This window comes from Odocoileus virginianus, chromosome 3 (assembly GCF_023699985.2).
Source record: "Odocoileus virginianus isolate 20LAN1187 ecotype Illinois chromosome 3, Ovbor_1.2, whole genome shotgun sequence".
NCBI lineage: Eukaryota > Metazoa > Chordata > Mammalia > Artiodactyla > Cervidae > Odocoileus > Odocoileus virginianus.
This window is the reverse complement of record NC_069676.1, coordinates 15,723,275-15,845,170: the sequence shown is the minus strand read 5'-3', so window position 1 is coordinate 15,845,170 and position 121,896 is coordinate 15,723,275. Positions and strand designations below refer to the sequence as shown.

Genomic DNA, 121,896 nt, shown 5'->3' with positions numbered 1-121,896 from the left:
TTGTTCCTCTTCAACTTGTTTCCTCTAGAAACACAACTGCGGCCGGCACGCAGTTTTAGACAAAAAGCACTTTATTTAACCAAAAAATGGGGGGGGGGGGGGGGGGTGAGAGTTAGGAAAGCACAATGCGCCTGCAGAAAACTATCGTCTCTTAGAATTATTTTTTTAAAATAAAAAAAAATAAAGGAAAAAACCCAATACAACACAAAGCTTATAATTTCCAATCACCATTATCAGGCTTTTACAACATCTATAAAGAACAAACATCTGCTTCAAAACTCTATGGGGGGAGAGGGGGGGGAGAGAGAGACAGAGAGAGAGAGAGAGAGAGAGAGACGGCACCCAGCAGACTTGGGGAGGTTTTGTTACCATTTATTTGTGAAGTTAAAAACGAGCGATAAAAAGTAAAAACTGCCATACAATTTTTTGTTTTGTTCTCAATTGTTTTCCGTTTCCATGTCCTCTTGAACAGATGAAACACAACAGACCAGTCCTGGGGCGGGGTCGGGGGGCGGGGGGCGGCGGCGCGGGGGCGGGGAGCGGAGCTGGGCGGAGAGGAGCGAGAGCAGGAGCAGACAGGCTGAGGGAGGGGCTGCCTGGCACGGGGTGGAGGATGGGCTTTCCTAGGCGTCAAAACCTGGTCCAAGGAATGTTCCAACTCTAACTAAAAAGAAATAGCAAGAGTGACTTTGTTTCCTTTTTTAAAAGTTTATTTTAAAAACATGAAGAGGGCCAAGGGTGGTCGCAGGGAGTGAATGAATTGCTTTCTCCTGAAAGAGGCAGTTTCAGGAAGGCTGGGGCGGGGTGGGGGACGATAGAGATTTTTTATATATATATATATAATTTTATAAGTTTTGTTTTGCTTTTTTAGTTTTTAACTTTAATTTTTTTTTTTTTTGCAGAGATTTAGTTCTCGCTATCTTCTCTGGCTGGCTCAAGATGAAGGATCCCAATTTTGAAAGAAAAAAAGCATATGAGACACACAGAATGAGCGAGAGAGCGAGAGCCTGGCACTGCCCGTGCCACGACCCCCAAGCCACTCACAGGGAGGGCTCCCCCGGCACCCCCCTTGGCAGCCATCGCTCTCTCGACAAACAAACGGAAAAAAAACAAACGAAAAAAAGCCCCCAAACAGAACAAAATGGAAAAAAAAACAATAAAAGATTTTCACAGATGAAGAAGTTCACATTCATTCGATTCATTGAGCCTGCGGAGAGGGAAGAGATAGGAATTGGTCACTACGGGGTGGGGAGGGGGTCGGGGCGGGAGACTGGGGTTAAGTGGCAAGGAGGGGGCCAGGAAGCCCCTCTCCTGAGCCTGTGGCAAGCGCAGGCTGGAAGGATGTGTTTGTAGCTGTCTAGTCAGTGCTCTGGGACTGGCTGCAGTCAGACTGGCTCTGAGATGGAGGAGAGTGACACAGGAAGGAGAAGCAGGGGCCGCACAGAGAGAGCGAGAGAGCGAGAGAGAAGCGCTCAGGGCTGGGGGCGGCGGGGAGAGGGGTGCCCTGTGTCTTCAGGAAGGCGGGCGGGCGGGCAGCTCCCGGCGCATCACGACATGACAACCAGAGATCACGGTGTCCCCACAACACCCCTGTGAGGTAGGTTGGAAGGTGGCAGCGATCGTCATGCCCACTTCACAGACAAGACCGGGACACGAGGCGGGCGCAGGCGCGAGAGCAGAGGCCGAGCCTGGGCGTGGCGGGCGGGCCCTGCGGCCGGGCCCCTTGGCACCGCCCCCGGCCCCCAGAGCTGTGGCCGGGCCCCACGGGGCAGCTGGCAGCACACACAGTCACTTGGACACGCGGGGAGAGATCGTGGGTTTAAAAATAAGAGTCAAAAGAACAAAAACCATGAGAGTAATGCAGAGAGGGGCAAAAATATCCGTTTTCTTCCCAAGTGGCCAGATTGTGAGTGAGCGAGTCAGTAGCCGGGATGGCGACCTCCGGCTGAGCGGATGGCCTGCCCCCCACCCCCAGGACTACCCACCAGTTCAACAGTTCCTCCTTTTATCTGCTGCGCGCTCTCCCCCAGCATCACGACAGCGTTACACAGGAACAAGCGGGCCGGCGGAGAGGCCTCTTCTTTAACCTCTGGACCCAGCGCACACTTCCCCCAGCTCGTGGGGGCTCCCGGAGACCTCTGGCCACACGGCCCCCGCTGCAGGCATCAAGGACACACCCCGCAGGGGAAGGGGTTTCCGGCGCTACCCACTAAGGCAGGATGGACGGTGGCCGGGGGTTGGAAGGAGAAAGGAGGAGGAGGAGGGTGGCAATTCCCACTTGCCTGCTGCTGTCCCTGCTGTGTGGGCGGAGGCTGGGGGCCGCCGGGACCTGGAGTCTGTCCGTAGTAAGCGGCTTGCTGTCTGTAATATTCAGCCCAGGCGGCACTGTAGTCTGGCTGGGAACCCGGGGGTGCTCCTGGACCCCCTCCGGTAGCCACTTGAGCTGTGGGGGAGCAGAGGGTGGGTGAGCAGGCCAGGATGCCGGCACGCCTGGTCCCACCCCTGTGGCCTGCCAGCTCACCCTGCTTCTTGTAGTACTCTTCCCAGGCCTTCGTGTAGTCCTGCTGCGGGGGTGCTCCAGGCTGCTGGGGCTGCTGGCCTGTGGGGGCAGGCCCCGAGGTCAGAGGACAGGCGGGGATGTGGCCACCCTCTCGCCCAACCCTCCCTGGCTGACTGGAGCTCCCACGGCGGCCCACACACTCACCGATCTTTTTGTAATACTCTTCCCAGGCCTTGGTGTAGTCCGACTGGCCAGCAGGTGGAGGCTGCGGGGGCTCGCCCTGGGTGGGCGGGGCCGCGGGGGCCGGGGCCGGGCCGGGCACGGGGCCTGGGGGCTGCTGGTAGTAGTGTGAGTAGTAGGCGGCCCAGGCGGCGTTGGGGTCGGCAGCGGCAGCGGCGGCTTTATCTGCAGGCAGAGGGCGTGTGGGCTAAGCAGTGGCCAGGTAACTGGCCCCTCCCCACTGCCCTGCTCAGATCCTTATACTCACTCGGGTCATGAGGAGCAGGCGGCTGCCACTGAGGGTAGGTGTTGCCCCAGCCCTGGGGTGGGTACTGGTGAGGAGGGGGGCCTCCAGCACTGAGGGTGAAAACAAGGGACACATGAGCCAGGTTACCCCAGGGTCCTTGCAGAGGACGGCCATAACCTGGAAGGGGGCCCAGAGCACCCCTTATGTGGAACTGCAGATTCCTGGCCCAGGGAAAGGTGTTAGCTGACTGATGCAAGCGACACAGGCCATGTGGACTCAAGGATGTGACAATCCCCCACTACACCACACAGGATTACAGGATCTACATGTGGAGTGGAGACTAGGGCTAACACCCACAGCATCTTTTAAAAATGGCATCTCTAAACTAACAGGTTGGCCAGGGCTGTGTTTGGCACCTCTGCAAGGTGGAATGGCCTTCTCGGTGGTGAGGAACACGGACATAGGGCCTGCCGGCCTCCTTGCCAACACTATGACCCCCCACATCCCAGGAGTCCGCGGGAATACTCACTGAGGGGGAGCCCCAGGTGGGCCCTGATTGAAGGGCCCAGGGTTGAAGGGCCCCATGGGGCCGGCAGGGCCTGGTCCCCCAGGGCCTGGTCCGACTGGGCAGAGGGGACCCTGGAGAAAGGAGAAGTGGACGAGATCAGTGGAACAGGAGGAGGAGGAGCTGGGCCCAGGTGCCCAGAACCCCTCTTGAGCTGAACCCACCTCGATCTTCTCCTCAATGAGCTGCTTGGCATGGTCGATCTGCTGGGGTGAGCCCCGGATGATGAACAGCTTGAAGTTGGGGTCTCCGTTGGGTGGCAGCTGCCGAGATATCTCTACAAAGGCGCCTGTCTGCTGGTTTATGGCTTTCACATTCTCGCCGCCTGCAGGAGCCATGGGCAGTGAGCGGAGACCAGGAGGAAAGCAAGGGGAGGGGTGAGGCCTGTGGAGGAGCCACTCACCTCGGCCGATGACCAGCCCGCACTTGTGCGTGGGGATGGAGAAGGTCATCTCCCCACCTGGAGGGCCCCAGTTGCCTTGGCCCCTACCTCGACCTCGGCCTCCTGGGGGCATACCAGGACCCCCTGGAGGGCCTGGGGGACCACTCTGCAGGGCAGAGAAGAGATAGGATGGTTAATGCAGGCAGCCAGCCTGCCCTCCCACTCAGCACACCTGACATCACTCACCCTGAGGCTTTGGAGGAGGTCATTGATAATCCGCGCCGCGTGCTCACACCGGTCTGGGGGTCCCATGATGTGTGCTATCTTCTCAGGACCTGTCCCATCGTCTGAGGCAGCACAGGAGAGCCAAAAAACAGTTACAAGAGATGCACAACTCCGAACCCCCAACGCCAAGCCCCGTCTGGAACATGTCTAAGTGCCGCTGGCTGCCTTTCACGTGTTCAGGAGCAGGTGAGGATCCCTCCCGCACTTGGTGCCCCCAGAACTAGCAGACACGCCTGGCAGAACCTAGAACTGACAACAAATCTCTCAAAAAGCACGGGCAGTCCGTCCTCCCCTAAGACCACTGGACTGGGCAGACGCCCACGTCTGGGGCCTCAAAGCTCATCTCACCCAGGGGCCCAGGTGGCCTGTCAAGACAGCCCTTGAGAGGAGAGGGAGAGGACAGCTTGGCAGGAGAGGAAAACACACTCTTCACCTCGGGAAGCCTGCCTGTCATTCACTTTCTTACGGGGCTGCCCCAGAGGGGGACAAGGCACGTCCTGGTGGTCTAGGAGTAACAAGGCACTGCAGACGCTAACCCCAGTGTCAAGCTGCCCGTCTTGGACCCCCAAGAGTGAGTCTCAGCAGATCCCAGCTGGCCCCTGACCTTGTTTAAACTGTATCCGAACACCAGCATCATTCTGGATCTTCTTGATCATCTCCCCACTCCGGCCGATGACCACACCAACAGAATGCCTAGGCACTGGCACCTGAGGGCGGCCAGGACAAAGGAGGATCAGCTGGGCTTTGTCACTGTCTGCAATCCTCCTGCTGCTCGCAAGCCAGCCACCACCCCTGCCGCTCCATCCACCCAAGAGGCCCGCACTCACATCGATGCCCCCACCGATCCGGGACCCATACTCATTCCGGTCTCCAAAGCCGCCCTGGTCACGCTCCCGCAGGATGTCCATCACCATCTCACAGGCTTGCTGTGAACATACAAAGTGTGGTGCTCGCACGAACACTGCTGCCCCACTGCATGCCCCAGGGTCACAGGCCAGAGCTAAGGACCAATGCAAGCTGCCTGGATCTTTACCCACTGCCCTAAGAGGTGGACATGGTGAGCACCCCGGCTTTCTGGACTGAGGCCAGTGGAAGCCACCTGCTCATGCACAGACGGCTGGGAGGGAGCTCAACAGAGAATGAGTCCAGGGCTGACTTCAGAGCCAGTGCTCTAGAAAATCTCTCCACTTGCATCCAAATCTCCAGCCTATCCACTGCCCTCTCTCTGCTCCCCAGAACCACCCCCTTGGCCCTGGGGCGCCCACCTGCACTTTGTAAGGGTCTCCGATGATCCGCAGCGGTTTGTCCACATTCGTGTTCTGGGAGCCATCCTGGATTAAAATCATCTTCACTCCAGCCCGTTCCTGTGTAACCAAGGTGACGTCAGTGCTGAGCCCTCCAAGGACTTCCCAGGGCGGGGGTCATGCCTGGTCCAAAAGGACGAAGGGCTCTGGCTTGGGGGCGGGCGGGGGCTGTGGCCTGCACAGGCACAGCTGCGGGAAGGAGGGTGTCCTGGGACGGGACGGCAGGAGACTTCACCCTCACCTGCAGCTGCTTGATGGTCTCCCCGCCTTTGCCAATGACCAGGCCGGCCTTGCCCGCGGGGATCATGATTTCCTGCACTGTGCCGTTCTGGCCCCCATTGGCATTGTCATGGAACTGGCCTGGGGGGCCCCCGCGGCCCCGGGAGACAATGTCGTCCAGCATCATCTTCGCTTTCCTGGAAAGGGGAAGAACAGGTGCTCTCTGAATGCTTGCCTGGAGCCTCAGCCCCGCTTCCAGAAAAGGGGGTTCCAAACCGCAGGCCTGACAGAGGGCCCATCCCTAGGGCTGGGGCTATTCTGGGCCAGGTTCCCCAGATCTCAAGAGACTCACTGCATTAAGCAGCCCCCCAGAGCAGGGAGGGCATGAGGAACATGGTGTGGGAGTCACCCTCAACTTCAAAGGTGGGCTTTGCCCACCCACTTTGTCATGATGACAGGCCCAGCCAGAGACTTACTGCACAGACTCCGGGGCTCCTGTCAAGGACACACTGCGTTCAGGTAGGCCACCGCTGTCTGGAGAGGAGAGGAGAGGAGAGGAGAGAGGGTCAGTGCTTTCTTGAGTCAATGCCTTGGGCAGACAACCAGGAGGACCTTCCATGGAGATGAGACTTCCAGGAACAATCGACAACTACTTCTGCCACTGTACGGCACCCTGACAAATCAATTTACCTCCCCAAACACTTGGGAGGGTGCTCTCTGCACGGCCAAGATCAAGAAGCTTTAAGACCAGCAGAGGAGGCAAAACTTCTAGTGAAAAAATAATATGGAAGGAGAAGCAGATTCCAGAAGGTCCCAAACTGGGCCCCTTCCATCACCACCCATATGAGCACCTTCCAGTCAATGAACTACATGTTAGGCAGGGAAAGCACTCAGAACCCCCTGCAAATCAGGTAACTGCCAAGGCGCAGGCAGGACTGGATTTAAACCAGGCCTGACCTCAAGGCTGTCCTTCCTAAGGAGCGCCCCTGCCTCACACTTTCCCACAGGTGCTGGAGCTCAGGTGGCAACACAGTCAGAGCGGGATCTGGGGTGTGGCTCCCTGAACTGGATTCTAGCCCTCCCCGCTCAGGGAAAGCAGATGGAGACAAGAGTTGCAGCTACACATTGTGGCGCTGTGCTGAGGCGGCACACAGCATGCTCAGTAACACCAGCCCACTTCACCTCCGTCCCATTGCGGCTGTCAGGGGATCATGAGAGAAAGCACCAAGAGCCCCAGCACAGTCACTCATCCCCATCCAGCTCCAGTGCCCCTACCTGGAGAGATTTGGACTTTGCAGCCTGAGTCCTGCTGGATTTTATTAATCTGTTCACCTCCTCTGCCAATGACTGGGTGGAGAAAAAGAAGAGCAGAGATGGATGGGGGGAGGCTGGCGCTGAGAGCCCCCCTGCCCAGAGGATGGATGAGAGAGTAAACACAAAACAGCTCCTTCAAAATAAAAGAAAAAAACAACAAAAACGAAAAACAAACAAAAATCACACAACACAACAGGGTCCTTCAGTGCTCCTGCGGCCTCTTATGCTTCTGCACAGCCCCTTCTGGTGCCCCTCACCAGATCTCTGAGCTGGGTTGGGGGGTTGTCCAGGGAATCACTCCCCATTCCACTCATCCTTTCCTGCACCTGCCCCAGAGCCTGGGCCTGGGTCAGAGGGGTAGGGGGAGGAGGCATCAGTAGGAAAAAAAAATATCAACAGACTCATCTTTGGGATTTCCAACCACAAAAGAAACTACATGCAAATAGCTATCTCCACTGTAAGTAATGAGGGGAAAAAAAAACAACTGGCTCTTTCAGACCACAGGTCTCAGGGTTGGCAGGTGCTCTCCTGAGAGACTGCCCTTGGGGGGACACAGGGCAGGGGTTAATGGGCACCCACTGGGTCACAGTGGCCCACACTCACTTAGTCCCACCATGCCGTCTGGGACCCGGTACTCTTCTGTCATTGAAGTCCTACAAAGAGAAACAATGAGAGTCAGCCTCAAGTCAGGAAGCAGCAGAGGGGATGGAAGAGCCAGAAGGCCTCCTGGAAAAAAGACCCTCAAAACCAGAAGTCCTGCTTCTTGCGACATGGGGACCAAGTCCCCACACGCCTAAGCAGACTCTGACAAGGGCATGGGGGCTCCCTCACACCACAGCAGACCACCCAACCTCTGGGGGCCTCCGTTTCCCACTCTGGGCCACAAGAGGCTTAGCCTGGTGTGGCGTGACCCCCTGGACCAGTGCTGCCCACCAACTCAGGGCAAGAGAACCTGGGACACTTTCACAGCAATCTGACAGCGTCATCCAATACCTATAGATCCTAACTTAAAAAAAGTCGGTTTTGTATCATTTTCATTTCATTCTTCTAGTGAGTTGTTTTTACTGCATTTCACAAAATTTTAGCCAATAGTAAAGAAAAGAAAAGAACATGGTCCTTCAGAGAGAATGCTCTAAGGTATAAAGGTAGGAAAGGAACACACCCCCACCCCAGCTCTCAGGGAAGAAGAGTCCGCAGAAGCAGGTGAGAGGTCAAGGCCAGTCCCCAGTCTTTTCCAGGAGAAAGGACGGCAGGGCTTCTGAGTATCTCCATCCAACAAAGGAAGCAAAGGGGCGCAGAGAACCCCCTTCCCCATTACAGCTAACAGCCACAGCCCTATGCTCCCTATGGCCCCACAGACAGTGAGTAGGAAGGACAATCGAAGCTCCTTCTGCCTTTCAGTCTTCTCCTTGGTTGACCAGAGAGTAAGACAAAGCCCTGTACAGCCCAGCACCCAGACAGAGCCCTCCCTCCAGTCAGCAAGAAAGGCCAGAGACAACAAGGAAACGACTTGCTCTCCAAACCATCACTTACCTGGGGGGAGGATGAATGGGCCCGAGTTGAGAACTCATGGCTGTAAAGAGAAAACCCAAAGGACAAATTGGCCCGGCTCCTCTCTGGGACCCCAAACACCATGTGCTGGGCACTCCTGCCATGCAAGGGACCACAAGCTACATCACAATGCCTCTGAGCCTCCCTGAGCGAGCGCAATGGGGCCACCTCACAACAGCCATGCTCGGAGGTGGCTGCCTCACGATCCAGGCTCTGGGGTCTCATGGGCCCTGGAGGGACATCAAGAGCCTCCATAAAGGAGAGGTGCTGTCTGCTCAGTACTTCCAGCTCCCCTCTGGAGAGTACTTCCTGCTAAAACCTCTTAAGATCCTGAAGTGGCCTCTGCCGGTGTCACCAAGTGGACTTACAGTCTCCCTGGGAAGCCAGCTTCTTGCTCTCTGGTTGGTCTGTGAAAAGAAAGAGGATGTCAGATGCAGTGCCCACCCACCCACAGCTGCCTCAAATCTGATGCTGGTGCCACATGTCCTAGCAAACAAGCCTCCTGCCCCCCACCCTCAACATCAAACACAAAACAGGAGAATAAGAGACCTACTCTCACCACCAGCACTCAGGGATAAAGAGCCCTTTATAACAGGGGGAAAATGATGGTGACCCCAGTACTTCCAGCTCATGCCCAAATCTGCCTTGGGGAAGGCAGGCTGATCAGTGAGTTGATAGTTTAGGCTGCACGCCTCCGGGTCAGCCACAACGCACTGACATGGGACCTGAGGGGAACCCTAGCTTAGCAGAAGAGGAGGAACAACCTTGAAAACTTACGCCCTGGACCTAGTCACAATCAATCTGCCCTCCTCTCAGCCACCTGATACCTCAGGACGGCAGCCCGGACAAAAAGAACGAACAAAGCTGGGATTGCTGAGGTTTTAAAACACCAAATGGCAGCGGGCTCCCCTCACTTTGAAACACATTCCAACAAAGGCACTTCACTCTCTGCCCCCAGCCCTTCCAGCAAGGCAGGTAGTTACCTCCATCTTCTAACTGCCTCTTTTGGCCCCCAAAACCAAAATCAGGAGTGCTGTTATTCACTGTGGTAGCTGCGTCGCCTCCAATCTTGGCTGCGATCTAGAAGTGAAGTTGTGAGCAGAGAAGAATTACACTCAAAGCCAGCCTCCGTGGTGCTCAGGTCAACCTTTCACCTCTTTGGTTCATGAATGCCCAACAGGTCTTGCTGTCTGGCCTGGGAGTGGCATTCCCTGGATTTAGGGACGAGCCTGTTGGCTAAGACTTCCCTGATGGCTCAGCTGGTAAAGAATCCGCCTGCAATGTGGGAGACCTGGGTTCGATCCCAGGATTGGGAAGATCCCCCGGGGAAGGGAACAGCTACCCACTTCAGTATTCTGGCCTGGAGAATTCCATGGACTGTACAGTCCATGGGGTCGCAAAGAGTCGGACATGATTGGGCGACTTTCACTGTTGGTTAAGACATTTCTAGGAGTTTCCACCCAAGGCTTCAGAGTTCCAGAGTTATTCAGGAATTTCAAAGAAGCTCCCTTTCTCTATCAAATTTGGGCCTAAACTGTTCATGGCCAGAGGGTAACCCACACTGATTTGTTCTAGGGATGAAAGGAGCAAAAGTTCAGGTGCCCTCCACCAGGGAGAGCCTCTAGACACTTCCTTGCCCAAGCACCCAGGCCTCTGGGATCCTCAAGAGCACACCCTCAAAATCTTTCCATTTGTTGAACAAATCTTAGGGAAGTTTGCTTCAAGGCATCTGAAACCCTCATCTAGACCAAAACAAAAGGCCCTTTTCGGAACACGTGTTACATTTTGGACACACAAACAACACTGAATAAACCCCAACCCAATAAATTTAAAACCAGAGTATGGCATTAGGATTACTACAAGTTTTCCAAAGACACACAAACCATGAGCTGAGGATCTATATTTTAACCTCTCTAAAACTTCAACCAAAAACTTGGAGCCTAAACTCTTGGGATGCCCATATGGGGTTTTATCCCAATCAAACACAGAGCACCACCTCTCCTTGTTTTAGCTGCTTCTCAATTAAGCCAGGGAGGGTGGGGGAGTGAGGGGTCAATCATATCAACTGCACCTAAGAACTCTATCTCATGTCTAGGGTGAAAGCCACAGACCATACTGGGAGGGGAACAGGGCGTTCCCCTAATGGGACCTCCCTGTGGTGGAGGCTTTGGGGACAATTCTGACTGAGAAAGCGCTCAATGGCCTGAGCCAGGTCAGTTTCCTTTTGAAAGGGCGGCAAAGTCCTCTCTTTCTATGGACCTCTTCCCCTCAGGCCGTGGGGCACCCGGGGAGGTCACACATCAGCATGTGAAACTCCCATGTAGTCATCATGCCCTAGAACACAGCGGAGGGACCCTTCCCTTCTCTCCCCAGAAGAGAAATAGGGTGCTTGCAAGTGACCTGAAGCATCAGAAAGAGTCAGTCCCTAGGCCTACCCTCCCCATTTCAACGAAACGCTTAGCCACTGCCTGGCAGCCACAGGGTCCCCTCTTTACTTTCCAGGTTCAAGAGGAAGGACTTTTCTAACCCCCTGAAGTCCCTGCTTCCTGGAGACCAGGAAGAAAAGGGACCAAGTTGGGAGCAAAGAGGGCCCTTTGCCCTGATGGGGAGGTGGGAGCACAGAAAGACCTTCCCGGGAAGGCGGAACCCCTGCTTCTAGGAGTAGAGAGTGTCCTAAAGAGTGGGAACCCCAAAGTGAGTCCCCACGCTGCACTTGCCGCTTTTGGGTGACCCCTCCCAGACGACCCTTCCCCCCAGCAGGGGGTCACCCCCAGGGGGAGTGCCCCATACCAGGCTTCTGGGGACGCCCCGGCCCCCACCTACCGCCCCACGTGACCCCGTGGCGGCCCCGGCCCCCCCCTTGCGACCCCGCGCGCGCGCACGTGACCCCGCCCCCTCCCCCGCCCGCCCGCGCGCCCCTCGGGCCCGCGGCCTCCTCACCTGGCGGGCCCGCTGCACGGCGTCTGCGAAGGCGTCCTTGCGGATTCCCGGGCCGCCCCCGCCGGGTGGCTGCGAGGGGCCACCGGCCGACCCTCCGCCGGGGCCGCCGCCGCCGGGGCCGCCGCCGCCCCGGTCCCCCGCGCCCGGCGGGCCCGGTGGCGGGCCTCCCCCGGCGCCCCCGGCTCCTCCGGACCCCCCGCCCCCGCCGGCGGGTGGCGGCGGCCCGGGCGGGGGTCCTCCCGTGCTGTAGTCCGACATGGCGCGGCGAGGCCGGGCCTGACGCGGAGGCTGAAGCTGAGGAGGAGGCGGCGGCAGCGGCGGCTCAACGCGGGAACAAGGCCTCGCTCCACACGGCCGCGGAGCACTCTGGGAAGCCAGCGGCTGGGAAGACGATGCGGGGGGGGGGGGGGGCGGAGAGGGACGCCCCCCCCCCGGCTTGACGGACGGCGCCGCCGGGCCAATGGGAGGTGGTCGCCATTCCCGGGACACCAATCACAGGCTCTGGAGGCGAGCGGCCAATCGGAGTGCCGCGAGAGGCAGTGGGCGGGAGGTACCGCGAGATCGACAGCTCTGGGAGGCAATGGGCTGCAGGCTGACGGCTTTGGGCGGGCAAACTGAGGCGACCGAAGGAGGCCGAAGGCCCAATGAAGCGGGAGTTCCAGAATCGCGGGGCGGCTTCTGAACCGGATTGACGGCTCCTAAGAGTCAAGCGGACAGGAAGGAGGAGTCTGGCGAAAGACTTCTTTGAACGGGCTGGGTGGGCGTTCAGTGAGATTGTCGTGTAGGCAAGCCAATGGGTACACACGGAAGGCGGCCTTTACAGAGATTGGCAATTATTTTAAGCCAATTTCTGGCGAGGTCGGTGTGATGCGCTTGCGTTTGGACTGAGTTACTTTAGCGTTAACCAGAATCCTTTTCTAGTCCCGTCGTCTAAGCCAATGGCTGAGTGGCGGGGGCGGGTGTAAGGTGACTGACCTCACCCTAGGCAAATAATAATGAAGGAAATGGAGGTGTCCCGTTTTGGTGGGAGCTAGAGGAAGCGCCGCTGCATTGGGGCGGAGCCAGCCACCAGACGCCGGGAGGGGATTAGCCGGAACCGGATTGAATGGCAGCCGACGTGGGCATTGGCCACCGGCTGCAGGAATTCAGGCCTGACGTCTGGGTTAGAGTCCCCGGAGGCCGGCCGGGTAAGCCAGGCACGTGGCCTGCTTGAGGCCTTGGAGACGGGTGCTTCCGGGGGTGGGGTGGCCGCAAAGCAAAAGGAAACTCAGGGATCCTCTCATACCCTCTCCTCTTTCCATCCAGGGATCTAGAGTCTTTACTTCTCTTCCAGAACGCATGGAACCGGCTCTCCTACCAACTCAAGGGTCTAGATTTCCTCCCAGGACCGAGGGATCCTAGACTCTTTAATTCGACACCCTACATCAGCTTCACATAAGGTCCTTGGATCCGAGCTCCAATTGCTTCTCGGCCTTTTGGCTAAGATCAAGTGGATCCGAGCTCCAAGCTCTTATCTAGGCCCTCAGTTTATTTTCTGGACCCAGGCATCTTCAAGGCTTCCAATTCCCATTCAAGACTAAGAGGCCCAAGCTACTCCCGCCCCCCCACAGGACCCAGGTATCCAGATGCCCAGCTGCCCTCCTGAACCCAGATATTCCAGACACCGCCAGCAGAAACCATCTGTTTATTCCTCATTGTCTCCACATTCACCCTTTTGCCATGGAATCAGGACAAGTCGCAGCAAGCCAAACTGGAGTCCAGACTAGTCCCAGGCTGCACCCAGGAGAGGAGGCACCAGGAATTTTCTGACCCAGGCAACCAGCCTGCTTCTCCTGACAAATCTGCCCTTGGTCCCGAGCCTGGAAGGCCCTTTGGGGCCAGGGGACACTGGATCTTCCCCTCCATTTTTGCCCAGGGTATGTTGCCTAGTTCACTGCTTATACTCCCAGGGTCTTCTTCATGGCTTCATACACCACGTAGCTGATGCCGCCTGCAGGCAACACCTTCAGTAATGTGGGGGTCATGCCTCGGTATAGCCCTGGCCAGCCCTGCTGGGCCAGGATCCTCCGGAAGACTCCACACATGGTGGGGTTCGAACCCTCCACAGTGTCTGTGGGAACAGAGGCAAGCTCAGGGCCTGGGCCAGAGATGACTTGGCATCAAGGGGTGGGAGTGGGGAGTGGGGAGCTGGAATGTTGGGAGGTGGGGACTGAAGCCAGGAGCAGAGGGTCTAGGGTGTTAGCAGAAAAGAACCTTGGAAGCCTTTCAGAGGAAATTGGTCAGTTTACAGAGAGTGAGGAATTTTCAGGATTTGTTTTAGGAAACATCTTAGAAAACATTGCAACTTCAATATTCATTGGAAGGACTGATGCTAAACTGAGGCTCCAGTACTTTGACCAACTCATTGGAAAAGACCCTGATGCTGGGAAAGATTGAGGGCGGGAGGAGAAGGAGGCAACAGAGGCTGAGATGGTTGGATTGGCATCACTGACTCAATAGACATGAGTTTGAGCAAACTCCAGGAGATGGTGAAGGACAGGGAAGCCTGGCAGGCTGCAGTCCATGGGGTCACAAAGAGTCACAACTCTTTGTGGGGTCACAACTTAGCGACTGAACAGCAACAAAGATCTCTTAGAGCTTTGCAGTGTGCTAAGGGGTAGTTTGGGGACATTTTCAAGATCAAGGTGGTAAGCTAAGAACCTGTTTGGGTATTTGAGGATTTGTTTAGGAGTTTGAGAGCCCATTTGTGGGAGGCACATTTGGGAGTTCCCAGGATACTGGGGGAGGTGGTTATGAGTTTGGGAATGTCTATGTCAGTTTTCGAAAATTTAGGAACCATTTGCCTTTTGGAGCCAGATGAGGCCTGAGTCTGATTTGGACAAATTGGGGGGTCATTTGGGGACTATATGTCTTGAGGTCAATATGGGGGCCTGAGTCACATTCAAGGAGGTTTGTGGGAGTCCTTTGGGAGCTGGGTGTTCATTTTAGTGATATGTAGGGTTACTTGAAGGGACTGTGATCAGGTTTGGGGGTGAGTGTACGTTTGGGCGGGTTCAGGGGTTAGCAAAGATGGCCAGGATCAGATATGGAGAGTCCAGGAGTCAGTTTGTGTGTGTGTTGGAGGGGTGATGAGAAAGTTCAGAGAGCAGAGGCAAGGGGTGGTGGTACGCAAGGTTGCCAAAAGAGCCAGGCTGACCTTGGGCTTGCATCCTGGTGCGCACCAAAGTCAGCGGGTAACTGGCCATTTGTCCACAAGTGGTGGACAGTGTCACAGACGACAGACTGACCAGGCCACTAGGGTCCTTCATGTCCTTGCCTGACTTCAGCCAAAGACACCTGAGCATCTAGGAGAGAAGAAGGCCAGGAGGAAGCTCTCCATGGGCCTGGGTTCACACCACCCCTGCCACCCCCTCTGCGGGACCCACACCTCATAGACGGCCAGGTCGGTGCAGGCATACGGGATGATGCCAAGCATGTTGGGGAGGTACCCGCGGTAAAGGGCGCGGGTGCCCTCCTGCTCCAGGATCTGCCTGGCACAGTCCAGCAGCCCCTTGTACTGGCCAGTCCGGCGCAGGGTCAGCCGCGTCTTCAGCACCTAGGGAGGATGAGGAGTAAGGCGGCTTATTTGAGCTAATCGTCTCAATGACCCCCCGGCACAGGAGGCAACTGCTCAAGAATGCACACAGCTGGGTTTCAAACCCAGCTGCCTCGGCCTGTAAGTGCTCTCAAAGGGTGAGGGAGGGATTTCGTCGGCAGTTCAGTGGTTAAGACTCCATGCTTCCACTGCAGGGGGTACAGGTTTGATTCCTGGTTGGGGAACTTAAGGGGTCTTCCCAGGTGGCACTAGTGGTAAAGAACCCGGCTGCCAACACAGGAGACATAAGAGATGCAGGTTCAATCCCTGGGTCAGGAAGAGCCCCTGGAGAAGGAAATGGCAACGTGCTTCAGTATTCTTGCCTGGAGAATCCCATGGACAGAGGAGCCTGGTGGACCACAATCCATGGGGTCCCATAGAGTCAGACACAACTGAAAAGACTTAATATGCACTCAGGGGGAACTAAGATCCTGCGTGATATGAGATACAGCCAAGAAAATTAATAAAACTAAAAAAAAAAGGATGAGAGAAGTGATGTGAGCTGAGTGGGGTCTGCAGCGGCCCTAACCCAGCCAAACTTGCCCTACCTGGACCCCAGGTAGGCAGATCTGCCAGTTTTCCCAAAGAAGCCAGAAACTGGAGTTTTTATGAAATGCCCTGACATCAAAATGTTGGCAACTCAACAGTTGTGGAAAAGACAGCACAGGCAAAATTGTCAGGTGGTCCCCATGGTTCCGGTCCCCCTCATTACACACGCTTTGTTTAATGGCCTCCCTTTGCCCTTGAAAACGGTCTACACCTGTGAGCGTGATGGACTGTGACTCTCTTGGATCAGGGTACGCAAAGCACAAAGGAAGAGGGATTTTGCAGATATACTAAAGCCCCTAACCAGTTAACTTTATTTTTTAGATTTTTTTAATTGGCATATAATTGCTTTACAATGTTGCCTTAGTTCCTGCTGGACAGTGAAGTGAATCAGCTTTACATGTACATATATTTCCTCCCTCTTGGATCTCCCTCCCACCTGTCCCCATCCCACCCATCTCCATCACAGAGGTGAGCTTCCTGTGTCACCGGTTGACTTAAGTTAATCAAGAGAAATCATCCTGGGTGGGCCTCACTCAATCAGGTGAGCCCTTTAAAAGAGTCAGAAGAAGAGATTGAAGGTTCAGAAACAGTTTTGGATTGGTGTTTTATATCTTGGCCATGCTTCTCGGCTCGCAGGATGTTAGTTCCCCAACCAGAGACTGAACTCAGGTCTGTGGCAGTGAAAAAAGTGTGGAATCCTAATCATTGGACCGTCAGGCAGCTCCCTAGGGTTGGTCTCAAACAAACTGTTTTGGAGAGGACCACATGGCAGGGAACAGTGGGTGGCCTCTGGGAGTTGAGGACTGTCAGTCCTGCAACCATAAGAAACAATCCTGGTAATAACCAGGGAGCTTGGCCGAGGACACCCGAGCTTCAGATGGGTTCATTGGTAGCGCAACCAACTGACACCTTGATTTCCACCTGATCAAATCCTGAACTGAGGACCCGACTAGCCAGTGCCCAGACATGACCCACAGAAACAATGAGATAATAAATCTGTATCATTTTAAAAGCTCTTGAGTGTGGTAATTTGTTATGTAACAATCAAAATAAAAACACAGATGCAAACTATTATATATAGAATGATAAAGAAGGTTCTACTGTATAGCACAGGGAACTTTATTCCATATCCTTTAATTAACCCTAATGGAAAAGATATATTTTTCTTTAATGTATTTATTAAAAATTGCATATGTATGACTGAATCACCTTGCCATGCAGGAGAAATTAACACAACATTATAAATCAACTAATTTCAAAAACAAAAACACGAAGAAACTCAACCAGACAAGGGCAAGAATTATGTGAAGAAAGCTTTAAAAGACTGTTTAGGGGACAAAAAAGGAGACTTGACCAAATGGATGTATTCTTGGATATGTAGACCCAATATTGTATAGAAAGTGAAAATGAAAATTTTAGTTGCTCAGTCATGTCTGACTCTGCAGCCCCATGGACTGTAGTCTGTCAGGCCCCTCTTCCATGAAATTCTCCAGGCAAGAATACTGGTGTGGGTTGCCATTCCTTCCTCCAGGGGATCTTCCCGACCCAGGGATCAAACTTGGATCTCCTGCATTGCAGGCAGGAGCCACTATCTGAGCCACCAGATGGCAATAATCTCTAATCTCATTTGAGTTTAGAGTAAATGAGTAAAAAACAAATACCAATGTGTGATTTTGTTTTCTGAACAAGGCAGATTACTTCTAACGTTTTGAAAGGAAAAAAAAAAATCAATGGAGAATAGCCTGGAAGACTAATAAGAGAAGGGATAGAGAAAAATAAGACATATTCAAGCCTCAAAAATGAAAGACTGGGCTGGGACTTCCCTGGGTGTCCAATGGTTAAGACCCAATGTAGGGGGCGAGCATTCAATACCTTGTTGAACATATGCCACAGGGTGCTGCCAAAAGAAAAAAAGGGGGCAAAACTACATAGACAGTAACATGATCAGTGGTTGTTAGGGGCTGGAGGAAGGAGGGAAAGGTGGGTAAGTGTAGTACAATGACTTTTTAGGGCAGTGGAATTTTTCTGCATGATGCTATTATGGTGGCTGCGTGTCACACGTTTGTCAAAACCCATAGCAAGTCACAACGCCAAGGGTGAACCCTGATGTCAACCATTGGCTTTAGTTAATAATAATGTATCAATATTAGCTCATCAATTGTAACCAATGTACCACCCAAATTCAAGTTGTTATTGATAGCAGAGACTTGGTGTGTAAGCCAAGATATATATGGGAACGCTCTTGTCCTTTTTACCTAATTTTTCTATAAACCTAAAACTGTGCTACAAAATAAAGCCTACTCATTAAAAAAAATTAGAAGATTATTTTTAAAAAAAATTAGAAGTGCATGAAGAGAACCTGAGTGTCAAGAAAAGAAACAGTGAAATGTTAGTCAGTCATGTCCAACTCTGCAACCCCATGGGCTGTAGCCCACCAGGCTTCTCTGTCCATGGGGATTCTCCAGGTAAGAATACTGGAGTGGGTTACTATTCCCTTCTCCAGGGGATCTTCGCGACCCAGGGATTGAACCCAAGAAGAAGAAGTTCAGAAATAAACCCAGGGACTTCCCTGGTGGTCCAGTGGTCCGGCTTCTACTGCAGGGGGCACAGGTTCCATCTCTGGTGGGGGAACTAAAGATCCCACGTGTCAGGGGATATGGCAACAAAACAGAACAAACGAACCCCACCAAAACAAATATACCAAGGTATATAGGAATTTGGGGTTTCCCCAGTGGCTCAGCAGCAAAGAATCCACCTGCATTGTAGGATCTGCAGGTTCAATCCCTGGGTCGGGAAGATTCCTTGGAGGGGGATCTACCCCCGCCAAGTATTCCTGCCTGGAGAATCCCCACAGACAGAGGAGCCTGGCAGGCTACAGTACTTGGGGTTGCAAGGAGTTGGACACGACTGAAGCAACTGAGCATGTGTGCATATAGGAATTTAGTAAATTACAGTGGTGGCATCTTGGGTCATTGGTGATGGAGAGGAGAGGACCCATTCAGTAAATAGTGTTGAGATGACTGGGTAAGCCATCTGGAATACAACTTTGATACGTGTCTTACATAAAGAGGAGGAGGAGGGGGCAGGGAAGGAGGAAGCCATAGCAGCTGCCACCCAATCATCTTGTTTCATCTTCTATGGGGCAGATACTCTTACCTCCATGGGGTTGATGAGCGTCTGGGAAGTGGCCACAGCCAGAGAGCCAGCAAGGAGACGTTCCTGAAAGGGTGGGGACTCGTGCACTCCGCAGAAGTAGTTTTTACACTGGGATGGGAGAAAGGAATGTGAGAACTAGCCTCCTTTCCTTCCTGAAACTCACCCAGGGGAAGAGGTGTGGGACCTGGAGGATGAAAATATGTCTTGGGAGCTTCTCTGGTGGCTCAGTGGTAGAGAATCTGCCTGCCAATGCAGGAGATGGGGGTTTGATCCCTGATGTGGGAAGATTCCACATGCCTCGGGGCAACTAAGCCCAGGCGCCACAACTACTGAGCCTGTGCTTGAGAGCGCAGGAGCCACAACTACGGAAGCCCGTGCCCTAGATGGGGCTCACTCTGCAACAAGAGCCCTAGAGTCCTTACTCTGCAATAAGAGAAGCCACTGAAATGAGCAGTCTGCACACCACAACTAAAGAAAGCAGAGGAGCCTCCACTCGCCACTACTAGAGAAAGCCCATGCACAGCAACGAAGACCCAGCACAGCCAAAAAGAAATACATTAAAATCCTTTTTTTTAAAGTATGTTTTGGATAAACATCTGGGCTTTAGGGGGTCGTGGGTACTCGGAGAGGTGACAGCTTGAGGGTGGGACTGGGGAAAGCAGACCATCCCCTCCCCACCCACCTGTTCGAAGACAGAGAACTTGATGGCGTACTCTGGAGCAATCTTGAGCACGTTGATACCATTGCCCCTCCACAGTGAACGGATGCCCCCTTCCTGGATCAAGCTTCGGAGACCTCCCAGCAGATTCATGAAATTCTTCTTGGAGGAGTAGACCTGGAAATATGGAGCCCCTGTCAGCCCTCTGAGGAGCCCTTCACCTCATCTCCATTCAGACCCCATCTTTTTTGGGGGGGCATGTGGGACCTTCGTTCCCTGCTAAGTCACTTCAGTCGTGTCCAACTCTTTGCAACCCTATGGATTATAGCCCGCCAGCTGTCCATGGGATTCTCCAGGCAAGAATACTGAAGCAGGTTGCCATTTCCTTCTCCAGGGGATCTTCTCAACCCAGGGATTGAACCCGCCTCTCTTATGTCTCCTGCATTGGCAGGTGGGTTCTTTACCACTAGTGCCACCTGGGAGGCCCTGACCAGGGATCAAACCTGTGCCTCCTGCAGTGGGAGCACGGAGTCCTAACCACTGTCGGACTGCCAGGGAAGTCCTGCCCCTTCTAACTCCAACTCCACTCTCAACCCCACCCTTGTCTCTCTTTCCGATTTACATACTCACCCCCTCCCTGAACTCCATCAGCTCCACTCTCATCCATCCACACCCCAATGGCCCCAGTGCCGTGGTCCCCACACACCTGCATATACACCTTGGCACGGTCCAGGGGGGCCGTGCCCGTGCGAGACACTGCCCCAGCCATGGCTCCTGAGAGGAGGAACTTCCACAAGGCTCCCTCATTATCCACTTCCAGGACATCCATGGGGACCATCAGCTGCTCCCCTGTATCCAGCACCTGCAGGACAGACCCAGCTCCCACCCACACTCATCCAGGCTGGAGGTCCTTTTCCTGACACATCTTTAGAACCTTCCCTCCCCCTCAGCTCCAGTCCAAGGCTTGCCCTGGTCCCCACAGCTTCCAGGTGGCATTCTACCCAGGCCGGCTTGGAGGGGAGTGGGCCATACAGAGAGGGCGGGCAGGGCGACCTTCTCCCTCTGCAGTCCCAGCTGCAGGGTCTTCAGGGCCTGTGGTTCCCAAGCTCACCTGCTGTGATGGGGGATGCTCCGGTTCTCTTTCCCCCAGGTGCCCAAACACGTACCCGTATACATGGGTACAGCCCAGGTTCCGGGAGGGGGCTGGGGGTGGGGCTGGGGGACCGGTTTTGGTGAAGAAGGCCTTGACCCTCTTAAACAGGTTCTGGACCCGCAAGCTGGGCTTCTGAGCTTGCTCCCGTTGGGCTCCCATCATAGCTGGAGGGTCAGGACACTCAGGCTCAAAGCTCTGGCCAGAAGTTGGCCCATCCAGCAACTGTGTGGGAGGGGTGCTTTGTAAATTTGGGTCCCAGGGGATGATAAGGTCACAGTGGTCCTTGTGACCTCACTGCATATGGCAGACAGAGTGAGTGTCTCCTCCCCATCCCCACCAGAGGTCCAGATCACAAACGCTCTAAACCCACGAATGTGTTACGTTATATGGCAATATAAGGGAGAGGGAGTGGATTAAATTTGCAGATAGAATTCAGGTTATTAATCAGCTGATGGGGAGATGGAAAGATGACTCTGGATTCACCCCAGGGGCTCAATGTAATCTTGCAAGTTCTTCAACAGGGAAAAGGGAGACAGAAGAGTCAGTGTTAGAGGGATTGGAGGTGAGAAAGATTCCACAGGCTGTTGCTGACTTTGAGGATGGAGGAAGAAGGCCACCCCAGTTAGCAGATTCTCCCCTGGAGCTTCCAGAAGGGGCCAGCCTTGCTGACAGCCTAATTTTAGCCCAGTGAGCTCCATGTCAGGCTTCTGACCTCCACAACAATGTGTTGTTTTAATCCAGTAAGTTCACGGTCCTTTGTAACAGCAGCCACAGGAAACGGACACATTGCCTTTCATTGTCATGTCAACAGGAGATGGAAGTGGAGGAGAAGGGGAAGTCTTCAGAGTTCTGAGAGAGAGACACACCGTCAGTCTCTGAAGTGACATGGGCATAGGTTTGGAGTCAGAGGGCCCCGAGTTTGGATTCCATCTCAGACTCTTCTTGCTGTGTGACCTTGGGGTCCCTGCTTTACTTCTCTGAGCTTCAGTTTCCCCATCTGGAGATTGGAAGTCATGATTGGCTCTACCACACAGCATTGTCAATAGGATCCAGTGAGAGCCTTTGTTGGGAGCATCTCCACTGTCCAAATTGTCTGATCCAAACCCCCGATGTCATCCTTGATTCCTCCTTTTCTCTCTTGCGCAGTCTGTCACTACATCCTGTGGGATTAATCTTCAACGTATATCGAGAATCTGGCTGCTTCTTATCATGTACATGGCTACCACCTTGGTCCAGCCCATTGTCACTTACCTGGACCAGTGCAGTAGCCTGCACCCCTGTTCCCCAGCTCCAGACCTAACGGTTTAAAGTCTGTCTTCCCCGCAGCGACCACCAGAGGGCGCGCATGAGTACCTGAGTCAGGGCCCACCCCTCCTCCCCGCACAGCCCTCCAGGGCTTCCACCTACCCGCCCAAGTCCTCCTCGCAGCCCACAAAGTCCTGCTCTACTTGCCCCATCCGCTCCCAGCCCTCCGTTCCTCCCTCTCTCCCACTTGCTCTCTCCGCTGCAAACAGGCCTCCTCGCTGTTCCTCCAACACACCAGGCATGATGCTGCCTGGGGACCTTTGCCCCTGCTGTGCCCTCTGCCTGGGATGCTGTTTCCCTAGGTACCCGCATGGCTCCCGCCCTCACCATTTAAAACTCTTTATTCAAACATTACCTTCTCCTCGACCACCCTTGCTGTTATCATTGTTTAGTCGCTAAGTCGTGTCCCACACTTTTGCGACCCCATGGACTGTAGCCTGCCAGGCTCCGCTGTCCGTGGGATTTCCCAGGCAAGAACACTGGAGTGGGTTGCCATTTCCTTCTCCAGGGGATCTTCCCGACTCAGGGATCGAACCTGCATCTCCTGCATTGGCAGGTGGATTCTTTACCACTGAGCCACCTGGGACGCCCTAAAATAGAATATTACTCAGCCTTAAGAAGGAAGGAGATTCTAACACCTGCTGCAACATGGATGACCCTTGAGGACATGATGCCCAGTGAAATAAACCAGACAGAAAAGGGCACATAGTTGCATGATTCCAGTTCTGGAGGTCCCAGAGGAGTCAAATACGGAGACAGGAAGTAGATGGTGGGCCCAGGGGCTGGGGGAGGGGATGGGGAGTGAGTGTTTAATAGGGACAGAGTTTCAGTTTGGAAAAATAAGAAAGTCCTGGAGATGGATGGTGGGGATGGTTGCATGACAGTATAATGTACTTAATATCATAGAACTGTGCGCTTAAAATTGGCTGAAAGAGTACATTTTATGTAACGTGTATTTTACCACAATAGAAAAATATTTAATTTTCTTGTTGTTTTAAGCCTCTTGTTTTTGATACCTTTTTACAGTAGCCCAAGGAAAAGAACACACTTGTGTAATTAGAAAAACATACAGGACAAATTAGAAGGGCTCTTGAATGTGGACTTGCCCCTGCACCCACTTTACAGATGTGGAAACTGAGGCTCATGGAGTCATTTCCTGGTCTCTGTGAATGATGGATGACAACCCATATGTCTTCCCTGTGAGTAGTTAGAGGTGCTCCCACATCCACCCACCCCCTTCCAGTAAAAACCACAATGAAAGAGCTTAGAAAATGTATTCCTTTGTTCTTTTCCTTCGAAATAACACGCACAGGCAGGGCACAGGCAGGGAGGTGGGGCGTAGTGTGGGTGGAGGAGGTGGAAGCATTGGGGGAGGGGGTCCTCCCACCCCCCAAACATCCCAGTTCCTCTTTCACAGTCCTTGAATGGGGTTCCCCAAGGACTTGGAAGGAATGGAGAGGGGGTTCCCCAATAATACTAAGTTCAGCGTCCAAATATAAAGTGCAGAAGGTACAGGGTGGGGGGCTGGGGCAAGTGGGGGGATGGGTTGTCAACTCCTCTCTGGTAGAAAAATAGACCTGGAGTGAATTTGGGGGCTTAGGGGGTTGGGTTTACTGCTCCTGGTTTCCAACTCTGAAGTCAGGGGAGGGGCTGGCAGTGCTGGGGCGTGTGTGCGTGTGGGGTCCCCTTAATGTGATCCCAGCTTCAGATTGCCTGCTTGCCGGCCCGAAGAGAGAGGGAGCCAGGCTCCGGGGATTGTGGTCAGCCTAGAGGTGGGAAGAGGGTGTGAGACCAGCAGAGTGCTGGAGGAGCACTTGAGCTTGCCATTCCCCGCACCCCAACCCTGCCCCAGGCCTAGGGGCATGTCCGTGCTGGGGAGCTGGGGGTCCAGCGTCCGTGTAGGGCCTGGGCGGGATGTCTCCTCCCCTTGCCAGCATCAGGTGGGTCAGGACAGTGGGCACATCCTGTGGGTTTTCAGGCTGGGAGGCTGGGACCTGGGCTTCCTGCAGGCTCCAGAGACTTTGGGGTTTGTGCCATGGGGGCAGGTCTCTGGTGTGTGTCTGGAACGGGAGTGTGGGATCCAGGGTGCTGACTGGCCTAGTGGGAGCTAGCTGGGGGCTCTGAGCTTTCAAGGTCCAGTGCCTGGGAGGGTTCAGGTCGGAGATCAGGGGTTAAGGGTTGGCATCCAGTGCCTAGAGGTGGCAGGGTCTGCCTCTTATGGGTGAAGTCTTAACATCCAAGGCCTGTGGTGCAGGGACCTGGGGTCCTACAGCTGTAGTCGCCTGGAACCGCTCCTCTGCCATCGGGCTCACGAGATTGTGGTTTGAGGAGTGAGGATCTGGCAGGTCAGGGCTTGGGAATCTGGGGTCCGTGGTTGGGGGTGTTGAGGGAATGATGCTTGAAATGTGGGGATCGGGGAGTTGAAGCAGCAGGATCTGGGACCCTGTGTTGAGGTAAAGGGATTCAGGAATCCAGCAGTTGGAGGGAGGGGATTCGGGATCCAGTGGATGGGGTCCCAGGATCTAGGCCTCGCATTGTCAGGATACCGTGGCTGAGGTTTCTTGAGATCCAGAGTCCAGTGGTTGAGCTTGGAGATTCAGGACTTGAAGCAGAAGATCTAGGATCCGCCAGTTTAGGGCTGGGGATCTAGGATCCAGCACTGCCTGAGGACACTGGATCCGGTGCCTGAGGCAGCTGGTGGGGGGGCGGTTAGATACTGGGTAGGTGCTGCTGTGGTTGGGGTGTCAGGATCCATTAGCTGGCTTGTGGGGGATCCAGTGGTTAAGACATGGAGGTCCAGCACTCAGTACGGGGGTGAGGGGACAGGAAAACGTGGGATCCAGTGGCTGAAGTGTGGGGATGCAGGACCCAGTGGATGAAGTATGGGGATCCTGTGGTTTGAATGGTAGGGTTGGGGGAGGACCTGGGATCCACTGGCTGTCTCTTCGGTCTCCAGTGGCCCAGGTGTGGGGGGACATCATGATTGAGGTGAGGGATCTGGGGGAGGGGAGGTGGGTTCTGGGTCCCTCACCTGGACGTGACCCCCAGGGCCTGCTTCATGTTCTCGTAGACCACATAGGAGATGCTCACAGCAGGGATAACCTTCATGAAGTTGGGGGCAATGCCCCGGTAGAGGCCCCGCACGCCCTCCTGGGATAGGATGTGACGGAGGAGACCCAGCATGGAGAGCTGGGGGGCTCCCTCCATGGAGGCTGGGGAGGGGTGGGGAGGTCAGGTAAGGCCAGAGGGCCCCCTCTCACGTCCCCCTCTTGCCCCACCACCCCCACCAGGGCTGGGCCAGGCGGTCAATGCAGCAAGAGGGACTAACAGTGGGACCTATCACTCCAAGTTGGGGCTTCTACTGGTCTTGGACTTGGCTGCTCAACTTTTCACCCCAATCTGGAGGGCCCACATTTGGGGATGATGAGAAGCAGAGCAGGTATGTGTGGAAGGGGAGGTGGGAGAGGACAGAGAAATGTCCTCTTCCTGGAGCTCCATCCCTTCCCTCTTCTCTCAGCTAAACTCTGACTCATCCTTCCATCCTCCATCCCAAACCAGCTCTTCAGGGGAGCCCTTCTTGGTGCCCCAAGTCTGAGTCTGGCTTTTTCCCCTCCCCTTCATTCAACCCTAAATCCATACTTAATTTTGGGATGATTTATTCAGCACCTTCCTCTCCAGCCTGGAAGCCCTTTGAGGGTTGGGAGACTACATATGTGTTATGTGTGGATAACCCCTGGCAAAAATCCCAACACAAATGCTAAAATCCCTATAGAAATTCTCAAAAAAAAAAAAAAAAAAAAAGAAGAAGAAGATTGAGGGATAGTAGAGGGGAGGAAAAAAACCTCAAGAAACAATCCAGAGAAACACAATAGAACAACTGTAGCCTGTAGCCTGGCCCTGATGCTCCCTGGCCTGGCTATAACCCAGCCTTGCAAATTAGAACTCAAAGAACCCGCCCAGAAAGCTTGCCTCCCAACTGAGATCGCTGGGATGCTCATCCAGTACTGATTGTGTCTGTTCTCCTGCTTAGGATAAGGGGCTCCCATTCCAGTGTCACAAAAGGGTAAACTGTGACCCAGAGAAAAGTCAGGACTTGAGTCAAGGCCAATCCAAATTCCAGGAGGATCCCAGCCTGGGACTCTGCTTTCTCAGGAGGAGGAGCTGGGGGATGGGGAGATGGGCCCGAGTCGTGAGACCTTCCCTGTCTCCTTGTCCCACCCAGGCCTCACCTTGGGCCTGCATGCGGGTCCGGACCAGGGCCAGTGGGTAGCTGGCTATCTGGCCGCACGTGCTGGAGATGGTGCCACAGGCCAGAAGGACGAGGATGCCCGGGTCAGCTGAGTCATGGCTATACTGCTGGAGCCACTGGTTCTTCAGGGTCTGGGAGGGGTGGAGAAGGAAGGAGGGTGGGAGGGAGCTAGGTGACACCAGGACCCTGCTGGCTGGCTTCTGTATCCTGTAACAGTCGGTCTTAGCCATGCAGGCTCTTGCTTAGACCTCACCTAAAGGGGACTTTCCTGGTGGTCCAGTGATTAAGACTGAGCACTTAAAAAAAAAAAAAAAAAAGACTGAGCACTTCTAATGTATGGGGCCTGGATTCCATCCAGTTCCCAGTGGGGGAACTAAGATCCCACATGCCTGCTGCACCATGGGGCCAAAACCCCCCAAAAACCTCACCTAGACTCTTTCTGGGCTTCCCTGATGACTCAGATGGTAAAGGATCTGCCTTCGATATGGGAGACCTGAGTTTGATCCCTGGGCGGGGAAGATTCCCTGGAGAAGGAAATGGCTACCCATTCCAGTACTCTTGCCTGGAAAATCCCATGGACAGAGAAGCCTGGTGGGCTACAGTCTATGGGGTTGCAAAGAGTCAGATGCAACTGTGCACACACACAGACCCTCTCTGGTATGTGGAATGATGGCCCCCTATTGTTCCTGCCCTAATCCCTGGAATCTGTGAATAGGATACCTTCCTTGGCAAAAGGGACTTTGCAAACAGGATTAGGTTAAAGATCTGGAGGTGGGAGATTATCCTAGAGCTTTCAAGTGGGCTGGATGTCATCACAAGTCTTCTGAAAGTCAGAGAAGGAGATGTGATGACAAAAACAGACACGAGAGACATGAGGTGGGAGAAGAGGCCATGTTGCTGACCTTAAAGATGGAGAAGGGGCCATGAGCCAATAAACGTGGGCCACCAGAAACTGGAAAATGTAAGAAAGTGGATTCTCTCCTAGAGCCTCCTAAAGGAAAGAAGCCTTGCTGACACCTTGATTTTAGCCCAATTAGACCTATTTTATGGGTTTCTCTGGTGGCTCAGTAAAGAATCCCCCTGCCAATCAGGAAACATGGGTTCGATCCCTGGGTCGGGAAGATCCCCTGGAAAAGGAAATGGCGATCCACTCCAGTATTCTTGCCTGGAAAATTCCATGGACAGAAGAACCTGGCAGGCTACAGTTCGTAGAGTTGCAAAGAGTCAGATATGACTGATAGGACTAAATAACAATTACTATCCCCATTTCACTGATGAGAAACTGAGGCTCAAGGGAAGTTACTTGCCCAAAGCCACAAGATAAAGGTGACAATCAACATTCAGAGTCACCCCCAAGTCCAGAGCTATGCTCTTGGCCAATCCCTTCTGAGGCCTTCTGTGAGGCCTCTGTAAGTCCAGGATCTTTTTTCTGACCTTGGGACTGGAAAGGCTCATAGGCTGCATTTCCTGAGTCAATCTTAATCCATTGCTAATGGCTTCCAAGAACTGTGTTGAGAGAGACTCAAGTGTGGTAATGGATTGGTGATGTCTGGTCTGGGTATGGAAGGGGCAAATGACAAGTATTTACTATACTGACTTTGGGGCTAGAGCTGCATTAGCCAATTAGGTGTTTCATGAGTTTTTAAGAGCAGTTCTGTTAAAAAGAGGTTTTAACACCTGGATAAGTATGGCCAACACTGTGCTTAAAAAAGAGTAAATCATGTTTCTGCAGGCCTTCTCAGAGTCTTTAAGAGACTAATTAAGATCTTGAAATGTCAAGAAGGCACAGGGCTTCTCAAACTACTTAGACCTCTGAAATCCCTTTTAGGGTGAAGAATGAATGATATAAGGCTGTGTCTTATATCTGCCCAGGAGTCTTAATGGCTTCCTATCACCTTTGGAAGAAGCCCAAACTCGTGATCTTTGAGTCCTTGCTGACGTCAACTCTGTCCAGCCACTCAGGACTTCCACTCTTCAACAGCAAAACAACCAACCAATCTAATAAAAAAATGGACAGCAGACCTGAAAAGACATTTCTCCAAAGAAGACATTTATATGGCCCATGGGAACGTGAAAAGATGCTCAATGTTGCTAATTATTGGAGAAATGTAAATCAAAACTACAGTGAGGTATCACCTCACACTGGTCAGAATGGCCATCATTGAAGAGTCTACAAATAATAAATGCTGGAGAGCGTGTGGAGAAAAGGGAACCCTCCTACACTTTTTGGAGGGAATATAAATTGGTACAGCTACTGTGGAAAACAGTATGGAGGTTCCTTAAAAAACTAAAAATAGAGCTGCCATTTGATCCAGCAATCCCACTCCTGGGCATATATCTGGACAAAACTATAATTTGAAAAGATACATGCACCACTAATCACAATAGTTGAGACAGGAAAATAAATGTCCATTGACCATATAAATACTTACTTAAATAAGTATCATATAAGATGTGGTACTTATATACAATGGACTACTAGTCAGCCATAAAAAAGGATGAAATAATGCCATTTCCAGCAACATGGATGGACCTAGAGATGATCATACTAAGTGAAGTAAGTCAGACAGGGAAAGACAAATACCATATGATATCACTTGTATGTGGAATCTAAAATACTACACAAATGAACTTATCTATGAAACAGAAACAGACTCCAGACCCAGAAAAAAAACTTATGGTTACCAAAAGGGAAAAGTGAGAGGGGAGGGATAAATTTGGAGTTTGGGATTAACAGATACAAACTGTTTGTGTGTGTCAGTAGCTCAGTTGTGTCTGACTTTTTGCAACCCCATGGACTGTAGCCCACCAGGCTCCTCTGTCTGTGGATTTCTCCAGGCAAGAATACTGAAGCGGGTTGCCATTTCCTTCTCCAAGGGATCTTCCTGATCCAGGGATCGAATGCAGGTCTCCTGCATTGCAGGCGGATTCTTTACCATCTGAGCTACAGGGAAGTCCCATAGATACAAACTACAGTATATAAAATAAACAACAAGGTTCTACTGTATAGTACAAGGAACTATATTCTATATCTTGTAATAAGCTGTAATAGAAAAAAAAGAGACTTTCACTCCTCCAAGAGACCAAATTCATTCCTGTGTCTGGTCCTTGGCATTGGCTATGCCCTCTGCTTTGTTCACACTCTCTTTTGATATATATTCAACACATCACTCCAGCATCACCTCTCAGAGGCATTCCCAGCCATGCCTCCTCCTGCCCACAGCTACTTTCGATTATACATTCTCTTTGTTGTCTTCTGAGAACTTTTCAGGATCTGAAACTATTTATTTGCTGGTTTACTGCCTTCTTTGTTCACTGGAGGGGTATCCCAGGAGGACAAGAATTATGTTGTACTCTTTGAATGCATGCGTTGGAAGGACTGACGCTGAAGCTCCAATACTTCGGCCATCTGATGCAAACAGCTGATTCACTGGAAAAGACTCTGATGCTGGGAAAGATGGAGGGCAAGAGGAGAAGGGGGCGACAGAGGATGAGATGGTTGGATGGTATCACTGACTCAATGGATGTGAGTTTGAGCAAACTCAGGGAGATAGTGAAGGACAGGAAAGCCTGGTGTGCTGTAGTCCATGGGGTCACAGAGAGTCAGACACGATTTGGCAACTGAACAACAACCTTGAATGCAGCAGCCAGCACAATGCCAGGCACTTATGGATGCTTAGGAAACAGTTGCTAAACCAACAAATGAATGAATGAAGCTTTATCTCATTTGGCTATGTAGATGCTGGGTGCTGGTAGGGCAGGTAGGGTTGGCATGTATGGGGCATTTCAGATCAGGACCAGCTGTGTCATTTGTGGGACCCAGTGTGAAATAAAAATAAGTGAGGTCCCCTGTTCAAATATTACTGAAAATTTTAAGACGGGACTTTCCTGGTGGTCCAGAGGTTAAGAACCCATCTGTCAGTGCAAAGGATATGAGTTTGATCCCTGGTCTGGGAAGATCCCACATGTCATAGGGCAACGAACCCCGTGAGCCACAACTACTGAGCCTGAGATCCAGAGCCCAAGGGCCATAACCCCTGAAGCCCACGCACCCTAGAGCCTGTGCTCTGCAACAAGAGAAGCCACTGCAATGAGAAACCTGTGCACCGCAACTAGAGAGCAGCCCTCGCATGCCACAACTAGAGAAGGGGACCCAGGGCAGCCAAAAATAAATAAACAAATGAAAAGAAAACAAATTCAAGATGGCAACAGCAAAGCATTCAACCAAGCCCAGGGCCCTTTTGAGTTGGCAACTGGACAGGTTGCCTACCCAGGAAGCTGGGCTGGATACAAACATTGGGGCAGGGATGCCTGGGGACTTCTGTGTTAATTGGGAGACCCTGGTGATCCTGCTGGGAGATGGGAAAAGCAATGGATGAGGCCCCTGGAAGAGAAACAGCAAAAACACCCAGCTCCTTCCTCTCCTGCTAAAGGTCCCAAGATGCTAACCATGGGGTGTGGATTTTATAGTGACGATGGACACTGAAATGGGCAGACCTTAAAGAAAACATTGGCTTGGTGGTAGAGGCGTGTTTGACCCATGTTTTGGGAGGAGATGGGCATCTTTGAAGCTCAGCTTTGCCTGCTCCCTTGATTCTCTGAACTGGAGTGGTCCCCAACTTTCACACGTCCTGAGACCTGGGAAGACCAAACTACAGATGGAAAGTTCTTGTGGTAGGAAGTGGAAGAATGGCAGGGGATGGGGCTCCAATGCCTGAAAATGTTCCCCAGGATCCCATGGCCCATGGTGCTTTGCTTCTCCACCTATAGCTATGGAGGTCAACTGATTCAGACCCCCAGGGAGAGCAGACCCCACCCAGAGAAGGGAGTGCCACAGACCTCATAGACGGCCAGGTCAATGCCCGCGTAGGGGATGATGCCCAGAACGTTGGGCAGGTAGCCACGGTAGAAGGCTCGGGGACCTTCTCTCTCCAGGATCTGCCACGCACAGTCCAGCAGCCCCTTGTACTGGCCCGTCCGGCGAAGGGTCAGCCGTGTCTTCAGCACCTGGGGAGAACCCGGTTATCCCTGGAAAAGCTGCCTTTGGAATTACAACATCCAGGAATGAAGACAGCTGTGTGGAGACACCCTGAGAATAACTGAGTTAAAAGAACCATTTGCTCTAGAATCTATCTTCTGCCTCTAATCTCTATACCAACAAACTGTTACATCTATCAGGGTTGCTTGTGGCACCCACTGCTAACTATCTCCCAATGTCCCTTAGCAATAGAATCTGTTATTTTCAGCAAGCACACAGCCTCTAGAAATATAGACTACATTTCTCAGCCTCCCTAGGTGTGTGGCCATGTGACTGAGTCCTAGCCGATGAAGGTGAAGAAGTATGCAAGGCTTTCAGAAAGCATCCTTAAAGTCAGGGAGGTGTTCCTTCCTTTGTTTTTCCTTCTTGGCTGGAATGTGGATGCTGTAACTGGAGCACAAGTAGCCATTTTGGTCCATAAGGAGGGTGCTGCATGCTGAGGTGGTAGAACAAGATAGACTCTTGTTCTCCAACACTCTGAAGCCACTTATACCATCCCTGAACTGCTCACCTCTGGACTTCATTTACATGATTTAAGTTTTCTATCACTCCAATCCTAACTGATGCCTGGTACAACCTGAAACTTGAAATGATTTCTCCAAAAACGGTTTCACTTGGAAATGATTCCCTTGGGGACAAGCACCCTGGAAACCAGGATCCTTAGAAGAGGCATATCCATCAATGGCTGGCCCCCACAACTGTTCTCTAAACAGTTAAACCAACACTGATCAAACCAGCCAATGCTGAAGGAAATCAACCCTGATTATTCACTGGAAGGACTGATGCTGAAGTTCCAGTACTTTGGCCACCTGATGTGAAGAATCAGCTCACTGGAAAAGACCCTGATACTGGGAATGACTGAGGGCAGGAGGAGAAGGGGGCCCTTCTCATCCAGAGGATGAGGTGGTTGGATGGCATCATTGACTCAATGGACATGAGTTTGAGGAAACTGCAGATAGGGAAGGACAGGGAAGCCTGGTGTGCTTCAGTCCATGGGGTCGCAGAGTCATATACAACTGAGCTGAGAGTCAGATATGACAAACCAGTACTGTCCCCAGAAATCACATGTCAAACTGTGATACCCAGACCAGCTACACAAGAAACAGCATTGCTGTAATGAGTCTGAATCAGGAAGAGACAAAGTGATCACCCAATGCTTAGTGGATCAATGTGAAGTGGATCATCCCACTTCACACCTTGGAGTGAAACAGTGATTGCAGACCTCCCACAGTACAACGAGGTCTCTGCCAGGGCTCCTCCTTACCTCCATGGGGTAGATGATGGTTTGGGCCGTGGCACCAGCCAGGGAGCCAGCCACAAAGCGCTCCTGCACATGCAGTGTCTCCTGTTGCCCCCGGATGGCCCGCTTGATCTGAGAGGGAGACACAGAGGTGGCGGGACCTCAGGGCTTGGCCTTCTGTGGGCTTGAACTTCCCCTCTGCTGTCCTTCTGCTGGGGGTGTCCCATAGGGGAGCTGCAGACATTCCCGCACCCCCAGGCCAATCCTGCAGACCCCATGTCTACAGTCCATGCCTCCCCACACCTGCCCCCACCTGCTCATAGGCCATGAACTTGATTGCTGACTCAGGTGCAATCTTGAGCACATTAATCCCGTTGCCACGCCACAGGGAGCGCACACCCCCCTCTTGGATCATGCTCCGGAGGCCCCCCAGGATGTTGAGCCGGTTGGTCTTGGAGGCGTGGACCTGGGTGGGGGGAGACAAGGTGGCTTCGGGGTCCCTTCCAGGGGTCCAGGCCTGGGGAAAGGAGGGGGTGGGTCTCTCCAGGGCCTCTCACCTGCATGAAGACCTTGAGGCGGTCCAGAGGGGCTGTGCCTGTCCGGGACACGGCACCCGCCACCGCGCCCGCCACCAGCTGCTTCCACCACATGCCAGTCAGCTTCTCCTGCTCCGAGAACTCATCCGGGACAGTCAGGCACTCGCCAATATCCAGAACCTGGGGATGCAGAGGCTGGGGGTGTCATGACCCACTGGGGCTGGGAAGATGTGACTCTGCTCTAAACTGGGGCATCTCCCCCATGAATTCCAGGATACCCAGAGAGTCCACCAATCCAAGAGATCTCTCTCAGATCCCTACCAGATCTAGTCCCGCAGTCTCCATGAGAGGTAACATCCTTCCTGGGGACCTCCCAAATCCCATCAAAGCCTCCTATTCAAGCCTCTGCTCCATAAAAATCCCTCCAGGGCCAATGAAATCCCTCTGCAGGATTCCATCCATAGGGTCTCTCACATAAGGATTCCAGAAGATTCCTCCAGGGCCACACAAGATCCTACCAGGGGCTTCCCATATCAGGAGCCCAGTGGCTCTCTCCTGGGGTCTCCCCCTGATCCCAGGGGTCTCCCCCACAGAGATCATCCGCCCTCTAGCATCTCCACTTCTGGAATTCTTAACCAAGCCCCTCATAGGTCTCCCAGGGTGGGAATCTCTGGATCTCTTAAGAGATCCCAGCAGATCCCAAGGATGGATTCCCTCCAGATGCCATCAGATCCTATCAGAAGCATCAGTTAGGGATTCCCATCCCAGAAATGACAATCCAGTGCACTTCTTCCCTCAATATCTAATGGATCTCATCAGACCCTCCAAAAACAGTGGCTTCCTAACTTGTCTTTTCAGCAGCAGAATTCTTTATTCGGCAGAACTAGAAACCAGCAGAAGGAGAGCTCCATGGGTAGAAGGTGGGAGATCAGATGCCCCATCTGGTGAGCCCTCTCTTGCCTACCTCCCCAAGGCCCCACAGTAAGTCTGAAGGGCTCCCATCAGCTCCCATCAGTTCCCAGAGCCCCAGATGGAGGAAGAGGAGAGCAGAACCTCACCCTCTGGCTGCTCCCAGTGGCTCCTCCCACTAGAGTGCTGATCCAGCCCCTGCCCGTATGCCCTGGGGAAGAGAGGTCCTGACCACCAGGCTGGGATCGTCACCCCCACCTCACCGTGGAATGCTTCCAGAAATACAGCACATCTTCCACATTCTCCAGCGAATGCAACAGGAAGTGGTCACGCCACTCCTGCCAGTCAATGGTCATGGTGCCATCACGGTCCATGCTGGTGAGGAGAGGGGCACAGGTGGGACAGAATCAGTGCCTGGGGCTAGGAGGTGAGTTGAGGGTGGTGGGAGATTCTGGTTTGTTTGGGGAGGAGACTGAGCTCCTTGGCACTGCGAAGCCCCCCATTTTACAGAGGGGCACACTGAGGCTCAGAGAGGGAAAGCAACTGGCCCAAGATCTCAGCTCCACTCCCTCCCTGGGATTGGGTCCGGGGCTCAGAGGCTCGAGGTGGCTGAGGGGGTCTTGGGGATGAGTTACCTGGGATTGTGGACCCAGCCACTCACCTGTGCAGGATTTTCTCTGCCTGTTCCAGCGAGATGGAAATGCCCAGGGCTCGGAAACTCTGCTGGATCTCAGAGACATCAATCTGACCTGGGGAGGGGGCCCGAGGGGGGGACCCTGAGTCAGAGGACCAGAATAGCTTGGACTGGGGATGTCTAACAAGACCAGGGCACACAGGAACCCAAGGTGAGGTGTGTGGCAGGGTTGTGGCGAGGGGCCCTTGACCCACTGGGATCAGAGAGGTGGAATTGGTTCATATTGGCAGGGACTTGCATTTGCTGAATGAATGAAGGATTAAGTCCAGGGGTAATTATTGGGGTTCCCATGCCACAGGGAGTTGAGGCCATGTTGGACATCCAGAAAATATGATGGGGGTGGCTCTGTCTCACAGGGAATCCAGGAGCAATGTGGGGAGGGGAATCTTTGCACCACAAATAATATGACTAATAAATAATAGGGTCCCATCCCATTAGGAAGAGGAGGTGGGATAGGCCAGCTGGGCCCTGAACCACCTAGCTGAGGGTGAGGAGAGCTCCCGAAATAGCCTGTGAGTCATCAGGGAGAAGCGGCCCTCTCCGCTTCCTCCTGGCATTGCCAGTTCTAACCCCACTGGGGTCTCCAGGGCCCCCACAGCCCCATCCCCCAGTCTTACCATCCTGATTCCGGTCCAGACTGTGGAACAGAAGTAAAAGGCGCTGTTCCCGCTCCTGCAGGTAGAGGATAAACTCCTCCAGGTCAAGGCCGCCATCTGGGTCAGTGTCACCCTCAGGGGGGATGCCCTGGCAGGGGAGAAAGGTCAGAGGTAGCTCCTAAAAGCTGCTCTCACAATGTGGGGCATGACAAGCTTATGTCCCAGGAACCTGGGCCCATCACCCTGCCATCAGCTATCCCCTCAACAAGATGCCCAAGGCCATGGTAGGTCTGTGAGGTGGACAGCAGTTGTCCAACTTTCCTGGTGAGCAAAATGAGGCTCGTCAAGGTCAAGTAACTTGTCCAAGGTTACAGAGCTGGGAGGTAGGTAGGTGGATTTGGGCTCTTGTCTCTGCAACCTGTCCTTCCAGCTGTCTCTTATAAGAACTTGTCTGAGTGGCAGTTTCAAGAGCTCTCACTGGAGATGGCACTGAGCAATGTGGTAGCAAGGACACAACCACACTGAGCATCCACTGGGCCTCTGTTTACCCATCTGTAAAGTGGGAGGGTGACTGGAGGTCTCAGGGTTCTATGGGGACAGTCCAGTGGCATGTGGGTCTTCAGGTGTAGAGGGATTGGGGTCAAGTTCCTGCTTGGAGAGGATCATCCCCAGCTGAGGGCAGCCTCAGATATGATTGGGTCCTTGGCTGGGACAACTTGGGGCATTGAGCCAAGTCCTAGAAAGGACAGGGAAGGGAATGTAAACATAGAGTCTGGGGCAGCTGCCTGGGAGAGTAGTGGGTGCCCAGAGCCGGGTAGGAGGGAGGGGAGGGCATGTTTCCTGTAGGTGGGTGCAGGCCATGTCTCTGGGTTGTGCAAAGAGTTCAGAGGAGGGTGTGTCCAGGGCAGTGGGCAGAAAAGCACGTGGCCCCATTCCCTGGCAGACATCCTCCACCCAGAGGGAGGAGGGGGACAGGTTTGGCAGCCTGAACTGCAGGCCTGGGGCCTTGGGGGTCCTATCTTGAGCGATCCCGTTAGGCCCGGACACGGGCGGGCACGGGCAAAGAGACAGGGACGCTCAAGCTAGGCACAGGTCCTGGAGTCCAGCACAGGCTGTCACGGGCGACTCCCGGCGCTCCATTCAGGGGCTCAGATTATCTGGCGCCAGCTGGGCCCAGCGCCGCGCACCGGGAGGGGTATCCCAGCGAGTGTACCTGTTGGGCGCCGCGGTCCGGATCGCCTCCGCCCAGCCGGGCCAGTCCCTGGCGCAACTCGCGAATGTCCACGCGACCATCCTTGTTACTGTCCAGCTCTTCGAAGAGGCGACCCCAGCGCTGACGCCGCTCGGCATCGCCCGGGCCCCCCCGCATGGCGCCAGCCCGGGGGGGAGGGGAGGCCCGGCAGCGGCGGCCTCAGCGGGGGCTTGACGGCTCCCCCTCCCCCCCCGGGGCTCCGCAGGGCCAGCTCCGCGGCCACTGCCACCGCAGCCTCCGCGCTGCCTGCCGGGCTCCGGCACTTGTAGGAGGCGGTGACTGCTAGCCGTCGCCGCCCGCACCAGAACTTGCTTCTCCTTCCCCGACCCGCTTTGGGGGGAGGGGGCTGAGGGCGGAGCTGGGGGGTGGTGGTGGTGGGGTGGGTCAGGGATGCCCCGGTATTAGCACAACCTAGGGAGCACCACATTCATTCTGGAAATGGAGTGAGTGGCTGGAGAGAGCAATATCTCAGGTCTGGTTTCGTAGCTCCCTTTCTACGTGCCTCAGTTTACCCTCTGCCCAAGGAGGCGAGATAAGGAGCTCTCAAGGATTGGGTTACGTAATCCCTTTCCACTTGACCTCCCGCCTCTACTAATTTTCATCAGGAACTAAAGTTCTCTTTTTGCCTGGACATTCTCAAGGACCAACTCTGCGCCATCTAGGCCTGCAACAGCCCTCCCGCTCCAATCACATTCCCTACGCGGCCACTGAAGCACAATATCTAGCCGTGCTGTCATCCCGCCCGTGCGCCTCCTTTCTCGGTTTCACTCAGCCTGGGAAACGGAAGATCAACGCGCCGGGCTGCTGCAAAGTCGGTTTCCTATTGGCCAGAGCCGCAAGAGCTGTGCCCGCCCGTACCGCCTCTCCCACCCACCTAGGCGGGGCCTCCCCACTGACCCCGGGCAGCCTTCTGCCCCGCGGCCCCTGGCTCTCCAGGAAGTCTTAAAGAGGCCCCGACCTGATCCGGACACCGAGAAAATTGCTTTCTCCGGACCTGCCTGGGGAGGAGTCCCAGGCGCGGCTGGGGATAAAGACCGCGTAACTGGAGGTGGGGCCCAAGTCTGTCGCGCTCCGTGCACCTGCCGAAGGTCCCTCCCACTAGTTTCGGGCGCAGTTTCTCGATTCACCTTTAGGGGGAGGGGCGCCCGGGCCTTTTGACAGCGAATAATAATAATAGCTAACGTTGATTCATTGCGTTGCACAAGCCTGGTCTTTTACTCACCTCTCGCGTCGTCGTCTCTAAAACCCTAAAACGTACGTGGGACTGGCTTTCGCACTTCACGGATGAGGAAATAGGAGGTTAAGCCTCTCACCCCAGTCCATATGCCCAGGAAGGGGCAAAGCAGAGATTTAACTAGACCTGGGATTCTTACCCATCGTTGATCTATGATCTGGAAGGCATTAATTTCCCCTTAACCATAACTCTTCACTCTCGAGTCTGCAGGATGGGGTCGTCTTATTACCATCTTCCTTTATCCAAAGATACAGCCGTGAGGGCAATATGCCCAGATAGGTGTGCTCTAACACGTGTGTTCCAGACAAAGCCTCTTACAGAGGGTCTCCTCATAGACGTTTTCATTCACAGGTGGCCCTCGCAGGTGCCCTACAACACAGGGGGATACAGGTATTTTCACACGGAGATGCCCCAAACAAATGGTTTCTCACAGTTGCATGCTTGACAGGTGGACCTCAGTACACACGAGCCCCCCTCAGATGTGCTTCTATGTCCGTGTGCCCCACGCAGGCGTGCTCAGGTCTCCCTCTCACGTGAGCTCAGTTCTATGCAGCTGTCCCTCCTGCAGGGTTGTTTCCTGCAGGATGTGTCTCAGCAGGTATTCCTCCACCCAGGAATGCGTTATACAGCCTCCCCCACCACAGGTGTATTCCATCTACATATTCATCCATATGGGACTTTTTCATATAACTGGGTCCCCTACAGGCGTACTTCAATGCAGGTGTGTCTTGTACAGGTGCTTCTAATGTCTTTCCACACGGCAATTCCTCCTGCAAGTCTTGTTCATTTCATAGGTGAGCCAGGGAGATACATTCCCAAAACAGATATGCCCCGCGCCACAGTGCCTCAGCCGGGTGTTTGTTAACAGGCAGGTTGCGTTCTCTACAGCTGCATTCCCCACAGGTAGGCTTCCCTTCAGCTACACTCCACATAGACGTGTTTCAAAGCAGATGTGTCCCATCGGCGTTCTTACGCATCCGTGCAGATGTCTTCTTTACACGTTAGCTCTCATGCAGGTGTGTCCCACATAGCTGTTTTTTTCTTAGAGGCTCCCCATCCCCGTCTGCCCAAGAGAAGAGTGCTTCACACACCGATGTTTCCATGCCCTGTGTGTTTCCACACCTGGACAATTCTACAGGTGTGCCGGCAGTGCAGGTGAGAGGCCGCTTTTACACCTGCGCGCTTACACTTCTTTTTACGCCTTCCGATTGTAGGATTGGGTTCCCGTTACAGGTGCGTCCGTGGCGCGGCCCCGCCCCCACTAGGCCCCGCCCTCTCATCTAGGCTCAGGTGCAGAAGCCGGAAGTGCGTTCCCCTCCCAGGTGAGTGACTAAACTTTCCGGGTCACGTGAGCGGGCGGAGCTGGAACAGTGCGACCCAGCCACTGACCGACGTACCGAGGGTTCGAGCGAAGGACCGGCATCCAGACCCGGAACGAGGTAGAAGGCGCCCGGACCAGGTAGGGTGGCAGGTCGTGCGGCTGGGCCTGCCGCCCCCTCCCCCACCCTCCCCTTCCCCTTTCCCTAGCCCAGGAACGCGCCGCCCCGAGTTAATCTTTAATCTCTGACCTCTGGCGGCGGGGAGGGGCGGGACTCGCGGGTGGCCGGCACGGGTCGCCCCTCCCAGGGGCCTGTGCCTGGATCCGGCCCCCTCCCCCACGCCCTGGCCTTTCTCCTTCAGCTCCCAGGTGCGGGGTCGAAGGTACCCCCGTCCGGAGATGCGGTAGGAGCGGCGCCGGCGACAAGCCCCTTCCCTGTGCCACCAGCCTGTCACCCGGCCCATGGCGAGCCCGAGCCTGGAGCCGCTCCTGGCGCTCGGCCTGCCACTTCTGCTGGCCCGCTGGGGCCGGGTCGGGGGGCAAGGTAGGTACCGGTCCGGGGCGCTGGGGGTCTGGGCTCTGAAGAGCTGTGTCCATGGAACACTGAGAGGTCAAGAACCCAGAGCGGGTATGTGATGCCTTGGGAGCAGGAGTCGATCGAGTCAGAGCTGGAGGGTTAGAATTTCTGTGTCCTTCCTTGGACGGTTGGAGTTGGTCTAGGAGAATTCCTGAGTTGGGTGGAATTGTGAGCTGCCGGGAGAGGAGGCCTGCGGGCCGGAGTCTCAGTAAGGTTGAGGACTCTGGGGAAATGTGAATCAGGAGGAAGCCTGCCTGGGGCTTTAGGCCCAGGTTGAGCAGACTGGCCTAAGGTGTGGACCCTGCCTTTCTGCCCTCTATTCTAGTTTCGGGTGCCTGGGGGGAGGTGTGTGAGTCAGACACTCCGGGGAAATACAGGATCCGCCCAGCTCCTTAAGAGCTGAGGGAGGGCCGGGGAGGTGGGTTGTGGGGGGGAAGGGTTGGGTTTCCGGACACTATCCATTATAATAGCCCCCAACTCAGTGCAAACTGCAATCTGCTGTTGGTTGATTACAGTAAGGCCATCCCCTTCATGGAGGGTACCCACAGAATGAAAGACTCAGAAGGGCAGAGTTCTAGTGAGGGGAAATGCCCACGGATGATGAAGATGTTCCCAGTTGGGAAGGAATAGATGGGTATTCATTCATCTTCTCTGGGGCTTCCCAGATGGCTCAGCAGGTAAAGAATCCACCTGCCATGAAGGAGCTGTGGGTTCGATCCCTGGGTCGGGAAGGTCCCATGGAAGAGGAAATGGCAACCCACTCTAGTATTCTTGCTTGAAAAATCCGGTGGACAGAGGAACCTGGCAGGCTATACAGTCCATGGGTCACAAAGAGTCAAACACGACTGAGCAACTTAGCATTGTCTTCTCTACCACTCCCCAGCAGTTTCTACATCGAGCACTTCTACAAGTGTGAACACCACCGCTTCGCCCTCTGGCCCCAGCCCTGGCTCCAATGGAGCCCTGGTGAGTTGAGTGGGGAGGGTGGTATATAGGGGAGGAGGAGCAGAAGGGATTTTATTGAGGAGTCCCTCAGGTAGCGGATGGGAGGGCCTAGACTTTCAGGGGTGACTGGTTGGATTTGGTGGGGGGAGGCATTGGAGAACCCCTGTGGGAGAGACTAGGAGGCCAACTTGGCAAATGAGGAGACCAAGAATGCCTGGAAGGGAGTGAGCAAGAATACCCTGCCTGGCAAGGTCAGGAGCCCCCTGTGCCTCTCAGGGAGGGAGAAGGGGGAGCTAGAAGCTTAGGTGTGGCAGGCACTTGGAAGGAGGACCCCAGACACAGCAGGTGGAAGAGGCTGGAAGCCCAGGTATGATAGATGGGGATCAGGAACCCTGGGGGAAGGAACCCAGTCGCCCAAAGCAACAGGTGTTGGGGGAGGGGATTACCATCCCCAGAGGCTTCTTGCGGTCAAGGGGTGGACAGGATGTCCAGGTTCAGGGGTAACTCACACTGGTCCCCCCTCCCCCACAGTCGCAGGAGGCCACCACTGCCATCATCGTGGTTTTCTCCCTCCTGGCTGCCCTGCTCCTGGCTGTGGGTCTGGTCCTGCTGGTGCGGAAGCTACGGGAGAAGAGGCAAACAGAGGGCACCTACCGGCCCAGCAGTGAGGAGCAGGTGGGTGCCCGAGCTCCTCCGCCCCCCAACCTCAAGCTGCCGCCTGAGGAGCGGCTCATCTGAAGGCTGGGGCTGGCCGCAGCCACCACCACTGCTCAGGACTGCCCGGCGCTCGCTCTCTCACAGCCACCGAGACACCAGCCTCTGATGGTTCTGGAGGACTTGGGGGGCCATGGGGCACCTGCCGGGCGGGCCCTGCGAAGCATGCCGCCTCTGCTTGACTCTGCCTGCAGTTGGGGTGCCAGGGCTGGGGACCCACCTCCTCGCTTGCTGCACCATCGGTTATCTGTCCCGCTGCCGCACAGGCCCGACACTACCCCCCTCTCCTTTCCTTTCAGTTCTCCCACGCAGCTGAGGCCCGGGCTCCCCAGGACTCCAAGGAGACGGTGCGGGGCTGCCTGCCCATCTAGGTCCCCTTCCTCTACCCATCACCCTTCCTGGTTGTGTGACCTTGGGGGAAGGCAGAGCCCTCCCTGGGCAATCAGACCCACCCAGTGCTTAACAATAGAAGGGAAGAAGGTGCTTCTAAGACTGTGCCCTTGATGGCAGGGGACACTGAGGCTGCTCACTTTACACAAATATCTATATAGTGGGTGGTGAGATATTATAAGACCTTCCTGTGGGCTGGCAGGAGTAGGAATTAGCCTAGATGAAGGAGACTCCTACAGGGCACATAGGCTGTTGGGAGAGGAATTCTAAGTTCTCAAGGGTCCTAGGGGCTGGGAGGGCTTCCTGGAAGGGAGGGGCTTTTAGCTGCACCTAAGAGCCAGCCTGAGGTTGCCTCAGGAGGGGAGGTGGTGAGTGGTTTGGGTTTCTGAGCAAAAGAGGGCTCCCAGATAAATTCATCAGGAAAATCCAGTTTTGGGCTCTTGAGGCTTTATTAACAAGGGGCCAGAGTCTCTCCCAGACCCTTGGTCCTTAACCTTCAAAACACTTTTTAAGCTCAGCGACTCTGGGTCCGCTCCTGGCCTGGGGCTCCTGCCAGTTGCTTGCAGGTACAGCTGGTGACCTGGGGGCTTCTGGCTCCTCGAGGGGCTGGAGGTGAACTGCGAGCAGGCCCTCTGAAGGTGGGGCTCCAGGGTTCTCTGGAGAACCCAGATCCGAGAAAGAATCAAGGGCTTGGGATGTCCAGGTAACACCCAAGTTGGGCTCAGGTTGGGGGCTTTCCGGAGGGCTGGGCTGGCTGGGTGCTGCCAAGAGCTGGGAGTAGGGGTCCTCCTGGGTTGTGGATTCTTCAGTTGCTTCATGGGGAGGGGAGAAGCGGAGAGGCTGGGGCTCTGTGGGAGAGGATCCAGGGTCCCCTTTGCTGCTGGGGTCTGCAGAAACTGTCAAAGACTGGGATGGAGACTCGATTTCTGGGCTGGCCTCTGAGGGCAGTTGGCAAGTGGGGTGCTTCCCGGAGCTTGTGGCATCTGAAGGCTGGGGGTTGTGCAGAGGCAGCAGGGACAGGGACTGGGGCTCTGGCGGTTTGTCATCATCCACTTGCCAACTCGATCTTCCCGGTATGTCAGGCTGGGTAGGGATGGGAGATGGGCAGTTTGCTGGCTTTTGGATGAAGCAGGCGCTGGCAGGTTGGATGGACAAATGGGGAAGGACTGGGGGGCCAGGGAATGGGGGTCTCACCAGGCTAAGGCAGCTGTCCAAATCTTCTCTGTGGCAGCAGTCTAAACTCTGGCTGGGCCGCAGGCTACTAGTCCGCGTGGCGCTAGTGCTCAGGCTGTCCAATATCTCACTTAGCAGATCCAGTTCTTCTCCAGACCCCAGGAAGCTGCCGTCCAGTGCTTCCTCTGCCCACAGGTCCTGAGCATCCTCTGGGCTCAGGGAGGGTGTCCTGGGTGAGGATGGGCAGCCTGAGGTTTCTGCCCCAGACCAGCTGCCCTAAAGTGTCTGGAGTCCAGGGACCCACTTTCCCATCAGTCTGGCCCCCACTTCCAACACTACCCACCCCCCAACCCCCTGCCTTGGAGTCTTACCTCTCTTCCAGGGACTCAGAAGGTTTCTCTTCCAGCCTGAGTCTCCTGCTAGGACGACTCCTAGGGCGAAGGGGCCGGTTCTGCAAAGGACACATTTGGGGGCTGGGGGTGGGGCCTCAGGAGCTACAGAATCAGGGGGGCTTTGTAAATGGGGGATGGTGTGGGCACCTCATTTGGGGGTAGTTGAGATGTCTGATTGGAGGCAGGGAAGGGGAGAAGGACTTGGTGATAATTCCAGGTGTGTGCATTGGCACTAGGTGGGAGGGGCTTACCTGTCCAAAGTGCTGGGTGATAGGCAGGCGCTGCTGCAGGCGGTCTGAGCGGCTGGTGAGAGAAGGGGCCCTCAAGGAGCCCCCTCTCTGCAGGCCAGAGTCCCCTTCCTAGGAAGAGAGTGGGTAAGCCAGGAATGCTTCCCCCCACTGCCCCCTGGCATTGGCCACTGACTTTACCTTGTACATGAGAAGACTCTGCACACCCTTCAAGCCACTCTTCGCCTATGGAGGAGCCAAAAGAGTGATTTGACACGGGCATTTGAGAACCAGGCCCTCCACCCCCGAGGACAGATTCGTCTTGCCATCTGCTCATGGGTGTCTCAAAATACATTCAGAATCCCCCTGTGCCAGCTAAGGAGTCAATACAAACATGCCTCTTTGACTAATACAAAAGGAATATTCCCCGAGGAGATAACCCCCAAATGAAACAGGGAGTGGCAAAGCCGGAACGCCATAAAAAAAATCAGTGTTTAAAAGCCGAGCAAAGGATAAAAATTCAACAGATGGTTCCGAGCTGCAGGAGCTGGTCCCAGAAAACTTTTGGATTTGGGAGAAAAACAAAACACTAAGCATGGAAGCAGGAATGTTAAGTGTCTCAGAAGGGATACCCCAAGATGTTTGCCAAAGAATCCTGGTGATCATTTTTAAATAGGAAAGACGTGATCTGACAAATGTGAAAGAACACAGTCGATGGAAAATAAAAGGAAACATTGCAAGTGGTTTAACTGCTGGTTCAGTTCTGATAAATTGTCCTCTAAACGGGAGGTTAAAACATCCTCTGGCTTGGTCACCCTGGTAACTGGTCTGTCCACCCCAGCCTCACCGAGCGGTACATGTTCCTGACAGCTGGTTGGGTCTTGGCCTTGACGGAGTGCAGAAGGGCACCACCCCCTTTCTGTAGAGAGAAAGCCAAGGAAGAGAGGCATAGGCATGTGGGGTTATCCTAGACCCCCCTTGCCCACCCGGGCTGTGTGTTGCTGGAAAAACCCTTTTCCCTCTCTGAATCTTCTTTTTTATTAAATAAATTAAAAAACTGAGTTATAATTTACACACCATACAAGTCACTTGCCTTAGTTGCACAACTCAATGATTTTTGGTAGGTTTACAGTGGTTGCATAACTATCACCATAGGCATAGAGGTTTTTTGTTTGTTGTGTGTTTCTTTGTGTGTGTGTGGTATGTGGGATTTTAGTTCTCTGACCAGGGATCAAACTCCCCTGCCCTCTGCATTGGAAGCGCAGAGTCCTAACTGCTGGACTGCCAGGAAAGTCCCTCTCCCTGAGTCTTGATTTTTTTCGCCTCTTTTTATAAATGGGTATAGTGAGGATGGCTATGGGTTTAATTTAATCTTGCAATAAACACTAAAAGTGGTGGTACTACCTTCAGGTTGTCTGCCCAAAGCTGGTAGGAGCGGAGTGTCCCTGCAGAGAAGAGAGCAGAGAGCACAGCATTTTCAGGGTGGGTGGGCTTAAGCGGGGGTGCTGGTGGGGTGGGGGCTCTGAGGCCAGGTGCAGAGCTTACCTGAGGAGGCCCCACTACAAGTGATCTCCTGCTCAAAGAGGTCTGAGAAGCCTTCACCTGTGTTCAGCTTCTCCAGTCGGCCTTCGATGAACTGGGGGTGTGGGAGAAACAGGAAATCGGGGTGCCCAAAACATTAGAATGCGAATTCTAGGGATCTACTTCCATCAAGACATAGAAGACATCCTTGGCCCCACCCTTCCCCAACATGAGGCCCCAGGAGTCTGGAGCCCACCTCAACAAGCCAGAGGTCCGCCCCTCCCCACCCCAAGTCAGGATCTGTCTTCAGGGACCACACTCTGTTGCTCACAGGGTCGGAGAAGTAAGACTGCCACTCCACACATGCCTGCCACCTCTCAGTGACCCTGGGAAGAGGTCGATTCCACCTCCAGGGACCCTAGAAGCCAGTTCGCCCCGAAGAATACTGAAGTTCATCCAACTTTCCCCCAAGAACCCAAAAGTCATGTTCCACCTCCCCCTCCCCCCATCCCTGGGGTCCAAGAGACCAGCCTGCCTCCCTTCCCTGCAAAGGGAGTCTAATATGAACCTCCATCCTCGATCCAGGAGGCCCCCACGTTAGGACTCAATAATTTGGTTCCAGCCCAATCTCCTCAGGGACCTAGAAGTAAAGCTTATCCCTAGGAACTCAGATCAGGGGCTTCCATTTTTAGAGATCCAAGAATTCATGCCTCTCCCACCCCAGAGACCCTGGAGAGGGGGATCCGGCGGGGCCAAGTCTTGCCCCGCCCAGTGAACCCAGGCGTCCATCCCTCCAGCCCGGGCTCCGCCCTCTGGGATGCGCGCATCAGCGCCCATAGCCCCGCCCCTCCGGCCTCAGCCCCGCCCCCAAGGCTCGGGCCTACCTGTTTGAACAGCTGCAGGTGGACAGCCCGCCGGTGGAAGGCCTGCAGCGGCGCCCCGGGTTTCTGGGCCAAGAAGGCTTCTTCACTGAAGGTGACAGGCTGGCCCTGGAAGAAGGACTCGAATTCTAAGCTCCTCGCGGCTCTCCTGGATCCCTTATTCTGCCTTCCTTATTCTACCGTCCCTCTGCGCGGCGAACATTGATGGAGTGCCTCTGTGTGCTTGAACTCCTGCAGGACTTCGTGGGCAGCAGGGAGGACCTGGGCTTTTACCCGGAGGAAGGTGGCAGATGGGACCTGACTCATGCTCCCAAGTGACTTCTGGAGGTTGCGAGGAGGTCAGACTATGGATCCCGAGGGTGAGAACCCGGAGAGGGGACTTATAGTGACTCGAAGAGAGCGCTGATCCAGGCAACAAACAAACAAGGGGGCCAGACTGGAGTGGAGACAGAGGAGGAGGAGAAATGCACCGTTTCCGGCTGAGTTCAAGGGCAGAGCTGACTGGAACATCAGATTCTCAAATGATCGAACTCCCCGACAACCTCTTTATAGAACAGTTGTGAGAAACTGGGGGTAGGGGTGGGAAGGGTGTCAGGGTTGAAAGTCAGCAGATCAAAGCCCTGGCTTTAACACCCACCTGCTGTGGGTTTTCGCCAAGCCTTGGTTTTTTCATATGTAAACTGGGACCATAATAGTATCCCTCTCATTGTATTGTTATGAGCATTGAGAAAATAAGAGCAACTGTAAAACCTAGTGTTTATCTATTGAGACGTGCCAAGCACTGTCCGAGTATTTCAGACACTTAGGACCTTTTTGGGTGGGTACTATTGGGGTCCCATTTTACAGATGAGCAAACAGAAGCGCTAGAGAAGGAAATGGCAACCCACTCCAGTATTCTTGCCTGGAGAATCCCATGGACAGAGGAGCCTGGAGGGCTATAGTCCATGGGGTTGCCGAGTCGAACACGACTGAAGCAACTTAGCACGCAAACGGAAGCTCAAAGTAAGCACTCCGTAAAAACTGGGTATTATTATTCTGAATTCTGCAGGCACCCACGGGGCTGCTTCCTTCTCGTTCCTGCTACTCACCGGGCTGCAGACGAGGGCATCGCGGTACCCTCCGAAGAGCAGGGCCTGGGCTTTGAGGAAGAGACGGGACACCCCTTCCCCAGGGGCCAGCGCGACCTTCCTTAGCCGCAGCCTCAGTAGAGACACCTGGGGGACAATGGGGCAGCGCTGAGCAGGCAGGTGCAGAGCCTCGCCAACCGGATGTGGCAGGAGGCTGGGGACAGGGTGACACTGACCACGTCTGGGGGCAGGGCCTGCACGTCGTCGAAAGGTGTCTCCAAAGTGTTGGAGTCCAAGTTCATCATCACGACGTCCTCCAGGGCTTTCTCCCGCACTCTCTGCATTGGGGAGTCGGAGGGGGTGGCCGCTCAGGGCCCGAGGATCTCGGGAGGGGAAGGGTACACACTCCGCCCCCCCGTGCCATCCAGGCCCACTCCCTCTTACCTCAGCGAGACTGGCATGCACTCCGATGAGGTAGGGCATAGGCGCGCTGCGGAAGACCGAGGGAGCCCGGTTACGCAGGCGCCGCCCCCGGGTCCCCTGGACCCCAGGCATCTTCCCCAAGCCCTGCCCCCTCCCCAGGCCCCGCCCCTCACCAGCAGTAGTCCAGTAAATGCGGCGGCAGCGTGGGAATCAGCACGTGCTCCCAGTGCATGGGATACAGGAGAGCGCAGGACGCGTGGACACAGGAGGTCAGCTAGGGACGGGTGGAGGGGACCCCTTAGAGTCAGAGCCTGGACTCCCAACTTCAAGGATTCCTCGCTGGGACGGTGGCTCCCCCGACTTCATTCCTCACGTCCTCAGTCTCCTGTCTCCCTCCACCCCCCTTCCTCAGCGAATACTGGGTAAGAAGTGAAAACTCAAACGCTTTCACGTGAAGGCCAATAATTCTGCAAATTACAGTGCTGGGGGCAGGTGGTGCCAGGACTCGGCACGTGTGAGTCTCTTTCTCTCTAGGGGGCGAAGCTAATATTCAACTCTCCGGATCACTCTCCTTTAGGGGTAGGACAGCCACCCAGCCCACCAACCCCATCCTGAAAGAAGCAGAATTGAGCCGGACCTGGTCCCGCCTCTGGGGGTGGAGCAACGGTTAGCCTCACTGACCCCACCCCTAAAGAGGTGGAGCTAGAATTCAGTCCCTCCCTGGTCCCGCCCCTAGGGTGGGGCCAGCTTGCTGCCTCCAATTCCCCCGTCCTTCCTTGCTAGGGGCGGAGCTAGAATTTAGGCCCCCCTGCGCTCACCCTTTGGGGGGCGGAGCCAGTCTTGTTCCGGCCCGTAGTGGGTGGAGCCTGGACTCAGCGCACGAAAGCCAGACTATACAGCATCCCCCTCGGATTTCCCCCAACAAGGTGGAACCAGGGTTCAACGCAACCATGACCTTCAAAGGCGCAGAGCCAGGACTTTGTCCTCGGGTCTCGCCTAATGGGGCTAGAGCTAGGAATCTGCCCCGGTTGTCCCGCCCCTAGAGGCCAAGCGAGGCCTCTGTCCCTCCCCGGCCCGGCGACCCCCGCCTCACTGTGCTCAGTTTGCTAGACGTGAGCAGGACCCTTCGCTCTGCCAAGAGGGCGGCGAACAGTCCCACGATGTTCTCGTCGGTCACCGCCACCACCAGCTCCGTTAGGTTCCTCTGAAGAAAAGAGACAGATGCTGGACACGAGGGACCACAGGATCTCACAGCCCCCTCCTGGTTTCTGGACCTCTACTCTCCCCGAGAACTCCCTCCCGGGGTCTCTACTCACGTTCTCAGGAATGGATGGCAGGCGGCCGGAGTCGGGGGCCACGAAGCAGGACAGCTAGCGAGGGATTGGGGAAACAGGGGGAGGGGGAGGACCGATCAGTCAGTGGATTGTCCTCACGTGGATCCCAACCTTCCAGGGTTCCCCATCTCTGCTCACCGACATGTTCTTCCCAGGGACAGGGGGCTGCAGGCCCTGTGCACTGGCAATCCTCACTCCACTGCCCTGGGGGAGAGATGTAGACTGTACTCCTCAGGGCCTGGGTACAGCCTATCCCGCCACCGGAGGTCCGCAGCTGCTCAGGGGTGAGGAGTACTCACCAGCTCTAGACCTATTGAGGCCTGGGTCCCAGGAAGGGGCTGCTGCAGCACATTCAGAAGAAGTTCATCCACCTCTGAGACCTGGGTGGGGGTGGGAGGTCTGAGCCAGGACGTGGGTTGGGGACTCTGAGGGTCTTGACTCAGGCTGGGTGGTCTGGGAGGAGTCAAGGGGCCCAGGTCAGGCCTGGGAGGCTGAGGGCTTGGGTGGTGGTGGGGGGTGGAGTGGGGCTGGGACTCCTGCAGAAATGACAGGGAGGGTTGGTCTCACTTGGTCTTGGGCCAGGAGGTCCCCCACTGTGTTCAGCAGCTTGTAGAACACCTCAAACCAAGGCAAGTGGCTGTGGAGAGTGGACACAGTTTCTGTGTAGTGCCCCTGGGCAGAGGCCCCAACCCCCACCCCCAGACCCCCATCTCCCACACCTGAGGATACAGAGACAGCTGAGAGCACCAGCCCGCAGGCGGCAGAAACCAAACCTGCGTGTGCCGGTCAGATCCGTGAGCGCGAAGGTGAAATGCTGTACAGCGGTGCTGGGGGGCTCCCTGGGAGCAGGAAAGGATCTCAGAGACCTGGGCATCCCACTCCTGTGAACCCCCCTCCCCTCCATGCCCCTGACAGTGCTCCTTATACTGTGTCCATCAGTCTGGGGCCCTGGGCGTATAGGTCCCTAGTTGACAGGGTCCCTGGTTCTCTGAGTCCCTGGGTCCCTCTGTCCCTGGTTCTCTGAGTCCCTGGATCCCTCAAGTTCCTGGTTCTCTGAGTCCCTGGATCCCTCAAGTTCCTGGTTCTCTGAGTCCCTGGATCCCTGAGCCCCTGGGTCCCTCAGTCCCTGAATCTCCTCAGTACCTGGATTCCTGAGGCCCTGGGTCCCTGAGCTCCTGGGTCCCTGAATCCCTGAGTCCATGGTTCCCTGAGCCCCTGGGTCCCTGAGTCCCTGGATCTCTGAGCCCCTGAGGCCCTGGGTCCCTGGACCCCTGAATCCCTGGGCCTTTGGAACCCTGAGTCCCTGGGTAAATGAGTCCCTTGGTGTATAGGTCACTATTTGTCAGAGTCCCTGGGTGTCTGAGTCCCTAGGCCCCTGAATTTCAGATCCCTGGGCATATGAGCTCTGCTGTCTGAGTCTCTGGGTGTTTGAGTACTGAGGGGTCCATGAGAGGTCTGGATCTCTGGGTCCTCGGAGGTCTGCTTCCTTCCATACCTTTCCACATCAAAAGGGAAGCAGAATTTAGGCACCATCTGCATAGATTCCTGGGGATGAAGAGAAGCACACACTGCTTGGCCACTCGGGTTGGGCCCCACTGCAGAGCTCCCAGTGGTGGTCCGGGTCCGAGACGCTGGGTCCCCTCCCCCTGGGGAACAGGCCCTGGCCCCGGGGGAGGAAAGGAGCCAGCCTGCATACCTGGTCCTGGAAGTCTGGGGGGAACTGCCGCAGGATGGGGGGATCTGCACGGAAAATGAGCTACTAAGTGCAGGGTCCCAGGCCCACCCTCCATCTCCCCTCCTCCAGCGATGGCCCCTGACTCACCTTCCTGCAGGGAGGCAGGGTAGGCTGCTTCGAAGAACCAATCAAACAGGGCAGGGGGACCCCCTCTGTGGGACAGAAAAGGGTTTAGTGGGTCCAGGGACTTGCTTCTGTGTGTGCCCGCACATGTGTGTGATTGTGTGTGTGTGTGTGCAATTCTATACTGTATCTGCCTGAAAAGATCGGACTCTCCAGGTAAGACTGTGTGCATGTATGGCTGAGCCAGTGTGAAGATGAATAACATCCCCCTTTTCTTGCACAGCTGGTCGGGTCACTGGGTATACGTGCGAGGCCCTGCCCCAAGACTTCATGGGGCCTTGTGGACTGACCCCAGGTTTCCTATCAAAGGAAAGAGGGCAGTGTGCCCTGCCCTGATCCTCGTGGGAGGCCTGCCATCTCTGTCTTCCTCCCCTGGCCCTCTCCCTCCACCCACCATGCAGAGGCTTCAGGGACTGGGCTCAGAGAGAGAGAGAGACAGAGAAAGAGGATGGGGAGGGAGTGCAGACACATGGTCCCAGACATGGGGACCTCCTCACACTGAGCTTCATCCTCACACTGACATAAATCCCACACAATCAATCACACACATACAGACACGCAGAGTCCCCCTTCCCTCACTGCTGACCCCGGAAGCCAGACTCCCCATCACTGAGATGTATCAAAAGGCACACGCTCAGAGGAACAAACTTAATCATACAGAGGGAGAGGGAGGGAGAGACGGGGGGAGGTCCCAGAGTGGCCTGAATGTGCCTGAGAACAGAGTCCATACTGTAGGCCAGCTGAGTCCTGCTCTGATTCCATCCACCTGCCCCTGTGGCTCACAGTCCCTCCCGGGCCTACCCCAGCCTTGCTCCCCTCAGCCCCAGCCCAGGCCTGGTCTGGGAATCTTGGTCCAGAGGATGGGAGAGGGGGCAGCTCTTACTCGGCTGTGGATCCCATGGTCCCTGGAGGGCTGGCCCAGCAGGACCCTTTCCCCAGGGGTCCTGGGGGCCTGTGCTTTCTCGGGGCTGGGCCCTGAGCCGTCTCAGCTTCCTGTGTGGCTGAGAGAGGAAGTTTAACGGGTGACGTCCTCAGAGGAAGGCTCCTGCCCCCACCCACTGTGAGAGACCCAGGCGTCCTACCTTCTAACCTTCCGCAGGATGGGTGGGCAAGAGGTCTGTGGGCTCAGAGGCCAGATCCCCCCCAAGGTCTGCCAGGCTGGGCCATGTGTGGTCCCCACCATCACACCCAAACCTTCCCTTCTCTGTAGCAGCCCAGGACTCACAGTTTGCCTAAAATGCTTCCTCTTCCTTCAACTCTTTTCCCTTTGGTCCATCTGCACTGGCCATTCCTTATGGTACCGCCAGAGGGAGCCAGGATGGAGAGTGGACATGGGGGGCACCAGGAAGGTGGATGGACAGCAGACAGAATACAGGCACCAACAGGCAACACACACATGGCCACGAAGTGACCAACACAAACAGGCCAGAACAGTCACAGACCGCAGACAGACACAGAGAGATATCCAGTTATAAAGGCAGCACATAGTCACAGACACAAGGTGACGACTACACATAAAGAAGTCCTTGTCCATCCAGATGACAGGTGCAGGGGAATAACACACAGCTTGCACCCAGCAAACAGCTCCAGACAGAGACAACAGACACACACAGAGAGACCACAGTTGTCAATACAAATGGAATATCAGAGAAACAGACCCAGGCAAGAGACAGAAATGCACAGGGCACAGATGTAGAGCAGTACCAAAGGGACAGACATGGTCAGGGCCCAACCTCAAGTCAGATTCATAGCCAGGCATAGTCATACACACACACACACAGAGACACACAGCCAGACACACCCAAACAGTGTTGCAGACTCAGAAACAGACAGACACCTAGGTGGACAGATGTCATGTTGAAAAACAAAGATCCGTAGACACACCAAGGCAGGAGACATGTATGGTCATGCACATACATGCAGAATCCCACAGACAGGGACTTCCCTGGTGGTCCAGTGGCTAAGAATCCACCCTCCCAAATGCGGAAGGCTTGGGTTCAATCCCTGGTCAAGGAACTAGATCCCACATACCACAACTAAGAGTTTGCATGCCACAATAAAGACCCAGTGCAGCCAAATGAAATGAATAAATATTTTTTAAAAAATTCCACAGAGTCAAAATGCAGCAGAGTCTTCAAGACTCCTAGGCTCCCTGCAAGATATTGAGAATATCTGTGTGGATAGAGGCATGCATTTCCACGAGTCCACATGCGGCCTGGCGTGGCCTGGGGTATTTGGGGTTGAACATGGTGTCCGTGTGCCTGTAGAATTTGTGTCTACTCCATCAGGCTGAGTGAGAATGTGGATGACTCGGGATTTTCCTTCTGTGCTTGTCCACATGACTGTGGGTGCAAGGGTATTTCCACTCTGGGTGGTGGGGGGTTAAGTTAGTGCATAAGCGTATGAACACACACACAGATATATACACACATATTCAGCCCTCCAAAGCCTCCAGCCAAGATGTAGATGGATGAGGCTGATCACAGCTTGGTCCGCTCTTTCTAAAGGGAGCTGGATCCCAGTCAGGCCTGGGGATCAGGGGTACAAAATACCCAGGCCATCCCTCTCTGCTTCACCGTTTGGGGCCTTGCTATAGAGTGCATATTTGTGGGGCCCCCTGAATTTACATGCTGAATCTCTCTCTTTTTTTTGGTGTGGGCAGCTAGGCTTGATGGATCCTAGTTCCCTGACCAGGCATTGAACCCAGGGCCATGGCAGTGAAATCTCGGAGTCCTAACCACTGGATAACCAGGGAACTCTCAATGCTAAATCTTTACCCCTAAGGTGATGGTATTAGGAGGTGGGGAGTGGGTCTTTGGAAAAATGATTACATCATGAGGGTGAATCCCATGAATTGGATTAGTCTCCCCTTAACCCTGAATATTCATTAGAAAGACTGAAGCTGGAGCTCCAATACTTTGGCCACCAGATATGAAGAGCCGACTTGCTGGAAAAGACCCTGATGCAGGGAAAGGTTGAGGAGAAGGGGGCAACAGAGGATGAGCTGACTCATCCTCATGAGTGATAGCATCACTGACTCAATGGACATGAGTTTGCACAAACTCTGGAAAATAGTGAAGGACAGAGAAGCCTGGTGCACCGCAGTTCACGGGATCGCAAAGAATCAGAAATGACTTAGCGGCTGAACACCACCACCACCAACAAACTCATAAAGGCAATGCCAGAGAGATCCATCACGCCCGCCACCATGTGAGGACACGGCAAGAAGACTGCCATCAGTGAACCAGGAAGCAGGCTTTCACCATAACTTCTGGCACCTTGATCTTGGACTTCCAGTTTCCAGAACTGTGAGAAAGAAACGTTTGTTATTGATAAGCCACCCAGTCCTTAGTGTTCTGTTAACGGCTGGAATGAACTAAGGCATAATCTTTGCAGACATATTTCAAATCCTTCTTCATTTCTGAAATTCACTCCAAGGCAATCCAATGGCAAACCCATGGGGTGGAAAAGAGAGAAGAGCTCATGCTCCTTTGTGAAAGTGGGACCCTATCTGTCCTTGTTTCTGCATCTTTTTTTTTTGGCTGCGCTGTGCAGCATGCAGGATCTTAGTTCCCTGACCAGGGATTGAACCTGTGCCCTGTGCAGTGGAAGCATGGAGTTTTAACCTCTGAACCCCCAGAGAATTCCCGTTTCTGCATTTGTATCATAAGTAAACATGGTGCTTGTTTCAGAGATCCCACGAAGGTTTAATGAGAGATTTCACGTGATATATTTAGTACAAAGTCATGCCTGAATCAAGCTTTTTGTGTGTTCTGTCCATGATTAGGGGAGACAGGTCAGGGAATTGGTTAAGAGAGTAATTTTGGAGTCAGAGATGCTTGGATTCAAAACCTGACTTAGTTCTTTAACATCCCTGTGACCTTAGGCACGTCATTTGACCTCTCTGTATTAGTTTTGTCTGGCTATGTAATCTATCACCCTATAGTTTGTGGCTTAAAAGAACACACATTTAGGGACTTCCCTGTTGGTCCAGTGGCTAAGGCTCTGCACTCACAATGCAGGGGGCCTAGGTTCAATCCCTGGTCAGGGAACTAGATCCTACATACCGCAACTAAGCATTCATATGTCACTGATGAAGATCCCACGTGTCGCAAGGAATGTGCTACAAAGATCCTGACCTGACACAGCCAAATAAATAATAAATAATAAATATAAAAAAGCACACATTTATTATCTGACAGTTTCTATGGGGGCCAGGACTCTGGACACCGCTGATTCAGGTCCTGTACTGCGGGGTCTCTTTGCTGTAATAAGGTGTCAGCGAGGCTGTGGTCCCTTCTGATGCCTCAACCAAAAAAGGATCTGCCTCCAAGCTCACAGTGGCTGTCGGCAGGTGTCAGTTTATTGTGGACAGAGCACCCCAGTTCCTTGCTGACTGTAGACCAGAGGCTACCCTCAGGTTTTTGTTGTTTTTTTTTTTTGCCATGGGGACCTTCCCAACCTACTTCTTGCTTCCCCACAACAAGCAAGCTGAAAAGGCAATAGAGAACTCATCAAGGCAGAAGTCACAGGCTTTCGTAAGCCAGTCTCAGAAGGAGCATCCCATTGCCTTTGTCGTATCCTGTTGAGCAGAAGAAATCTCCAGGTCCAGCCTGTGCTCAATGGGAGGGGAGAACACAAGGGCATGAACAGGGAGACAGGCATCATTGAGGGTCATCTTAGAAGCCACCTTCCACCTTCCCTGTGTCTTTGTTTCCTTGCTTTATCTTTAAAATAATAAAAAAAAAATAATTTAGGGACTTCCCTGGTGGTCCAGTGGTTAAGAATCCATCTTGCAATGCAGGGGATGAAGTTTCGATCCTTGGTCAGGGAGCTAAGATCCCACCTGCCTCAGAGCAACTAAGTTCCCACATCACAACTACTGAGCCTGAGAGCCACATCTAGAGAGCCTATGCACTGCAATGAAAATCCCACGTGCCACAACTAAGATTCAACACAACCAAATAAATATTTTAAAAATGAAAAAAGAATTTTGGTCACCACGTGATTAGTGGGATTTTAGTCCCCCGATCAGGGCCTGAATTTCTGCCCAGGCGATGAAGTTCAGGTTCAGGGACTGAATCTCACCCCTGCAGTAAAATCAGAGTCCCAGTGACTGGACCACCAGGGACATCCCTGTTTCCTTCCTTTAAAAGTGAGAAAACATGGGAATTCTCTGGCATTCCAGTGGTTAGAACTCTGTGCTTTCACTGTGGAGGGCAAGGGTTCAAACCCTGGTCAGGGACTAAGATCCTGCAAGCCACGTGGTGCAGCCAATAAATAAATGAATACACTTCATACATCTTTATTTATTTTAAAAATAATTTTATTTATTTTTCGCTATGCTGGGTCTTCATTGGTGTTTCTCTAGTTGCAGCGAGCAGGAGCTATTGTCTAGTTGCTGTAGTTGTGGCTCCTGGGCCCGTGGCTTATGGGCTTAGGTGCTCTGTGGCATGTGGGATCGTCTCAGACCGGGGATCAAACCCATGTCTCCTGCACTGGCAAGCAGATTCTTTACCACTAAGCCACCAGAGAAGCCCCATACATCTTTATTTAATTTTTTTTAAAGGAGGAAAAGAATACACCTCACAGTGTGTTGTGGAGTCTCATTGATTCACTTGCTCCTTCACTCAGCAAATAATTACTGAATGTCTATGTGGCATAAGCTGGTCTACACGTGTGGTGAGCAAGGTAGACAAGATTCCTTGAAGCTTACCTTTCAGTGGGGAGGGAAGGGGACAGACAAAAGAAACTAGAAATAGACAAGATAATTTGCGTTAGTGAGAGGTGCTATCAGGGAAACACCTGATAGGAGAAAACAGAGGGAAAGGGACTAGGTATAATTTAGAGTTGCCAGGGCAAGGCTGCTCTGAGGAGGTGTCCTTTGACCTGAACCTGTGGAGGAGGAGAAGCCAGCCATGTGCACACCTGGGGGAAGAAGGAGCAGGAACTGCATGTGAAAAGGCGCTGCAGCTGCATTGAGCTGAGCACATAAAGGCCACTGTAATTTCAGCTTCAGGAGGGAGGGGGAAGGTGATAAGGTTGCCATCATCAGAGTAGAGACCAAGGTGAGAAGTCTGGGTTTCAGTCTGAGTAAGATGGGAGTTGTGGGTGGGAGGGTTATTATTTGCATACAAAGGCTCCTCTGACTGCTGTGGGAGGAGGACAGTGCATGCTGGGGGAGGGGGGTGGAGGTGGGAGTGGGGGTGGGGTGGCAGGCAGCGGGGAGCCCAGGGAAGTGAGGAAGGGGATTGACTGGGTGAGCAACAATGGCAGCTTAGACCAGAGTGTAGATGGGAGGAGTGAACTCGCTCAGCCGTGTCTGACTCTTCGTGACCCCCGTGGAGCCTGCCAGGCTCCTCCATCCATGGGATTCTCCAGGCAAGAATACCGGAGTGGGTTGGGAAGGAGAGAAGGGGTCAAAGTCAGGACACATTTTGGAGACAGAGACAACTGGATTCAGCAAAAGATCCGAAGAATGTTTTGGGTGTAGAAAACAATGAATCAAGGCTGACTTCTTTTTTTAATCTTTTACTTTTTAAAAATTTATTTTTACTTGGAAGATAATTGCTTTACAAGAACTTCCCCAGTGGCTCAGTGGTAACGAATCTGCCTGCAATGCAGGAGACTTGGGAGATGTGGGTTTGATCCACGGGTCAGGAAGATCCCCTGGAGGAGGGCACGGCAACCCACTCCAGCATTCTTGCCTGGGAAATGCCATGGACAGAGGAGCCTGGTGGGCTACAGTCCACGAGGCTGCAAAGAGTCGGACATGACTTGGTGCCTAGACAACAACAATAGGGAGTTTTTCTGTGGCCAGGTTATATTTAGGATAAGAAAGACAGCCAAGCTTGCTGCCTAGTTCATCATCTTTCTGCTCCACCGTCCAGTGATGTGATGAGCCTGCTGAGATGGGGGTGGCTGCAGGCTGGATTCCGCAGGCTGTCTTCCTCTTGGCTGTAGTAGGACCCAGGGAGGGGGCTGGGGCCCCATCTGGAGCTGGTGGTCCAGTGGAAGAGCTGGGTGGGAAAAGTGGGTTGGCTCTCAGCATCCCTCGCTTTCGTTCTGTCTCTCTCCCTCCTAGTTTGCCTTCCTGTGTACCAGAAGCTGGGGGAAAAACTACATCACCCAGAGTTCTTTGCAGCTTTGGTTCTGGATGCTAATTAGGTTCTACCCATGAGCAATGCTCCTGAGAGATCTGGAATGTAGAAGTGAGACAGAACAGTGTCTGTGTGTTTAATTATTTAAAAATAGTTTTAAGTTCATTTTAATTAATTTTGTTCAGTGTCCTAGTGGATCTATCTCTGTCGCTTCGTGGGTGTTGGGGTGGCGTGTTTTTTTTTTTTTTTGAGGGGGGGTGGCGTTTTTTAACTCAGTTATTTCCGGTGGCAGCCCTCTGATTCTCCAGTCTGCAGAGGAAGCAGCTCCCAGGGTGGTGTTCCAACCTACTCTAGGGCTACACCAAAGAGGGCCTCATAGGCAGCAATATCAGCATCACTTGGGAGCTTGTTAAAAATGCAGTTTCTCCCCTTCCTCTTGCCCCTTACTGAATCAGAGATTATAAGGTGGAACTCAGGAAGCTGCATTCATACAAAGCTTTCCTGGTGACTCTGCTGTGCTGTGCTGAGTCACTCAGTCATGTCCGACTCTATGCGATCTCATGGACTGTAGCCCACCAGGCTCCTCTGTCCATGGAATTCTCCAGGCAAGAATACTGGAGGGAAAAAAAAAAAAAAGAATACTGGAGACAGTTGCCATTGCCTTCCTCCAGAGGATCTTCTGGACCCAGGCATCGAACCCACTTCTTTTATGTCTCCTGCATTGGCAGGCAGGTTCTTTACCACTAGCGCCACCTGGGGAGTCCCCTGGTAACTCTACTGCACATCAAATTTCAAGAGCACTGGCTTACAACCCTCTCTCTCAGCCCCTCCAGAGATGCTGTAAGCCCCTAAATCCTCCTCTAAACGACTTATACAGCCACCAAGTGGATGCCTGGGAGTTCAGCAGGGTCCTCCTGCTGAGTATCCACTCCCTTTCTACTTAATATGCCTAGAGTTTCCCACAGTGAACACTGGCTGATAAAGTGCAATCAGAGTTCTTGACCTAAACTATCAGTTTGAATCCCAGGTTACTGCTTCATAACCAAGGGATCATGGGCAAGAAACTGTGCTGCAAATTGTAATTTCTAGAGATTTGGTCGTAGTTGTAGCTTCTGTTCCACATGCTCTTCTAGAATCTTGCTACTCAACCCTCAAGAGTTGGAGTCTACAGCCTATCCTCTGGAACCTGGACAGGCCTTTGTGAACACTTCAGTTAGGAGTCCTCAGAACAGCAAGTGACCTCTAAAGGTGTTAGAAAAATGCAATGGGATGTTTGCTGTTGGAGGAACCCAGCCTGGGCAGATCATGGAGAGGTCCTGACACCCTCCTTCTACCTGCCCCTGCTGAGCTCCCAGGAATCCACTTGGCAGCTATGTGAGAGTCAGTCATCTTGAAAGGAGACCCCTCAGCCTCCAAGAATATTCTGTATCTGATGCCACAGGGAGCACCAATAGGTTACCTTTCCAAGCCCTGCCCAAATTGCAGATTTGGGAGCAAAATAAAAAAATTGCTGTTGCTTTAAGCCCCTAAATTTGGGGGGGGGGGTTAGTTTGTATGCAGCAAAGGCTAACTGATACACTGTCTAAAAGCTCAAATCTTTTTTTTTTTTTCTTGGCCATGCCATGCAGCTTGTGGGATCTTAGTTCCCCAACAAGGGATTGAACCTGTGCCCTGTGCAGTGAAAGCAAGGAGTCCTAACCTCTGGATCACCCAGAGGTGATTATGTTCATTGTGCTATCTGTGCTTAGTTGCTCAGTCATGTCCGACTCTTTGTGACCCCAAGGACTGTGGCCCACCATCCTCTTTTGTCCATGGGGGAGTTTCCAGGCAAGAATACTGGAGTGGGTTGCCATGCCCTCCTCCACAGGATCGTCCTGAGCCAGGAATTGAACCGGGGTCTCCTGCATAGCAGGCAGATTTTTTACCAGCTGAGCTACCAGGGATTTAGGTTCATTGGTAGAAACTGCATCCAGACCAGGGAAACTTCTAAAAGCTCAGAGGGTTGGTGTGAGGGTTATAAGACATGTACCAGGCCATCAGAGTGCTTCGGTCAGGTGTTAGTGACCGTCACCCTGGCAGGACTGCCCCCGAGGCGCTGCCCCCGGCTACCACCTCCCCAGCATCCTTTTCTAGACACTCCCCCTTCAACTTTCCATACTTGCAAGATGCCCCACAGAGAGTGGTGGCACCTCCATCACTAAGCACCCACCCAGTACCAGGTACTGTGCCCCGAGTCCTTACAAAAATCCTTGAGGTGTGGCATGGGAGGAAAACATGAGCCCATTTTACAGGTGAGGCAGTCGAGGCTCAGAGTGGGCAAGCATCTTGCTCAACACTACAGGGTGAGTTGGTAGCATAACCCAACTCTGAAGTCACTGTCCACCCCCAGATTAAAAGTCCTTTCAGCTCCCAACTCCATCCCACAGGGAGAGGAGGGGCAATGAAAAATACACTTGGCAGAAACATGGCAGGACAATTAATTTATTGAGAGTGAGGCAGTGGGGAAGGTCAGGGAACAGCCTCTCTTGCCCACATGCTCCAGGGCTTCTTTCTCCCCAGCAGCACCCTTGAAAAGCCAAGGTTGGCAGGAGCTGAGGGGAGAATTTAGAGAAGTGGGGCTCAGGGGAGCCAGAGAGAAGGAAGGATTGGAGGGTGGGTGGAGCTTGTGGGGTAAAAGGTGAGGCACAGAGGGAGGGGGCAAATAAGTCAGGGTTTATAGGTCTGTGGGTGTAAAGGGGGGTGGGGGGCTTGAGGGGAGGTCAAAGGTGGAGAGGTCAGGGGCGAAGGAGGGATCATGGAATTAAAGATGGGACTTGTGGGGTCGGAAGTGAAGCAGGGCTCACGGGGTGGGTATTCAACGTGGGAGAGCTCAAGGGCGGGGATAAAGTGGGGTCGAGGGTCAACGGCTGGCCAGGGGAAGAGGTGCAAGGTTGTAGGGTCAGAGGCGAGTCAGGCTGGGAGGTGAAGCGGGGCTTCTCCGCGGTCAAAGGTTAGCCTCTTAGTAGGGTGCGGAGGTGAAGTGATGGAGGCGCCCTAGGCCACCTCCTCCTCGGCCTCCTCCTCGAACTCGCCCTCCTCGGCCGTGGCGTCCTGGTACTGCTGGTACTCGGACACCAGGTCGTTCATGTTGCTCTCGGCCTCGGTGAACTCCATCTCGTCCATGCCCTCGCCCGTGTACCAGTGCAGGAAGGCCTTGCGCCGGAACATGGCCGTGAACTGCTCCGAGATGCGCTTGAACAGCTCCTGGATGGCCGTGCTGTTGCCAATGAAGGTGGCGGCCATCTTCAGGCCGCGGGGCGGGATGTCGCACACGGCCGTCTTCACGTTGTTGGGGATCCACTCCACGAAGTAGCTGCTGTTCTTGCTCTGCACGCTCAGCATCTGCTCATCCACCTCCTTCATGGACATGCGGCCCCGGAAGACGGCGGCCACGGTCAGGTAGCGGCCGTGGCGTGGGTCGCACGCGGCCATCATGTTCTTGGCATCGAACATCTGCTGGGTCAGCTCGGGGACGGTCAGTGCCCTGTACTGCTGGCTGCCCCGGCTGGTCAGTGGGGCGAAGCCGGGCATGAAGAAGTGCAGGCGTGGGAAGGGCACCATGTTCACAGCCAGCTTGCGCAGGTCGGCGTTGAGCTGGCCCGGGAAGCGCAGGCAGGTGGTGACCCCGCTCATGGTGGCCGACACCAGGTGGTTGAGGTCCCCGTAGGTGGGGGTGGTCAGTTTCAGGGTGCGGAAGCAGATGTCATACAGCGCTTCATTGTCAATGCAGTAGGTCTCGTCTGTGTTCTCCACCAGCTGGTGCACAGACAGGGTGGCATTGTAGGGCTCCACCACCGTGTCCGACACCTTGGGTGAGGGCATCACGCTGAAGGTGTTCATGATGCGGTCAGGGTACTCCTCTCGGATCTTGCTGATGAGGAGGGTCCCCATTCCAGACCCTGTACCCCCGCCCAGCGAGTGGGTCAGCTGGAAGCCCTGCAGGCAGTCACAACTCTCAGCCTCCTTCCGAACCACGTCCAGGACGGCGTCCACCAGTTCGGCACCCTCTGTGTAGTGGCCTTTGGCCCAGTTGTTGCCGGCTCCAGACTGGCCTGAAGAAGGAAAGGGAGGGGACACCCAGGCTGATATGGGGAAATCCCACGCTCCACCCCACCCCCCCCCAGTCATCTAGTACTTAATTCGTAATAAGAAAATTATTACTATTACTATTTATTACGAGCTGTTCTTTGGGTTACAATCCTTGCTTCCCATCACCCAGCAGCTAGAAGGATTTTTTTGGGAAAGAATTATTTTTATTTATTTGGCTGCACAGTCAGTTTCAGTGTGTGGGATCTGTTTCCTGATCAGGGATTGAACCTGGACCCTCTGCATTGGGAGCACAGCGTCTTAGCCACTGGACCACCAGGGAAGTCCTGGCTAGAAGGATTCTGATGAAACCTAAATCATGTTCCATCTTAGCTCAAAACCACCTCCACTTCCTCTCTTTCAGGAAAAGCTCCAGTCCTCTCTGAGTCCCACAAGGTCCCGTATGACCACCCCCGCCATACCCTTCCGTCCTCCCTCTCTCCCCCTCGCTCATTCCGCTCTAGACACACAGGCCTCCTGGCTGTTCCTCCAACATACCGAGGCTGGTCCTGCCCAAGGGCCTTGGCATGGGCTGTACTCTCTGCCTGGAGCGCTGTTCCCTCAGAGATATACATGGCTCCTCCCTCTTTCCCCTCCTTTAGGACTTAAGAGGCTCTGCCTGACCAATCTATACAACTGCAAATCCTCCCCATTTCTATTCCTCTTCCATACTTGATTTTTCTCCATAGCACTGATAAACTTGTTCTTTTTTTTTAAAAAATTATTATGCTTATTGTCTGTAATCTTGCAGGGGAATGCAAGCTCCGGAGGACAAGGATTAGGATTAGACTATCAGCTGGTATTTTTGTGAACCGGTAATATTTCTTCTTGCTCCCTTCTCTGCTTCCAACCTGGTCTGGCCTGCTTATCACCCATCTGGATCAGAACAGTGGCTTCTGCACTGGTTCCCCCAGCAGCAGCCTACAGCCTCTCCACAATCTGTTCTCCTTGAAGCCACTAGAGGGCGCCTGTGAAAACCCGTGTCAGGTGCCACCCCTCCTCTGCCCGCTGCCCCTCCAGGGCTCCCATCTCCCTGGGATAAAAACCAGTCTCCCCAGCAACGCACAAGGTCCTACCCAACCTGCACCATCCCCTCTGTGTCCTCCCCTCCTCCCTGCTCACGCTGCTTCAGTCACATGTGCCTCCTCACTGTTCCTGCCCCAGGGCCATTGCACATGCTGGTGCTGTTGCCGCTGCCTGGAATGCTCTCCGTCTCGGGTAAGACTGAAACTCTCTTCAGATCTTTGTCCAATCACCTCATCCAAAAAAAAAGGATCTGAAGTGGCGGTCTGGCTCCTGAGTCCACACTTTAACCACCACCTCCCCTACCTCATCTCTCAGAGGCCACAGGATCTTTTGGCCCGACTGGAGCCACCCTTGATCATCCAAGAATCCCTCACATCCTTTGGCCAACCTCACGTAGTCTCTCCATAGCCATTTCCTGAGGACTTATTGTGAGCCCCACCCACACAGAACCATCTTTATCTTCCTGAATCTTTCTCAAATCAGACATGGGAAGTCACTTGTCCAAGGTCACACAGCTTGTCCTGTCAATCCCTAGACTCCAGATTAAACGACTGTGTACTAAGGAGGAGAGGTGCTGGGGGGGGGGGGAGAGCCTGGGCTCTGAAGTCAGGTGGGGGTGTGCATTTAGCTTGACCTAGTGCATATGCTAAGTTGCCTCAGTCATGTCTGACTCTTTGCAACCCTATGGACTGTAGCCCGCCAGGCTCCTCTGTCCATGGGGTTCTCCAGGCAAGAATAGTGGAGTGGGTTGCTCTCTTCCAGGGGATCTTCTTGACCCAGGGATTGAACTTGGTCTCTCTTGTCTCCTGCATTGGCAGGTGGGTTCTTTACCACTAGCGCCACCTGGGAAGTCCCTGGGAAGCTTGACAGAGAAGTATGAGGAAAGCCCTTGAACATGAGGGCTGCAAATGTGTCCATTGTCTTCACCTATGCTGCTCCCTCTGTCTTGCACACCTTTCCTCTTTTCATTGACCTTTGGTCAGCCCAAGTCCCACTCATCTTTTAGGCTGAAGACATCATTAAGAGTTATACTGATAATAAAACCTACAACAAAACATCAAATGCTTATGTATTTTTTCCTCTGTGCTAGGCATTGTTCTGAGTTCCTTATACATATCAGTGGCTTTAAGCCTCACAGTCTCGAAAAGTAAGTCTCTGTATTAACCCTGTTTTAAAGATCAAGAGACTGAGGCACAGGAAGATTGTAGGGCCTTTCCAAAATCACCCAGTGGATTCAATCAGTGATTGAGTTTGACTTTTTTTTCCTTCTCTTCCCATTTATTTATCTTCCCGGCTCCCTCCAGCAGGATGTCAGCTGCAGGGGTGGACAGAAAGCTTTGTTTGTTTTGCTCTTGGCTATATTCCCAGGGTGGGTACAGTAGGGCCTGGGGTATGCAGTAAGTGCTTAATAAGTATTTGTCAACTGCATGAAGTGGCAGAGCTGGGATCTGAATGCTGCAGTCTGGCTCAGGTCCACGGGTTAAATTAAAATGCCACCTCCTCTGGGAAGCCTTCTCTACCCTGCACTTCGCCTATTGTGTCAGATGCCTCCCCTGGATTCCCACAGTGGCCTGTGTATCCGCTTTCCCCGCTGGGCTCTGAGTTCCTCAGTCTAGATGCTAGGTGGAGAATTTTCACCAAGCATGTGGAAGTGAAAGAATTGGGGGGAGGGGGGCACTTCCCTGCTTGTGCCTCACGGTGACTCACCAAACACAAAATTGTCAGGACGAAAGATCTGGCCGAAGGGGCCAGAGCGGACAGAGTCCATGGTGCCCGGCTCAAGGTCCACCAGGACAGCTCTGGGCACGTAATTTCCTCCTGCAGAGAAGCAGATGGACAGCAGCTTGGTCAACTCCAGGAACCAGCACCCAGCCCCCTCCCAGGCCCTCTCCACCCCCACTCTGGCCAGGTGCCTCTTCCCCTTACCAGTGGCCTCATTGTAGTACACGTTGATTCTCTCCAGCTGGAGGTCACTGTCCCCGTGGTATGTGCCCGTGGGATCAATGCCATGCTCATCACTGATCACCTCCCAAAACTAGAGAGGGGGAGGTAGAAAGGACCAAGAAGGGGTGTCAATGGCCAGGCCTTCCCCCACCTCCGTCTTCTGAGCTCAGGATCCCCAATCACCTCCCAGGCTGCCACCTGTCCCCCAGCAAGGTGAGTGGGGGGCCGGGACTCAGAGTGGGCAGGCAAGGATGAGGCAGCAAGTAGGGAGCGGTGGGGGCGGGGTGAAGCAGATTCAACACCCCAGCCAAGACGGCCGGTGGGGGCAGCCCTCCCGGGCTGCTGCCGTGGGCAGGGGCGGGGTCTCTTTGTGCCTGTGGAGGGGCCAGCGGGCCAGCTGTGAGGCCAGCTGCGGCGAGCGGACAGAGGTCGGGCCCCACCCCCATCAGTTCTTTGTTTCCCAGCTTGGCCCTGCCCTTCGCGCCCCTCCCCCACCGTCCCTGGGGTGCTGGCTTCCTGGGGGACCTGGCCCCCCCACAGGCCCGGGGTGGAGGAGCTCTGCGGGGCTCAGTGGACCGCGCTCGGCATCCTCCCAGGGCCCGGTCCCCCCGCGCACCTTGGCTCCGATCTGGTTGCCGCACTGGCCGGCCTGCAGGTGCACAATCTCCCGCATGGCGGTGGCGCTGATGCTGGACGCGGCGGCGCTGGTGCTGATGCTGATGCTGCGAACTGCGGCGGCGAAGGCGGCGGCGAAGCACGGTCCCTGCGCCCCCGGGGCGCCTCTATAAGAGCAGGCGGGGCTCGCGTCACGGCCCGGTCACCGGCCCGCTCCGCCCCCTGGTCCCGCCCCGGGACGGAGGGTGCGGGGAGGGAAGGATATCCCTCCTCTCCCTCCTGGAGACCCCCTTTTCCCCCCAGCTCCGGGCAGTGGGGGCGAGGCCTCTCGGGCGCCTCAGTACCTCGTCCCTCCGTCCCACCCCTCCCGCCACCAGCCGGGCCTGGCAACCTGGGATTTGCCGGGATTGGGCGGGGAGGAGAGGGGAGCAGCGGAGAGGGAGGGAGAGAGCCCCGTAAACGTGCAGCGGGGAGATTCAGCAGCTCCCCCCACCACCCCCGCCGCGAACGACCCTGCCTCAGTTTCTCCGGCCCAAGCCTCCCTTCCCATCCCGTTTCGTTGTCATTCTCCAGAAACGCTCGCCTTAACCACGAGGGCTCGTGGTGGCGGCCGAGCTGGCCGCTCCCTAGGAGCCGACCGTTTGGGGAGGTGGGAGGCGGTCGGTTTCTGCTGGACTTCTCTTGAAGCTGCGTAGTAAGTAAAACCACGATTTGCCTCCCCTGTTCGACTGCGGATGCTTCTGGAAGCCGACGGAGGTGTGTGTGTGTTTTGGGAGGGCGGGCTGTGCGCTCCCCCCGGACACCTCTATTGGGCTCTGAGTCTGTCGCAGGTGGGGTCATCCTCAGCGTTGCCTGGGGTCGAAATCAGTGATTAAGACTTACAGATGGATTACAGATTGCAGGGGAATGGAGGACCCCTCCGAGGTGGGGGTTGCCTTGCTGCCCCCAGCTCGGCACCTGCCTGTTCCATTGTTACAATTTATTACAAGTCGTCGCCCTGCCTTTGCATTTCTAATTAGTGCATGACCTTGCACAGGTCACTTGGCCTCCCCCTGCTGAATTTCCTGCAAGATGGAGCCTTCAAGAATGCCTGCCCTCTAGGCAGTTGGGAGGTTCCGAAAGCCAGCCCCAGAGTCCCCCGGCAGAGCGAACAATAAGTTGTAGCTATTGGTATTACAATTATTATTGTATTACAATTATTATTGTCACACTGGGCTAGACTTCTTGTGATGCCCCTCTTGGGGCCAGCTTCTGCTGGCAGCCTCCCGCTGTGACATCCCGGGAAGCCTCCACATCCTTTGTGGCTTCTGGCTACTTCGGGGTAGGGGTGGGGTTGGCCAGACCCAAGGACTGGGACCTCAACAGTTCTCACCAGTGGCTTCCGATTTTGTGGTTCTCCACAGGGCAGGGACATTTGGCAATGTCTGGGGACGTTTTTAGTTATGCCTAAATGGTTTGCGTGTGTGTGTGTCTGTGTGTGTGTGCGCGCGCGTGCGTGCGTGCTACTGGCACCTGGTAAGTGGATGTTGCTGAGCACAGGGTGCACAGATAGGACAGGCTCCCTTCACTATAAGAATTATCTGGTCCAAATATCAATAGGGCTCAAGGCCAGGGACCAATCCCCAGCCCCCAGGGTCTAATGCCTGATGATCTGAGGTGGAGCTGATGTAATAGTAATAGAAATAAAGTGCACAAGAAATATAATGTGCTTGAATTGTCCCCAAACCTTCTGCCCACCCGCCCTGGTCCATAGAAAAATTGTCTTCTATGAAACCAGTCCCTGGTGCCATTTTAAAAGCCTGGGGACTGCTGTTCAAGGCTAAGAAATACTGTGTTAATTGAGAAAAAAACAAGATTGAGTGGGATCTTTAGGTTCACACTAGACACCAGAGCAATGCAGGAGACCTGGGTTTGATCTCTGTTTAGAGAAGATCCCCTGGAGAAGGAAAGGGCAAGCCCCTCCAGTATTCTTGCCTGGAAAATTCCAGGCAAGGAATTTTTAAAGGAGCAGAGGAGCCTGGCAGGCTACAGTACATGGGGTCGCAAGGAGTCGGTCATGACTGAACGACTAACACAACAAGAAGACACCAAAATAAATTCCTGATGGATCAGATCATACAAATAGGGGTGACCCCCCCCCCCTCACCCCAGGATCTGTGAATTACCTCCTCTCTCTCTGATTTAAATGTGTGTAGCATACTGGGACTTCAGTAGGTCACATAATTATGGAGTGCAGTCTCTTGGGGGAGCTCCACAGAATCCCCTAACCCGGAAATTCTCAGCTGGGGGTGACTCCCCCTCCATTACAACCTGGGGTTGTGACTGGCACCCAGTGGGTGGAGTCTGTGGAGGCTGCTCACTGGCCTACAGTGCACTGAAATGGCCCCTGCAGCGAAGAATTATCTGGCCCCGAAAACCAAAGGCAATAACCAAAGTTGAGAAACCTGACTGAGACTTTGCAGATTATCAGACGTTGTTATAATTGATCCCTGGGACATGGTTTCCGGATTGATATACGAAGTCTATTAATCCTTGTTAATATCTCTCAAGAATTCATAAACCCGGTGTTGGCATTTCATTCTTTAATATAGCAAGAAAACATAAAACATAAAAGTGGAAGTGGCCCTGCTGGGAGGCGCTAATTTGGGGTTCAGCCCCAGGAAAATGGGACTTCCTGTGTTACCCCTCCATGGCAGGGCTGATCTGGGGTCAGGACTGAGCTCCAAACAGGTGGGGCTTCCTGGACTAGCCCGGCTGGGAAGGGACAGCCCCGCTGGGGGAGCACAGGCCCTGGAAGGCAGAGGGTGCCCTCTGTCTTCCTTTGTGTCAGGGCATGCCTTGGGTTCCCTGAGGGTCCTCGGGGGAGGAATACAGAGAGGGAAAGTGGGGAGGAAAGTGGCACGCAGAGCATAGGTGGTTCTGGGACTTGTCATTGCCTGAGATGTAGAAAACCTGCAGGGATGAAGCCAAGAGAGGTTGTGGTGGGCTGACATCACCTTCCCTCCATGGCCGTTCTCCCGCCCCAGTCTGGCCTCTCCTGCATTCCCTTCCTGGGAGATGAGGAGTGCCAGGCATATCCAGGGGCTCCCAGACATGCAGACCCTCCCTGCACCCAGCTGTCCCATGGCATCACTTACTACCCAGAAAGCCATCAGAGCTCCCTGCAAGAAGCCGACCAAAGCATCATAGGGGTGGTGCCAGCGGTCCAAAACCCAGAGGCAGCTGCTCAGCGGAGCCAGGGACAAGAAAAGGAGCTGGATGGTGGCCGTCAGAGCCAGGTTTTCTGTCCCCAGGAGCCAGCCTGTATGTAGAGCTGGAAGGCGGGTGGCAGTGCCTTGAAACCCTGGGAGAGGGTAATCAGAGGGACTCCACCCCGGGGCTACATTTTTGTGCCCACTCGTGTTTTCTATCTGAACCTGCCAGTTTTGTATGGAAATATATTTCAGCTTCTAAAGAGGGTAGGGGCTGTGTCCATCACTGTAAGAGAACTGTGTGCTCTTAACTACATGCTAGCATTGGGAGAATTGTTAGGTGGTGAATGATTTCCTAAGAGTTAGGTGAGACCCTCCGGGTAGGCTCATGCTGTGAGTGGGCACTGCCACTTCCTGCCAGGGTCAGGTTTCCAATCGAAGCAGGTCAGCCTCATTGGTGAACCCTCAAGGAGCAGAGTTTGGGCTCTTGATTTTGAAATGGAAAACAGAAAAAAAAAAAAAATCCCATCAGGTGAAATTTACTTCCTTGAGATGAGCAAGAAGAATGGGACAGTGGTGCTTGTATGTTTCAGGGAGAGATCAACTGTGGGCACTTGAGGGACACTTAAGAGGTGGGGGAATTCCCTGGGATCTAGACTATTCTGTTCACAAAATTGTCCACTCCGTCCAAAAATCAGAGCAAGGCTGGCCTCTGAGTTGTGTGTGGTCTGTCTCTGCACGTTGGCATGTTGACGTGCACCCAGTCCCCCAACCACCGCCCCACCCTGGGGACGAAGGGAGTCTGTTTTGCTTGTTATTAATGATTAATAGTGACCTTTAGGCCAGATCCTGTTCTAAGTGCTTTGAGGGTATCAGCTCATCTATGTGTTAACTCATGAAACCACAACCCTAGGAGGCAAGTGCTATTTCCACACAGATGAGGAAACCGAGTTTCAAGGTCTCACCCAATGTCACACAAAGTTGAGGCTGGGAATAGAACATGCACATTCCACCTCCAGAACTCTGCGCTTTTATCACTACAGGAAGCTGTCATTACTTTGTCTTAAAATACAAAGGGGCAGGGGTGGTTTGGGGGAGCTGGCAGTTGAATCCATTGTCTTTCAGGGAGAAAACATTGCTGGTATGAAGGCAGCTGTGTGATCATCCCGTGCCCCAGTGGCTGGAGCCTCTGTATTGTTGTGTCTGCCCACCACCGAGCTTGGGTGCTTTGGGCTGGCTCTAATCCGCTTCTGCCACCCAAGTCTATGCCCCTGGGTTGTTGGCCCCTTCCCAGAGGCAACTCCCTCCACCCCCCTGCTTCCCTTCCTGCCATTTTATTACCTAAATCTTAGATCTTCACCTCAGCTGGGTCTGGGGTGATTTCCCTTCCTGCTGTCCTTGGTGGAGCCCAGTCCTGGGCACAGACCCAGCCTGGCATGAGCCCTCTCCAGCTGCAGGGGCAGGGGCCGGGGGCACAGAGGGTTCTGCAAGTTGCTATTCTGGGACCCGGATGCTGAATGAATCTTAAGAGGAGATGGGCCCACGCCACTCTTGCCCTCCTGACTCTGGGGGAACACACAAGCTCTGTGGGAGCTGTGCCTGGCACTGCGGGCACCGACCATGGGATGGTGGGGGCGGGGGGAACAATGGAGCATTTTCTGGCCTTGCTGGGTGTGCAGCTCACCTCCCACCAACACTCATCACCAGTTACACCATGCAGTACATCCCCAAGGAGGCGTTCTCAGAATAGAAGGACATCCTGGGGGATGGGCAGGGGGAGCATGGATATCAGCTGGGGGTGGAGTGGGGTGGGGTGGGGTGAGAACACCTCCTGGGTTCCCCTCCCTGCCCACCCACTCGCCTGGCATCGAGGACATCTTCAGGATGCCCTGTGCAGCTGTAGTTGGTGATGTAGCCGTTCTCATAGTCGAAGGAGGTTGGATCGGGCAGGCACGTGGCCAGGAAGTGGGGCCGCAGTTGACCTGTGGTCATCTTGGCGATACTGGTCAGGGAGAAGCTGGCCAGGCTGCCAAAGATGAAGGCGCCCAGCTGCTTGTAGATCATGGCCACGTAAGTGCTGCTCATGAAGGCTGGCGAGCTCAGCTGCAGGCCCCTGACCCGAATCAGCTCTCCCAGGCTGGTCTGTGGGGCCGAAGTGGATGGGTGAAGGGGTCACTGCTGAGGGCAGGGGGTGCAAGGAGGGAGGGAAATCCTCCATGCTTTATCGCATATGGAAGGAAGGCTGTTGTTTCCCACTAAACCAGCCGAAAGTGTGGGTCTTCTCATTCCATCACACACACACACAAATGGGTAACTTCTCCCACCCCTTGTGTCTGAAATGGGCAAGACTCCTAAGCCAAGGAATATGGCTTTCCGTTATCACCAGGGAAAGGGGGGGTCCCATATCTGAGAGGGGTAGGATTTCGATATACCAGGAAAAGAGGCAGGGCATGGCCCTAGCTTATATCAGACATAGGTAGGATTTTCTGTCCTACATCTGAAAGGAGTGGGACTTCCTATTACACCAGGAGAAGAGGTGGGACATCACCTTAGTTTATGTCAGACATAGGCAGGATTTCCTGTCCCATAGCTAAAAAGGGCAGGAGTTCCTGTCATACCAGGAAAAGAGGTGGGACATCTCCCTAATTTATGTCATACATAGGCAGGATTTCCTGTCTCATATCTGAAAAGGGCAGGACTTCCTGTTATACCAGGAAAAGAGGATAGACTTCCACCCAAATGCTGGAAAATTGTAGAACATCCCCTGTCACCAGGAGGAAGAAGCAGGATGTTCCATGTTTGAAAGGAGGAGGTTTCCCACCTTCCCAGGGGGCAGGGCTGCTTCCTGCCTTCTGCATAAAGGGTGGGGGCTTCCCAGTCTACTGGGGGGAAGAGGGGCTGAACTTCCTGTTCCATGCCTAAGGCAGAGAGGGGGTTCTTTCTGTTATACTAAGTCAAAAGTGGGGGCTTACTTTGTCCTCAAGGAAAGGGGTTTTATGCCATTGAGCAGTGAAATGTCCCATTTCAGTAGGAAAAAGAGGTGGTATTTACTCCTGCTTTAGATCTACAATCCGTGGGGGTTCCCATTTTGCCAGAAAAAGGGGTGAACTTGCTCATAGCGTGTCACCACAGCCTGAGGTGAAAGTGGCCAGCCTCTTACCGTGAAGATGGAGATGAAGAAGCCCATCTTCATGAGTGCCAAGTCTTCGATGATATAATGGGCCATCCGGGGGTATTGGATGGTGGTGTCATTGCAAAAGAAGCCCTGGATGTGGGGTTCCAGCAAACCGGTCTCACTCAGCACAATGGGGAGGCTGACTGCAGGGGGTGGAGATGACCCCACTCATGGACGGGTCACCTGAGGTTGACTCTCCTTAGGCCTTCTGCCCAGGCTGTCCTCCCAGCATCGCCACAGCCTGGACACGGGGACATGGGCAGGGAGGACAGTCTGGCCAGGAGGCCAGAGGAGGCCAGAGCCCCAGGGACCCATTCACAGGTGGGGTCTTGGGAATGAGGTGGGTAAGGGGTAAGGATAATGATGGAAGGGATAAGGGTGGGAGGGCTCACTCTTTCCGTATGTGTGTGTGTGTGTCCTCATGTATGCATGTAAATGTGTATGACTGTGGCTCTGCATGTCTTGTGTGTGAATATGTATGTGTGCTGATGGATAGCTATGTCATGTGTATGTGGTGTGAATAGGTGTTTGTGATGCTCATGAGTACATGTCTCTGTGTGTGTATGAGAGAGAGAAAGAAAGGAGATTATACATTGTGTCCATGGATGTGTGGGTTGCGCTGGTGTGTGTGGTCCTGTCTGGTATCTGTGTCTCTTCCATGCCTATGTGGATGGTTCTGTGGCTGATCGAGCTGGGAGAAAATGGTAGCAAAGTTGTGTGTGAGCAGCATCTGGGGCCCCTCACCTGACACTACCATCCTGAAGTCAGGCAGGCCAGGGGGCCTGTCTCTAGCAGGTGTAGGCCTGATCATTCTAAAAGCCTATACCAGGCTTCCCTCCCCGTCTTGACTCTGTCATCCACTGAAGCCTAGTGGAGTCAGGCAGCTGGAACCCAATCTCTCACCATCCTCAGCTCCCTCTCTGGGCTGGAAGGGCCAAGCTAGTGTCCCAGCCTGGCCTCCTCATCCCAGCAAAGGAGCTTTGGTCACTAGTTCTACACACTGGGGAGTTGAGGGTATTGGTTTATGCCAGCCACACATCTGGACTTGCTTGAGCCCAAGCAAGCTCAAGCCACATGGGTACCCACACACCCAGAATCTGACACACACAATTATACGACCACACAGTCTGACCCAGACACCCAGATTCAGATGTACACACACAGACATATAACAATATACCTACAATACACAAAGGCCCATATAGACCCAGACACAAAGCTGGCTACACAAATACCACTGGATGGACCACCACCCCAGATGCATAGTCACGGGCTCCCATAGATCAAGTGTGTGCATAGGAGTCACCCACAGTGAACTCCCCCCCCAAGCCAATACAGCATGCAACACTGCAATACACTATGCAACTCAGGGACCCAAAGGGACACACACATTTGCATACACACACAGAATTATACATTCACATGGATATAAGTGCAACACAGACCAGCCCCAGACATATAGATAGACCCAGGGGCTTGCACACAACATACACATAGTCAAAACGCACACAGAGATATATATAGTACAAACATACCTCCCACCACAGACACATAGACAGACCCAGATACACAACTCAAGGAGACTTACGGCACATAAAGTCATATGCAAGACTGGAAAAAAAAAAAAAGATGTGCAGCTGGATGCTGACCCCAGCATCCAGATTCGGGATGACAGGTAAGCACACAAAAGCCATTCTTGTGGAGAGTCCCTTTCTGCTCCCTTCACGCAGAGTCTCATTGACCCAGAAATCCCAGAAATATACTGATGACACCAATGTGAAGACACACAGCCCAAGTACACACGTTAAGGCAGGCAGCCAGCCCCAGGCCTAGCAAACCTCAGATAAAGACACACAGCAGACTCCCTCCAAGGCTTCTTGGGTGTCCACATGGGGCAGGGGCTCAAGGATGGTAGGGAGGGGTTCACCCAGCATCAGACAGAATAAGTCCAAAGCCACCAACAGCTTGGCAGTCCAGGAGTGTCGCAGCGGATGGTACAGGGGCGTCCTGTGCGGGTCGTCTCCGGGCCACAGGCACTGGTATCAGACCTCCAACTCAGGCAAGGCCAAGACGGTATGTGGTAAATTGATTGACTGTGGGGAACGAAGGGGTTGGCATGCCCACCCAGACTGGGATTAGAACTTAAGAGGCATCTGGTCACAGTGGGGGAGAGGCTGGTTTGAATGGTGAAGATCAAGGTGGGCGGGGAGGGGTCCCATTGCAGGCCAGTAATTAGATGGCCAAGGAGGCGGGGCAACCCCGAGAATGGCCAAGGGGATGGGACCTTCCTGAAGATGGCCTAAGGGTCGGAGGAAACTGAGGCCTCCCTGACTCAATTAGTTGGGAGCCCCATCCCATTAGGGACTTGACTGATTTGGGGGTAAGGTCTTGAAAGTTTGAGTGGGGTCTGGAAGAAGGTGGAGAGGAACAAAGTGGGTGGGGATTGAGTGCTCAGACAAAATGCTCAGAGACCAGAGGACTCCAGAAAAGTCAGACTAGGAGTGGGGATGGATGGTTCAAAGACCTGGACTGGGAATGGGGCAGAGAGTTCTGGAAAAGTGTAACCCAGGACAAAATCCTCAGAGACTGGAGTCTCCAGGAAGGTCAGACTAGGGAGACAATAAAAAGGCGGAGCCTGGGAGAGGGCAGTGCTGCCCCGAGAAAAGTAGAAAAGTGAGTGGGCCAGGAGAGTGGGCAAGACCTCGGAAGTTGGTCTGAGAAGTGGGCGGAGCTTACGGGAAAGTGGGCGGGACTGGAGGGTGGGCAGGGCTTGCGACAATGGTGTCTAGGAAGTGGGCGGTGCCTATGGTGAATGACAGGGGAGTGGGAGGGGCTGGTGAATGGGCAGGGCTTGGGATGCCGAGGGCGGGAGAGTGGGCGGGGCCTGGGAGAAAGGGAAGTGGAAAGTGCTACGAAGTATGACAGGGAAATGGTGGGGCTTGGGAGACTGGGGCTGCTCTGCGAGGGGCAAGCCCACCTTTCTCAGGGTCCCGCGGGTCAAAGTCATATCGGAGTTGACGAGAGTCCTCCTGGGAGAGACGTCTCCGTGCTGGCGATTGCAGACCTTGGGCGATTCCCTGGTGGTCATTCTCCGGCTGAGAGCCTGGTTGGGCAGGCGGGACCCTTCCATCTCCATCAACGGCTGCCCTGTACCTCTCCGCCACGCCGGGAGTCCTTGCAGCTCCTCATTGGTCCGGCGCGGGCCAATGGGAATTCGCCTCGGGGCTTACCCTGTCTTTACTGTCTCCGGAGCACCGTCCCCGCGGGGACCCGGGGTTGCCCCGAGTGGGGATGGGTGAGGGTCTTCAGTCCCACTCCTGCTTCCTATGCCCTGTTCCTGCGTCCAAGACCCTGTCTGGTCCCGTTCCAGCAGGGCTCCGGTGTCTCCCTTTCCCTGTTACCACGCGCCTTTCTCCAAGTTTTTCAGTAGACGCCGAAGCATTTTTTTTTCATCCTTTCAGCCTAGACACCCTCCTCCCACTCGCCCATTCCGTGAAGCCCTGGACCGAGGCGCCGGGTCCACCAGGGGTCGCCCGCGGCCCACACTGCCAAGGAAAGGGACCCAGAGTTTCCTTAAGGGAGGGAGGAAGGGATAGGCCCCCCCCGAAGGAGAGCCTGGGGGGTGGATCTTTGGTGGCTCAAAGACCCTGGATCTTCCCTGGGGGCGGGACCTGGATTTCTTTGGTTGTGTTCCCTTGCATTTGTGTCTTTGCCAGTCTTTCCAGGTCAGCCTGGGTCAGTCGGTGTGTGACTTAAGTGCCTTTGGTGGTCTTTGGGCATCTGACACTGTGTGTCTTTGAATGTGTATCCCAGAGCCTTCAAGACTCTTTCAGGCTATGTGTTAGTGGGTATGTGTGACTCTGGGCATGTGTGACTTTTGTGCTGTTGCGGCTAGCTTGGGCAGCTGTGTGTCTAGGATTGCATCTCTGGGCATGTCTTAGTGTGTGACTGTGTGTATGCCTATATGGTGTATCCCCACCACTGTTTTGGTATGCATGTGATTGTGGGCCTGCTATTGTGTGTACTTATCTTCTTGGGTGTATATGCTCTGAATATGTATCTGTTGTGTCTCTGTGTGTGTCTGTGGCTAGCTTTGGTGGCTGCTCTTGTGTATCTGTGATTATATGTCTCAGTGTGTGTATGTGTATGTGTTGTGTGTTTGTGTGTCTGTCTTTGTTTGTGTAATTGTGTACTGCCTGAATTGGGATGTCCTTTGTACACCAGAGTCTGTCTGGTGGCTGCCTTTCTGGGCCAGTTGGAGAGTCCCTTCCAGGTGTTAGCCATGCTGGGACTTCCTTCCTGGGACAGGCTGGCTTGCTTCTCAGCAGAGTGAGCTGGCTTCTCAGGGACCGGGCCCTCTGAGGGGTACCCAGGGCCTGCCCTGGTATGCTTGGGTCTTCCCCATCCCTGTGTCTGTCCACTGCCATTAGCAGGGAAACACCATTTCCTACCTTTGATGTCACTGGTGTGAAAATTTTCCCTTCCTCCAAATAGACCAGGTCACTGGTTTCTTTCTTTTTTATTTTTTTCTGTTAAATTTTGTGTGTGTGTGTGTGGCCACTGGTTTTTCTATGTGCTCATACCTGACCACGATTCTGTACGTAACACACACACACAAACCAAGACAAAGCAAATGTGGAAAATGTAAGTGGGCAGAAGCTTATACAGTGGAAGGTTCATGATCTCTTTTTCAGATAATTCTCCTGAATACCTCTAGCTTCCTTCCTTTTTTTAAAAAATTTATTTATTTGGCCACCCTGGGTGTTAGTTGTGGCATGTGGGATCTAGTTCCCTGACCAGGGATCGAATCCAGGCCCCCTGCATTAGGAGTGCAGAGTCTTACCAGGGAAGTCCCCCACTAAGCTTCTTATAAACCTTCCAGATGTGTGCTATGCAAATGTGTCTTTGCTCTAAAACCAAATCCGCATTCTTTGTTTTCTTAGCCCTTAGAGATCTCTATCGGGCCCCAAATAGATGACTCAACCTCCCCCATGGCTTGATTACTGAACTGATTCTATGAGTGATAATCTGACCATTTCTCTTTCGATGACACTTCTGACTATTTCCATTCTGAATTCTTCCTGCCTCTCTTTTGGCCCAGACATCTGCACTCGTTTCTGGACCCTGGTGTTTCATCTACAGGATCAAATCCCCGTCTACAAGTCACACAGAGGCACCAGACCATCAGCCTCAATCATGCCAGAGAGCACTTGCTGTATGCCAGGTGCCATTCTGGCTTCCGATTCAGGACAGTAATCCTAGGAGGTGGTCTCTGTACTTCCCAGATGGGAACCTCGAGGCAGAGAGGTGAAGGCGTTTGCTTTGAGACAGAACTGGGATTTAAAGCTAGCTATGCATTGAGACCTTCTCTTATTCCCATTTCAGTTCAGTTCAGTTCAGCTCAGTCATGTCTGACTCTTTGCCACACCATGGACTGCAGCACACCAGGCTTCCCTGTCCATCACCAACTCCTGGAGCTGGTGTGAAAAGCGAGGCTCAGAGATGGGATCTTGTGCCATTGTTGTTCCTCAACTAGAAACACACTGGTAGGTACATCCCCTCAATACCACTTTGCTTATCCTGAACACTCATTATGTTGGAAACACACAGTTCAACAGTAGCTGGGTAGGAACCCCAACTCCACAAAGTCTAATGGCACCATCACGCCTTGTCATGTTTACACAATCTGGCAAGTGCATTCACATGCTGGGTCTGTGTTTCCCTGGCCTCCCCAGGGCCGAGGAGACTTGGACCCAGCTTTTCCAGAGACCTAACCTGGAGAACGTGATTCCTCTCTCTGTTTCAATTTCCTCCTTGAACACGTGTGGACACTCCTTCAGTTCAAAACCAATCTCACTCAATTCTTCTTCTCATTTTTCTTCTTTTCTTGGTTTACAGCCCCCTGATGCATCCCATGCCCTCTCACTGTGCACTTACCCAGTAATCACTAAAGATCTCTTTCAGGCTTTGCCTGTGGGGACATGAAGGATCCAGGCCAATGGACTTCATACAGGGTGGCGGGCAGTCAGGAACTCAGGTGAGTTTGGTTAGGAAAAATCAAGGCATACTTCCTAGAGGAGGTGCCTGTTTTCTGGGCCTCTGAGAGGAGAGAAGGGTCCTCCCCACCCCTCCCAACTACTTCCTGCCCAATCCCTCCCTTGAGCCCTGGAACGGCAATGGTGAGAGAATTCAGGTCCTTCCTCTAGAGGGGAGGGAAACCAGGGCCCACTCTCTCCTGGGGAGACAGCTGAGCACAGAGGTGCAACTACTGAACCATGGGGTGCTAGGCAACTGATGCTGAGAGCTCCATGGTGGGCGGGGCTGTCTATGTCATATGTCCCGACCACAACAATGCGTCATGGCGCTCCCTGGCTGCGGCCTGCACCTTCCCCAGGCTGCCAGGCCTTGTTCCCCCACCCTGGAGGGGGTGTACAGAATTCTGCTAAGCCCCTTGGCATCTAGAGTTCAGAAGTCACTGGAAGTCCTTGACTGTGACTTTGACTTTTGGAGTCTCAGTTTTGTTTTTTTTTTTTTACTTCAGCCATTGGAATTGTAGAAAACTCAGTGATCCAGCTCACCTGGAATGAGCCTTTGCCATGGGCCTGCCACTGCTCACAGCAAGTTCTCAGCTACCTTTTGAGATTTACTCTTAGTCCCATTTAGTGGATGTGAAAAGTGAGGCTCAGAGAGCTGAAGCAGCTTGCCCCAGACCACATAGCAAGACACTGGAGGGCTGAAATGCCAGACTGTTAGAGCGGGGGCAGCAAATTTTCCACTGAGAGACCAGAGAGAGTAAACATTCGGGGCTTTGTGGGCCAAACAATCTCTGTTTGACCGGAACATTGCAAAAATCACCACAGACTGTATGGAAACAAATGAGCGTGGCTGTGTGCTGATATAATTTTATTTGTGGACACTGAAATTTGAATCTCACATGATTTGCACTTGTCAGGAGTCTTCTTTTGACTTTTCCCAGCTGCTTCAAAATGAAAACACACAAAGTGTCAGTGAACTAAGGTTTTTTCACCTCTAGAATCCATGCAGGTAACTATTATACTTCATTCATTCCTTTATTCAATAAATACTATCAAGGCCTATAATTTTCTAGGTTTTGGAGGTAGCATGGAAACCAGGCAGGCAAAGATACTCCTCTTTGGGACTTAACAGTTTCTTGGGGCAAAACAACCATGAGCAAGTAAACAAACGAACAAGAATATCTCACGTGGTGGAAACCGCTAGTAAGGAAATTTCAAGGGGTGATGTAACTGGGGCCCGAGAGAGAGACACTTTCATTTGGGTTGTCCGAGACGGTGCCCGGGAGTTCTCTGAATTCCTCTTTTTTGTCAGCTCAGGCAAACCTTGTCTGTGAGCTGCCTTGGGGTGGGGTTTAATAATAAACAGAACGGGCCCGTGGCCTGTGAGCTTCTTGGCAGAGCGATGGTATCTGGTGAAGCCTCTTTGTCCTCAGAATCTTTGTATCTATCTTCCTGGCTGGTCAGATTCCTCTGAGAAAAGATCCCACCCATCCCCATCTTTCAGGTCCTGGCTGCTGGGTAGGGGGCGAGGGTCAAGGTGGGACAGTTTCAACTCTTGCATTCAAGTTCACACATTTGATTCACACATGATGCTAGCATGATTCTTCTGTTATCAACTGCATTCCTCCCACCAGAAATGTTGAGATTTCCGTGGTCTGGAGGGGAAAAAAAGGCAACCAAGAAATGGCTGTGTTTCCACCCTACTGGGGAGCAGAGCTGGTATCTCTTTTGGGAATTTACTTTCAACCAACACTTCTACTTTAGCTGCCACCTACCACATCTCTTTTGGAGTTGGCAGGAGGTCACCAATAACTGAGGCGTGAGACATGGTGGTTGATGGTGGTATTTTGCTACGGAATGTTTATTTGGCATTCCACCCCATGGCTGACATGTTTTGGTTTAGGTTTTAAGACAGTCCCTTAACTATGGTTGCAGTGAGATTTGGGGAGACAGTAAAAGTAGGCGCTGGACTTTAATTCATCCTCTTTACTCAGAAGGACAACTGACCGCAGATCTGGGGGAAAGAACATTCCACGCGTAGGGGACAGCAGGTGCGAAGGAACAACCTTGGTAAAATGCAGTGGGTTCTTCAACTTGGGCAAGTGTCAGAATGTTCTTGAAGGCTCCATCAGACACTGACTGCATGGCTTCAGTTCCCAGAATGTCACTAGGTCTGGCTGAGGTGCTAGAATTTGCAGAGCTAGCAAGTCCCCAGGTGATGCTGGTTTGGGCACCGCGCTTTTTTATAAACCGCTAGTATCAACGGAAGCGTTTTACACCTAGGTGTCAACAAGAGCCAGTATCATTAGTGTTTTCTCCTTTTAATTCCTCAGAGAGACTTAATACAAGGTTGAATACAGGGCCGGTATCCGATCTTTGTTCAGTTGAACCAAAACACCCCTCCCCCCATTTCCTGGGCCGCTGGTGGACGGGTGAGATCAATTCCCGGGTCCATTCTCCCTTGCGCTATAGGGGAAGTGAGACCTGAAGAAGGATGGCGAGGTCTACCCTGCTGGTCTGGGCAGAGCCGGGCTTCTATGGGAGCCCAGGGCTTTTCTAGGGCTGGCCATCTGTCAATCCACGGTTGCTTCCTCTTTTGGGGCAGAGTTTTGGCCGCATCTCCGTTCCTCCTCCCGCCCCCGCGGACACCACGGGAGCGCGAACGGGAAATTTGAGTTTCCTCCGCCTCACTCAAGATTGTCCCTTTCCTACAAGGGGAATTTCTCCACCTGGACTCTCCAGCCTTTTGCTTGTGGGGTCCAGGGAGCCCCTGACGGGAAGCGTCCGGGTGGGTGGGTGGGTGGGTGGGGGCAGGCCAGGGAAGGTCCGGGGTCCCAGGAAAAGAGAGGGAAGTAGAGGGAGGACTAAGCAGAGCACTCGGGGTTCCACCGGGAGGACTTATGCTCCAGAGGACAAGCTGTCTGAGGCCTGGCTGTTCTTTGACTCCTCGAAGAAGTGCTGAGTTTAGGGGAGCCCTGGGGGAGCCCCAATGCTGAGGGGGGCTCTAGGGAGGGATAAGAAATCGGGGAAAGAGACAAGAGAGAGAAGCATAGAGGCGAGGAGATAACCAGGGAGATGCAAGAGAGATAACTGGGCATCAAGAGGATTTGATGGAGCAGAGCGTGGAGAGCTACAGAGAGAAAAGGAGACGGAGAGAGATTCAGGGAAGAGAAAGTTGGGGAAAGTTTGGACTGATGTTGGCCGGGGAGGGGCGGGGCCGCACGGGGCGGGGCGGGCGGGAACCAACCTACCCAGCGGGTCGCTGGGATCCCCACGGGCCACTCCCCGGAAAGCGGGGCTTAGCTATAAAGGGCCGTGCGCTGGACCCGGCTCGCAGCCGCCCGCAGCCGGCCATGCACTCCAACACACCCGTCACTCCGGACCCCGAGGCCCAGCGGTCGCCCGCGTCCCCGGGTCGCGTCTGCAACCCGCTGCCCTGGGCTCTGAGCGCCTCGCTGCTGCTGCTTGCCGCTGCCTGCGCCACCTGCATGGTGCGGCTCTGGGGCGTCCCCGGGACTCCTGCCTCGCCTGTTTCCAGTCCCGCGCCCAGTTCGATTCTCCCCGTGGGCCTGGAGCAGACTTCCGACCCCCACACCCGCCTCCCCAACTCTCCGCAGGTGAGATACTGCCCGATCTATCGGACCCCGAGAGAGACATGTACCCAGCCTCGGGACCCCTTGTCCATCCGCGTCTCCGCCTCCCGCGAGGTCTTTTCTGCGTCCCAGACCGAGGGTGGAGAGACCCACCCCCCGTCCTTCTTGGATTTCTGAGGGCACCAATTCTCTATCCAGGTCTCCAGGGGGGCGCCATTCTAATCCTAACCCCTCGTGAGACCCCATCTGCACCCCGGGCGTCAAATGGGGACCGTTTCACCAACGCGCACCCCGAGGGACACTGTCTGCAACCATCGGGCGCGGGGGGGGGGGGGGTCCCTTTTCTTTCGTAACTCGCGGAGAACCTCGGTTTTCTCCCGGACGCGTAGGGTACTCTCCCCCTCAAGACTGCAGTGTCAAGCCCCCCGGAGGGACTGTCTCCTCATTTCCGTCCTAAGTCCTTGGGGTCCTTTCCTTGCAGACGTCCAAGGCTGGGGGCAGCGTGTGTATGTGTATGTGTGTGTGTGCGCGCGCGCGGGGCGGGGGTGGGGGCGGTGGTGGTTCTTTTGGAACGGGAAGGGATGGGACCATAAAGACTGTAGGCTCAAGGCCTGCGCAGATCCCGGGGACCCCACTTTCCAGGGGGCTGCGTGTTGCGAGTAAGAGGACTTTTATCCACTTTCCATTTGTCCTTTCTCTCAGCAGGGCGTGTTCGCGCAGCTGGTGGTGGCCGATGGTGGTGAGTGACTCCCTAAAGATTCGGGGGAGCGGGAGGAGGGTGCACAAAATGGGAGAGCTCCGGGAGAGGGAAGCACCGCCACCCCCCGACCCAATCTGACCTTCTTTCCCTCCCTTCTCTGAAAAGCTCCCCATACCCTCTTAGAACCTCGGCTGTCCCTCTCCGGGTCTCCTCCTCTGACCTCCATCTGTGTCCACCTCAGACCCCCGCCCTCTTAATGCTGGGCCTGAATCCGCGCAAATCTCAGCTGGATCTGCTCTCTCCTCCTGGACCCTGGGAGATCCGGACCCCTCCTCCCCAGCCCTGTTTCCCCTCCCTCACTTCTGGAAACCCTGTTTACCACTCACTTCCCTTCCCCGCTTCCGGAGACCCTCCTCCTCCTCCTCCTTCTCCTCCCACTTCGGGAGACTACCTGCTCCCTCTGCCCCTTCCTCTCCCACACCCTGCTCCTCACCCTCCCTCTGTAGGGGGTCCCCCTTTCCTCTCCCTCTTCTGGGGACTCTTCTCCCCAGCCCTTTCCCTCCCCCTTCCGGACTCTCCGGCAACCTCCTCTCCTCTCTTTGAAATTCCCTCCTTCTTCACTCTCCACCCCTTTCTCTCTCCCCTTTCCTCTAGGATCTTCGCTCCTTCCGGACGAGCTTCCCTTCCCCGCCCTCTCCCTCTCGCCCCGCCTCCTTCTCAGTCCCTCCATTCTACCCCCTCTCGGCCCGCCCCCCCCCTCTCCAAACCCCTTCCTCCCATCCCTAGGACCCCCCTTTCCCCTCCATCATCCTTTCTGGCATTACATGACCTCCTCCTCCTGGCTCCTGGAAGTCTCTCTCCCTCCACGGACACCCCCTTTTACCCCTCCGCTTCTTCAATCTCCAGATTTCTGAGTCTCTCCCCCCTCCCCCCGAATCCTTTCCTCCCTTCTTAGCCCTTCTTTCCCCTCCTCAAGCCCCACTTCCCTCCGAGACCCTTTTCGTTCTCCGAGTTCCCAGATCTTTCTCAGAGACCCCTCCCCACGTCTGCCTCTCCCTTAGAGCCGCCCCCCCTTTCCCAGGGCTATGCTCCCCGCCCACCAGCCCTGCACACCTGCTCGGCTAACCCTCCTTCCCCTCCCACAGCACAGCTGACGGAAGGGCCGGTGCAGTGGCGGAGCGAGCAGGGGTTGACAGGTGTGACTCTGGCGCCAGGCGTGCACTATGACAAGCACACCCAAGAGCTGGTGGTCCCCGAAGCCGGAGTCTACTATGTTTTCTTGCACTTGACCCTGAAGCGCGTGATGGCCAGCAACCACAACCGCTCCGACTCCGTCTCTGTGGCCCTGGACCTGCAGCCTCGCCAAGCCGGGGCTGCCCTGACCCTGACCTTGGACTTGCCACCCCCACCCTCGGGGAACTCAGCAGCTGGTTTCCGGAGCAGCTTGCTGCACCTGGATTCAGGGCAGCGCTTGAGGGTCTACCTGCGCCCCGCGATCCAGGAGCCTCTCTCCTGGCAGCTCTCAGCCGAAGCCACGGTCTGGGGCCTCTTCCGCGTGGCCGCCCAAGTTCCCAGTGGACTTCCCTTGTCAAAGCTCACGTGACCCCAGGGCTAGGTGTCACCTCCTGGAACAAGACTGCATCTTCCCTTCCTCCTTTGGGGCCCCAGGTGACGGGACCCAGCTCCTCTACCTCACTGGGCTGGCCAGGGGTCAGTGCTGCTGACCCCTTTCTCCAGGATCCTCTGGGTCCTTCGGTATTTATTCTGAGCTGAGCTCAGACACTGTACATTATTTTAATCCATTCAACTCATATTTATTGAGCTTCTGCTCCATGCCAGGCACTGTACAGGGCTAGAGAAATAGGAGCAAATAAAATAGACCCTCTCCCCATCCTTATTTATGTTAATATGTGAGAAATAAGAGACTCATTTCCAACCCCTCTCCTCCCCACTCCATGGGACTCATGGGGCTAACTTGTGGGAGGGGGTCCAAGTATCTATGCTGCGTGAGCTTTATTCACTCATGCAAAATTTATCAGGCACTGTTTTAGGTGTTGGGGATCCAGCCAGGAACAAGATAAGACAAAACCTTCAGCTTTTGCCCAGCTGGTGGTCTAATATGCTGGCTTTACACTGACTGTGTGTGACCCTGTTTAACTGGGACATACGGGAGGGTGTGGGGTGGTACCTGATGCTGGATAATAAGATATTTTTATATATTATGACTGCTATGTATTGTACATTTACTAGACAATGTGAGTTATCTTGAGGCTTCAAACTGCTCTGTGCCTTAGGCATGGGATTTTTGTTATTCTCGTGATCTTATTTCTGTGCCCTTGAGATAGCTTACCTCTACTACATCTGGCAGTGGAAATACTGTAAAATTCCGTTTTGCAGGAAATTGCTTGTCAACTCCGTGTTCAGTATCACCACACTAGTAACTTAAGATGGACCATGGTGATGGTATTTACACTAGGGGAAGCGGCAAAGCTTACAAGTCCAATAGGATGTACTGTTTGTTGATTGCCTACACTCAAAAGTGCTGGGAAAACAGATGTTCACCATGCAGATGACATTTATGTGGGTTTTGTCTGTAACTGTTATATTGTGACTAGCACACAAAAAAATCGAGGAAGTCTTTCTATAGTGCTGTCAAACCATTATCTGATTTAGCAAAGAAGTTCCAAGCATCATCAAAAAGCAAGTGAAGTGTGAACACACATCTTGATTGTTTCGTTCTGTCTCTGTGTCTAGAGGAAAATATCAACCTCCATTCGCTTGTTTCTCACCTGCAAGCATAGATTGGCTTTGGGTTACAAGAGTGGAAAAAAAAAAAACATGAGAAAGTTGTTCTGTGACACTCAGTTTTGACTGTATGGAAGCAGTGGGGAGTATCTTATTTTATCGCTGGAGGTTGCATGCTAAACATTTATGCCAATAAAATTTATAATAAATACAGATTCAATTCTCTCCTTTTTAAAAAATTTATTTTTGTTTATTCATTTTGCTGCATTGGGACTTAGTTGCAGCACTTGAAGACCTTTTGATCTTTCTTTTGAGCATGCGAGATCTTCAGATGTGGCATGTGGAATCTAGTTTCTTGACCAGGGATTGAACCCCAGGCCCCCTGCATTGGGAGCGTGGAGTCTTAGCCACTGGACCACTAGGGAAGTTGCTCAATTTTCTGCTTCATGAGAGCTGGTTGTTAAACATTCGCTAGCACACCACTGTCCTGACCAGTTCTCCCAATCCCCCTAGTTCTCCCATCATGAAAATCTGCCCCTTGGCCCATTTAAACCAGATGGACCTTGGCTCCTGGGGCTGAGGTGGGCATGGAGGTTTCCATAGAGCAGGTGACCTTGATGGGGACTTAAGAGGAGGGGTGGAGGTGAGGAGGAAGGGGAAGAACTTTGCCTGTGGTAGACAGCCAGGAGGGTGGGTGATGGGCAGTGAAGATGAATTTCATTGCCTGACCCATCTCTACTCCTTCTCAAAGAGTTCTATTCCCCACATCCCTTCTGAGTGAACAGAACTGACAATGAACTGACAACAATGGATATGGGCATGAAAGTGAAAATTTTAGTTGCTCAGTCATGCTTGACTCTTTGCAACCTCACAGACTGTAGCCTCTATCAATAGAATTCTCCAGGCAAGAATTTTAGAGTAGTTTGCCATTCCCTTCTGCAGGAGACCTTCCCAACCCAGGAATTGAACCCAGGTCTCTCACGTTGTAGGCAGATTCTTTACCTTCTAAGCCATCAGGGAAGTCTCAAATATGGGCATATCTATCATTAAATTATGAAAGTAGCTCTATGCTAATTGGCAAATACCTATTACTCCCCGCCTCCCTTTGTTGGAAACTTCCTCGGGACCCTGGGATGGCCCTGATAACCCAGGATCCAAAGTGTTAACACTGAATGCACCTCGGATTGGTGGGGGAAAGGCGTAGTCCAGGGGCCAACTTCAAACCTGATTGGTCAATCTCTGGCTACACTGAGTGCAGTGAATGAGTGAATTCACTCCATAGTGTCCAGCTCCTTACAACCCCTTGGACTGTAGCCTACCAGGCTCCTCTGTCCACAGAATTTTCCAAGCAACAGTATTGGAGTGGGTTGCCATTTCCTTCTCGGGGCTACAGTGTTTGTTTCCAATTTTAGTGATCATCCCTGGCGTCATGTGGTGCCACTTCTCTGGCACAGTTGATTGGTCAGGGTAGATACATGACTCGAGCTGGGCTGATCAGATTTGCTTGGCAGGAATGCAGCATGCCTGGCCCCCTGTTGATCTAATGTATTAGTCAGGAATCGGAAGCTGTATGAGACAGAGGCGTGGAAGGGCCCAGGGGCAGAGAGAGATGGGTGGGGATGTGTGGACGAGAGCACAAGACCCTGGTGCCACAGAGGAGCCACCTAGGTTTCCTATTTCTGCGTGTTCGGGCCCTCAGCCTTGTCTGACTCTTTTATGACCTCGTGGACTATAGCCCACCAGGTTCCTCAGTCCATGGAATTTTCTAGGCAAGAATACTGGAGTGGGTAGCCATTCCCTTCTCCAGGGGCTCTTCCCCATCCAGAGATTGAACCCATGTCTCCTGCATTGCAGGTGGATTCTTTACCAAATGAGCCTGATATCAGGGAAGGCATTGAGTCGGTGATGGCATCCAACTGAGAGAGTTAATTCTCAGGTAGGTTGATAAGAAGTCCAGGGTCCCCGAGGAGGAGAAAGGGGTCTGGAGCTCTTGAGGAGGAGAAAAGGACAAACTTTTTTTCCCTACATTCCTTAGTCTGTCACATAAGATGTTATTTTCTTTAAGCCCAAAGCTGATGATTACACAAGGAAACAACTCATCTTAAGCTCCATACTAAGGATTATGTAACAACAATGTATCTTGCTCAAGGACATGTTTCTCCTTTTTATCAAGAATCTTTTGGCTAATCTTGTTATTTTACATGGGAGTGGTTCAGGTAAGACCTTTCTATGGTTAATTCTAAGCTTTTTAATTTAAGAATGTATGTTGTGGGAGTTGGTCTGGTAAAAGTATATAAGGCCTTGATAAGACTAGCAAGGGGGCACTCTCCATCCCCCTTCTGATGTCAATGTCAGAAGCTTTCTCTGTCCTTTTTATACTTTAATAAAACTCTCCTGCACTCAAAAGCTTTTGAGCGATCAAGCCTGGTCCCTGATCCCAAAGCTAAATCTTTTTCTTTGGAATTCACAAATCCAACATCGTTCACCATAAGCTATCACAGCCATCTCATTCTCTGTTGCCCTCTTCTCCTTTTGCCTTCAGTCTTTCCCAGCATCAGGGTCTTTTCCTTGCCTTGCAGCTAGGCTACTCACAGGAAGCACATGAATTTTGGGGGGACACTATTCAATGTCTAGTGTGTTCTCGTGCAGGTGGGGCATGAGAAACTTGAGTGTGCTCCCAGGAATTTCTTTCTGGGGTGCATTCTATTCTGCCAAATGACCTCGAAGACAGTGTCTCCAAGAATGCAGTCCCCCAAGGCTCTCTATATCTTTTCTAGTGGCTTTGGGATTCCAGTGTTATATTGTTACGTTGGGGATGAGTCTGAGGTCCCTAAATAGAGACCCATAGCCCCTCCCACCAAAGCAGCCCACCAGGACATGTCTCCAGTGATGGAGAAGGTGGAGTGGAGAAGCCCAAAGCCTTGTATCAGCTTTGCGTGTTGAGTGTATAAGTTTTGGGAGAAGTACAGTGAGGCAGGAGCAGGGACGGGTCTGTAGAGCATGTTTTATTTCTTATTATTTACTTATTTAAAAAATTTTTGGCTGTGCCACTCAGCCTGTGGTATCTTATTTCCCCAACCAGGGGTTGAACTCACGGTTCCTGCAGTGGAAGGAGGATTCTTAACCTCTGGAACCACCAGGGAAGTTACGAGCATGCTTTCTTCAGTATATGTGCTGCCGAAGCGAGCACAGAGCATGCTTTCTTTAAAAAAAAGAAATTGCATTAAGATTACAGCATAAGATCTACCCTCAACAAAATTTTAAGTGCACAACAGAGTATTATTACCTATAGGTGTAATATTGTACCTCAGACCTCCCATCCAAGTACTAACCAGGCCCGACCCTGCTTAGCTTCTGAGATTAGATGAGATCGGGTGCGTTCAGGGTGGTAGGGCCATAGACTGTACAGCAGATTTTGAAAACAAATTCAACTTGCATAACTGAAACTTAATACCCATTGAACAACAACACCTCATTTCCCCCTCTTGCTAGTCTCTGGCAATAATCATTCTACTTTCTGTTTCTATAAATTGACTCTTAGATTGCTCATAGAAGTGGAATCACGCAGTATGTGTCCTCTCTTGGTCTGGCTTATTTCACTGAGCGTAAAGTCCTTTGGGTTCAACCATGTTGTCACATACAGCAGAATTTCCTTTTTTTTTTTTTTTAAGGCTGAATTATTTGCCATTGTATGAATGGACCTCATCTTTTTTATCCATCTGTCCATGAACACTTAGGTTGCTTCCCTTTTTTTGGCTATTGTGAATAATGCTACAGTGAGACTGAAAGTACAAATTATTTCTTTGGGATTCTGATTTCAATCTTTTTGCATATGTAGCCAGAAGTGGGATTGCTGGCATTTAGTGTCACATGGAGTTGAGTTCAAGCAGTGCTAGCTAAGCTGTGCATCCTTGGGCAAGTTCCTTCACCTCTCTGGGCTCAGTGTCTTCATGGAAAAAGTTTTGTATCTCATAGGCTCCTAGGAGTATTAAGTCAGTTAATGGGTTTAATAGCATGGTGACTAGTATTTGACTCAATATGTAGAAGCTGTTTTTATTATCACATCAGTTGAGTCATGAAGAGATGGCAACTAAGGTTCAAAGTGTCTCAGGTGAAGTGAGTTCCAGGTAGGAAGAACAGCACATATAAAAGGTCAGAAGTAGGAGATCGGCTAGAATAGTGAGAGATGGGGTTGAGGGGGTCAGATCATCCAAACTTGTGGATGACAACAGCCCAGAGCTTTATCCTGCAGGCTAAGGATTATTATGAAGACAGAGGTCAGACCCTGGAAAAGACCCTGATACTGGGTAAGATCAAGGGCAGGAGGAGGAGGAGGAAAGAGAGCATGAAATGGTTGGATGGCCTCACTGACTCAGTGGCCACGAATTTGAGCAAACTCTAGCAGACAGTGAAGGAAAGGGAAGCCTGTTGTGCGGCAGTCTACGGATGGCAGAGAGTTGGACATGACTTAGCAACTGAACAACGACAACAGTTCGGATTAGCTGGTTAGATCCTGGAACCAAGCAGGACTCTGTGGGGCTCCTGGGCACAGAAGCCCTTCTGTGTCCCCCATTTCTTTCTTTTTTAATTAAAAATTTTTATTGATTTTTGACTGCACGGGGTCTTTGTTGCTATGCACGGGCTTCTCTAGCTGTGAGGAGTGAGGACTATGCTTTGTTGTGGTGCATGGGCTTCTCGTTGCAGTGGCTTCTCTTGTGGAGGAGCATGGGCTCTTTCAGAAAGAAAAGTACAGACGTGGCAGGAAAGAAGGTCTAAGATTAAGGGCTGAGACTTCCCTGGTGGTCCAGTGGTTAAGAATCCACCTTGCAATGCTGGAGATGTGGGTTTGATCCCTGGTTGGACTGCAAGGAGATTCAACCAGTCCATCGTAAAGGAAATCAGTCCTGAATATTCATTGGAAGGACTGATGCTGAAGCTGAAACTCCAATACTTTGGCCACCTGATATGAAGAACTGACTCACTGGAAAAGACCTGATGCTGGGAAAGATTGAAGATAGGAGGAGAAGGGGACAACAGAGGATGAGATGGTTGGATGGCATCACCTACTTGATGGACATGAGTTTGAGCAAGCTTCAGGAGTTGGTGATGGACAGGGAAGCCTGGCGTGCTGCAGTCTGTGGGATTGCAAAGAGTCAGACAAGACTGAGTGACTGAACTGAACTGAACTCAGCTGGGGAGCTAAGATCCCACATGCCCGTGAGACAACTGAGTCCACGCACCGCAACTAATGAGCCCTCCTGATGCGAGGAAAGATCCCTTATGACACAACTAAGACCCAGCATAGCCAAATAAATAAGTAAACAAACAAATATTTAAGATCAAGGGCTGAAGAACTCTATCATCCAATAGATAATCTGGTTCAGTGGGAAGCTAGGTTGCCCAGAAACCTGAAAAGGAGCAGCCAAAGAGGAGAAAGGAAAAATGAGGATTCCAAGGCATCTCTTTCTAGAAGGAAGTGTGGTCAGTGGTGTTTGATACTGCTGACTGTCAGTTAAGACGAGAACTGAAAATATTTACCGGATTTTGAATCATCAGATTCATGGGTGGCTATGTTTAGGGGTGTGACCAAATCAAGTTGCATCAGGGTGGCTTGAAATTAGTAACAAATGAAGAATTTGATATTGTCTTGACAGACACTGTCTTGAAAAAATTTAGTATTTGGAAATAACTTCAGATTTAGAGAAATTTCGTTGTTACACAAATAACAAAAGGACCAAGATTACCTTTACCCAGATTCACTCACTGTTCACATTTGGCCCCTTTTGCTTTGTCATGTGCTTTCTCTCCTCACTCCCCCAAGTTGGATGTATTCATTTAAGATGAGTCAGATGAGATCAGGATTATTAAGAAACAGAACTGGTGGAAACCACATCCTCAGAGGTTGGGGCAGTTCTAGGAATTTCCCAAAGGTAGTGTGTGTGGATTTAAGAAATGCAAGGAAGTTTGGGGGCATTTATCAAGGTGATCACATAGAAAGAAACGTGGGTAATGCTACATTAGCTATGCTCATTCTTTGGCCCATGTTCTAAGCATACTTCCCAGGTGGTTCAGTGGTAAAGAATCCACCAGCCAATGCAAGAAATGTGTGTTTAATCCCCAGATTGGGAAGATGCCCTAGAGAAGGAAATGATAACCCACTCCAGTATTCTCACCTGTAGAACCCAATAGACAGAGGACCCAGGAGGGCTACAGTCCATGGGGTTGCAAAGAGTTGAACTAAACAGCAGTAACAACATGTTCTAAGCAGATCCAACTGATATAATTTGCTCCTTGGCTAAATCAGTGAATAAAAGATATCCAATATGTTACAACTTGACTCCTCTTCTGAGTTAAGTTATAAGAAATAGAACAGGCAGTGGAACTGGAATATCCTTCTTTTTTTAAAAAAAATTACTTAATTTTTAAAAACATTTTGTTTTTGTTGAGTTGATAAGTCATGTCTGACTCTTTGGGACCCCATGGACTGCAGCATGCCAGGATCCTCTTTCTTCTACTATCTCCCAGAGTTTGCTCAAATTCATGGCCGTTGAGTCGGTGATGCTATCTCATCCTCTGCCATTCCCTTCTCCTTTTGCCTTCAATCTTTCCCAGCATTTTATTCATTTCTTTATTTTATTTTTGGCTGTGCTTTGTCGTTGTTGCTGCACTTGGGCTTTGTCTAGTGGTGGTGAGTAGGGGCTACTCTGTTGTGGAGTGCTGGCTTCTCATTGTGGTGTCTTTTCCTGTTGTGGGTCATGGGCTCTATATGCATATGAGATTCAGTAGTTGCAGCATGTGGAATCTTCCCAGACCAGGGATCAAACCCATGTCCCCTGCATTGGCAGGTGGATTCTTTACTACTGGACCACCAGGGAAGTCCCTGAAATTGTCAAACAAAAGATGAGCAGACAACTAAGAATCACCAGGAATGTGACCAAGATCAACATAGTGAAAGAAACATTTTAAACTCCGCAAATCAGAAACGAATCGATACCTGAAGAAATAGAGCTAATAGAACAAGTAAGACTCCAGACAATCTTAAGTCATTTCCCTAGAAATATTTTTTTCAGATTAAATGACATTTAAATACTCCAATATTAAAATCTATAAGGATATGCCCTCAAATTTGAGTCAAGCTTCTAGAGAGATGAAAATTTAAAGATTAAATGCCATTCTCTTTGAAGTTGAAAGATACTAAAGTACAAAGGGATTGACCTACTGAAGTGAGATTAAAGAATACTTTTTCATTCTCTCATTTGTTTGTTCAACAAATATTTACTGAAAGTTTTTAATGTACTAACAATTTTTCTAGGTGCTAGGGATTCCTGAGGAAAGAAAACAGACATGGGTTCTCTCTCAGGTAGCTTATATTTTAGGTCAATCGTTAACTGTTTTTGTAAGTGAAGTTTTTTTTTTTTTGCTATATATATATATAAATTCAAAGTGAATCAATAGGAATACACCATAAATTATTATTTTGACACTCACCAAAATAGTCACCTGGAAAATCTGCTTTTTGTTGCAAAATGCAGAAGGTTTGGTTACATTTAAATCACTGAGAACTAGAGAGAAGTATATCACAAACCATACTGCATCCATAAGAATTTTCCCGGTCCTTACTGTAATATTGCACAGTGCAATTGTGACATGGCAAACTAGTACAGCACAGAAGCAAAAGCAAAAACAAACAAACCAAAAAAAGAAAGCCACAAGCCCAAAATTGTTAAACAGTGAACAGATCAAACTTAGTAATCAAATCTATATCATTGGATGCTTTAAAACAAGTCTTCCTACAACTTGCAGTGTATGATTTAATTTTTACTTAACACAAATCAACTTTAAAATTAGTAGTAGAGATTTTTTAAATGACGAAGTTTTGCTACTGCAGTAATATAGTTAAGTACTCTGAAGGAAAAGAAAGAAAATATCAGGATATTTGATTGAAAAACAATTTGTAAATTAAAGTAGTATGCAATTTTTCTTTCATTTAAAAAAAAAATTTTATTTATTTAAAAAAAAAGAAACAAAGATGAATATTTTTAGTGATAAAAGGTACAATTCACAAAGAAGATAGACACCATAAACCATTAAACACCTAACAACAAAGAAACGAAGATACATAAAGCAAAAATCAGAATAAATATAAAGGAAAAGAAAAAAGTATATAATCATAGTGAGACATATCAACATTTCTCAGAATATTTTATCAAATACAGAAAAAAAAAGAATAGGAGCATCTTGAATGGTGCCATTAATAATTTAAATATAATAGATTTCTATTTATATTAATTTACATTAATCTTATATCCTACACAAATATATTTAAAAATTTTGTATCTCATACATGCAAATTTTCATCTTGGAAGTCATGCAGTGGTTTATTTTGAAAAAAATTAAAATGAAAGGAAACTAGTGAAAATAGTTATAAAGAAGTTATAAATTCAGATTCTTTTGACAATAGGCTAAATTTAAATCTGCAGATTCTTGGATTTTTTTTTCTCTTTAAAAAGCCCACAATTAGAATCAGTTAAGAGCAGTGTGCTAAACTCAGGTACGCCTTTATAAAAAAGGACTCTGATATTGTGAAAACATTGAATTCTATCATTCACTGTCAATTTAACAAGACATCTCAGTCTTGGAACTGAAATATAGAAAATATGATGTTCCAGGGTAGTAGACACAGTCCTGAACAACAACAAAAAAAACTGTGCCAGTTTTGTACCTGGTACAAACATCAGTCAATCTTTTGCACTTGGGGTTTCTGAAACATCCACTGCCAGCCCTGATTCTTCTGCAACAAGTGAGCAGATACCAGTAAACTGCTGGACTAGACAAATAAAATTAGAAAGCTGTGCAGGGCAGCAAGTTTTCTTAAATTGTGACTCAATCACTTTTCCATCTGTAAATAATCTTTTAAGTTAATCTTAGGTAACTCTTTATGTGTGAAAGTGAAAGCGTTAGTCATTCAGTCATAGCCAACTCTTTGCAACACCGTGGACTATAGCCCACCAGGCTCCTCTGTCCACGAGGATTCTCCAGGTGAGAATACTGGAGTGGGTTGCCGTGACCTCCTCCAGGGGATCTTCCCGACCCAGAGACCAGACTCACGTCTCCTGCGTCTCCTGCATTGCAGGCAGATTCTTTACCCACTGAACCACCTGAGAAGCTGTTTTTACATGTAATAAATATATGTATTTCTATTTATATAAAATGCATAGAATTGACTACTGACAATACTGAAACTTGTGTGGAAAATTAAGTCCTTCATGTTCAGCGTGACTAAAAATTGTACTGCTGGTTTTTATTTTATAATTTATCACTGTAATTATTAAAATGAATGTCAGGAACATTTATTTCATTGATGATTATTAAATAAACCACTGCTTGTATTAATGGAGTAAAGAAAAGTTTATCCATGATTAACTTATTGTCAGAGCTATACTAGATCTGTACTAGTGGTATGCAGTTCATTTATCAAAGAAATGCTGTAAATCCAAAATACTGGGAGAACTTTACACTCAAATGCTTTGTCCTGTTTATTCCAGTAAATTATATAAGATTATATTCCATATTTTTAAGGAAAAATGTTAAATCAAGCCAGTAAGAAACAGCGTTCTTAAGTGTCTACAATGCCAGTATGAAAATAAAAAATTGTTTCATTGATACATCCAAGTTTTTTTATATGCAGTGATGAGCACTAACATTTATAGAGCTAAAACACTGATGCAAATAACACACCCCAAAATAACATATGCAACTATTTTCCATCACTTACAGTACAGTAGTTACAGTGACACTCCAAGCAGAAAAGCAAAGTAAAAACTCAGAACCCCAGTGAAGTTTTTTTTTAATTAATTAATTTATTTGACTGCACCAGGTCTTGGTTGTGACATGGGAGATTTAGTTATCTGAGCAGGAATCGAACCTGGGACCCCTGCATTCGGAGCATGGAGTCTTAGCCACTGGACAACCAGGAAAGTGAAATTTTTATTGGAACATGGCCATGATCATTTTTTATGTGTTGTTTTTAGTTGATTTCATGCTTCAAAGTAGAGTTGAGTAACTGTGACAGAAATTGTATGGCCTAAAATACTTAGTAAGGAAGTGTCAGTCAGTCAATCATGTCTGATTCTTTGCGACCCCATGGACTGTAAACCTCCAGGCTCCTCTGTTCACACAATTCTTTAGGCAAGAATACTGGAGTGAATTGCCATTCCCTTCTCCTGGGGATCTTCCTGACCCAGGGATTGAATCCAAGCCTCTTGCATTGCAGGCAGATTCTTTACCATCTGAACTACCAGGAAGCTGGACCTTTACAGAAAAGTTTGCTGATCTGTGTTCTAGATAACCCCCAATACAATTTTATATTGTATGAATGCATATTAATGAGTTCTCCAGAGAACCAGCAAGATATGTATGCATATAGAGATTTATTTTAAGGAACTTATACTACTATGGAATTTTGCAAGTCTGAAATTTGCAGGGCAAGCCAGCAGGGTGGAGAGCCAGGGAAGAACTGAGGTAGTCTCAAATCCAAGGGAAGTCTGGAGGCAGAATCACTTCTTCCTTTGGGGGACTTCAGTCTGGTTCTCTTAAGGCCTTCAACTGATTGAACAAGGCCCACCTACATTATGGAGGGTAATCTGCTTTACTCAAAGTCTAATTATTTAAATATCAATTGCACATAAAAAACACCTTCCCAGCAACATTTAGATGGATATTTGACCAAGAATCTGTGTACTGTGGCCTAGCCAAGTTGATATGAAATTAGCTATCACAAATGTTATGAAAAAAATATATGAGGGGATGTTTCGGAGAATGAAGGAGGTTTACTTTCAAATGATGGCCAGGGCTATTTTTTAAAATATTATTTATTTATTTGGCTGCACTGGGTCTCAATTGTAGCAAGCAGAATCTTTGATCTTCATTGCAGGCATTAATTAGTTTAGCAGTCAGTCGTTTAGTCATGTCCAACTCTGTGCAGTGCCATGGACTGTAGCCCCCCAGGCCCTTCTGCATATGGAATCTTCCAGAAAGAATACTGCAGTGGGGTGCCTCGTCCTACTCTAGGTCATCGTCTCCTGCATTGGCAGGCAATTCTTTACCACTAGCGCCACCTGGGCAGCCCTCATTGTGGCTTGTGGTTTCTTTAACTGCGTGATGCGTGATCTTTAGTTGCAGTATGCAGGATTAGTTGCAGCATGTCAGATCTTTTAGGGGCAGCATATGAATTTTTAGTTTCAGCATGTGGGATCTAGTTCCCTGACTAGGGATCAATCTCAGGCCCCCTGCATCCAGAGCATGGAGTCAGCCACTGGACCACCAGGGCCTCTAGAAGGTAACAGATGAGCTGGGATTCAAGTGGTAGGAATTCGAGACATGGGAATATCTGAGGAAAAACATTCCAGGTAGAGGGGACAGCAAGTGCATATGTCCTAGAAACAAGTCAGGTGTGTTTGAGGTCCAGAAAGATCAGTGTGGTGGACAGTAGTGGGGAATGATGATGTCAGTGATATTATGAGGGCCTCATGTGTAGCTTTAAGGTTTGGCACAAAACAGCAACCATTTTCTTTTGCTCATGAATTCAGTGGGTGAGGAATCAGGGCAGGGTACACTGCGGCTGCTGCTAAGTCGCTTCAGTCATGTCCGACTCTTAGCGACCCCAGGGACTGCAGCCTGCCAGGCTCCTCCATCCATGGGATTTTCCAGGCAAGAGTACTGGAGTGGGTTGCCATTGCCTTCTCCACTGGAAACAACTTATTTTCTTCTCCACAATGCCTAGTGTCTAGCTGGGAAAACTCAAAGGGTTGGAGGTGGGGGTGACTTGAATAACTAGAAGTTGGAACCATCTGGAAGTTTGTTCACTCATAGGTGCTTCACCTGAGATGGATGGTGGGAAAGCTCAGCTCAGTTAGGGCTATCAAATGATGTATCTGCCCTTGTCTTTTCTATGTTCCTTGGGCTTCTCATGGCATGGCAGGCTTGCATGGCAGATGGATTCCAAGAGGCAGGAAGTATCAGCTTCCAGGATGCTTCAACACTACACCTGAGAGTCACTTTGTCACCTTCCACTGGGCTAATCTTCCTGAGGGTCCACCTGTGGGGCTGCCGGGGCTGGCAGGCAGCCCGGACCTGGGTTTCAGTTTCCCGTGAAATGGTGGGATTCCCCGCCCCCATCAGGTAACCTGGAGCCAGCCAATCAATATGCGCCCAGTAAGAAACAAAGGGAGAACTAAAAAGCCCGTGGACGCCTAAGTTTGAACAAAAGCCAGCGAAAGTTTGTACCAATAAAATTGCTTTGCAAACATGTAACCAATCCGCTTAAGCTAGCTACTAACTGCTTATGCGTACCTTATAAATTTGGGTAACCGCCTCTGCTCAGGGCTCTCTGACCCCGTACCACTGTGTTGGACGCGCGGCAGGAGCCCTGATTCGAGTCAGTAATAAACTTCCCTTTTTTGCGAGTTGCATTGTCTTGGAAGCCTTCTCTCTTCCCGCTCGGGGATTCAGACATCGGGCATAACACCACCCAGGTCCAAAGAGGTCAAGAAATTGACTTTGGAGGGGCAAGTTCCACTTGCAGAAAGGCCCACTGGCATTGGAGTTGCTATGGCAGTCGTCTTTGAAACATACCATCTGCCATTCTACCTCGAAGGTTTGTGGGTAGGATTTAATAATATGAAGCATCTTAAGTACCTAGAGAAGACTTCTAGTTCCAGGGAAGGGGGAGAATGAAGTATGTAGGATGAAGTACAGACCAGAAGGACCCACTCTAAAAAAAACAACATTTTATTATTATGTTTTTTAATTTATTTGGCTGCCCCAGGTCTTATTTGTGGTACTTGGGCTCTTAGCTATTGCAGGCAGGATCTGGTTCCCTAATCAGGGGTTGAACCAGGTCCCCTGTATTGGGAGTGTGGAATTTTAACTGCTGAATCACCAGGGAAGTCCCAAGACCAACTCTTATTAAATTTACTTATTTATTTAATTTTAAATGAAACAAAGATGAATTTTTTTCATTATAAAAGGTATTAGTCACAAAGAAGACAGACATCATAAGTCATGAGATGCCTAACAACAAAGAAACAAAGATACATAAAGCAAAAATCAGAAGAAATATAAGGGAAAAGAAGAAATATATAATCATAGTAAGACATATTAACATTTTTCTGAGAATATTTTATCAAACTGCAGAAAAATAAGAATAGGAACATCTTGAATGATGTCATTAATATTTTAGATATAATAGATTTCTATTTATATTAATGTCTTTATCTTTTATCCTACACAAATATATTTAAAATTTTGTATCTCATACATTCTTACTAGATGTTGATAGGGCATTTAGAAAAACTGGCAAAAAGATAAACATTATTAAATTTCAAAAAGTAGAATTCTTTTTTTTTTTTTTTGTAATTCAGTTATACATACACACATATATTACTTTTGAAATTATTTTCTATTATAGAAAATTACAAGATATTGACTATCGCTCCCTGGGCTATACAATAACCTTTGTTGCACATCTATTTCTTTTAAATTAGAAATCTAGCATTCTGTTTATACTAAGCCAAACAAGTGGAATCAAAATGCCAAGATTGACTCTTGACCTGCTAGATGCTAAGCTCCATGAAGGCAAGAGTTTCTGTTCATTGAAGCTCACTGATGAATCCCAGGCCTCAAGGATAGTGCTCACTATTGAGTAGGTTTTCAAAAAATATGGGGAGTAAGGAGAAAGCACACAAACTCTGGCATTTCAGGGAACCACTCTAGGGCTTCCCAGGGGGCGCTAGTGGTAAAGAACCTGCCTGCCAATGTAGGAGATGTGAGAGATGTGAGTTCAGTCCCTGGGTTGGGAAGATCCCCTGGAGGAAGGCATGGCAACTCACTCCAGTATTCTTGCCTGGGGAACCCCATGGACAGAGGAGCCTGGTGGGCCACAGTCCATGGGGTTGCAAACAGCTGGACACAATTGGAACTTCTTAGCACACATACACCCTAGAGAAAGCAAACGAGAGGCTTTCAGTTCTTAGCCTAGCTTTGCAGGATTAGGAGAAGATATCCAGTCCTTGGAAAGAAGGTTACGACCAACCTATGGGTCATATTACAAAGCATATTAAAAAAGAGAGGCATCACTTTGCTGATAAAAGTCCATCTATTCAAAACTAAGGTTTTTCCAGTAGGCATGTACAGATGTGAGAGTTGGACCATAAAGAAGGCTGAATATTGAAGAACTCATGCTTTTGAACTGTGCTGAAGAAGACACTTGAGAGTCCCTTGGACTGCAAGGAAATAAAACCTGTCAATCCTAAAGGAAACCAACCCTGAATATTCATTGGAAGGACTGATCCTGAAGGTGAAAAACTCCAACACTTTGGCCACCTAATGTGACGAACCAACTTGGAAAAGACCCTGATGCTGAGAAAGATTGAGGGCAGGAGGAGCAGGGGACAACAGAGGACTAGATGATTAGACAGCATCACCGACTCAGTGGACATGAGCAAACTCCGGGAAATAGTGGTGGACAGAGGATCCTGGAGTGCTGCAGTTCATGGGGCAGCAAAGAAGCGGAGACGACTTAGCGATTGAACAACAAACAATCTAATCTTCAGAATCCCCCACAAGAGGGAACAAGAAGTGTGAAGTGGGTGCATTCATGGAAAAGGTCTGAGACAGCCCTAGAATCCTCACTGGGCTGGCTGGTGAAGGTTTTTCTCTCTCCATAGTGTGTGTTTAGGTCCTTCAGTTGTGTCCGATTCTTTTGGACCCCATGGACTGTATCCTGCCAGGCTCTTCCATCCATGGGATTCTTCAGGCAAGAATACTGGAGTGGGTTGCCATTTCTTTCTCCAGGAGATCTTCCTGACCCACGGATCGAACCTGCATCTTTACATCTCCTGCATTGGCAGGTGGGTTCTTTAGCACTAGCACCACCTGGGAAGCCCTTTCCCTCCCAAAGTCAGGAAGTAAAGACTGGAGGAAGTGACTTCTTCAAATGGGAAGACAGCAATGCAATATTTTAAGGAACATGAAAACTGAAGACAACTAAGCACCACTAACCTGGAGGAGGGAATGGCAACCCACTCCAGTATTCATGCCTGGGAAATCCCATGGACAGAGGAGCCCTGCCGGCTACAGTCCATGGGGTCGCATGGAGTTGGACACAACTGAGCGACTAACACACAGACACCACTAAAGGGATACAATAATTTTTCAGCAGTTGACCTGAAGGAGATCTACAAATTGCCTAACAAATAATTTTTTTAACAACATTTATTTATGTATTTATTTTTGGTTGTTCTGGGTCTTTGATGCTGCTCAGGAGCTTTTTTCCAGTTGTGGTGAGAGGGAGATACCCTCTACTATGGTGCACAGGTTTCTTATTGAAGTAGCTTCTTTTGTTGAGGAGCACGGCTCTAGGGCATGTGGGCTGAGTTGTTGTAGATCCCGGGTTCTACAGCACAGGCAAAATAGTTGTGGTGCATGGGCTTAATTGCTCCACGGTGTGCGGGATCTTGGCGGATCAGGGATTGAACCTGTGCCTCCTGCATTGGCAGGTGGATTCTTTGCCACTGAGCCACCAGGGAAGCCCCCACATTCCTTTTGTTACTGAGCTGGTTGACAGGGCCAGTGCCGGGGCTTAGCCTGAATTCCTTCTTGGTCCTCATATGGGCTTTTCAGATTGTCATGCAATTGTCAGCTGTCTTAATTCTAGTGCGTGCGTCATTTGCGTGCTAATGTATCACAATGAGTGTATAGTGAGGCTCAAGTTCTACTGGAGTCAAATCTTTTTTTAAAAAATATTTTTATTGGACTATAATTGCTTTACAATGTTGTGTTCATTCTGCTTACAGTGAAGTGAATCAGCTATACGTATACATATACCCCCTCCCTCTTGGACATCCCTCCACCCCACCCTCCATCCCACTCATCTAGGTCATCACAGGGACCCAAGCTGAGCTCCCTGTGCTACATGGCAAGTTACCACTAGCTATCTATTATAATTCATGTAAATTATATATTATAATTTATATCAAACCTAATCTCCCAATTCATCACACCCTCCCCTTCCCCTCTTATGTCCATAGGTCTGTTCTCTATGTCTGTGTCTCTATTTCTTTGTGTGTGTGTGTGTGTGTCTCTATTTCTGGCCTGAAACTAGGTTCATCTGTACCATTTTTTCTAGATTCTACACACATGCATTAATGTATGACATTTATTTTTCTCTTTCTAACTTATTTCATTCTGTATGACAGACTCTAGTCCATCCACATTGTGACAAATGACCCACTTTCATTTCTTTTTATACCTGAGTAGTATTCCATTGCAGAGAAGGCAATGGTAACCCACTCCAGTACTCTTGCCTGGAAAATCCCATGGATGGATGAGCCTGGTAGGCTGCAGTCCATGGGGTCACTAAGAGTCCGACACGACTGAGCGACTTCACTTCCACTTTTCACTTTCATGCATTGGAGAAGGAAATGGCAATCCACTCCTGTGTTCTTGCCTGGAGAATCCTGGGGATGGGGGAGCCTGGTGGGCTGCTGTCTATGGGGTTGCACGGAGTCGGACATGACTGAAGTGACTTAGCAGCAGCAGTATTCCATCATATATATGTACCAGTCGGACATGACTGAAGTGACTTAGCAGCAGCAGTATTCCATCATATATATGTACCACATCTTCTTTATCCATTTATCTGTTGATGGACACCTAAGTTGTTTCCATATGGTAAATAGTGCTGCAATGAACATAGGGGTACATGCATCTTTTTGAATTATGGTTTTCTCAGGGTATAAGCCCAGTAGTTGAATTTCTGGGTGAGATGTTAAGTCTATTTCTAGCTTTTTTAAGGAACTGCCATACTGTTCTCCATGCTGGCTGTATCAATTTACACTCCCACCAACAGAACAAGAGGGTTCCTTTCCTCCACATCCTCTCCATCACTTATTGTTTGTAGATATTTTGGTGATGGCCATTCTGAACCATGTGAGGTGATACCTCATTGTAGTTTTGCATTTTTCCAATAGTTAATGTTTCATGTATCTCTATATGTGTGTCTTCTTTGGAGAAATGTCTATTCAGTTCTGCCCATTTTCGGATTGGGTTGTTTATTTTTTGATGTTAAGCTACATGAGCTGCTTGTATATTTTGGAGATTAATCCTTTGTCTGTTGTATCATTTGTAAATATTTTCTCCCATTCTGAGTGTTGTCTTTTCATTTTTGTTATGGTTTCCTCTGCTGTGCAAAAGCTTTTAAGTTTAATTAGGTCTCATTTTTGTTTGTTTGTTTGTTTTTATTTTCATTATTCCAGGAGGTGGGTCATAAAAGATCTTGGCTGTGATTTTTGTCAGAGTGTTTTGTCTATGCTTTCCTTAAGAGCTTTATAGTGTCTAGTCTTACATTTAGGTTTCTAATCCATTTTAGTTTATTTTTGTGTATGGTATGAAGAGGAACTAAAGAGTCTCTTGATGAAAGTGTAAGAAGAGAGTAAAAAAATTGGTTTAAAACTCAACATTCAGAAAACTAAGATCATGGCATCCGTTCCCATCCCTTCATGGCAAAGAGATGGGAAAAAATGGAAACAGTGATAAGCTTTATTTTCTTAGGCTCCAAAATTACTGCGGACGGTGACTGCAGCCATGAAATTGAAAGACGCTTGCTCCTTGGAAGAAAAGCTATAACAAAGATAGACAGCATGTTAAAAAGCAGAGACGTCATTTTGTTGACAACAGTCCGTATAGTCAAGGCTGTGGTTTTTCCAGTAGTCTCGTATGGATGTGAGAATTGGACCATAAAGAAGGTAGAGCTCTGAAGAATTGATGCTTTTGAATTGTGGTGCTGGAGAAGACTCTTGAGAGTCCTGTAGACAGGAAAGACCTCAAACCAGTCAATCTTAAAGGAAATCAACCCTGAATATTCACGGGAAGAACTGATACTGAAGTGGCCACCCGGTACGAAGAGCCGACTCATTGGAAAAGACTGATGCTGGGAATGATTGAGTGCAGGAGGAGAAGGGGGTGACAGAGGATTAGATGGTGGCATGGCATCACCGACTCAAGGGACATGAGTCTGAGCAAACTCCAGGAGATAGTGAAGGACAGGGCAGCCTGGCGCACTGCAGTCCATGGGGTCACAAAGAGTCAGACACGGCTGAGTGACTGAACAATAGCAACATGGTGTTGAATAGTGTCCTAGTTTCATTCTGTTATGTGTAGTTGTCCAGTTTTTCTAGTGCCATTTATTGAAGAGACTGTCTTCTCTTTATTGTATAATCTTGCTTCCTTTGTCATAGATTAGGTGAATCTAGGTACGTGGTTTTACCTCTGGGCTTTCTGTCCTGTAGCATCCTGACATCTTGGGCCTAGCTGGTTCTAACTAGGCCTTGGTTTTCTCTTTGCAGCTGCCTCCTGAAACCTAGATAAGAGCAATTGGTTTCTGTTGGAGAAGGGGCAGGTGTATAATTCTGGGTCACCATTCTGGGTCACTTTCACCATTTTGATTATTTTCATCAGCCCAGAAATTCCATTCTGTGCCTCTCCCAAGTCAATATCACCAGTTGTAATCAATATTCTAACATCTATTACAATTCATTGCTGTTGTTTAGTCAATAAGTCATGTCCAGCTCTTTTGCAATTCCATGGTCTATATAGCCTGCCAGGCTCCTCTCTCCTCTCCTCTCTCCTCTCTCCTGGATTTCCCAGGCAAGAATACTGGAATGGGTTGCCATTTCCTCCTCTAGGGGATCTTCCTAACCCAGGGATCGAACCCCTGGGTCTCTGGCATCCCTGCATTGCAGGAGGATCCTTTACCACTGAGTCACCTGGGAAGCTATTACAATCCATAAAAATTGTCTATTCTTTTTTGGGGGATGGAAATCTTAGTTCCCCCAATAGGGATCAAACCTGGGCTACCTGCAGTGGAAGCATAGAGTCCTAACCACTAGACCACCAGGGAAGTCCCAGCATTGTCTATTCTTGAATTTCTGATATGTGGAGGTATATAGCATGCATTTCTTTTTTTGTCTGGCATATGCCACTGAAAATTATATTTCTGAGGTTTATCCAAGTTTTGTGTCACTATAGTGAGTTCTTTCTTGTTATTGTCAAATGGCATTTCATTATATGAATGGAGCACAGCTTGTTTATCCATCCGCCAGCTGACGGACATTTGGGTTGTTTCCCAAGTTTGCGTTTTATGAATAAAGCTGCTACAAAAATTGTTGGGCAAATGTGTGCAAACTCGTATGCATTTCTTTCAGGGAAATACCTAGAAGTGGAATGAGCTGTTATAGGGTTAAGGCAAGTGAATGTTATGAGACCAAAATGGAAACAGAAACTTGAAAACACAGAAATACATTTACACATCAGTTAAAAAAAAAATGTAGCACCCATATGGTACCAGTTTTAGGCAACCACGTGATGATTTGTGACATCTCTTCACATTTAATAAAAGAAGTTCTATTCCAGTAAAATACACATAAAATTTACTGTCTTAACCATTTTCAAGTGTATAGTTCAGTTGTGTTAATTCATCTTGCTGTGTGATCATCGTTGTTGCTGTCTAGTTGGAAGTTGTGTCCCACTCTTTGAAATCCCATGGACTGTATAGCTTGTCAGGCTTCTCTGCCCATGGGATTTCCCAGGCAAGGATACTGGAGTGGGAGGGATCTTCCCAACCGAGGGATCGAACCCACATCTCCTTCATTGGCAGGTGGATTCTTTATCATGGAGTCACCTGGGAAGCCCCTACCATCACCCATCTCAAGGACTGTTTTCATTTCCTAGCCTTCCTGTTTTGCATTCACATTTCCTCTTTTCCCAGGTAGCCTCCTTTCTGGGGGTGACTTAGAAACTTTGAAAGTGTAAAAATTCCTTGCGACTACCATTTTTTCCTTTTAGAGTATATTTTTACAACTCTTTTTTTCCTTTTGAGGGTGCTTTATTTTTTTTTATAACTCTCTCTCATATTGTTTCTTTTTCTCTTATTACTTTTTGCTCCATCCCCTGATTCAGATCTTCAGCTAAAAATTGAACACATGTGATGACTATTCCAGGTTTAGGAGATATAAATATGAGGGAGTTTCTATGCCTGGCTCCCTGCAAGAATAATCTGGAGAGCTTTGTTTATTTACTTTAAAAATATTTATTTATTTATTTGGCTGTGCTGGGTTTTAGTTGCAGCATGTGGGATCTTTGCTCTTTCTAGTAGCACGTAGAATATTTCGTTGAGGAATGCAAACACTATTGCAGCATATGGGACTTTGTTCCCTGACCAGGGATAGAAACTGGGCCCCCTGCATCGGGCGCATGAATCTTAGCCACTATACCAACTGGGAAGAGCTTTAAATAATACAGAGACTTGGGGGCCACCTGAGACCTGACCTACTGATTTGGCATTTCTGGATGAGAGAACCCGGGAACCTGTATTTCAATAATTTACTGAATGTGATAGGCAGAAATTGAAGACCACCCCAAATGACACTGGCTTTTGTATAATTCCCTCTCCTGTGATATGTTGGGGTATGTTATGCCTGATGTCCGAATCCCCGAGTGGGAAGAGAAAAGGCCTCCAAGACAATGCAACTCGCAAAAAGGGAAGTTTATTGCTGACTCGAGTCAGGGCTCCTGCCGCATCCAATGCAGTGGTGCGGGGTCAGAGAGCCCCAAGCCCAAGCTGTTACACAAATTTATAGGGTGAGCATAAGCAGTTGGTAGCTGGCTTAAGCGGATTGGTTACATGTTTGCAAAGCAATTTTATTGGTCCAAACTTTCGCGGGCTTTTTTCAAACTTGGGCGTTCGTGGGCTTTTCAGCTTTCCCCTGATAGGTTCCCTTTTTCTTACTGGGCGCATGTTGATTGGCTGGCTCCAAGTGGCCTGATGGGGTAGGGAATCTTACCATTTCGGGGGAAACCGAGACTTAGGTCTGGGCCGCCTATCATGGTGTTAGCCCTGGCAGCCTCACAGGATAGTACTCCCATGATTATATTATGGGGTAAAAGGGACTTTGCAGATTTTGTTTCATTGACTTGAGTTAATCAAAAAAGAGATCATCCAAGAGGGCCTGAACTAATCACCCAAGCTCTCTCTCTTTTTAAAAACTTTTATTTTGTATTGTGATATAGCTGATGAGCACGAACTTGGGCAAACTCCTGGAGATGGTGAGGGATAGGGAGGCCTGGCGTGCTGCAGTCCCTGGGGTCGCAAAGAGGGGGCACAACTGAACAATGATAGCTGATTAACAAACAATCCCGTGATAGTTTTAGATGAACAGCAAAGAGACTCAGCCATACATACACCCATATCTGTTCTCCCCCAAACCCTGCTCCCATCCAGGCTTCCACATAACATTGAGCAGAGTTCAATATACTATACAGTAGGTCCTTGTTGGTTATCCATTTTAAGTATAGCAATGTGTACATGCCTATTCCCAACTACCTAACTATCTTTCCCCCCCATCGTCCCCCTCTCCCCTCAGGAGCCATAAAAATAAGAATATTTATTTTTATTTATTTACTGTTTATTTGGCTGTGTCAGGTCTTCATCAAGGCACTTGGGATTTTTATCTGCAGCATATGAACTCTTAGTTGTGGCATGTGGGATCCAGTACCCTGATCAGGGATTGGACCCAGTTCCGTTGCATCGGGAGTGTGGAGTCTTAGCCATTGAATCATGAGGGAAGTCCCCATGCAAGTCCTGTAAGCCTAGATCTAGAAGTTAGCAATGGAGAAAGTCAGAAGACAGAGAGACTCAGCACTTGAGAGGGATCCAACCTGTCCTGGTTGGCTTTGAAGATGCAGGGGCTCATGTGGGCAAAACCTGAGAACATCTTCAAGATGAGAGGGACACCTGGCCAATAATGAGATTACCGTGGACTGAGCATCTATTTCTCTCTCTGCCAGGTCACCCTGGGGTAAGAAACATTGATCTAAAATCTGGGGAAAAGGAGGTGAATGGCTGTATGTTCTCTCAGTGTCACTGCTTCACACGTGTCTCAGTGTAGCTCTCTAGGAAGCAGATGCGAGGAGTCAGGATCATTACTGAGAAAGAACGACTCATATGCCTAAGTGAGAAGGAAGCCGCACAGGGTAGAAAAAACCTCAGACTCAACCCAGATCTGACCAGGCTCCAGCCAGGGCAGTGTGGAACTTGGAAGCGAAGATGAGTTACTAAGAAATCCCACATTGGTCAGAAGACCTAGTGCCCTTCGCTGTGTCATCAGGGCTGGGCAGCAGAGAAAGAATGAAATCTGGGGCAGATCCTGAAGGTGTGGGCAGCTGGAGGCTCTCGGGGAAACTGCATTTCTTGCAGCTGAATGGCAGATTCTCTAGTGAGATCTCAGGGATGTCTCAACAAGCTTATTCAAAATTTATTTCCTCATCAAGAAAAATGCATCTTTAAAAAGAGTCATGGGGAGACTTCCCTAGTGGCCCAGTGGTTAAGACTCTGAGCTCCCAATACAGGGGGCCAGGGTTCAATCCCTGGTCAGGGAACCAGATCCCACATACATGCCAGGCCTGGCACAGACAAATGTGCGTATGTTAGTCTCTCAGTTGTGTCTGACTCTTTGTGACCCCAGGGACTGTAGTCTGCCAAGCTCCTCTGTTGGTGGAATTCTCCAGCCATTGGAGAATACTGGAGTGGTTTGCCATTTCCTTCTCCAGGGGATCTTCTTGATCCAGGGCCCAAACCTCGGTCTCCTGCATTGCAGGCAGATGCTTTACTGTCTGAGCTACTAGGGAAGCCCTACTCTATATAAATTAAAGTTCAATCCATGCCTTTTAAAAATATTTAATATTTATTTATTTGGCTATTAGAGAAAAAAAAAAGTCATGGTGGTCTAGTGCAGGGACTGCCGGTTGGATACCCGGTCAGGGAACTAGATCTCACATGCTGCAACTAAGAGCCAGCACAGTCAAGTAAATATTTTAAAAAGGCGTAGGTTGAGCTTTAATTTACATAGAGTAAAATTCATGCTTTTTAGGGGTACTTTTTTAAAAAAGATATTTTTGCTAAATATTTTTTTAATTAATTTTTATTGGAATATAGTTGATTTACAGTGTTCTGTCAGTTTCTGCTGTAAAGTTTAAGTGAATCAGTTATACATTTACATTTATCTACTCTTTTTAAGATTCTTTCCCTATAGAAGTCATTACAGAGTATTAAATAGTGTTCCCTGGGCTATATAGTAGGTTCTATTAGTTAACTATTTTGTATATAGCAGTGTGTATATGTCAATACCAACCTTCCAATTTACCCTTCTCTCCATTTCCCCTTGGGGCTTCCCAGGTGGCCCAGCGGTAAACGATCCACCTGCCAATGCAGGAGACACAGGAGGTGTGGCAGTTAGACCCCTGGGTTGGGAAGATCCCCTGGAGAAGGAAATGGCAACTCACTCCAGTATTCTTGACTGGGAAATCCCATGGATAGAGGGGCCTGGCAGGCTACAGTCCATGGGGTCAAAAAGAATCAGACAGGACTGAGCAACTATGCACGCACACGCATCGTTTCCCCCTTGGAAACCACAAGCCTGTGTTCTACATCCGTGACTCTATTTCTGCTTTGTAAATAAGTTCATTTGTACCATTTTAAAATATTCTACATATAAGCAATATCATATGATATTTGTCTTTTTCTGTCTGACTTCACTTAGTATGATAATCTCTAGGTCCAACAGTGTCACTGCAAATGGCCTTATCTTGTTCCCTTTTAAGGCTGAGTAATATTCCATTGTCTGAGCGACTATCACTTTCACTTTTCAATATTCCATTTTATTTATGTACCACATCTTTATCCATTCATCCACTGACAGACATTTAGGCTGTTTCCATGTCCTGGCTATTATAAATAGTGCTGCAATGAACATTGGGGTGCACATATCTTTTTGAATTAGGTTTTTCTCCAGATATATGCCCAGGAGTGGGATTGCTGGGTCATATGATTAACTCTATTTTTAGTTTTATTTAAGGAACCTCCATACTGTTCTCCATAGTGACCATACCAATTTATATTCCTACTTTAAAAAAAAAAAGATAGACTTAATTTTTTTAGAGCAGTTCTAGGTTCACAGCAAAATTGAGCAGAAAGTAGGGGGTTTCCATAAACTCCTGGTTCCCACACAGGCAGAGCCTCCGCCACTGATGACATCTCCCCAGTTGAACTCCAGTGTTGTATGAATGTATAATGACACATACCCAGCATTACAGTATCATGTAGAATAGTTTCAGTTCCCTAAAAATCCTGAGTTTTGCCTATGCATTCTTTTCTCCCCCTCAGTAATTGTAATATGCCCAATACATAGTTGTATAACTACTACCACTGTCAAGGCAGGCAGACCCTTGGTCCTAGACCCTAGTTATACTTTAAAGTCTAGTCTTCACCAGCTAAATTCCTGGACCTTTAGGTTTTCAGGTATTTTCCAAGCTCTTTGTTCTGCTTTGCTTAACATATTGGTTCTTTTTCCTAGATTAAAGGAAGTGGGGGAGGGAATACAGAAATAAAGGAAGAGCAATTAAGAAACAATCATGCAGGGACTTTCCCGGTGATCCAGGGGCTAAGGCTCCGAGCTCCCAATGCAGGGGGCCCAGGGTTCGATCCCTGGTGGGGGAACTAGATCCCCCACCACAACTAAGAGTCTGCATGCTGCTCCTGAAGATCTGGCATGCTTCACACTGTTCTCCATAGTAGCTGTATTCATTTACATTCCCACCAACAATGCAAGAGGGTTCCCTTTTCTCCATACCCTCTCGAGCGTTTATTGTTTGTAGACTTTTTGATGCTGGCCATTCTGCCCAGTGTTAGGTAATATTTCATTTAGTTTTGATTTCCATTTCTCTAATAATGAGCAATGTTGAGCATCTTTTCATGTGTTTGTTAGCCATCTGCATGTTTTCTTTGGAGAAATGTCTGTTTAGGTCTTTTGTTCAGTTTTTGATTGGGTTGTTTGTTTTTCTGTTATTGAGCCACTTGTATATTTTGGAGATTAATCCTTTGTCAATTACTTAATTTGCTATTATTGTCTCCCATTCTGAGGGCTGTCTTTTCACCTTGAGGGATGAGATGGGGTGGAGGGTAGGAGGGAGATTCAGGAGGGAGGGGACATATGTATACTTACGGCTACTTCACTTTGTTGTATGGCAGAAATAAACACAATATTGTAAAACATTTATTTTTCAGTTAAAAATAAATAAATTTTTTAAAAATTAGAAGAAAAGAATGTCCTGCATGCTGCAATGAAGATTGAAGATCCTTAGTGTCACAACTAAGACCCAGCACAGCCAAATAAATAAATATTTTTTAAAAATTAAAAGAAAGAGAGAAACAATAGTGCAGGGTCCCGGTTCCTCCAGAAAGGATATGCATAACAATATCTTTGAGTTCTTCTGCAGAAACCCCGGGGAAGATGGTAAACGTCAGGCTCAACACAAAATTCCTGGAACACCGCTCTGTCACGTCACCACTAACCAATCAGAAGAAAGTTTGTACCCAGTGGAAGATATAGAAGACTCTCACTCCCTCCCCCAGTGATTAATTTCGATTAACTTCCCCTTTCTCCTGTAAAAAAAGAAAAAAAATTTCATGTTTAAGCAGAAACTTTGAAGCCGGTTCTTAAACACGAGTCTGCCTTCTTCCTTGGTTGCTAGTCTCCTGAGTGAAGCAAACTTTCCTTTCCAATCAGCACTTGTCTCCCAAGTATTGACTTTCGAGCTGTAAGCAGCCAAGTACCGTCAAGACATGGGATATTTCCACCACCCCACAAAATTCCTTCATGTCCTTGACTTAAGTCCTCCCTGACAGCTACTGTCAGCCACTGTCTGATTTTCATCCCTTTAGCTTGGTGTTTTTCATAATGTCATATAAATAGTAAATGCACCTATGTTTGAATGAACTGCTTTCTACTTCATTATAATCCAGGCATGGGAAAATTCCATGTGAACTTGCAGATTCTTTAGGAGAAAAGACAAAAGTTATAGGGTGACTTTTTTGACCCTCTAGGACATTATTAACTGGCTTCTTTTTTGGAGGGGAGGAGAAACACAATTTGATGGAGATAAAATTTCACATACACATCCAATTAAGGTATGCAACTCAGCGTCTTTCAGTATGTTCACAGAGTTGTGCAACCATCATCACCATCAATTTTTCAAATTATCCATCACCACGCCATAGAAAACCCTGTGACTTTTCCCCATTCTCTCTTCCTCCTCAGCCCCTGGTAACTATAGATCTACTTTTTGTTCATATAGATTTGCCTATTCTGGACATTTCATATAAATGATCACCTACAATGTACAGTCTTTTGTGTCTGGTTTCTCACACTGAGCATCACATTTTCAAGGTTCATCCACGTTGTAATGTGTCAGTGTTTCATTCCTTTTTATGCCTGAATAATATCTCCTTGTGTAAGGTTGTAGCATTTTGTTTCTTGTTTCATTCGTTAATGTACATTTGGGTTGTTTCCACTTTTGGGCTATTATGAATAGTACCGCTATAGATACTCAAGTGCAAGCATTAATCACTTTTGTTCCTATTAGCAAATTCATTTTAGGATTTCTTTGACTCACTACATAAAGTATGTTTCTTGAATTTGAACCTGCCTTATCATTTTACCAGTTCCTTTATGAATGAATGAATGGAACAAAATCTTTCATTTTACATGGTTTTCATTTTTTGAAAATCACACTTTGAAAATATCCTCACTTAAGGCCACAGGTCCTCTCCTGTAGCCCTTAGCGTAGAGCAAAATTGAGTTCTAAGTAATTGCTTCTTCCTCTGGCTCTAGAGATTCATTCCATTTCTGGAGGATTCCCTTAACACTGTCCACAGTGTTGAACAGGATCCCTTTTCTGAACACCTTGAATGTGCTATTTGTTTCCTGACTGGATCTGACTAATACTGATATTGCAGGGAACATTATGGGATATGGTTCACATCGTATCTTTAGAAGATACATAGTAATACATAGCAGGTTCTCATTAAACATTTTGTAGAATGAATAAATCAAAGGGCATAATGAGGCATACAATTTGAATGCTCTTTTTTTAAAAAAGATTCCTCCGTCTATTTACTTATTTTTGGCTTCACTGGATCTTTGTTGCTGCCTGTGGACTTTCTCCAGATGCGGCGAGCGGCGGCTGCTCTCTAGTTGTGGTGCTTGGGCTTCTCATGGCGCTGGTCCACTTGTTGCAGAGCGCAGGCTCTGGGCTCGTGGGCTTTGGTAGTTGTGGCTCAAGGACTCTCGAGGGCTGGCTCAATAGCTGTGGTGCGCCGGCTTAGTTGCCTTGAGGCATGTGGGATCTTCCCAGACCAGGGATGCAACTCTTGTCCCCTGCATTGGCAGGTGGATTCTTAATCACTGAAACACCAGGGAAGCCCAATTTGAAGGTTCTTAAAGGTTCCTTAATTATTCACTACTATGGGCTGGCAGGATTGAATTTTATCTGAAAGTTAGAAAATCCCCTTACCTGGTTATGAAAAACTCCCTACTGCAAGGACCACCATCCTTCTTCATATAACTAAGATATGACCCAAAGATCCCCCCTGCCCCCCGTTTATCTGTAACAAAGCCAGACATGGACTCTTCAATTCCCATTCTTTGCCTCATAAGTGATTAGCTGAATTGCATGACCCCATGTTAATGAGTCCAAACTCGCTCCGCTCATCGCATGTCAGACCAGTGAAGATGAAGAGATGAGGTATTGAAGCGAGGAATACAACTATATTCAGAAATTCAGCAGACGGACAAGATTGCAGACTAGTATCTAAAAGTAACCATCTTCTCAGGGTCTGGATGCTAGGTTCTTCTGCAGAATGGAGGTTGGGGGGAGGTGAGGAAGTAAAGTAAAAAGACTGTTAACTTTTCTTTTTTATTTTTTTAAATTATTAAATTATCATAATACATTTATAGGAGACTTGGGAAATACAGAACAAAGTTATGTATTAGAATTATTTTTTTAAGTAGAAAAATTAAGATTTTTAGTTGGAGTTGCAATGTCAAACACTAAAAAATTAATGAAATGAATCGACAGAAAAGTAGAAGGATATAGTAGACCTGAAAAGCCCTATGAGCCAATTCAACATAATTAAGATTTGCACAATTTTCACAGAACAGTAGATACAAATTCTCTTCAAGTTCCCATAGACTATAAACCAGGAGGCACTGGAACATACCCAGGGACATAAAACAAGGTGCAAAACTTTCATGGTCTAAAAGTATTAAAATCGTACAGAGTCTGTTCTCTTATCACTGTGGAATTATATTAGAAATCTATATAAAAATATTTGAAAATAACCCACATATTTTCAAGGGAAATATGATATTTACCAATACAGATCTTTGACTTAGCCATTGAAAGCCTCAGTAAAGTTAAAAAGACTGAAAAAAGACACAGAGGAGAATTGCAGAAAAGAAAGCAAAAGATCAATAAACTTACAATTATCTCCTGGACTGGCTTGCCTTGGGGAAGGGATGTGTTAATTTCTTCCTTCCTGTAGTTACCCACAGTTTAACAGGGTCCTGAACAAAGGCATTTTGGTTTAACATTCAGGCAGAGTGGTGGGGTTTCCTGAGGTAGTGAACAAAATGTTCACTAAAAGGAACATAGTGAACAAAATGTTCCTTTTAGTGATTAGTGAACAAAAGCAATGGGAAGCAAAGGTTAAAGTAAAAGAAACAGATCCAACAGGAGTCAGATTTTGTTCTTCTCTGTCATACCCATTGTTCACTTGGAAAAAGTTGCTCTTAAATCAAATTTTGATTAAATTTCTTTCCTTCCACCTGGGTCCAGTGAAGGAAAGGTACCTGGCTCAAAGTAGCCTGGAGTTAAAACTCCCCTCCAGGTCCTCCCCACCATTCTATGCAAAACAAATAACTCTCTCACCCAAAGAAGAAAATGGGACATTAAGGCTGATTACGCCCAGCTCCCAGCTGGTCCAGCCTCTGGCTGATCTCCAGAATTCCTTGCCCCAGTCATTTAAGAGTTAACTACTCTGGACAACCTTGGAGAAAAACAGGCCCTCGTAAGACAGTAGCTTTCCACATATATGCCTATATAACTTACTCTTTTCTTGGGTTAGGGCAGCAGCTCACTAATCTGACTGCTGCCCCTTCTCACCTCATTAAAGGCGATCTGTTCCTGTAAAGTGCTGCTCTCCTTTTTCCAAACCTCGCCTTCTCTGACTCCCTTACCCTACACCCTGAACTTTGGCCCCAGCCTCACCTGAGCCAGCAGACATTATCTCTTGAGAACAGGAAAACTTCTGAGCTGCTGTCTCATTACAATATCCTTTCATCCCTTTCCTGCAATTCTAGAAAGCTCAATTCTTTCTAGTATTCCTATAAAAGAAAATTTTTGGAACAAAAATCTTGAGATGCTTATCAGAGTGTTCTGCCCTATTTCAACATCTTCCCCTTCCCCCTAGAAGAATCCTGAATAAAGTCTCTTTAGTCTGGGTTTGTTTTCCATTTGACAGAGTAATGATCCAGGTGCTTAGCCTGACATATATGGTGTAGGGGAGAAAAAAATTCTGTACCCTCTTTGGGGTAATATTTTTAGTAGTTTTAATTGTGTACATTAATTTAAAATCTTAATTCTTAGAAAGCTTAATTTTTAGTGAAGCAAGAAGCTTCTTCACTAAAAGAAGTGAACTAAGAAGAAAGCAATTGTTGACTGTCTGTTACATACCAACCATTCTGTAGATCAACAAATTTGTGAGTATACTATTTCATATTTCCAGAAGCATACACTTCTTCAGAGTACAATTTTTCAATGTGGCCCAAGACATGTTTACCAAAAGACCTCTAAAATCTTTGGTTCAAATAGGAAGCCCAAAGCAGGTAAACTAAGATTTAGCAATTAATATTTCAGTACTCTATCTTACTGCTTTTTTTTTTTTTAATTTTTAATTTAATGCAATTTTTTGGCTGCTCCACAAGGCTTGGGGAATCTTAGTTCCCCAACCAGGGATGGAACTTGTGCCTCCAGCAATGAAAATGCCAAAGTCTTAACTACTGGATCTCCAGGGAATTCCCACATTATCTTATATTCAGTTAAGCCATCATTTGACTTAACTGAGTAGAACTTCAAAGTTACCAGAAAAGATTTTGGAAACTATTTTAAAGTAGACATATTTTATAAAACATCATCCTTGTTGAAAACTTTGTAAGTTTCATCTCCCATTTATTTAACTTGCTTGTTCTTAACCATTATGCTCAGATTACTTTAAAAAATTTCACGAAATTAAAGTCATCAAAATTTTTCTTGCTGAGAAATTTTGTAATGTATGTGTATATCAGGCAAACATCCAATACTATAGTGCTGGGGAATCTCCCAGGACCTTCTGAAAGTCTGTTTACATGTGAAGAGGGAATGTGCAAGTTTTCTGACAGTTTTCAGCCTGTATTTGAACCTGAGAGTCCTGAGGGCATTTAGATCTAAAGAAAGCTCAGGCAAGTCTGGACTTGTCTTGGGGGCCCAACCTTTCTGGGTCTATTTGCATAACGATCGTGAACAGTTCTTACAGTACAGAGTTAATTGCAAGGAAGAAAAGAGCCTTGTAAAGAGAATTTACCAGAATTTCTTGCAGGCAGCTGAAGCTGCTCATCGTAACTAAATACAATGTAGAATCTTGAATAAGGTGTGAAACAGATAATGGACACTAGCATAAAATTTTGTGAAATTTAAACAAAAAATCTGTACTTTTAATTTTCCTTGCTATGTCTTCTTAGATATATCTATCATTTAAAATTGGCATTTAATTTTCAAATATGTGGGGTTTTTAAAGTATCTTGATATTAATTTCTCATATAAGTGCTTTTTTGCCTGTAATCATAGTCTATGTTTTTTTCTGTCTTTTAAGTTAATTGAAGTTTGCAAAGGCTAAGTCGAAGATCTCTCATGGTAAATGTCATGTTGCACTTGAAAACATGTGGGTTATTTTCAAATATCTTTTGATAATGATTTCTAACATAATTCCACAGTGGTAGGAGAGCAGATTCTGTATGATTTCAATACCTTAAGACCATGAAAGTTTTGCACCTTGTTTTATGTTTATATGTTCCAGTGTCTCCTGGTTTATAGTCTATGGGAACTTGAAAAGAATTTGTATCCTGCTGTTGTGTGAAAATTGTATAAATATTAATCATGTTGAATTGGTTTAAAAAAAAAGAGCCTTGTAACTGTAATATTCTTATGGGAAACACACTGACTGAAACCGCCCACCCTGGCCAGTCACCACAGTAACCATTTATGTGAGTTATTTTAGGACAGGAGGTCCTGGTAAGGAACACAGAACTAACATGTCACCACCAACCAGAAGAGTTCAGGAAAGGTCAAAAGGAGACGCCACATGTCCTACCACCTCCCAGAGTCCTCCTCAGTGGCATCCATTTTGGCTGAGCCAATGCCTGCGCCACCAGGAAGTTCCCTGAGTCAGGATGATTGGCCAAAGACAACCTGGAAATTAAACCCAACTACCATAAACCCAAGTCTGCAAGGCACAGGGCAGAGCATTTCTCCTGTGTTACCTTATCCTGCTGTTCTCTGCCCAGGCACCCCTTCCCAACAAAGTCTCTTGCTGTGTCAGCACATGTGTCTCCTCAGACAATTCATGTCTGAGTATTAGACAAGAGCCCTTTTTCAGGACCTGGAAGAGGTTTCCTCTTCCTGCAACAATATCATTTTGTGATAAGATGAGAGAAAAGAAAGAGTCTGCCTCAGATATGCCAGGATGGACTTTTGCTTTCTCTGGGTCTTATGTGACTCCCAGGGGAATGGATCGACTTTGAGGAAGAATTCTCAGATCAGTTTTTCTGAGAAGGAACATCCTTGTCAACCTCTCTTACAATGCCTTGTTGGGGAAAATCTCAATGTCCAGGAGCTTTAAATTAAAGCTTCTCCAGGACTGTGCCTATGGACATTTATTTTCATGCATTTTAAAACCCACTACAATACATAGAATTAAGTCTAGATTGTGACTGTTTCAAAGGAACTATAAGCATGAAAGTTAATGAGCCAAATCCAAGCCTTTCCCCATTGGATCATGTCAACTGCAAATTGACACTTACCAGTGGGGCTTGCCATCTACCTCTACACGGATTAAACCATGTGCTGCTGCAGAAGCTGACCTTCAAAACCTCCTAAAAGGATTTCAGGGTGGAGAGCAGAAATGAGTCACTCTGTGTTTGGGGGAAAAACTGACAGGACAGGTTTTCAGATAGATATTCTCAGGGGCTGATTTTATGAGCCCAATTCTTGTATCTCTTCATCTCTAAAAAGCACTAAAATCCTTCAAGTTGATGACTATTTATTGTGACTTACAGAAAGAAAGCTTCATGGAGATCAGCAGAGAGCTCCTGGAAAAGTATGTGCTTAATTGCATGTACTCTTCCTTCACCAAAATCACATCTTTACCGACCTTCCTTCCTGCCTCTTTGGAGCAGTCTCTCAGAGCTATCTGAGGTCTGTCTCCCAGGCTACAGTCCTCATTTTACCCCAAATAAAAATTAACTTGCAACTTTCATGTTGTGGATTTTTTTAGCTCAACATCATGTTAGGGAATTTCACAAATTTTTATTTGACCCTTAGGGGTTGTCAAAAAAGCTTTGGGACGAGATCTTTACAATCTTATCTCCTGAATCATTTTAAAAGTCTCCGGAGACTTTCATTTAGCATTTACCGCCTGTTAAAATAACTTGAGAAAGTAAATTAGATAATTTTCTCTCCAAAGTATATGTCTATAGCTTTTTAAGAAATCTACCATTCTGCAATGATAAAGTGTAGTTGTTTTTAAGAGAACTTTGCTTTCCAGTATTAGCTGAATATCTTTTTTTTTTTTTTTTTAACTTCGATGACTGTTTTCCTAGCAAAGACAGTCTAACACTGATGATGCACGTTTCATGAATTTTTATTGCACTAAAATATTTATTTTTCTGATTAGATTTCAAAGTTAGAACTGAGATGTTTTGATCACCAGCCCAGGTTGGGTACATGAGACAAGTGCTCGGGCCTGGTGCACTGGGAAGACCCAGAGGGATCGGGTGGAGAGGGAGGTGGGAGGGGGGACTGGGATGGGGAATACATGTAAATCCATGGCTAATTCATTTCAATGTATGGCAAAAACTACTGTAATGATGTAAAGTAATTAGCCTCCAACTAATAAAAATAAATGGAAAAAAAAAAATAAAAAAATAAAGTTATTTAATCCCCCCCCCCCCAAAAAAAGAACTGAGATGTTTTATTCAAATTTAGCTTTACTGTTACTTTGTGACTCCTCATAAATGTAATTGATAACATTGTTCAGTTACACATAATAAAGACATTAAAAAAACTTATTTATGGGTTCACCAAGGAAGTGACCTTGCTTATAGGTACATCCCTGACATGTTCAGAGAAATGAAGTGTGTGGTGACTTTCTGGGGTCTTGCATCATACTGGGGGCTGTGGTTATCTCAACTGGGGAAATTTGAGCTATTTTTCTTCAAATGATTTCACTTTGTTTCTAGGGCTGGAGAGATTTATCAGAAATACAGTTTATATACCTATGCCAACATGATCTTTTGAGTCAGTATAAATGGCAACCGACTCCAGTATTCTTGCCAGGAGAATCCCCATGGACAGAGGAGCCTGGTGGGCTACAGTCCACGGGGTTGCAAAAGAGTCAGACATGACTGAACGACTAACACACGCACACAGTGAATTTTAAAGAGATAATATGCTTTCTTCTTCAGCTTAACATACTTTCAGGCTTTTATCATCATCAAAAAGAACATACAGAGAATGTTAAAATCATGAACCCAGGAGTCAGATAATTTGTGCTCAAATTCTGACACTGTCAGTTATTAGCTGGTGACTGTGGACAAGTCTTAAAACCTCACTGAACCTGCTTCCTTGTCTGTAAAATGGGAAAATAATGGTACCGGAATAATGCAGTTGCTATAAGGAGTGGGATATGGGTAGTGGAACCAGACAGCTTGAATTTGAATCCCAGTTCTGCCTTTTGTTAGCTGTGTGATTTTTGGTAAGTGACTTAACCTCTCTGTGCCACAGTTCGTTATCTGCAAAATGGCAGTGATAATATAAGGACATAAACCTTTGGATTGTTGTAGGAGTTAATGAGGGTAATGTACATAAAATGTCAAACTCTAGTATAATGTCATCTAAGTTTTGCTGTTATTATCATAAGGCAAGTAACAATTTTTACACAGTAGTACTTAAGCAAATGTTTGAGCCAGTCTAAGGGATAGGCTGAAAGGGCAAGATCTGAGAGTGAAAAGGGAACTGGGACAGGTGGAAAATAATATTATTTCAGGAGAAAGATGGGCAGAGGAGTCAATCACAGGATAACTTTCAGAAGTATTGGAGTTTCATGAGAATTGCAGGCTGGGCACCATTTCCCTCAGGGTCCTAAGTTCTAAATCTCTCTGTAGAGAGATATATCTGCCCATTGCTTTTTTGTTAGTTTTTCCCCTCAAAAAATGTTTTAGGGATTTCCCTGGTTGCCCAGTTTAGATTCTGTACTTCCAGTGCAAGGGGATCAGGTTCGATGTCTGGTCAGAGAACTAAGAACCCATAGGCTGCAGGGTGTGGCCAAAGATAAAATGGTTTGTTCTGTTTATCTTTGTGGTTCATGCGAGCTGAGTCGTGTTCATCTCTTTGCGACCCCATGGACTATAGCCAGCCAGACTCCTCTGTCCATGGGGTTCTCTAGGCAAAAATACTGGAGTGGGTAGCCATTCCCTTCTTCAGGGGATCTTCCCAACCCAGGGATCAAACCCACATCTCACGTGTCTCCTGCATTGGCAGATGGATTTTTTACAACTGCATCACCAGGGAAGCCCCCTGTTTATCTTTATGGGGAATTAATAGCTGACAACAATATCTAACTAATACTATGTATAATGAGCAATTTTTAGTTAAGAAGTTCTCCTTAGCTTTGACATTTTAACTGAATTTTGATTGAATCTTAAGAAATGTTAACTATGCTAAATCACTTCAGTCATGTCCGACTCTATGCAACCCCATAGACAGCAGCCCACCAGGCTCCCCCATCCCTGGGATTCTCTAGGCAAGAACACTGGAGTGGGTTGCTATTGCCTTCTCCAAATGTTAACTATAAATGTGTAATAACTGTTCCTCTACTTAGGCTTCCTTGGTGACTCAGAGGGTAAAGAATCTGACCGCAATTCAGGAGACTTGCGTTCAATCCCTCGGTTGGGAAGATTGCCCTGGAGAAGGGAACGGCTACCCACTCCAGTATTCTTGCCTGGGCAGAGGAGCCTGGCGGCCTACATGGGGTCGCAAAGAGTCGGACAAGTCTTAGCAACTAACACTTTCACTTTCACAAAAAAAATTGCCACATTTTGAACGTACCTCTTGCCTCAGTGAAAATTACTGAATGCTTCCCCTTATTATTAAAGCTCAAAGACATTTATGCCATGGCATATGGTAAGTAGATTTGAAAACTTTTAGTTTACACAAGATTTCAATTCAAGTTGACAGGCAAAACATAAACTCGATTTAAAGTGTTCGATTAAAAAACAAAACCACAGATTGTATTTTAGGGTAATTTAAAGAGAGAGAGACCTAGGGGACTTCCCTGGAGTTCCAGTGGCTAAGAATCCACCTTCCAAAATGCAGGGGACACTGGTTTGATCCCTGGTCAGGGAACTAGATACCACATGCTGCTAATAAGATCCAGTGCAGCCACATATGCAAAATAAAATAAGTATTGGAAACAATCTTGAGTAACTTACTAGTTTTGTCTTCTACTGTGTGCCTTAAATATGCCTTAGTAAAAACTGATATCTGACACAACAGATTGAAATATGTAGGATGTAATATTATAGAGAGAGTACTGAGGTTGATTTTTTTTAAATGGTATTAAATTTTAAATTAAAAAAATTTTTTTTCAAATGGAAATTTAGGTTTTTTACAGATGGTCTGTATTTCCCTGTACTTTTTATGTTTTTTATTTTTTAAGTTTAAACTTTTTATTTTCTATTGAGGTATATCCAATTAACAGTATCATGATAGTTTCAGGTCAACAGTGAAGGGACTCAGCCATACATATACATGTATCCATTCTTCCCCAAATTCCCCTCCCTTCCAGTCAGCCACATAATACTGAACAGAGTTCCCTGTGCTATACAGTAGGTTCTTGTTGCTTATCCATTTAAAAAATAGCAGTGTCTACACGTCCATCTCAAACTCCCTAACTATCCCTTCCCCCATCTTTCTCCCCTGGCAACTGTTAAGTTTGTTCTCTAAATCTGTGAGTCTCTTTCTGTTTTGTAAATAAATTCATGTATATTCTTAACAATGTTGTACTAGTTTCTGCTCTGAGGTTGATTGTTACAGACATATTTTAAATTCTGATTATTAAATGGTTACATCCTAGTTATTTATATAGAATATTGGTTCAGTTACAGAGAGCACAGCAGCTGGAACTTTATCTCATTCAATGTTCAAAGATAAAAGCGTTAACCATTCTTTTCATGATTCTCTGCAGGTAAGACTTTCTTTTTCTTCATATTTAAATCTGATGGCAACTAAATTCTGGCATATTTCCAACCTACTGTATGAGGAAGATGCATAAGTCGTCACAATACAGCATACTGCCACAAAAGGACTCTCCCTTTCACCAATCCTGGCACACGTCAAAATATGCCCACCAACCCAGTTTTATTTCTGTCTAGGAGGCTGAGTGCAAAGGATTGGTTATAAGCACTGGAACATATGAGCAGCAACTTTATGGTCAACAGACGTTGAAAATTGAAAATGTCTGTGTTAGTTAGAGCAATGAAACCCCAGCCACATCCGCTCATGGCTTCTTAATGCTCTGTTTCTCTTGCATGGGCTTGTCGAGTTAAAGAAAGACACACCACCTCCGAGCTTTACTTTACACCTTGAGTCTTACTGAGGACTATAGCCCAGGAGACAGCTACTCAGTTTGAGGATAAATGCTTTGTAGAGGGGGGAGAGTTGCCAGTTTATACACGATTTGTGGCCGGGAAATACATACAATCAAGCATACATCTTGATATAAGATGTCTGCTAGTTGCAAAGAACAAGTGTCTCAAGTTAATGAATTTAAAGCTT

At 49.9% G+C, this 121,896-nt stretch overlaps 8 protein-coding genes, 1 long non-coding RNA gene and 1 other non-coding gene across 21 annotated transcripts; 4 read left to right on the top strand and 6 right to left on the bottom strand.

Annotated features, from left to right (window-relative positions):
• Positions 1-356: 356 nt before the first annotated feature.
• KHSRP (KH-type splicing regulatory protein) lies at positions 357-11,896 on the bottom strand. 2 transcript variants are annotated; one of them, XM_070464849.1, is made up of 20 exons: positions 11,527-11,896; positions 9,570-9,666; positions 8,955-8,993; positions 8,569-8,608; positions 7,639-7,688; positions 6,997-7,068; positions 6,198-6,255; positions 5,744-5,918; positions 5,464-5,562; positions 5,026-5,124; positions 4,803-4,905; positions 4,160-4,260; positions 3,935-4,079; positions 3,696-3,856; positions 3,496-3,605; positions 2,988-3,076; positions 2,705-2,905; positions 2,522-2,599; positions 2,283-2,443; positions 357-1,207 (listed from the first exon to the last, which is right to left on the bottom strand). In XM_070464849.1, the coding sequence occupies exons 1-20, from the start codon at positions 11,782-11,784 to the stop codon at positions 1,199-1,201; spliced, it is 2,145 nt and encodes a 714-aa protein (XP_070320950.1). In that variant the 5' UTR covers positions 11,785-11,896; the 3' UTR covers positions 357-1,198. The 2 variants fall into 2 exon arrangements, with proteins under 2 accessions (XP_070320950.1, XP_070320949.1); XM_070464848.1 differs by having other exon boundaries at positions 357-2,443.
• A 108-nt stretch (positions 11,897-12,004) lies between these two features.
• LOC139034320 (uncharacterized) lies at positions 12,005-16,721 on the top strand. The gene is made up of 2 exons (XR_011486723.1): positions 12,005-12,713; positions 12,832-16,721. It is a non-coding gene; the product is annotated as an uncharacterized lncRNA (long non-coding RNA).
• SLC25A41 (solute carrier family 25 member 41) lies at positions 13,194-22,008 on the bottom strand. Its single transcript, XM_020916822.2, has 8 exons — positions 21,389-22,008; positions 20,635-20,898; positions 20,230-20,385; positions 19,548-19,700; positions 18,866-18,973; positions 14,954-15,121; positions 14,723-14,870; positions 13,194-13,636 (listed from the first exon to the last, which is right to left on the bottom strand). The coding sequence occupies exons 1-8, from the start codon at positions 21,461-21,463 to the stop codon at positions 13,464-13,466; spliced, it is 1,245 nt and encodes a 414-aa protein (XP_020772481.2). The 5' UTR covers positions 21,464-22,008; the 3' UTR covers positions 13,194-13,463.
• Positions 22,009-23,241: 1,233 nt separating this feature from the next.
• SLC25A23 (solute carrier family 25 member 23) lies at positions 23,242-36,802 on the bottom strand. Of its 2 annotated transcripts, none has more exons than XM_070464850.1 (11): positions 36,457-36,802; positions 35,265-35,391; positions 34,615-34,702; positions 34,217-34,328; positions 33,066-33,224; positions 32,822-32,974; positions 32,533-32,640; positions 31,070-31,237; positions 26,211-26,361; positions 25,013-25,193; positions 23,242-24,675 (listed from the first exon to the last, which is right to left on the bottom strand). In XM_070464850.1, the coding sequence occupies exons 1-11, from the start codon at positions 36,610-36,612 to the stop codon at positions 24,519-24,521; spliced, it is 1,560 nt and encodes a 519-aa protein (XP_070320951.1). In that variant the 5' UTR covers positions 36,613-36,802; the 3' UTR covers positions 23,242-24,518. The 2 variants fall into 2 exon arrangements, with proteins under 2 accessions (XP_070320951.1, XP_070320952.1); XM_070464851.1 differs by having other exon boundaries at positions 23,242-23,747; positions 36,457-36,801.
• Positions 36,803-38,896: 2,094 nt separating this feature from the next.
• CRB3 (crumbs cell polarity complex component 3) lies at positions 38,897-44,537 on the top strand. Of its 3 annotated transcripts, none has more exons than XM_020916824.2 (5): positions 38,897-39,168; positions 39,410-39,591; positions 40,508-40,590; positions 41,101-41,244; positions 41,583-44,537. In XM_020916824.2, exons 2-5 carry the CDS (start codon positions 39,510-39,512, stop codon positions 41,652-41,654), a joined length of 381 nt encoding a protein of 126 aa, XP_020772483.1. In that variant the 5' UTR covers positions 38,897-39,168; positions 39,410-39,509; the 3' UTR covers positions 41,655-44,537. The 3 variants fall into 3 exon arrangements, with proteins under 3 accessions (XP_020772483.1, XP_020772482.1, XP_020772484.1); XM_020916823.2 differs by having other exon boundaries at positions 38,897-39,188; XM_020916825.2 differs by having other exon boundaries at positions 38,900-39,188; positions 40,511-40,590.
• On the bottom strand, positions 42,104-51,545 carry DENND1C (DENN domain containing 1C). 3 transcript variants are annotated; one of them, XM_020916826.2, is made up of 23 exons: positions 51,433-51,545; positions 50,514-50,578; positions 50,388-50,431; positions 50,187-50,236; positions 49,411-49,530; positions 49,259-49,328; positions 48,991-49,071; positions 48,830-48,895; positions 48,674-48,727; positions 48,451-48,561; positions 47,531-47,631; positions 47,379-47,424; positions 47,171-47,272; positions 46,956-47,081; positions 45,871-45,975; positions 45,011-45,101; positions 44,870-44,910; positions 44,313-44,384; positions 43,667-43,711; positions 43,490-43,597; positions 43,218-43,297; positions 42,868-43,075; positions 42,104-42,756 (listed from the first exon to the last, which is right to left on the bottom strand). In XM_020916826.2, the coding sequence occupies exons 1-23, from the start codon at positions 51,447-51,449 to the stop codon at positions 42,163-42,165; spliced, it is 2,397 nt and encodes a 798-aa protein (XP_020772485.2). In that variant the 5' UTR covers positions 51,450-51,545; the 3' UTR covers positions 42,104-42,162. The 3 variants fall into 3 exon arrangements, with proteins under 3 accessions (XP_020772485.2, XP_070320947.1, XP_070320948.1); XM_070464846.1 differs by having other exon boundaries at positions 42,104-43,075; XM_070464847.1 differs by lacking the exon at positions 49,411-49,530 and having other exon boundaries at positions 42,104-43,075.
• Positions 51,546-54,528: 2,983 nt separating this feature from the next.
• On the top strand, positions 54,529-54,601 carry TRNAV-CAC (transfer RNA valine (anticodon CAC)). Its single transcript has one exon. It is a non-coding gene; the product is annotated as a tRNA-Val (tRNA).
• A 5,511-nt stretch (positions 54,602-60,112) lies between these two features.
• TUBB4A (tubulin beta 4A class IVa) lies at positions 60,113-65,447 on the bottom strand. The gene is made up of 4 exons (XM_020916808.2): positions 65,361-65,447; positions 64,727-64,835; positions 64,508-64,618; positions 60,113-61,740 (listed from the first exon to the last, which is right to left on the bottom strand). The coding sequence occupies exons 1-4, from the start codon at positions 65,415-65,417 to the stop codon at positions 60,683-60,685; spliced, it is 1,335 nt and encodes a 444-aa protein (XP_020772467.2). The 5' UTR covers positions 65,418-65,447; the 3' UTR covers positions 60,113-60,682.
• TNFSF9 (TNF superfamily member 9) lies at positions 64,831-85,011 on the top strand. 4 transcript variants are annotated; one of them, XR_011486722.1, is made up of 4 exons: positions 64,831-64,957; positions 65,341-66,053; positions 82,056-82,092; positions 83,199-83,233. XR_011486722.1 is itself a non-coding variant. In XM_070464841.1 (3 exons), the coding sequence occupies exons 1-3, from the start codon at positions 80,871-80,873 to the stop codon at positions 83,654-83,656; spliced, it is 999 nt and encodes a 332-aa protein (XP_070320942.1). In that variant the 5' UTR covers positions 80,608-80,870; the 3' UTR covers positions 83,657-85,011. The 4 variants fall into 4 exon arrangements, 2 of the variants coding, with proteins under 2 accessions (XP_070320942.1, XP_020772468.2); XR_011486721.1 differs by lacking the exons at positions 82,056-82,092; positions 83,199-83,233 and adding exons at positions 77,111-77,271; positions 77,690-77,762 and having other exon boundaries at positions 65,341-66,115; XM_070464841.1 differs by lacking the exons at positions 64,831-64,957; positions 65,341-66,053 and adding an exon at positions 80,608-81,377 and having other exon boundaries at positions 82,059-82,092; positions 83,199-85,011.
• Positions 67,927-77,740, bottom strand: LOC110152974 (phospholipid phosphatase 1-like). 3 transcript variants are annotated; one of them, XM_070464844.1, is made up of 6 exons: positions 74,703-77,117; positions 71,711-73,818; positions 70,412-70,692; positions 69,892-70,309; positions 68,497-68,672; positions 67,927-68,311 (listed from the first exon to the last, which is right to left on the bottom strand). In XM_070464844.1, exons 2-4 carry the CDS (start codon positions 71,774-71,776, stop codon positions 70,258-70,260), a joined length of 399 nt encoding a protein of 132 aa, XP_070320945.1. In that variant the 5' UTR covers positions 71,777-73,818; positions 74,703-77,117; the 3' UTR covers positions 67,927-68,311; positions 68,497-68,672; positions 69,892-70,257. The 3 variants fall into 3 exon arrangements, with proteins under 3 accessions (XP_070320945.1, XP_070320943.1, XP_070320944.1); XM_070464842.1 differs by lacking the exon at positions 69,892-70,309 and having other exon boundaries at positions 68,497-69,036; positions 71,711-71,868; positions 73,564-73,818; XM_070464843.1 differs by lacking the exons at positions 69,892-70,309; positions 74,703-77,117 and adding an exon at positions 77,663-77,740 and having other exon boundaries at positions 68,497-69,036; positions 71,711-71,868.
• Positions 85,012-121,896: the final 36,885 nt, after the last annotated feature.

Bases quoted from the DNA above. Each gene is read 5' to 3' on its own strand.
- KHSRP (XM_070464848.1), bottom strand. From the start codon at position 11,784: ATGTCGGACTACAGCACGGGAGGACCCCCGCCCGGGCCGCCGCCACCC. The intron at 8,994-9,569 runs GTAACTACCTGC...TTCTTTTCACAG, and splicing joins GAGGCAGTTAGAAGATGGAG to ACCAACCAGAGAGCAAGAAG. The intron at 2,444-2,521 runs GTGAGCTGGCAG...GCTCCCCCACAG, and splicing joins AGAGTACTACAAGAAGCAGG to CTCAAGTGGCTACCGGAGGG.
- SLC25A41 (XM_020916822.2), bottom strand. From the start codon at position 21,463: ATGTGTCCGTTTCCTGTGGCTGCTGTTACAAAGGACCGTGAACTTACT. The intron at 20,899-21,388 runs GTCAGAAGCCTG...CCTCCCACACAG, and splicing joins AACAACACATTGTTGTGGAG to TTGCTGGATGGGCCAACTTC. The intron at 19,701-20,229 runs GTGTGTGGGGAC...CCATATTTCCAG, and splicing joins GTGCCAAGGTGTATATGCAG to GTCTACTCCTCCAAGAAGAA.
- SLC25A23 (XM_070464850.1), bottom strand. From the start codon at position 36,612: ATGCGGGGGGGCCCGGGCGATGCCGAGCGGCGTCAGCGCTGGGGTCGC. The intron at 34,329-34,614 runs GTGAGTGGCTGG...TCTCCTCACCAG, and splicing joins GCAGAGAAAATCCTGCACAG to CATGGACCGTGATGGCACCA. The intron at 32,641-32,821 runs GTGGGGGCAGGT...TCTCCCTCTCAG, and splicing joins AGTTCATGGCCTATGAGCAG to ATCAAGCGGGCCATCCGGGG.
- CRB3 (XM_020916824.2), top strand. From the start codon at position 39,510: ATGGCGAGCCCGAGCCTGGAGCCGCTCCTGGCGCTCGGCCTGCCACTT. The intron at 39,592-40,507 runs GTAGGTACCGGT...ACCACTCCCCAG, and splicing joins GGGCCGGGTCGGGGGGCAAG to CAGTTTCTACATCGAGCACT. The intron at 41,245-41,582 runs GTGGGTGCCCGA...CTTTCCTTTCAG, and splicing joins GGCCCAGCAGTGAGGAGCAG to TTCTCCCACGCAGCTGAGGC.
- DENND1C (XM_070464846.1), bottom strand. The intron at 45,102-45,870 runs GTAGGCCCGAGC...CCACACCCCCAG, and splicing joins ACCTGCAGCTGTTCAAACAG to TTCATCGAAGGCCGACTGGA. The intron at 43,598-43,666 runs GTAAAGTCAGTG...CTCTCTTCCTAG, and splicing joins AGAGTCTTCTCATGTACAAG to GAAGGGGACTCTGGCCTGCA.
- TUBB4A (XM_020916808.2), bottom strand. From the start codon at position 65,417: ATGCGGGAGATTGTGCACCTGCAGGCCGGCCAGTGCGGCAACCAGATC. The intron at 64,836-65,360 runs GTGCGCGGGGGG...CCCCCTCTCTAG, and splicing joins GCAACCAGATCGGAGCCAAG to TTTTGGGAGGTGATCAGTGA. The intron at 64,619-64,726 runs GTAAGGGGAAGA...GCTTCTCTGCAG, and splicing joins GTACTACAATGAGGCCACTG to GAGGAAATTACGTGCCCAGA.
- LOC110152974 (XM_070464843.1), bottom strand. From the start codon at position 71,776: ATGGCCCATTATATCATCGAAGACTTGGCACTCATGAAGATGGGCTTC. The intron at 70,693-71,710 runs GTAAGAGGCTGG...TCGGCCCCACAG, and splicing joins TCTTCATCTCCATCTTCACG to ACCAGCCTGGGAGAGCTGAT. The intron at 69,037-70,411 runs GCGAGTGGGTGG...TTCAAAATCAAG, and splicing joins GAAGATGTCCTCGATGCCAG to AGCCCAAACTCTGCTCCTTG.
- TNFSF9 (XM_020916809.2), top strand. From the start codon at position 80,871: ATGGAGCAGAGCGTGGAGAGCTACAGAGAGAAAAGGAGACGGAGAGAG. The intron at 81,378-82,055 runs GTGAGATACTGC...CCTTTCTCTCAG, and splicing joins GCCTCCCCAACTCTCCGCAG to CAGGGCGTGTTCGCGCAGCT. The intron at 82,093-83,198 runs GTGAGTGACTCC...CCCCTCCCACAG, and splicing joins GCTGGTGGTGGCCGATGGTG to CACAGCTGACGGAAGGGCCG.